This window comes from Mytilus californianus, unplaced genomic scaffold, assembly GCF_021869535.1.
Source record: "Mytilus californianus isolate M0D057914Y unplaced genomic scaffold, xbMytCali1.0.p SCAF_7, whole genome shotgun sequence".
Classification (NCBI taxonomy): Eukaryota; Metazoa; Mollusca; class Bivalvia; order Mytilida; family Mytilidae; genus Mytilus; species Mytilus californianus.
This window is the reverse complement of record NW_026262723.1, coordinates 56,593,577-56,737,755: the sequence shown is the minus strand read 5'-3', so window position 1 is coordinate 56,737,755 and position 144,179 is coordinate 56,593,577. Positions and strand designations below refer to the sequence as shown.

At 31.7% G+C, this 144,179-nt stretch overlaps 4 protein-coding genes across 4 annotated transcripts; 2 read left to right on the top strand and 2 right to left on the bottom strand.

Moving 5' to 3' along the window:
• Nucleotides 1-6,776: 6,776 nt before the first annotated feature.
• Nucleotides 6,777-9,956, bottom strand: LOC127709808 (uncharacterized). Its single transcript, XM_052215458.1, has 2 exons — nucleotides 9,683-9,956; nucleotides 6,777-8,760 (listed from the first exon to the last, which is right to left on the bottom strand). The coding sequence occupies exon 2, from the start codon at nucleotides 8,743-8,745 to the stop codon at nucleotides 7,156-7,158; it is 1,590 nt and encodes a 529-aa protein (XP_052071418.1). The 5' UTR covers nucleotides 8,746-8,760; nucleotides 9,683-9,956; the 3' UTR covers nucleotides 6,777-7,155.
• A 2,098-nt stretch (nucleotides 9,957-12,054) lies between these two features.
• Nucleotides 12,055-14,595, bottom strand: LOC127709807 (uncharacterized). Its single transcript, XM_052215457.1, has 2 exons — nucleotides 14,514-14,595; nucleotides 12,055-14,070 (listed from the first exon to the last, which is right to left on the bottom strand). Exon 2 carries the CDS (start codon nucleotides 14,051-14,053, stop codon nucleotides 12,458-12,460), a length of 1,596 nt encoding a protein of 531 aa, XP_052071417.1. The 5' UTR covers nucleotides 14,054-14,070; nucleotides 14,514-14,595; the 3' UTR covers nucleotides 12,055-12,457.
• Nucleotides 14,596-17,419: 2,824 nt separating this feature from the next.
• Nucleotides 17,420-21,335, top strand: LOC127709809 (uncharacterized). Its single transcript, XM_052215459.1, has 2 exons — nucleotides 17,420-17,592; nucleotides 19,642-21,335. Exon 2 carries the CDS (start codon nucleotides 19,656-19,658, stop codon nucleotides 21,231-21,233), a length of 1,578 nt encoding a protein of 525 aa, XP_052071419.1. The 5' UTR covers nucleotides 17,420-17,592; nucleotides 19,642-19,655; the 3' UTR covers nucleotides 21,234-21,335.
• Nucleotides 21,336-50,472: 29,137 nt separating this feature from the next.
• LOC127709107 (adhesion G protein-coupled receptor E2-like) lies at nucleotides 50,473-140,789 on the top strand. The gene is made up of 7 exons (XM_052214461.1): nucleotides 50,473-50,521; nucleotides 125,932-125,992; nucleotides 127,627-127,761; nucleotides 132,560-132,709; nucleotides 134,938-135,087; nucleotides 136,337-136,468; nucleotides 139,276-140,789. Exons 1-7 carry the CDS (start codon nucleotides 50,519-50,521, stop codon nucleotides 139,356-139,358), a joined length of 714 nt encoding a protein of 237 aa, XP_052070421.1. The 5' UTR covers nucleotides 50,473-50,518; the 3' UTR covers nucleotides 139,359-140,789.
• The last annotated feature ends 3,390 nt before the right edge of the window (nucleotides 140,790-144,179 follow it).

Genomic DNA, 144,179 nt, shown 5'->3' with positions numbered 1-144,179 from the left:
AAACTTGCCACGATATCTGAATATCATTTAGATGAAAATAAATAAGCACATATTATTACAGTAAGACAAGGTAACAATTTTTAAACAAAACCTTGAATTTTACAATTCATTTGTAGCGTTTGCATTGTAAGGAATTACTTGGTGGTCTCGACGTAGCGGCTGCGTGCTCGCCTCCAGTACACGAGCTCGATGGTTTGATCCCTGATCGGATCTATTCAAATAATGGAAATTGACATTTGTTGCTTCTCCGCCATTATTACGCACCATATAGAAGAAGTAAACAAGACTGGTTGGCACGGAGTCGTAGTCAGAACTATGTGTTCAGGTAGGGTGATATGTTTTCCTGTGGGGGTCTAGTGCACAGTGGGGTTCACAATTATACCAGATCAATATGTTTCAGTGCTGAGATGCATGTAATAGTAGCCACTGGACGTTAAAAACCAACCAGTCTTTGCATGAAAAGGTTTTTAAATTTCACTCAGATTAATTTATCTATTGATTAGTAGATAGTCGGTTGTTTCATATACAGAGTCAAATATTTCATGGATATTGAGGACGATAATTTATTTTTCGATATACTGCCCTGTCGTTAACGTTTTTGTATAGTTATACGTAAAATGACCACACGTAGTCAAAGAAATATAGTAAAAATTCAAGACATCTTCAGATTTTCATCATCAAAACGCAATATTTGTAGATCCAGAATACAGAACCCATTAAAATGGTTTTTATTTCTGCACTCACAACAAAAAGATGCCCCCTTTTACCTCGTGTTCAGATAAAAATGGCATGAGAGGTTTAGGGGTTTGTGTATGGACGAAAGAGCAATACAATGGCCAAATCACGATAGTAAACAGCTTATACGTTGCTTTTTTTTTTTGTATCAATTTCCACAAAATAAGGTGAATAATGAGTTTCAAGCAGTAATACAAGTGAATCATCCGCAGGTAATGTAGAAGATCAATAGTAGAAAACATCCGATCTGCACAGAATTTCATATTTCATATGTCATATCTAAAAAAACGGCGACGTCTATATTGTTCGATATAACATCTTCAAAAACAAATTAGTTAAGAAAATAAAATGAAACGAGCATAAGTACACATAGTACGGACTAATATTCATTTGAAATTAACGAAAGAAATGGAACTCTTTATGAGAGAAGGTAAAAACGGTAAAGTTGATATATTTGAATTTTTCACATCTGTTTCTATGACCTTTAAAAGTTAAATGTAGGTGAATAATGTAGGATTTTTCGCATCTAATATACTTGTTAATACTTGTTAATACTCAAATTATACAATTAAGCTTAGAAATATTTGTCATGTTTTAATTCAAAGACAAATTTTCACATACAGCTGACTATGGAAGGTGCAAATATTTGTATTTCTTGGAGGTTCATATAAGCATTAATTCCAACGAAACAAATTTCGCAGAAAGGCTTTAATGTGCGTCTCTGTCGGATAGACTGTTCACTAACACTCCGTTGACAAAAGGCCTAAAAATACATTAAATGATGCATAATATCTAATAAATACTTTTAACTGTCATGTGAATAAATTTATCGATTTTCAAGAGTTAATTTTCCAGCGCATGATCCCTATACAATCATTATGGCTTCCATTTTCATGATTTTTAAAAAAAGTTGGTAGAATAGTATGGAAATAATTTTGACGAAGTAGAATCCTGACTGAGTATGGAGTCATACATTAAAATTTCATATACATTTTATTTTATAGATTGATTGATTGATGGTTGCTTAACGTTCAGTGGCAAATATGTCATGCATTATTTTATAGAAATTTAATGTTTAATCAATTTGCAAAAACGAATTGCAATGTGGCAAAGCGTCACACGGTGTAAAAAATCAGTCCACTTTCATTTTAGTCAAATGTTAAATGTTAGATAATGAGTTACAGACCTTTCTCAAAAGGTAGAAATTTAAAAGATGATGTTTCGCAATGACGTTACGCACGATGTTGGTACTACTTAGCGTTACACGACGTTCCTCATAATGAAGCGATTTCGACGATTTCGAAGAATGTTTCAAGCGTTTAAGCTTATAATTGATGAGGTCAATTTACTGTTGTGAATTTGATAACCGATTTCTGTAAATTTAGTTTAACAAATAAAAATCAAAAAGGTCGTACACATATTTTTGTTAATGAATATTCATTTATAGGAGTTGTCAGTCTTTCCAGGCCATAATTGATAATTTTACTTTTGGCAGCAGTTCGCATTAATGAATCATACATTAATTTCCAAATTTATACAGATTTGTTTTAAATATAAATTAGATTTTGAATCTATTTTCCCTTTTAATGCATGTTTATACATACTCCTTTTGTTGCATTTCCTTCCGTTTCCGTTTCCTTTCTATATTTTATCATTTCCCGATGCTTTCTATGTCGCAAAATTTCTAGATAATTAAACATTTTGGATTCATGTTTTTCTCATTTCCGTATTTTTGTGGCATATGCATATCTTTTGTTTTGTTATAATTGCCAGCAATAGTTTTTCTCTATTTTATTTTATTAACAAAAAAAATATGCATGTTGCTTTTGATGATTTTTAAAAACTTGCAGATAGACAACGTTCCTTGAATAAAACAAATGTCATGAATGTGCTGAAAAAAAACTAAGATCCCGATATTTTTTATACCAATCTCATTTGGTCAACATTTGATGTTAAACTTAAACTTTACCTTTATCATACATTGGTTATATTATAACTTATATTTTTATTTTCATTCGAATTAAACTGGAAACAAATAATTATGATATAAAATTAAAAACCCGAGCATGACATCAATTACGTTTTGCGAACGTTGGGACAAAACGTCTATACTTTTTGAAACGATCTAAAAATCTTGTTGCCAATCGAAAAAATGTTAAACACTATATTGTTTAAAAAGAAAAAGAAAAAAACTTTTACTGCCTAGTTTTATTTTCTATGATCTAACTATGCTTATGTAATATACAGCCGGTTAAAACCTCAATTGTACAGAAAATACAGCGTTTTTTTCGTTGGGACAAGATGGCTATACTTTTTGAAGTCATTGCAATAGAAACTATACGCATGGTTTCCGGCAAATAAATATCATGAACCAGGAGAAAAGTAAAAAAACTTTCAAAATATCATAAATATTTTCCCTCTCAGCTTTTCCAATTTCACGGTATAAAAGCGCAAACCCGATATATGCTTACCTTGCATATGCTTGGACATTTTTCAGACCGGTTTCAAAAATAACATTTTCCGGTTTACGCTTTCAGTGATATTGATTTTGCTTTAACACGCGAATAACAATAACAATAGCAATACTCTTGTGAAGTTTTACGATTATCAAAAAAAAAAAAAATACCGTAGGAAAGAAACGGAGCTCCGATCGTTTGCACACAAAATGTAACGTTGGACATTACGTTTTTGCGTAAAAATGGGATAATTAAGTGTTATAATTCTTGATATTTTAAATTTCGGTTCCTTTTTTCTATATTTTCAAGTCTAATGTAATAAATTCAACCAGAAATCACTATATTTTTTATCGAACTGACCAGTCTACGTATTTATTTTCATGCTAATCTATAGCAAAATGGAATTGGTACCAACATCGTGCGCAACGTCAATGTGATACACCAAACATAAATCTGATAAAAAAAAAACAGAAGCGCACAACAACACATAGTATAAAGTAAATGTTTATAAAGTTTTGTTTAATTCCTATGTAAATTGCTTGACACATTGCGTTGACAAACTTTTGTTACAGACAGACAGACAGACAGACAGACAGACAGGAAAGAAAATGTTTCACAATCATGTTGGATACATTTTAATAATACTTTCAGGAAATAGTCATTTGATTTATCAGATTATTGCCTACACGTTTTCAGACCCATAGTGTGCTATTTTTATTAGTCATGTGCACTTATTAACTTGTTAACTACATGTACGACTTATTAGTCAATGTGCTTTATAAATTATCTACACATGCATGCTATGTTCATTGAAACACATGTTTGTTTTTACTTAATGAATACTTTAAGTGCGTATGAACGTAGTCAAAATATGTTCGTTTTCGGTAAACAATATAAAAATAGGGAGATGTGGTATGATTGCCAATGAGACAACTATCCATCAAAGTTCAAATGAAGTGGATGTAAGCAATTATATGCAACCCTACGGCCTTCAACAATGAGAAAAACCGTATAGTCGGTAATAAAAGGCCCCGAAATGAAAATATGAAATGAAATCTCAATTGAAAAAACTAGCAGCCTATCTAATTTAAAAAAAAAAAACAATTTACGAAAAACAAATATGACAGACATGAACCAACGATAACTACTGAACTACAGGCTCCTGACTTGGAACAAGCACATGCAGAATGTGGTAGGATTAAATATGTTTGTGAGCGCTCAACCATCCCCCTATCCGTGGGCAGTGGTGTAACAGCACAACATAAGAACAAACTATAAAAATCAGTTGAGAAAGGCTTAACTCATCAGATCGATAAAAGAAAAACATTAAACAGAAACACAGACAGGATGTGGCAGGGTATATATCCATCCCTCATCCATAACAACAAAAAAGACACTAAGAACAGATCTGCGAGTACTCGCAGTTAATGACAGCTGGTCAATAACAACTAATAAAAAAAATTCGTGTATCTAAGACTAAAATATCAATCAGTACACATCCAACATCCAATGGATTTAGTGTAAAGACGTAATTAACACTCAGAGAAAAAAACATGACCTTGTGCAATGCCAAAATATAAGTACCGACAGATTGTAGTACCGTGAAAGTGCATATGTGTAATATTTAGTATGGTTTTAATTTACTGATAACAAAATCAATATTTATACCAATAAAAACAATATTCAAAGATTTAATTACAGTGTTGAATAGGTAACCTTTTAGAATTATAAGTTTATGTAAAGGATTAATAAGTTTACCCGGATCGTATCTAAATTTCCGGGCTCGGTAGAGGTACAGCCAAACTTGCAAACCAAATCCTTGTATCCATCTAAGAATGTAGTTTTAAGTAGTTTGTGGTAACGAAATCCCTGACTTGATAATTTACTACTAAAACATAGATTACGCATATTATTTGTTTTTTCAAACTGTCGTATACGATGAAGCGGTCGGCGTGGACTCAATATTGTTAACTACGACTTATTAGTCACTATGCTTTATAAATTACCTACGCATACATACTTTGTTCATTGAAACACATGTTTGTCTTTACTTAATGAATACTTTATGTGCGTATGAATGTAGTCAAATAAAGTTTAATCAATTTGCAGCTTTTGATGTATCGTTGTTATGTGAAGCTGTCACATGTAAAACAAAATCAATGAACAAAGTTAGTTAAAAGTTTGGAATAAAACAGAAGTTTACGCATGTTTAATTTAAAGTTTTACTGATATTTTTTTAAACAATTGAAAAAGGGGGAGAAGATACCAAAAGACAACCAAAAGCCATAAGTCGAAATTTTAAATATCGCAAATTAAATAAAAACAACTCCGACAATCGCATGAACTCCAAGAGAACCGAGACATCGCATGTGGACAGGGGAAGCGTCTCCTGCATTGCAATGCATGCATCACCAACCATGGGATGAACCATAAAACAGAAAACACATTGGCTAAAAAGAAAACAAATGACCAAAAGACCAATTAGAGTTCATAAAATATTTCACTAAAACTGAAGATTGATCTGCACGAACCCTATCAAAACAGGAGGAGTTAGGCATGGACCATTTGACTTTCTGGGGGGACGGGGCTGGGTTTTTATATCAAGCCAGAATTTTATTATCATGCAAACCGAGCAAGAATACTTTTTTTCAGTCAATCCAAAGCAAGAATATTTTCATCAAATACATCATACATGTCATACTTGCTGAAGATGAAGCCAGAATATTTTTTTTAGCATCTGAATAGGACAGATTATTTTTTTTTGTCAAAATAGAAACCAGATTATTTAAAAAAAAAAAAAACCCAGACGAAATCATTTGAAAATGTTCATATAAGACGACAAAGGACACCAAGTTATAGCGACAGCTCATACAGCTCTACATGGCCAAATGAGCCACGAAAACGCGTGGAAAAGAGCGGAGTATTTGTGAGGATATTTGCACCATAAAGACATTTTGGTTGAAAGTTTTTAATATACGCACATAAACACACATACATGTATACATACATAAATACCAAGCATGTAATATATAGTAAAACGAAGTTACCTTTCCAACAATAGCGTGTGTTACGATATAAAACTTCGTTCATTTTTTCATTCTTAAAGGTCGTTCAATGACATTTACATAATCATTTTCGTGTTTTGGAAGACAGTAATCTCATTTGCAATCATATAAGATATTGAAATCACTATGTTTTCCGTTTAATTGTTTTTTTTCTTTCGTTAGATTAACTTCTGTCATTTGTGTTTGCCACTTGAAGTTAAAATAAACCACGAAGCTCTATGAATATATCTAGTAGCAGCATTTGCATATTCATGAATCAATATTCTGTCAAATACAAGTAATGATGTAAGATTTCAACTTCTCACATCTAACGAGATTCGCAAATTCGCGAATTTCACTTACTAGTATTTAAGATATTGCCATTTATATAGAGATGCGCTTTAGCAAAAAATAAACTAACTACATTGTAATATATCATGTCTCGTTCAAATTTGATTTGAGTCAACTATCCTTTAGTGTACATTGTCAGACTGGTGGTCATAATTTTACCAAAATTAACATAAGAAACGTACGATAAATGTTTCATTCAAATATGTTTATTAATTATGAAATGATGATGAAGTCACAGTCACATACAAAAATGCACCACACTAATGTTAACTCATCTAAAGTGTAATCAATCACATAGGCACAGCTTTGAAAGGATTGACTTATCTTACTGCGTGTTTTGCAATATAAGAGCAAAATATTACCTTTCATCGTACTTTTGTGCAATAATATTTATTTTTTAGGATCGTTTATCCGTATATTAAAAGTTTTATAAAATGGAGGTTCTGGCGGCGACCATCGGATATCCATAGTGCGGATAAAGATTACCTCAGTTTGTATTATTGCAATAATTCATATCAACAATTACATTTAATGTAATAACACTTGGTACTTTAATTTAATTTTAACTCTTAGTTTGACAGTCTGTGATACAAGCCATAAAATGCCACGAAACATTTAAATCGGTAAAAAATAACAAAAGGGAAAAGCAAAGTAAAATATGTTACCCATACCATTTTACCATAGAAAATGGTAGGCGCGTCATTTGCAAAAACCCACTGGGCGGCTATAAATGAATCCTCTGCCCAGATCATAAAGTTGACTACGGACATAAACAGGCAAGTATACTCTATTGATATCCACGATGACTGGATTTCCCCCTTTCCATAGTTTTTCATTTGGAATAGGAAAACAGTTTGAAAATAAATACCCATAATCGTGATAACATAAGTATATGTTTTAGCTGGATTTTGAGTATCTGTATGTACGAGTAATATGTATGGAATTAATCTCATTGTATATAAACTTAACGATCCAACAAAACTGACAAGAATAAGATAGTCTTTAGATGTAAAATGGCTTTCCTCTTTGGTCGGTTTGCATTCCGACTGGAGTAAGTAAAAACATTTGACTAAAACAAACAAAAGTATTGTCACTTGAAATCCGTTAAAGATGTTTAATCCGTTTTCTATTGATTCATCTTTTGAAGCGTTGATTTTCAGAATCAGATAAATAGTGCTTGGTATTGAAATAAGAACGGGAAACGCAATATTTGCAAATATCCAAGTCCTCCGTTTATGATTTTCGGAATTCGTATTTTTTGGAATTTGATCATAAATGGATTCGTTCTCATTTCTACAGACTAACGGTTCATATTCCCCAGCATTTACACTATCTCGAATGTAAGACGGTGGATTGCTGTTTTTAGAAATTGTTTTCTTCTTCGGCCATAGTTGTGTTATGAATAAAATAGTCAATAGAGAATATTCAAGTCCAGCGGGTTCCAAGAAATCTTCTACCTTACGCAAGATTGAACTAATAGAGGAATTGCTTGCACATGTATTTGGTTTTGCAATTTGTGTTGCATTTATGGTAAAGTCTTTGACGTCACGGACCGAGTGCGCAAAGTCTATGACAATTACTGTTATGTTAATTAAAAATAAGACAAGTAATCCGTAATAAAATCTGAGTTTACTCACAAACACTCTTTGTGAAAAGTATGTTAAAAATCCTGTTTGGACTAATCTGTAAGTGAATAAAAAAACGTCGCAAAGAATACGATTTTGGATATCGTCGATTGGATAGTTATTTATAAGACAGTCAACATGGTATGCAATGAAAATACAACTGTATGACAAACAAGCTAAAGTAAACAGCCACAGAAACCTCATCATAATGTTGTTACTAACATCCCAGCAATCGTTTACCTCTAGTATATCTGGTTTCAATGATGCATAAATTAACAGAATTATGCAAATCAATATAGCAAGGCCAGAGGTAACTTCCATCGTTAGTACAAATAGAAAAGTAGAATCCTGCTCTGTACCAAATGATCCAATTAATAATATTTCACAAAGAATAACAACTACACTAACAAGAAACACTACACCAGACACACTTCCATCATGAGTGACTACTCCATTTAGGTACTGATTCTTTGGGTCTCCAGCAGAAAATGGCAGCACAAAAATAGCTCTGAACAGTCTTTTGAAAGGAGTCATTTCTGATATTAACTTCTTAAAATAAAAACAAATAAACCACATGATCATTTGCATTTAAAATATTTATAATCTCCCTCTCTCTCTCTCTCTCTCTCTCTCTCTCTCTCTCTCTCTCTCTGCTGACAGGTATTTCTGCAAAGTGGTAATGTGTTCGCTTATATACAGGTCATGCATTTTTCACACTGTTGATGATGTATTTGCACTAAATCAGTTGGATGTGTACTGATTGATACCTAAGTCTGAGAGAACATGATATATGTATTAGTTTTAATTGGCTTTGAACTTAATTTCAGTAACGTCGCATACTCTTATTTCGGTGCTTTGTGTCTATTGTTTTTATGATCCTCGTTCCGTTCTTTTAAGTTAAGCCAATTGGAACTGATTTTATACTTTGTTTTTTTGTTGTGCTGTTACACCATTTACCGAGGTTAGGGGGGACGATTGAATACTCACAAATATGTATAACCCCGCAACATTCTTTATGTGCTTGTCTCAAGTAAGGAGCCTGTAATTCAATGGGTATCTTTGGTTCATGTCTGTCATGTTTTTTTTTCGTCTATTATTTTGGTATGAATTAGGCCGTTAGTTTTCTCGTTTGAATTGATTCACATTTTGTCATGTCGGGGCCACGAGTAGTCGAAGTAGTCACATAATTATCGTATTGACAGGTTTTAATAGAAATGAAAATTACATGCTTACCAGACGCTACATAAATGTTTGATACCGTAACAAATGAATGTTTTCTATAATAAAGAAACCTTTAATATGATCATGTTCCGGTGATGTATTAAACACCCACCCATCTACGAGTTCCTGCTTTTATCTTTTATGATTTTAAATTTCGTTACATTGAAAATCAGATACACATTCCAGACTCTATACACAGACTTCATGTGAAGATTATCATACAAATTAAGTAAATATAGAGACTACTTACTGATGTTTTCTTTAAATGGTGGTATTGACTTAAAACAGTTTTCCAATAGACATATATAGGCAGTGTTAATACTGATATGCACTATTAACGATCGTATCAATTATTCAACTATATTTGGATTCGTAAATACTTCCTGTTAATATGTGACAACTTTTGAATGGGTTAAATAATGAATTTCTTCCTTAATGCTTAATCGAAACTTTAATCATGTCATTGTTGGCTGGTTAATTTATTTTTTACCTAAACAAAGGAAACTCCACTTAATACAGAAATAACAGTGCAAATTAATGTTCATTTTTCAAATATTTTTTTGTATCTCGTCTGGAATTTTCATACATGTGAAGTACAAGCAAGTTTACTGTCAGTTTTCAGATATGTATTAACATACATGTATAACTGTAAAACACCAGATTTATAATATAAGGAATATTAGGGTAACCTCGATGTAACCTGGTCTACTTGAAGAACCTTTATTACAGGAACGTTTGTTGACGTTTCGTATATTCATTGTTTATATAACACGCACATGCGCAGTAGATCAGTCCTGTTCAGCATTGAAAAGTGGTCACATGGACGGTATTACGCCTGATCTTCCTGGCGCTGAGAGGGAGTTGGTAGATATAAGAAGAGGTTGTATGAGTGCCAATGAGACAACTCTCCATCCAAGTCACAATTTGTGAAAGTAAACCATTATAGGTCAAAGTACGGCCTTCAACACGGAGCCTTGGCTCACACCGAACAGCAAGCTATAAAGGGCCTCAAATATGACTAGTGTAAAACCATTCAAACAGGAAAACCAACGGTCTAATCTATATAAAAAAACGAGAAACAAGAAACACTTATGAACCACAACAACAAACGACAATCACTGAACATCAGGTTCCTGACTTAGGACAGGTGCAAACAAATGCAGCTGGGTCAGGATGCCATACTATTCAGAATATTAGTCAATTGATACTTACTTTTGATAACAATTTATTTATTTATTTAATTTATTTAAGGTTAACAGTAGAATTAGAAACATCTTTCAAACAGAGTCATATTCTAATGGCATATTTGTAACATTCGACATATTTTTGGAAGTTTGAATTGTGAATCTACCAAATTAAAAGAATGATACTCGAATTATTTAACTGTAAAATGTATTCAGCTGTATAAACATTCCCTCCAACCACAGATACTTTTTAATGACTGGAACTTCTCTTTTCTAGATAGCCAAAATTGCATACGTTATGTTACAAAAATGTACTCTTTCCTAATAACATATTTTCTTCTCTCGACAATCTATACTGGGCTCCGGAGTTACTTTGATTACCAACTTCAAATGGCCAGATTAGGCAAGAAAACGTTTAGAAAAAACCGGAGTACGAGTGACGTCGTGGTGGCATCTTAAAAACATTTTGTTTTCCAAGTGTGTAAATACACCACGCGCATCTAGACACGTATAGAAATACATAAATGTGATGATGGTACATGTATATAGAAAACAAGGCCTCCCATATACTAGCCTAGGTTACGATATCAGACTTCTTCCATTCTTAAAGGTCGTCATTTGACTTGTACATGTACATAATCATTTTTTGTATTTTAGATGACAGTTGTCTCATGTGATATTATATCAGATCCTAGTATTAAAATTCCTATGCTGTCTGTTTAATGGTCTTTGCTTTTTTTTAGATTATGGTTCGGTCATTTTTCTTTTCTTTTCGTTAACAATACAAAATTAATTTGTTTGCTTTAAATTCAAGCGATAGTTTTATGGGCTTTCTTCCAAAGAAGAAGATATGATATGGTCGGATTTATTGTTGCACCTTGAATTAGAAATAAAAAAAACCCACCACAAATCAATATATATATATATATAGTAGCAGCATTTGCATGTTCATGAATCACTATTCTGTCAAATACAGGTTAAGATGTTTTAACAGACTTCAAACTTTTCGCATCCAAAAAGGATAACAAAAATACCAAACTCCAAGGCATTTTCAAAAAGGGGGAGTCCATAAAAACTGACAAAATCAAACGCTATCAATCAACGGAACAAGTGAAAAACATCTGCTATATTCCTGACTTGGTTTAGGCATTTTCCAAAGAAAATTGTGGATTAAACCTGGTTTTATAGCTAGCTAAACCACTCACTTGTATATGACACTTATTTATAGTTCCGTTTTATTGACAAAATTGGGTGAACAACTAAACGGGAAAAGACTGCAAAAGTTCCGAAATCGCTCATTTGGAAATATTGCCATTTATATAGAGTTGAGCATAATCATACCATATTTCCTTATTTTTATATTCGTACAAATGTGATTTGAGTCAAATATCTTTAAGTGTAAGCCAGTTGCTCACAATTCTAACAAAACAAATTCTGAAATTGAGAAACTATTTTAATCAAATAAGCGTATTAATTATAAAATGTCACAGTGACGTAAACAAATGCAATATACTAACCAATATAAAGAGTTATCAATAAAATAGACCCATTTGTCAAAGGATTGCATAATTAAATGGCAGTGGGTATGTTTGCTATATTAGGAGGAAATTATTAGCGTTCATCGTATATCTTCCTTTCATCTAATGTCTTGTGAATATTTGTTTTATTTGGATCGTGTTTCCCTCAAGTAGTATTTCAATAAAATGACAGTGATGGCAGCAGCAAACAGACGATCATTATACAGAAATTGATCATCCCTCTTCGTATTATTTCATTATGTCATGTTAAACTTTGTAATTAAATTATATGTAACAAAACTAACTTAAAGTTTTCATTTCACTTTAAATTTCATTTGACAGTCTGTGATACAAGCCATAAAATGCAACAAAACATTTAAAACGGTAAAATATAACAAAAGGAAAAAGCAGAGTAAAATATGTCACCCACACATTGTTACCATAGAAAAGCGTAGGCGCGTCATCGCGAAATACCCACCTGGCGGCTATAAAAGAATCTTCCGCCCAGATCATAAAGTTGACTACGGACATAAACAGGCAAGTATACTCTATTGATATACATGATGACTGGATTTTTCCCTTTCCATAGTTTTTCATTTGGAATAAGAAAACTATCTGCAAATAAATACCCATAATCGTAATAACATAAGTATATGTTTTAGTTGGATTTTGATTATCTGTATGTACGAGTAAAATGTATGAGATTAATCTCATTAAGTATAAACTTAACGATCCAACAAAACTGACAAGAATAAGATAGTCTTTAGAGGTAAAATGGCTTTCCACTTTTGTCGGTTTGCAGTCTGACTGGAGTAAGTAATAACATTTGACTAAAACAAACAGAAGTATTGTCACTTGAAATCCGTTAAAGATGTTTAATGCGTTTTCTACCAATTCATCTTTTGAAGCGTAGATTTTGATAATAAGTAAAATAGTGCTTGGTATTGAAATAAGCACGGGAAATGCAATATTTGCGAATATCATAGTCATGCGTTTAGGTTTTTCGGAATTCGCACTACATGGAATGTTATCATAAATTGCTACATCCTCATTTACACAGACTAAGGGTTCATATTCCCCATCAGTAACACTGTCGCGAATTATACACAGTGGATTGCTGTTGTTAGAAATTGTTTTCTTCCTTGGCCATAGCTGTGTAATAAATAGAATAGTCAATAAAGAATATTCAAGCTCAGCGGGTTCCAGGAAATTCTTTACACTACGCAAAATTGTGCTAATAGAAGAATTGCTAGCACATGTGTTTGGTTTTGCGATTTGTGTGTCATTTATACTGAAGTCTTTAACGTCACGGATCGAGTGAGCAAAATCTATGACAATAACTGTTATGTTAATTAAAAATAAGACAAGTAATCCGTAATAGAATCTGAGTTTACTCACAAACACTCGTTGCGAAAAGTATGTTAAAAATCCTGTTTGGACTGATCTATAGGTGAAGAGAAAAACGTCGCAAAGAATACGATTTTTGACATGGTCGAGTGGGTAGTTGTTTATAAGACAGTCAGCATGGTATGCAATGAAAATACCACTATATGTCAAACTAGCAAAGGTAAATAGCCATAAAAATTTCATCATGATTTTGTTACTAACATCCCAGCAATCGTTTTCTTTGAGTATACCTGGTTTCAATGATGCATAGATTAACAGAATTATGCAAATCAATATAGCCAGACCAGAGGTCACTTCCATGGTTAGCACAAATAGAAACGTAGAATCTTTCTCAGTACCAAATGATCCAATCAATAACATTTCACAAAGAATAACAACTACACTAACAAGAAACACTACACCAGAAATACTTCCATCATGAGTGACTATTCCACCTAGATACTGATTCTTTGGGTCTCCAGCAGAAAATGGCAGCACAAAAATTGCTCTGAACAGTTTTTTAAAAGGAGTCATTTCTGATATAATAACTTCTAAAAATAAAATAATAAATTATAGTATCATTTACATATAACATACTAATAATACCTCTCTCTCTCTCTCTCTCTCTCTCTCTCTCTCTCTCTCTCTCTGTTAACTAGTATTCCTACTCCTACAATGTATTCATGTGTTCGCAAGAATGCTAAAAAGCTGCATCAATAGTTTCAGTCTAATACAAAGAAATATCCATAACTCATATCGTCCTAGCAGGCTTAAATATCGTGGAAAAGTTTCTTTCTAACTGGATGTTATATAAATACTTGATACAGCAAATAATGACTGTCATAATAAAGTGATCTATCTTCTTTTCTTCTTTTTACGATTTTTAAATTGAGTTACATTGTAAAATAGATACCCATCTCAGATTCCATATGGTTATAAATAGACGTGATGATAAGAATGTCATACAAAAAAGGTAAATATAGAGACTACTTACAGATTATTTCTATTTATTGTGTTACATAGTCGGTGCAGAACTGAACTGTAATTTAATCGATCGTATCAGTTATTAAACTACATTTGGATTTCGTAAATACTTCCTGTCAATATATGACAGTTTTTGAATGGGTTTTGTAGTGAAAGTCTTCCTTAATGCTCAATGGAAACTTTAATGATACTATTGATGACTAGTTAGATCATTTTCTTCCTAGAAAAAGGAAATAAATGCAGATATGAAAGTGTCAGTGTTCATTTTTCAAATAATTTTATATCTGGTCTGCAATTTTTTAAAAGTACAAATAAGTTTACTGAAAGTTTTATATATGTTTTTAACATATAATTGTTGAACACCAAATTCATAATGTAAACAATATACTTCGAGCATTCATTGATGTAAAGACATTGGATCTCATATTTGTGTTTATTAAAATAAAAAAGCGATATGTTATGTTGTGAGGAACCTATCATCACCTATTTCTTCCTGATTTTCATGTTCGTATTTTCAAGTTGATAAAAATCATTCATATGTGTGTGTGTGTGTGTGTGTGTGTGTGTGTGTGTGTGTGTGTGTGTGTGTGTGTATTGCGCGGGAGATACTATCCCTGATATAAATAATTGTAGAATGTGTCTCATGGGACGTCTGAGATCTAAAAGTAAATGACCTACTTTTTCAGCGGTCCATTGCAAGATTGTTTGCAAGAAAACATATTTTAGACTACTGCAGCTGTCTTTTTTTTTGTCAGTCGTTAATATAAATGTCATGTCTTCCTCCGTGTAAAGTATCTGCCCTTTTATGTCTTGTTTAAACTAGTCTTGTATCTTTATAAGGCTCTGTTGTGTGATCGCCAGTCAGAATAACTGTCCATCAAAAGGTCAAATGACAGGAATGTAAACATCTACAGGTCAATATACGGTCTTAAACAATGGGTTATAATTGATACCTTGTAATTTGCTATAGAACAACTTTTACAATAACAAGAAGAACAAGAACATATTTTATTACCAATTAAGGACCCACAAGGGGCATATAGAGAATACATGTATAAGAAAAAAGAACATTGATTAGCATAGATACATAGAATGGCACTACATCAACAACAACCCGTGAACACTTACTATAATTATAATACTTTAATTGACCCGCCGTCTTTATCGTCTTTTCTATTCAGTTTTGTTATACTCATCATTAGTTTTGTTATACTCATCATTAGTTTTGTTCGTCGATCACATACAACATCTAATGTATTATTTAGTACAGTAACGATCTATGTGTTGATGGTCGACTTTAGTGGTTTGATTTAATTGTAGGATGTGTACTGATATCATCATATTCCACAATTTTCAAAGATTGACAATTTGTTTACATGTTTTAAAACCCCGTTTTACAAGAACGTCAACAGCTGTGTCCCATTATCCACTTTACGATTAAACATAATTATAGTGTTTACATATTTCAACCGATCATTTAACGACCATAACAGGACACTTCGTTGATGGGTTTATACAAAACACCGTTCTATAATAGATAGACTGGTATATGATTAGCGGATCCGTTAAGCCCCGCCCATCACTTGACATAAATCAAGTAAAGTACATAAATGTCTCAATGCTTGTAAAATTATAATTATGTTTTTCGCCTAAAACATGAGTTAGTGTTAGTATTGATTTTATAAACCACACTTAAAGTTTTCTACAATAGTATTTGAGCGTTTGATGATACATTGTACATTGAGTAAATGTATTCAATTAATTGGCAAAATCAGACACTGATATGAAGATCTCCCATTCCCTGAAATAGAAGTATATTAATTCGTGCATCCTGTAAAACATGTTTACTTTGTATTGTATTCTAAAAGTATTTGATCACTTAAAGGTGTATCATATTATATATCTGCCTGACGTTGACTTGATGAGTACACATACGATGATGTGCCTATTTTATTTTGTGTCAAACTTTCATTCATTATACCTTTATTCTTAGCATAGTGATAGCAAACTGTTTAGTGTTTGTTACATTGACATTTTTGTTGTTCTGTAGAAATAAGGGCAAGCGAGTGATATTTTTTTAATTTTTAATCTTACTATTTTGTATACGTTCCTTACTGAACCTTGGGTTGGATTGCGGTATAGAAGTATTGTCAACCTGGGCTTTAATGTCCGACAGTAAGACCTCGAGTAGGATAAGTGTCATGCTCTCTGTGAGTCACAGAATCATTATAATGCCTATTTGAGGGTTTCTCGATGGCCTATAGTGTAGCAAAATTTCTACTCCTATCCAACAATTTTTATACTGTCTTTCATCCTGTTTGACCCACTTTACAGATCCAGAACATTCATTTGTACCTATCGTAATAATTGTTAAATTGTTCGCATGTCGTGAATATTGAAGTATGAAATATTGGCCACTGGATGGTACGCAAACTACAATCAATCAATCATACTTTCTTAATTCATCGAATAATTTTACATTAACATACTTAATCATGCTGGGAAACAATTATGATTATGAGATACGAATGGAAGAATTTGAATGTTCAAAAGTATTTAACGAGTGACCAAAAATTTGCATTAATCATACGATCAATACCAAATCTCTTACAGAAACAATAGATATGACAAATGTAGTCCTTGTCTTGGGACATATTGAACGCGGTATAGTGAAATTGAAAATGTTTATTAATTAATATTGTTATATTTTTTTCTACTTTTATAAATGGGACCTCCTCATAAATGTAAAATTGACGACGACGGAATTTAATCCAACTAAAAACGTTTTTGTAATCGCGTACCTCGACCTGGAATACTTTTTGTGGACATTTAAACATACTCCTAAACAGCTGTCAGGTGATAAATTTATAAGAGGTAAACTTATATTTAGAACATACATGTACAATGTAGACCACTTGAAGTAAATATATGCATCAAGGAAGTTCAAATCAGGAAGTATTCTTTTTTAAAAGAAATTATCTTTTATATTTTAAATCACGATTTGTACTTACCCTGTATTGCATTATAAAAAGTAAATGTCATCTGCTTTTGGGCTAAGGACTGTCTTTTCGTATAATTTCACATAAACGGTAAGTTTTATGAAGTTAAAAACTAACGAAATTCACATAAGTTGCCGTATTATAATTTTAGTCATTTATCACGAACTGTTTAAACGCAAATTGCATACAAAACAAATAAACAAACGTGATATAAATATTAACATTTTAAGACCTTACAGATTTCCCTATTTTATTTTGACGTAGTTGTTAATTCAAGTAGTAAAAACAAATTTATGTCTCGGTTATTTATATGCAACTAATTGGATTGCTATTTCGAAGTTGTCTTCAGTTCGAGATTTCAAAATGAAATTAAATAATTATAAAATATTGGTCTTAATAAAATTTATTTAGCAATTTATTGTAAGTCACAATCATTCGTCTTATGTTTGCACTCGTATACACTTAAATTTATGTTTATTTACAAAATGCGATTTTCATCATTATCCTAACATTCTATCGTACATTCATACATAGAATTAAAACTTCCAGCAGACGGTAACATTCAGTAATCAAATCTGACAAAAAAAAATCATTAATTTTTCTAAGAGTTCCAAAAAAATATAACGTTATAAGAGATAAAATGTCAATTAGTCCAATGTATGGCTGTTAAACGTCCATCTAAATTTATTAATATGTAAAAAGTATAACAAAAAAGGATAATTAGTTGGTACAAGTAGGCTTGCCCGTGAGACAACTATCCACCAGAAAACAAAAGAAGGATGTAAGCAACTATTATAGGTCATCGTACAGCCTTCATGTCCCTTCACACATACGGATTTTTCTTACGAGTCCAGACGGATCACACAAATTCACGAATCCTTACGATATAGCCACTTTTATGACCGATTTAAGAGTTGTTACAAGTTATAACGAACTACTTACGGTTTATTACGGATTATTAGAAGTTATTACGATGTATTTTGGGCAAAATTCAACGATTTGTTACGAGTTGTCACGGATAACTACGAGAAACATACGGGAATTTTACGAGCTTTTAACGGTTTGTTACGAGAATAAGTATTAAAAATGTAACTATTCATTGAAACTTTTACGTGTTAGTTGTGGCCTGTTTACGTGTTGTTACGAATATTTACGAGTCCTTACGAGTTTGCAGATTTTATACCTTTCCCGAAATCGTAGACAATACGTAAGAACATGTAAAGTATATGTATCTATAGGACTCGTAAGAAAGATCCGTGTATGCGAGGAAGGGGACATAATTTACTATGCGGTTTTGCTAATCGTTGATGCCCCATCTCATACACGGATTTTTTCTTACGAGTCCTTACGGATCGCAAACTAGTAATCAATCGCAAGCATCCGTAAGGACTCGTACGAAAAATCCGTGTATGTGAAAGGGGCATCAGTTATAAAATAGAAATTCAACATTTAATCATAAACGAAATCCAAATATGATAGACAGCAACCAACAATAACTCCTTACGTACATGTTCCTAACATGGGACAGGCACATACAGTATGTGACGGGGATGAACTAATTACATAAGACTAAAAACATGGTTTAGAAGTTTGACTGTACATTTTTGTACCTGTAGAAATCTTATTTAAACGGAATTGCACACTCCTTATTTTTACGGTGACGATGTTTTTAGAGTCCGTAAATATAGATACGATACATGTTAGCTCATTGATTCTTTGAAAAAAGTTATTCTGATAGGTAATCATTTTAACACCGTATAGTTAAATTGTTTTAATATTGTTTTAATTGGAACTAACATTGATTTGTTTTTGATTAATCAAACTAAACATGTATTGCTAAACAGTTATGCAAACTTATAGTCCTTTATCCGATCGATTTCATGCACTTATACTTTGGAATTATTGCAAAAGGTCATGCTTTTCGTGTTATGTTTATGGCGTCTTTACACTAAATCCTTTGGGTGTGTACTGATTGCTACTTATGTCTCGGAGGACATGATTTATTTACCCGAGTTAGTTGCTTTGAACTAGCTTTCAGTAACTGTGAGTACATCACAGGTTTTCTACATATTTTATCGGTCAATTTGTATGTATCAAAGCCAAGTACAGTGATTTTTGATTTTTTTTTTTATATTACAGATAAGAAAACAAAGATGTTGACGCTAAGAAGATTTCTACGAGCTATATTTATCTTGCCGTTTTCAGCAGGACATCCTCGTAAATATCAAATCAGCGGGTTTATTTCCCATGATGGAAGCATATCCGGATTGGTTTTCTTGGTAGGCATTGTAGTTATTCTCTGTGAGACTTTAGTTATATGTTCTGATGGTACATACAGTCTTTTTACAACAACAATGACTGTTACCACGTGTTTAGGAATTGTTATTTGTGTGTCCCTCAGTATTTATGCATCTATAAAGCCCGAGGTTACAGTCCCGAAGGAAGACTGGGATATAAGTCATAGAATCATGCTAAGATTTCTGTGGCTTTTCACACTAGCAACTATGACCTATAGTGTCATTTATTTAGCTTATCATATTGACTGCTTTAGAGGATATTTCGATTTACTTAACGTAAGAGAGCGCATAGTATGTGATTGCTTGCTTTTTATCTTCCGACTTGTTCAAACTGGATTTCTTACACAGTTTTCGCGCCGTTCGTTCGTTAACAATCTTGGATCATATTATGGCTTACTCATATTGTTTCTTGCGAATATTTCGGTAATAGTTATTGAGTTTGTTCACGAACTACAAGATGTCCGTGACTATAGCGTTAATAGTACTACCAATTCATCCTTAATTTGCCTAACCAATTCAACTACTGTTCATGTCATGCAGAGTGTGGAAAGCTACATGGATCCAGCCGTGTTAGAATATTCCTTGCTGGCAATTCTATTTGTGTCTGAGCTATGGCCAAAGAGATATAACGATGAAAGGAAATATTCATGTGTTTACGATAGTATGAATAAAGATGAAACTACGAGTTTGATATTTTCCGAGAGTAACGAGCATATGAATCGACAAATTTCAATTAATTTTGTACCAAATAAACCACGTGACAGAACATTAGCTTTTATAGTTATTGCATCTGCAGTTCTGATAAACACTCCGTGTATAATTCTATTTTCACTTCGAATATATGGACCAGGAAATCCATCTGTAGATAGGACATTTAATATTTACAACAGCGCTGAAATGACAGTTTTATTACTAGTGCTTTTTAGGTGTTTTTACCTGATACAAACTGATTGCATGCCCAGAGAAAAAAATTACAAATTTGTTGCTAAGGATTACATGATTTTAGTTAGTTTCGTTGGATCGTTGGTATATTATACAATGCGACTTGTAGCCTATGTAAAACTGCTTCACGGCGATAATGCGAATGGCATAAAGTTATTCAGCTATGTTATAATGATTTTTGGAGTTTACTTGCAAACTGTCTTTATTTTTCAAATGAAAAGCTATGAAAGAATACATTCGTCAGTGTCCAATTGTATGTCAATTGAATACGCATGTCTTTTCATGTCGATGAATAATTTAATTATTTGGGGAACGGACTCATTTCTCTCTTCAACAATAGTATTTGCATCTGATGCTCCAACTCTTCTTTATGGAAAGCAAGTATGGGTCACATGTTATTTCGTTTTATTTCCAATTGTGATATTTTATCGCTTTAAATGCTTTGTAGCATTTTATGGACTCTATCATAAGCTGGTGAAACGAAATGCATGATGTACATGTACAACTGAAAAACATAATTTATATGATTATAAATGTCGTCATAACATATGTACATAATAAAATATAGGACTAGGTGTAAAAAAAACTATATGATTTTGTGCAAACAGTCGTCTTCCTAACGATGTGTACATGTACATGTAGTATGATATGCAGTAAATGTGTTATGAACCTCATGCATACATGTATTACATTATTCATGGTATACGTTAAAGTGACAACAACCAAACAAAAATCGAGGTTAAATATTCAATAAAAAACAGAATTAAATGTGCAATACGTCCAAATTATTCTGAATAGACCCAACTCTTTAAATGTTGTGAAAAATGTACACTCGATCAACATTTAATTTATACTTAAATGGCAGAAGCATTAAGATATGTAAAAGGACTTTGGACAGGCACGTTAGCCTAAGGAAGGTAAAACTAGCTTGTTAACACTCATCCCTCCCTTTCTTTAATCTCGACTATTTCTATAACAGGGAGATAATGGAATAATAATATGTTATTTGATTGAGTTAAGCCATTTCAATTGATATTTTATAGTGTGTCTTTCTATGTTGTGATGTTAAACTATTGTTTCAGATAAGGGTGAAGATTTGGTACCTTTAAAACGTTTAAATCCGCTGCAATTGTTTGCACCTGTCCTAAGTCAGGAATCTGATGTTCAGTAGTTGTCGTTTGTTGATGTGGTTCATAAGTGTTTCTCGTTTCTCGTTTTTTATATAGATTAGACCGTTGGTTTTCCCGTTTGAATGGTTTTACACTCAGTCTAGTAATTTTTGGGGCCCTTTATAGCTTGCTGTTCGGTGTGAGCCAAGGCTCCGTGATGAAGACCGTACTTTGACCTATAATGGTTTACTTTTATAAATTTTGACTTGGATGGAGAGTTGTCTCATTGGCACTCATACCACATCTTCTTATACCTATATACTGTAACAACAAAAATCCAGAGTAGAGCAATCATTATAGTCAACAAACATACATGTATACTGACGCTCAAAGAAACGCAGTTTATCTTTCAAGCCTTCAAAAAATTAAAACATCGGAGAAATAGATAATACCGCTATTATTGTATGTTTCCTAATACTGATTGATAACAATTCGTAGATTAGAAATTTTAGTAATAAAACATTTTCTGGGTGAAGATATACAACGACATTTACATGTTTTCTTGTACGCCACTAGTTACTAGGAAACATAATCTGTGTTTTAAGTACCACACCAAGTATCCCAATCGGAAATCTGCGGATGGATCCGAAACCCGAGGTGCAATAGACTCTTTTCATATTGCCGAATTTTGACTCCAGATTTTATAATTTTTCGCCAGGTTACCTTTTCTGTGGTAGGACATCCTGGTACTCGGTCAAGTAAGAGCAACGTAAAGAAGTAAAATAAGCTTTCAATCGGTACAATTTTGGGGAAAAAATAACTGTTTTACGTTTTCTATACACGACAAAATCATCAGAAAACAATAAACCCCCCCCCCCCTCCCCCAATTGCACCGATTATATATTTGATTTTAATTCTTTTGGTTGCTCTTAGTTGACCGAGTACAAGGATGTCCTACCACAAATTAGGTAATCTGTCGAAAATGACATAATCCGAAATCAAAAGTCGGTAATAAGAAAATGGTCTATTAATGAAAACATTTTAACGGTGGGTAGCTAAATTCTGGATCCGATTCCCACGGAGCATAATTCCTCCGTGGGAATCGGATCGATATTTTACCTACCCATCGTTACAAACATTTCATTAATTGCTCCTCGGGATTCGGATCCTTCCGCGGTTTCGGATCGGTATACGGTGTTTGAGTACAGCCGTTGATAAAAGTTCTCCGCTACGACCATTTCGTGAGTAACACCTAGTAGTAGTTGTGAACATACTAGAATGTGTTACAGTACTCTCTTTTTATAATATACTTTTAAATCAAACAACAAAACAGTGTTGCCTGTTTTGTCAACTAGTATAAATGTGATCGTGGAAAAAGTCGAACCAAATTGTGTTTTTCTTATTTCGGACATTCGGACTTATTTCTAATATTTTCTACAGTTTTGTTAATCTTTTCAGACAATTTCATTCTAAATTCAACAGATAAATGTGTTTTGATTTGCATTCTTAAATATTATTCATGTGTGTTACTTTTTGATCTAAAAATTGCACACAACTCTTATGTTTATTTATGCTACTATTTCATTTCTTTTATTAATCCGTTAATGTTTACAGGGTAAATATTAGATAATTCTTTTCAATATCCGTTTATCAGTTCTTGTTCAGTACATGTATGATTACAATGACATTAATCCGTTTTTCAGTCATCGTCTATAATTGTTACTTTTAAAGTGCTAATTTTTTTTGTTTGTAAAATTTGTCAACTTGGTCATTATGTAATCTTAATTCTTTGGCAACTCGTTTGTATTCGCTCTACCAGTCTGTGAGTTAGTTCCGCCAGTGGGTTTGTGTTTTATATACAGGGGACCAGTCGTCGGTCACTGTCTTTCGTTTCGGCATCTTCGCCAGTTTCAGCAAACAGAACCTGTTGCACTGTATCAAACATCCCGTAACAACAACGTTGTCACATTTGTTAAGTCTTTATTCGGAGTCAGCCGTTTGACCTGACATCATCCGTTCATTTGAAGAGAAAATAAAAATCCATACAGAAATTCATCGTTTGTATTCGTTCTACAATTCTATGAGTTAGTTCCGCCAGTGGGTTTGTGTTTTATAGATAAGAGACCAGTCGTCAGTCACTGTCTTTCATTTCGGCATCTTCGCCAGTTTCAGCAACAGAACCTGTTGCACTGTATCAAACTTTCCCGTAACAAAAACGTTGTTACATTTGTGTAAAAAGTGTTTTTAAAACACATACATGTACAAGTGTATAAATGTTTTATAAAGATACACATATTAAAATGCATAAACTAAAATAAATTATTATTTACGGATAATGATAAAAAAGGGTGAAAGGTTTTTTTAAAAATGTGTTTTTAAAAAGCTATCAATTCGAAAGAACACAGGAAACACATAATTTGGTTCGACTTTTTCAACGATCACAAATACGTTAAACAGTTTCCGAGACTACTTAACTTGTTTTTCAGTCTTAATATGGTTCGAATGAACGGATTTTTATAAAGTTACTTTCGATATGTTTAATACCATATTCAACGAGATTCATGGGAATGTTTAACAGAAATAATCCATTGTATCAATCAGATTTTACCTAGATTGTAGTAAGAAAAAAAAGGGGTCGACAATGATTCCTGTTATAACCACTGAATTATATTAGGAAGTGTTTGAAATTTCAGTCCCTTTTAATTGTTTTAACCTGTCGGTCTTTGACAATAGACGTTTTCCAGTAGGAATTGGAATTGTTGTTTTCAATAAAAACGTCAGAATGTTAATTTTAACGTCCAGTGGCAAGTTGTTCATATACAAATAAGGAAATGAGGTATGATTGTCAATGAAACTACTATCCACCAGAGTTAAAATAAGATGGTAGTAAGCAATGATAAGCCACCGTACGACTTTAAGCAATGAGAACAATCCATACCATTTAATCAGCTTTAAAAGGCCCCGACATGAAAAATGTGAACAGCCTTTTGTAAGTGTCACATAGGATATTTTAATTTATTTATATCAATGTTGGCATATCAAAGTTTAGAATTTTTTTTTCTATCTTCTGATCTGTCTATATGAGGAAAATAAATTTAGAATCCACCCCTACACTTTGAGTTAAATTTGATATGATAGAATTTAACTAGAAATAAGAAGACGTGGTATGAATGCCAATGAGACAACACTCCATCCAAGTCACAAGGTGTAAAAAGTTAACAATTACATATATATATATATATATACGACGAATGAAACTGAGTTTGTACACGGGATGGAACTGAGTATGTGTACAAAGTAAACTATTTCTTTTGTTGTATTTTATGACAAATTAAATATTTAGATCTCCGATAACAAAATGGCAACAAGGATTATATCTTAACTTCCAAATTTCACAGTTCAAAGGATCGTAGATTGGTAGTGTGATTTTAAATAAATAATAAACAAAAGATTGAGAGAAGAATGGTTGTCTCAATTTATTTGTGGTATGTATACCATTTGGCCTTTTTAATACCGTGTGGACTACAATTACACTTATTTTTGGAGACCAGGTCCATAATATCAAAAGATGAAGTTTTAGTTTATAGTTTATGTGTGATACGAAACATTTACATCTGATTTTAGTTTGACAGAATTTACAATAAGTAAAGTTTCTTGACATAATTGAATACATAAGACAATGAATATTTGATTCAGTGTCGAATGCTAGTTTACATAATTATGTAATTAATCCTTTTTTTTTTTTTCGTCATGTTGTCCGAGGTTGATATTAAAAAGCTGTCACATTATTCTTGCAGGAGCATCTATATTTTTACAATACAGTCTTTTTCTGCGCATTTACTATGTGCTAGACATATGAAAGAGTGAAAACAAATGTTAGAGCTCAGAATTTCGAAAATAGTAAATCTAATCACTATTCAGCACACGTGAAATACATTTTTGTACAATGTAACAGAAAATAAACAGTATTATGTATTTAATTTTTCTAGCATAAAGGTAGTGCTTTTATGACCAATGTTTTCTCTTTTTAGCTTCTTTTTTTAATTTAAGAGAATGAATAAATCATTCTAAGGTGAGCACAAAAATTGCATTGCAGTCCACTCAAAGCCAACACTTTTCTTGTCGTACTGAGTAGAGTTAGAATGTATCTATCTTGTAACAAAATGCTATTCTTTTGGTTTACTAATTGACTCAGATTTGAATGAAATCAATTAAATCTCAAACATCTTACAAACAAAATAGATATCACATATTATCATATAAAATTAAGGAGATGTGGTATGATTGGCAATGAGATCTATCCACCATAGACCCAAAGGACGTGGTTGTTAGCAATTATAGATCACGCTTCAACAATGTGCAAAACGTGGTGGTTTTAAACATGTTGTGGAGAAATTTGTTTTGCATGCACACGTATAAAAATTGCGGTTTTTATCCAACGCAATCATAGGTTTGAACGTTGTTTTCAATTTAGACTTGTTTATATATAATTATATACATACAAGTCTAAATTGAAAACAACGTTCAAACCTATTGTTGCGTTGGATAAAAACCGCAGTTTTTATACGTGTGCATGCAAAACAAATTTCTTGGTAGAGGGGTCTAAATACAGCACAAACAACATTTTCCAAAAGACCAAAAAAGTGAAAAAGTATATTTTAACAAAACGCATTTGACTAGCAGGTCGAACAACGGATGTTCTTCAACCCTGCTGAATGTCATTGGCGATTGCCATATAAACGGATCACCAGATGTAACAACATGGATCTTAACTATTAATTTAATACCAAACAGAAAACAATAAACTTGCGGGAAAGATGATATACCGCAAACAAAAGGTGCAAAAATTAGTACACCATATCCGGATTTCGACAATTAATGTCTCTTCAGTGATGTTAGGAATCGAAACGGTTTTTGGAAGGCCATATAATTTACCGCAATTTAGGATAGACTCTTGAATTTTGAAGAGTCGAAATAGGATGAACGGATCATATAAACCTGAAGGCAACTATAATACAAGCCCAAACGAAAAAATATAAACAAGTCTAAATTGAAAACAACGTTCAAACCCACACACTTCAAAAATACATATATACTAAGATTTGGTGTGGAAGTTTGAATTCTTATTAGAAACGGGATGTCACACCCTAAATTTTAAGGTTATATTGTTCATAAAGCTCGTAAATTAAGATACGATCCGTGTAAATTCATTGATCATTTGAATAAACAAATTCTTAAATGGTACCAATTTAACACCGTAGTGTAATCAATCTTAAAATATTGTTTTGATCGGCCTAACATTTATTTGTTTTTGATATTTTAAACATAACTAAATATATATTGCTAAACATGTACTGTTATAATTTCTTATGATCCAACATCATGTCGATACTGTTAACGTATATTTTGGCATTGCACAAGGTCATGCGTTTCTCAGACTGTGTATGCACAGTGTTACTTTTTTGTACAGTTTATTCTTAGATTGTGCTGCAACACCACTGTCCCAGAGTAGGGGAGGTTTGAGCCATCAGTTTTCTCGTTTGAATTGTTTCACATTTTTCATGTCGGGTCTTTTTATAGCCGACTACCCGGTATGAGTTTTACTCATTGTTGAATTCGAACTCTGGTGGATAGTTGTCTCATTGGCAATCATACTACATCTCCTTATTTTTATATTGTAAGCCATTGACACTCTCCCTTAACCATGTTTACCTGGGACAGTAGTACTAGTGTAACAGCACAGCATAAGAACAAAACTGTAAAAATCAGTTGAAAGGGTTTGACTCATTACGAAGAACAACACACAACTACATGTAACCAAAAGACAAAAGACACAAAGAACCGATCTAAGACTACTCGCAGTTACTGAAATCTAGTTCAAAGCTAATTACAACAAGATATCATTGTAACAGGATGCTGTTACGAAAGACTTCCAAACGAACAGCAATTGAATTTCCCTCCCCTTAAATATTGTGTCCCAGAACCAGTATAATGCTGTAAATGCCTTTAAATGTGCTTTTGGAACACCCTTCAACAAAATTTGAGTAAGGGTTTAATAGACCCCGGCTTGCCCGCCAATTATAGGGGTACGCGCCCGTTATGACTATGCAGAAAAAGAAAAAGTATTGTCGACTTGCAGCTAACGGTTTCCGAGTTCCACTCTTGACAAGTTCAGCTGCGAAAAAGAAGCGGGAAAAAAAAAAAAAAAAGGAAGAACTGAGCAAAACCAATAAGTCTAAACTTTGTTTGGGAGGCTTAACAAATAAATAAATCATGTATTACCAGCCTAAAATATGAGTAAACATTCAATGTATAAGAGAAAAGCGTCATAAGCAGTATGAGTAAAGCGTGATGACCTTGGTAAATGCCAAAATGTGAATTAATTTTGTAAATATCTCCAGGATCATATTTTTGCATTGGACAATGCTTTCAGGCCGTCAGTTTTCTCGTTTGAATTAATTTTACGTTTGTCATTTCGGGGCCTTTTATAGCTTACTATGCAGTATGCATGGGTTTTGCTCATTGTTAAAGGTCGTACGGTGACCTTTAGTTGTTATCTTCTATGTCGTTTGGTTTCTGGAAGAGAGTTTGTTACCTCATTGGCAATCAAACAACATCTTCTTATTTTTAAATTCAAAGATAATATCAAACAGTAATTTCACTATAAATCTTCAAATAACATCAAAAGATCATTTATTATTTTCTGAAAACTAATTAATTTAAACGAAAATTAAGCAATAAAGTTGACAGTCAAGGCACCTATATAAGTGTGTATGTGTGTTCATGCAGACTTGGAAATTTGGTTGTAAATCAAGTATGCAGATTTTAAATCCTGATCCTGATTATGACAGTCAAGCATATTAGGTCAATGTCAAGAAAATAAATGAAATTCGGTGAATAAAAGCTATAAAATACTTGATGTACGGGAAGTAACTGTTGATATCGACTTCATATTATGATGAAAAATATGGAAAAAAACTACTTTTAAGAAATTTTCATGTTTCACATAAACTTTCTAGACATGTAAGCTACAATTAAGCAAATTTCGATATAACATGAATTCAATAATTAAATTTTGTTAAATGTCTAAGGTAAATTAAAACATGACAACTTGAAACACTATTTTTAATGACAAAGCATTACTTTGTTAGATATATTTAATACTTACACATTATCATTGATTTTAAACACTGCTCTTTTCATTTTTATAAGTGATCCTTGTTGCTACTTAACATAACTCCTCAAAGACAGCGACACATCAACAAGGATGGCATCCGGAATTTGTCTGTCACCGGTTACAAATTAATTCTTAAATAGAGTTATTCTCCCTTTGCCCTTAAAGGCAAGGATATTTACTTTATGTAGAGTAACGAGTTGCGAGTTATAAAAGTCGAGCTGCGAGTTATGAAAATCGAGTTGCGAGTTATAAAAGTCGAATTGCGAGTTATAAAAGTCGAGTTGCGGGTTACAAAAGTCGAATTGCGAGTTAAGAAAGTCGATTTGCGAGTTACAAAAGTCGAAATGCGAGTTGAAAAAGTTGAGTTGCGAGTTAAGAAAGTTTTAAATAATTAAAAATATAAATGATTTATATCACTGGTAAATAAGCAGATACGGCCTTTTAAATTCTGAATGAGAACTGCCGATCTTCGGGAGGATAACTGGCATTTCTAGTCAATTAAGATTTGAGTCGATTTCACATTGTTACGCTGTGGTCGCCACGCTATTACGCTATTTGGACTGCCACTGTAAAATGAGGGAATAGTGGAAATTGACCGAAATTTAGCTTGCAACAGGCCACGTACGAACCCCTCAAAGAGTTATTGTAATGGATCTCAACGTGCGGACGGCACGGCACTCTCTCAGTAGAGGCATCAGATTTAATTCTGACCGGGCATGGCTGCGTATTTATATGCGTAGCCAAACGCCCACTTTAGCAAAGTTTTAAAACCGATCAGAAAACAACCGAAAGTAAACAGATTTCTATACCACAGTCACCTTTGGGGTGAAGAGAATTTGAAGAACAGTCTCTCGCCCTAAAGGAAAATGTCCAGACCGCGATATACTCTCTGAAACGGTCAAATCTGAAAAAAGATTTCATTTACTATGAAAAAAAACTTATTTTACCCAAGCATGTTGGTTTCTATTTATATACAATGAACTTGAATTTAAAAATAAAATACCTTTAAAAAGTGAAAATCAAACTATTCATAGCAAAATTGTACAATTGATAATATTTGGTTTTGTATTGAATACTTTATTTAGGTTGTTGAACTCAGTTAAAAAGGATGGCATTTGCCGTCAGAATGGACTTACAGTGAATATTTTCTATACATTTGCAACTGGACATGGCTGCGGAACACAGCAAACACAAACAAAATTATCAATCGTGTAAGAATGGCTTTGAATTTACTCTGAAAGCAGTCATTTAGACTTTGTATTGCATATTCATTAGAAATCAAACTCATAAAATCAAAATAATACGTTATCGGTGTTCTACTCTTTCCAGCTGAATAAATAATTAAATAATTAACGGTCAACATTTTAATTGGTTGAACAGCATAAACAAACAATGTGTGGAAATAATTCTGTTCCAACTCAATAGGACAATGACGCAGGAATACATGTTCAGATACATAACAAACACAATAAGTTTTAGGCATTTGTAGCATGCTGCATATAACGACACATTATTCCAACTCCGAGTCAATCAATCTTTACTTTTGCTTCTAACTGTCGTTTGCTAGGCATAGAAGCAGAAAATACTAAAGACTTTTGTTTGAACCGACCGGAGATTGACATGATGTCCTCCTGTACTACGCGCGACGAGCACGACATCACTGATCGATGCGGTTGGTTGTACATGTATATGGAAATAATCTTGAGTGATTGACCAAAATCCAAACACAGTAAATAGGACAATATAGCTGGATAAACTCTAAACAGATAGTCACGTTTGTCTTCTATTCAGAAATGGAAAACGATATTGTTTACCACTTAACACTCCTTGATTTTTTTTATGTTTAAGAACTTTTTTTTATCTTTTGATGTAGACTCAAGTTTTTTGGCATGTGGTTATTTCAACATAAGAAATGTAATACTTATGCATATCCTTCAACTTTGTGTAAATTCATAAATGTTTTTGGCAAGTAAGTTTATCCGGTCAATTCTGTCAATTATTAGTTTTGTTCGCAAGTAAGCCTGTCCGGACCTGAATTTCATGATTTATTCGCATTGTGTATGTCCTATAAAACATTCAACTGAATTTACATTGGTGTCTTAATTTCAAAGTAATCATTTATCTTTGTCTGATATCATTTGATTTTCTAATTTTAATTTAGTTTTTTTCTGACCCCAGGGTGACTGGTTTATAGAAATAAGGTCATCTCTTGAACTTCTTCCAAACCTTGCCATCCGTTTTGCTGTGCGGGATGTTTAATTCGCATCCACGTCCAGTACTAGTTAGAGTGGGGACGTAAAATCCGATGCCTCGTGTAATGAGAGAGCCACACTCTTTGCACTTTAAGAACCCTTACAACAACTCTCTGAAGGGCCTTTATATTTTTGTCTGTTGAAGGATAAATCTCTTTCCCAGCCTATTTAATATACCCTTATTTTCTAGTAGCATTCCAAATTCCCTTCCCTTCATTCCAGTTGACCCCTAATACAGGACATACCCGGTAACCTATTGTATTTATTGCCAATTAGTTTTCATCTTGAACATGAATGAAATATTTGCCACTGGACGTAAAGCAAACAACAATGAATCAATAGTAGTTCTTTCTTTAACTTCTATGCCTTATTTTAATAGCTTCAAACATATATTATTAAGGATGTTCGCTCCTCTTGTTTTTGAAGTTTTGCCAGACTTTCGGAATCCTCTGGTTTTATTCATGTTTTGCCATTTTATAAAATCCTTGTTATTTTTTCACAGTTTTCAAAAGAGAAAAGCGGACAATGTTAAAAGTATGAAAAATCTAGAGAGAATCATTTCCCGCCAAATTTTCAATGGCTTATATATATCTCGAAAACAAGCACACGGACCTTTAACTTTGTTCTGCTTTTTTAGTTCCTTTATTTATATACAATCATTTTATAACAGTCTTTTGAAAAGCTTGTTATTCTGAAACAGAATAGCGAACATCCTTAAGTAGTATTGGCATGTTTCAGTGACATATACAGCTATTAACGAATTAAATAGTAGTTGGTCCGTTAGATCTGAAGAATTGTTCATAGCAGAGAAACATACTGATTTTATACAAAAATCCAATAACCTGATAATCCTATCATTTGTCATGTCGAAAAAAATTATGATAACCCTACTGGATTGTTATTTTCCCCTATTACTATTACCAGAACATATTTTTGTAAACTCATAGTCAGTAGATTCCTGATGGTAAACGCGTCAAACACTGAAGATTATAACTTGGAAGGGAGATAATAATTTAACCAGTTTATCCGCTGTTTGTAAAGAGCAAAATTACGGTAGAACACTTCAAGACAAGTGTACTGTCCTAATAACATTTGTTTAAAATATTGGTGCCCAAATAGACAAACTAGATCGGTGTTCTTCTTCAAATAATGGAATTACTGTTACATTGTAGCTCCCCTTTAAAAAAAATCAATTAAATTTATTTAGGAGTTTTAAATTTAGTTAACCATTATTACTTTTTATTGCTTAAGATAATCTAGAAACAAACGTGTCTGTCTTATTCACTCAAGCTATATTCACACATATTATCGTATAAACACCAACGCTTCATTGGTTCCCTTATTTTCTTACTGCGTCCCCTTTAACCTGTATATGAGAGATAGTGTATCCAGAGATATCTAAATAATTAAACAACACTTTACAAGGTAGTTTGTGCTTTTAATTACGCTGGTGATGACGTTCTTTTACTTATGTTGATAATTTGCATCATCCGTTCCCTCGAAGGACAATGTCATCCGCCTGATATTGAAAAAACGTGGCATCTAAAATAAAAATAAATACTTTTCAAAAAATATTTCGATGTCGGACTAATGAGGTGTCGGACTATTGGGGTGTTGGACCAATGGGGTGTCGGAATATCGGGGCTATCCTGATACACTCACAATATCAGCGTATTGTTATAATTATTTTTGAAAACTAAAACAAAACATTTGTTATTCGATTTTTACGGATGCCATTTGGGTACTCCTCATTACGGACCTTATCTGGTCGTTTGGAGGTCAGTTCAAACCCATTTTTCTATGATCCAATATGGATTCAAAATTAAATTGGTGGAACTGCTGATATAGTAAATAATGATACACCTACAAAATAAACACAAAATGGAACTTTTTGTCTGGATAATAAATAAACGTAGGTGAAAAAAACTGTCAAAATAGGTGCAATTTGGGTACCCTCACGTTACCTCTTGTATCTGCAGTGTTTTGTTTGATTCTCACTCCACTGTTTTCCCAAAGAGAAACAGACACAGGCTTGCGTTATCAAACGTATCTACAGTGACGTTCTAAATATGAACTCTTTCAAAATATAAAATAACGTCCAGCATAGCCCTAAGTTATCTAAAAAGTCTTATACAATATATACAGTGACAAACAGAACAACTTGCCAACGACTGTTATTGCTTCTCATCACGGTGGGGAGCTATTAGTTTCAGTTGATATACACGCCATCTTGAAATAATTACTAATCACATATAGACTCTGATTGGTTGCTTTATGATGCGGCTGTGTCAATTTGCCACATGGACCCCTGGCCAAGAAGTCACTTCACACTTGCATATTTCCGTAACCCTAAGAATCCGTCTTGATTTATTTAAAGCAAGGTTAAGCGACGCCTTGATAATATAATTAAAAAAACTATTGACCTATAATTGTTTACTTTTTACACATTGTGACTTGGATGGAGAGTTGTCTCATTGGCACTCATACCACATCTTCTTATTTTTCTATTCATATGGGAAAAAAAGTATAAATTTACTTTGCTTAAGGTTTATGACACCTTCTGTATGTCTGTTTGTTACGAAATTCCAAAAGTGCAATATTATAAAACAGCAAAAATACTGAATAAAAATACGTTCCATTTTTTTACAGAGATCACAGGGAAACCTGAAAAAAATACCCAAGCTTTATTACAGAGATTTTCGTTATAACATTTGAAAAATAGATTACTCGATTGTTTGTCCATATTGTGCTAGTGTTTATTGTGCAGAAAAGGTCCTAAATAACCTTTACAAAATAAATAATAACCTCGCGCTTATTAACAGAAGTCGAGCGCACTCTAGAAGGTGTACTTGAAGTGGTTCATATTTGTTCTTGTTTTAATTAATATCTTTATTCAAAAAAGTTGTTTAAGGGAAATTATTGCTAACACTGCATGTATTTATTCTCTATCTATTACGTACAGAATTGTCAAATATCTGAGTACACGGGGAAAGGTTGTAAATTTTCTAAAATATTTCTAAATGTTTAGCACTGAAACGACAAAAGAGTACATAACACTTAACGGCAGCTAGATTATTTGTTTCAACTCAGACAAGGGTCAGAATATATTTCATTTATTCTTGCCGGAATAACTATTCTTATGTTGTGAGCGTAGGAATGTGCATTCGACTCAAATCGCAATTAATTTCGAATTCCAGTTTCCCTCCCACCCCCTTAGGTCAGATTTTTTTTTCGGGTATTCCAACTTCCTCCATCACTAAAACTAATAATTCAACGTACAGTGTTTAAAGTGGCGTTAACCACAGACTTCTTTAGTTTTCAAAGATAACTGCAAGGATTTTAGACTTCTTAACTTGCAACTCGATTTTTTCAACTAGTAACTCGACTTTCTTAACTCGCAACTAGACTTTTTTTAACTAGCAACTAGACTTTCTTAACTCTCAACTTTACTTTTGTAACCCACAAGTCGACTCTTTTTTAACTCGCAACTCGACTTTTTCAGCTCGCATTTCCACATTTTTTAAATCGCAATTCGAATTTTATACCTCTCAACTCGACCTTTTTTTTAACTCCCAACTGGTCTTTTGTTTAAACTAGCAATTCAAATTTTGTTACTCTTAACTCGACTTTTATAACACGCAACTCGACTTTCAAAACTCGTAACTCGACTTGCTCATCTAGCAACTCAAAACTCGACAACAATAAAACATCAAGGGCTATGGAGAAAACACAAGTATTTTTTTCTATCGCAGGCGACTGAACTATTATTTTCTGAATTTGATACTTTTTATGATAAAACACAGGATACGAAATCGATGTATGAAAGAAGTACAGTACATATACTGTTTTTAAAATAGGTAGGTAATTTTCTTTTAATTTTTATATATAATGTTTATGACCTGTCAGTCCGCCCGTCAGTCCGTCCGTCAGTCCGTCAGTCCTTTTCTTGTCATCTCAACTCCTCTGAAACCACACAACAGAATTTCACTTTGTAGATATCAAGGACATTCTATGTAGATGTGCATATCGACACGAAATTATGATTCAATATTTTTTCTCGGAGTTATGCCTCTTTGAACTTAGAATTTTGGCCTGAATGTACTATTGCAACAGTTTGTCATCGCAACTCCTCGAAATCCACACAACAGAATTTCACGAAACTTTGTAGATAATAAGGCAATCTATGTAGATGTGCATATATACAGGAAATTATGATTCAATTTTTTTTTCTAGAAGTTATGCCCATTTGAAGATAGAATTTTGGCCTTAATATACTACTTGAACAGTTTGTCATCGCAACTCATCTGATTCCACGAAAGAGAATTTCATAAAACTTTGTAGATAATTATTAGGACATACTATATAGATGAGCATATTCACAAGAAATTTTGATCAGTTGACTTTTGTAGCTGTTATGAGTCTTTGAACTTGAGAATCTTGTGATATTTTGTTTGCCCTGTGACAATGTGGAGGGCGTGGGGTATGTGAGCGTGCTCACAAAGATTCTTTAATTTTTATTTAAAAAACCAGAATTTGCCGGAAATTCGCCGAACCGGAGTTTACCGGAAATTCGCCGAACCGGAAATCTTTAAACATATTTTGTAATCTTTCTATATCATATTTTTGTTACAAACATTCATGTACATAGTGTAGAATTTAAAGCTTTATGTTATGTATGAGTATGTTTTTGTTCTAAACTTACCAAAGCTTGAAAAATCATGTTTTTTTTTATATTTCCACCTTGGTAAAAGTGGTAACCCGAACTCGGAATCTCATTTTTCTTGATTTTCTCTGTTACCTGATTTCTTGAAAGAAATCTCTAATTTCATGTGATGAATATCATTTTCCATCTCATATAAACAAAGATTTGTTTTCAAACTGTATCAAAAACCATTTATTTCATTTCTACCGAAATAAGTGGTAAACCGAATCTGTCTGTCTGTCTGTCTGTCTGTCTGTATATGTATGTTTTGTATGTATGTACCATGCATGCATGCATACATACAAAAAATGAATAAATGTTAATACAAGAAAATGAGCCGTTTCTTCAGCTTGGATGCACACGGGTTAATCAAAAATTAATAAGTAAAGTGAGAAAGAAAGATATTCATTCCTTCATAAAATAAGAAGATGAGGTATGATTGCCAATGAAACAACTATCAACCAAAGTTCAAATAAGGTGGATGTAAGCAATTATAGGCAATCATACGGCCTTCAACAATAAGACAAACCCATATCGTATAGTCGGCTATAAAAGGCCCCAACATGAAAAGTATGAAACAATTCAATTGAGAAAACAAACGGCATAATTTATAACAAAACAATTAACGAAAAACAAATATGACAGAAATGAACCAACGACAACCACTTTGTCGGTATTGTTCTATGGTTATTAATTAATGGAAATTACAATCTAAAAAAAAATGTTACAGAATTTCATAGAAAGTCAAAATAATTCCACAAAACATCACTTTACCGTGGATTTAAAAACAAAAAATTCTAATATTTTTAACAGTCCTATTCCAACGCTTCAAAGTATCACTGATTAGTTATTGTGGAATGGGAAATATAAGTAAATTATCCTCGTGCTATTGATTCTGAATGACATATATACTTTAGTATGATAAATGATATTTATACGTAAAAATTGCTGAATTTTTAGTTTCTGTTCTCTACTTAAGTTAGCCTGAACCAATGTTATGAGACTTACACACAATGTTTATTACCACCAAACTCAGATTAAGTTCAAATTTGGGTAGCATCACTTTTACCGTTCTTCAGTTATGTCCCGTTATAACTATATGAAATGCAAGCGGGGGCATCATCTGTGTCCACATGTGGACACTATCCACATTTATTTACATAAAATGTCATCCTGACTTTTTATTTACTGAAAACTCCTGTCCTGTCCTTTTTTGCAAATTTCATCCTAGCCCTCCCCCCCCCCAAATTTTTTTTTTTTTTTTTTTAATCCTATTGTCCGTTAATCCTGTTCATATCTAAAAGAATTTAAATCAGTTTGTAGGAGTTATGAGCATCTGTATTGGAATCTGCCGGATCTAATATATATTATCGTTTCTCAAAACCATAATATGTCTTCATAGAAACAATTTCCACATTTAAACAAAATCATTTACTAATGATACTGGAAAGATCCGGAACAAATTTTCAGTTTTATGAGGACAAACCCAAGTAAGAAATGACCACCTCAAAGGAACATAAATAAAACCATACAAATATTACATGCATGCAGGTTCTCGGACACCATCTTGCATACTGAAATCACATTATGCAGAAATGCACCTAATGTGGTCCTCTTGATTTTGAGTTTTGCTGCTATCCAAAATGAAATTTTATTTTGGAACTTATTTTATCGGAATCATTTGGCAATCCCTCCAATCTTCCACTTCTTTACGTAAATCTCTCCAGCGTTGGAGTACACCCAACTAGCTGTGTTCCCTTGTTGGATCATTTTTAAAAATGTTAATGTATTCATATGCAAATAGAAGTTATTTCAAAGTAAAAATGTTGAAAGGAAATCCTCCAATGAAACGTTGCACATGCACAATTTTTGGAGGAATTTTATAATATTAAGGAATGTTAATATTATATAAACGAAGCACTCATAGTACGTTGGCCAGTATGTAGAATTGATATTAAATGTCTAGCTAAATAAAATCTATGAACAGTCGGATGAATGATGAATGTTTTAAAGTAGTGTCTCCTCCATGACAGTCGAACATTAAAACTCAATATTAAATAAGACACTGCTATTTTCAGTGTTTGGTACAGGTTGGCTGTCACTGTGCACAACAGTTCAACATAGAACCCTATGGGAAAAAACCAGAGAACTCTTTTTTGTCAGAAAACACTGTCATACATCCAAACAGACTATCCACACTGATCTGTGTCCACACTTGTTATACGTAAAATATTTTTTCCGTTTAATATTTCTGCCTAAACGGCCAACAGATCAGCAGTTATTTTATCTGTGTCATAAACGGCTAAAGCATTTCTAGTAATCGCTTATTCTGTCCGTCAATTCGTTACTCCGTCCATTCGCTAGTTCGAAACATTTGCGTAGAAAACGTGCGTTAAACTTTTCTTGGCTGGCTTCTATGAAAGGAAATGATTTTATATTTGTTCTAGTGCTTCGTTATGTTGAATTGTTGTGTGTAATTAATTTTTAACGCAGCCGTGCAGCCACTTTCTGTTTTCCGATATTTTTTTAAATATATACCAAACTCTTTTTTTACAGTATTGTTGCCTTTTCGTTTTAAAATATACAGTGCTATATATCATTTACGTTTCGACTTCCTGTTGGTTTTGTTTCCCATTTCATTTTTAATTAATCTTAATCAAATTATAAAAGAAAACTTTGCCTTTTAGAGATAATTTAAATAGAGAAATGATTGAGAAAATATTCAGTCTGAAAAGATACAGTCTTTACATGAAGCAAATTTAAAGATATCGCACGGAAACAGGAAGTAGATGAGGTAGTTTTTGGTCTTTGTAATGTTTTATTGAAATCTATTTAATAATAAAGCGCATAAAAGACATTAAAAAAATTTGTTTGATTTCGACGGTTTAAAAGCAAAAAGACTGTGTAAAAAATATGGTTCAAATATATTTCAAGAAAGACTAAGGGTGAGTGAACTTTCTTATAAGAAAACTATTAAAATCATACAATCGTTCAACTTCATCAAAGTAAGAGTCCCTAAGCTTTTTCTTTCTTCATTTTGATAAAATTATTCTTGAGGGTGTTTAGACATGTGTTTTCATAACACAATTATTTACTAATTGATAAGAAAATTTGCTATAAAAGAAGTGATATTAGATATTGAATGTTATTTGAGAAAAAATGGCAAGTGGAGCTGTTGATTATGAGAGGAAGATGCACCGTATACAAAAGAAGATGATGCAAATTGACCAAGCGCTAAATAGGCTCAACAAAAAGATAGACCACACACGAAACCACCGGAAACGTTCCCGTTTGTTGATTCAGTTGCAGAGACTTGCGTCTGAATCATATGAATTATCTTGTAGTATGATTTTTATAGTCTTATCACTACTGACGACTTTAAACAATAGAGTATCTTGTTTAAAAAATTGTTTGTAAGAGTCAATTGAATATGATCCAGGAAAAAAATATAGCAATAAAAATTGTCTAATTAAAAAACAATTATTATTTAAAATAAAAAAATGTATAAAACTACAAAGAGTTCAAATCAGGATTTAGCACTGCTTCTGATATTCGGCTGACTATTAGAATACTTCATACGAAAAAAATAATATTATAACGAACAGGAAAAAGGTAATTGACACTTTAAATTTGAAAAATATACACACATAAACTACTTTTTTTGTTGTTGAGAAAATAAATAATATCCAAAGAGAACGTGCTTTGTGTTGGAAACAATAGAAATTTTACTTTTCTCTATATACAATGTAAGAAAAATTCATAGATTTCTGATCATGATTCAATATTACTTATTGAAATCATCTTAACATTGAAAGTTAAATTTCATAGAATTACACGACCAATCAGAGATACAAAAAGGAATATCTCACATAGGACTATTTTTTATGAAAAAGAATAGCCAAAAAGTATATATGTTTTAACGCAAATGAATGATTTGAATAGAAAACAGACTACAAAAATGTTTCCCTGGGAAACTATACATATTCAACTGGTATTCATGAAAAGTTTCCCAGGGAAATAGAAAGCAAGATGGTACTATTTACGCGTAAGGATTTCCGATATTTTGTACCAGAAATATTATAGTTTCCCAGGGAAATATTTCTAATATGATTTCCCTCGGAAATAAATTGACGACAACTTTAGTCAGCTGCGGTTCGGGCTAACCCTCTTTTGGAATATCCACAATAACAAGTTTTCGTCAAAGTTGTAATAAAAATGTTGGTTAAAATATGAAAGATTATTACATTCAGGACATAAAATAAGAAAGCGAATTAAAACACTTGGACAGATTAAGGTTTGGTTTAAGAAAAACTTTCAGGTTCGGGTTACCACTTTTAACGAAATGGACATTAATAAACCTAAAATGTATCATTATAAGTGATGTTAGAACAAAAACCTTTTTATACACGAGATAACAAAAATAGTTATACATCAAATGCTTAAATGTTTGTCGAAAATACGAAAAACAAAGATCATAATATATGTAAACTATATTTCCGGTTCGGGTTAGGGTTCGGGTTACCACTTTTACCGAGTACCGTTTGAACATGGGAAACAGTCTGACTTTAACAGGGTTAGTTCAAAGATCACATAAATTTCTTCATGGTAGACACTAAAAATAGGTAGGGATAGCGGAAACAAAAGTATTCTGATAGGCTTAAAAGTTATGAAAAATTCGACGCCATTTCGAAGTATTCACAAATAATTATTTCGAAATATATATAGAGTATCTGGATGATCAATATTTAATCTAGTACATTTGTACTGTACTAAAATTAAAAGATATCATCATTTATTATTCCCATGATGTAGTATATTGCGACACTTAAACCATATTAAATGCATTCAAACTATCTTTCATCCGTATTTAAAAGCTTGTCTATATCTGATTTTTTTTTGTTTAAAAATGCCTTAAATAGTTTTGACCGCGTTGTTCGTTTGAACAATAACCCAAAATTGTATCGTTTATTGTTCGCATACATTCATATTATTTTTGGACATGTACAACGACCTTTGATCTTGATCTTATCGCGAACTCTTGGTATTTTTGACTGAATGAATCAATGGTCAACCTGTCCAACATTCACGAAGATCATCAAGACGGAAACAAAACAAGTTGTGTTATTTAAATCAAATAAAGTCATATCTTAACATTTCCATTGTTATTTAGATTATCTATTATATATTTTATGGCCCTGGACTATCCTATTATAATTTGTAATTTGATTTACTATCTGTCTTAACCGATTTACCTATTTAACGTCGACACGCCATTCTTGTGTATTCACCGCTTTAACGGTTATTTCCACATTGACTTGAAGGTGTGTCTTATTTTCAACCTTGAATTTTTTTTTATTGTGTCCTAAATTAAACAGCTGGGCCATTTTCAAAAAATGTCGAATTTTCAGTACACCTTTACTAAAAAAACAATATTTTTGAAGGAAAATACAGTTGTGTTTAAATAAAAGTTTGTAGGGTTTAAGAGTCGGAACATCAATAATAAACACGATTTAGATCTATTTTGAAAAAAAAGACGAAAGTAAACCAACATGCGAGGAAATTACTTGATGTTAGGTTTATTAGAAAGAGAAAAAAAAAAAATGCTGAACATTATGAATTGCTATCTTAGACTTGCGTTGCAGGCGGTTATTTTTAAACCTTTGAAAACCGGTATTTTTCAGTACAACACGGAACATTGACAAATAATCTGTCATTACACAAAATGAAAATATAGAGAAATTTTTACTATTGAAAACCATCTTATTGGCTATGAAAAACAAGCTTAAAATTTTATCGAAACCTTTTCTAAATAACCCGAAATTTCCTTTTGAACATGGTAACACGAGAGACAAAATATTGCACCACCTATCAAAAAATGTTTCAATATATTCTCGTATGACATTATCAAGATTACGTCTTTTTATATGTTGTTCCATAAGTACTGTTTGTTTTGGTTTGCGTATGAAGAGGGTTGTTTGAATTAGTAACTTGAATTCAATTTTGCAATTTAAAAATTTGACATATTTTGAAAATGACCCAGCTATGCAAACAATATAATTTTCACATTGATAGAAAAATAAACCTCTACCGAGATTACACCCTAGAATCTTTTTTGCAATCATCTATTTTCATTTTCAAACACTTGGTCGGTTGCTGATGGACTGTTACCCGCGGGGGTATCATCAGTTCAGTCGTCAGTGTTTCGGTACGGAAATAGTTTATGAAAATAATTTAATTTAATGCCATCTCCCTTAGGCAATATCATGCTCCTTACGTATACAGGTATTGATACATCCTTGACTTTCAAATTTTAGGTTGGAGAGTTCTTGATGACGGTAAATCTAAAAACAAAAACAAAAAAAGTTTCGGACCTAGTACATTTGCAAATTGTATTTTCATATTATGTAATTTCAACACAGATACGATAAAGGACATTGACATTATCTAACCGGGATCAACAAATTTTTCAAAAAAAAAATAAATTACCATTAATTTTGTCATCGTGCAAATTTTAAATGACCATTTATTTTGTTATCGTGTACATTTATACTGCTTGTCGGTAGATTCATTAACACGTTGTCATTGACATTAGGGAGAGTAGTCTCAACACCTGCATCAGTATTAAATAAATCTTATCATATATCAGTGGCGTAAGCACGAAGATATGAGACATAGAAGTAATGAATAATTATTAAATTGTTTCTCTATTTTGAAAAGAGCAATTAGTTTTGCTGTCATCAAATTGATACATGGAACTTAAAACAGCTTTTGTATGGCAATATGAATCGCTGTACTATCTTGTCTTTTTCTGGTTTAATCTCTAAATCCTGATTTTTTGCTGATAAATTATAACACTTCAATGTAAGTTATAATTGTAAGATATTTTACATACAAGTATTATCATTTATCATTAGTATTACTTCTTTGTAAAGCAGATATAAATGCTCTTATACTTCCGTCGCTGACGCCACTCACATATGAAATGACTATATCTAATACATGTCATTATATTTTTAGTGTATAGTCCTGTTAAAAGTCATTAATTTGTGGTAGTTGTTCTACGTTCATTTCACCTATTCTTTCATTTATCTATGAATAGAATATATTTACCTTCATTTGTTCTCCAAATGAAAACAATGTCGTTGATCCTGATCCAACTTCTCCTTATTTATACCTTTCAACTTCCCCTTTTTATACTTTTCAACTTCTCTTTATTTTTACCTGTCAACTTTCCTTATTTATACTTGTCAATTTTTCTTTCTTTATACCTTTCAAACAATGTTCATAGTACCCAAAGAAAGGAAAATAACATCTCATTCTTTGATTGTTTCAAAATTGCTTACAAATAAAACAAATAAAAGATTACCATCCCCCTTTTTTTTCAAAAAACGTCAATGTATATTAGCAAACAATGTTCATTTATTTTATAATCAAAACTGTAAGGAAAAATTAAAATCAGTGAATACACATGATTTTGACCAGTAAGAAGAATGGAACAATTTAGAGGATCAGGGTTCGGACCATCCCTATCTTTGATTGTTAAGGAATGTCTTATAAATTAAACAAATACAAGATACCCCCCCCCCTTTTACCCAAATACAAAAACGCCAATGTTTATTAGTAAACAATTTTCATTTATAATTGAAACTGTAAAGAAAAATTAAAATCAGTGAATACACATGATTTTGACCAGTAAGCAATAAGGACTTCTAGATCTGGTGTTTGTATTGTTTTTTTATTTTAAGCAAACGTTTTATCTTACGTTTATGATCTTGGATATATCAGGTTCCCTTTAACTATACCAAAACTGACGTGTGTTCTTGACTAATACGCATGCACATTAAATAAATAGCCGCAAAAAAAAATAATTACATCCTCTTTAACAGTATTTTCTGCAGCTTTTGGGTTACAAAGATTTTTTAGACCGCAATTAGACAAGAATGGTGAGTAATGATATGTACATTTATGAATTATAATTAGAACTTTTTTAAGTTCATTTAAATAGGTTTATATATATTGATAATACTTAGATGAAATAGTTTTCCTTTATAATTTAAATGCTTTAAATTATCAATGTGACATTGTTGTTCTTTATTTTTACCATTAAAACGTTAAACAGTGTACCTGTCAAAGAAATATTAACGGCGATTCTCATTTGCATAGTAATCTGAATAAATATAAATTATCAAGCTTGTCTATTATACCTTTTTTTATGAATAGTTCATTTTAGCAGGTGCTTTTTTTTAAGAAATTATGGACGGGTTTGTGGATCAATCGAATCTCCCTTTAAAACGCTATTCAATGAAATTGACTTTAGAATTACACTTTGATACGACATACTACATACCAATAGCAGTAAAGTTGTAAAATTTTAGTGAAGATAATTTAAGATTGCCTGAATAATATAAAATAATTTTCATCTTTATATTTTTGTTTGGATTTGTAAATTTGTCAGAACTAACATTCATATTCATACCAAGCTGAAAATACAGATTATTGGGACTAAGAATGCTAACGCTGGGGTAGAAACAATGAAAAACAGCTCGTTTACAAATATAGCATGTATAATTTAGTTATTTTAATGTGAGCAATAGCCTTGGTCAAACATCTTTATTATTTATATCAAGATTTACGGACCTGTTAAAAACATTTTTGGCAAACAATCTTTTTGAAAAAGCTGTTTCCACTATCTTACTGCCAATAGGAAGATCTAGCTATGTGTTGGTTACAGTAGAAATTGTAATTTAATAGGAAGTACTACTGGTAGAAATTAGGTTATCTGGAGTTCATTATCTATGAATTAATTATACAGCAGAACCTTTTTGCAAACATCTTTCAATTTTAACTTAACATCACAGCACCATAATCATAAGTTTATATGATGTTCTTAAAAATGTTAAAATAACACTTTAATGTATATGTTATCGTAAACATTAGATCAAATTATAGATACTTAGTGTATTATATCCTGTCTATCAGATACACATTTATGTTCAAGATGTACTTTGATACAAAATTTATCAATAATATGTTAGATTTTCAAAAATGTCTCAAAATGAATATTCAGAAGGCAATTTTGTTAATTTACGGAAAAACTTTTTTCCTGTCAGAACTCTTTTCATGTTTCAAAGTCAAAATTGTTCGGTTATCAAAATATCATAATAAAAGTATTAGTAAATATTATTTTCATAAAAAAGAATTTCCCGAAAGTTTATTTGTTTTACAATATTTTGTTTGAAATAACATAAAATGTAGACTATATTATCATTTATTTTGTTTATTTCTGCTTATCAAGTGCACCAGTTAAAATAATAAAACCAGAAGAATGCATAATTATACTTACTTGTTGTTTTTTTAGTAATATCCTGGTTCATACTAGAAACTTAGTACAATCCAGAGTCCTCCTAGTACAAATCTATATATCCAAATTTCTAAAAATAGATTTTTGAATTCGAGTTTTTACAAGGAGGATTCTGGATCCTACTGAATTACAATTTGTACTATAACATATTCCTTTAATGTATCAAGATAATATATATTTAGTAGTTTTTCCATAAACAAGAAAGTGCGAAGGTCTATCTGTAAAGTAAAATTAAAGATATTATCACTGATGTCTGACACAATAACGATCATTAAAAATCTAAATTTTTACAAATTTTCGTATCAAGAGACCAAAGAGGCGACGATATCGCACTTTCTTCTTTGTCCACAATTCTATGGTTTTCTTTAACAATTATTACTTTACTAGTCGGGGGTCGAACACGGGAGCTCTGGCACAAAGCCACCTGGTTCCACACTCTTAAGATAATAGAATAACTGCTGGATGACCACATTTAACCCTTTTTGTCGTTCCTGATTAATGATTTATTGTTTTTTGCTAAACGCTCAGTGGCAAATATTTCATGTATCTTATCGAGTACAATTAACAATAAAATGCAATAAGTAGATCCGGTAATAGAGGTTGAAAGGGATGACGGGCTTTTACATTTTTCATGTCGAGGCCTTTTATAGCCGACTAAACTGTAAAGTTATTGTCTTATTGTTGAAGGCCGTACGGTGGTCTATATGTGCTTAAATTTCAATTGAACTCTGGTGGAAAAAAAACCTTGAACCTAATCTTGGTCAAACAAACAATACTGGAAACGTCAGTTAATGATACAAATCTTTTCTTTTGTTAATAACTTGATTCTCATCATTGCTTGAAAGATCACGAAATCGTACTATCCCAGCCGAAACTAATATCATAGCTGATTATCGCTTTGATAGTATCTTTTATTTACAGTACTCATAGTTTTATTATTACTTAATGAAAGAAACCTCTCTTTACTGAACCGGTCAATAGGTGGGGTATACTATCTTATACGTGTATGCTTAATTTAGCACACTAGATTTATGTTCCCGCCAGCATAATTGTTTGTTGACGTAAGTCTTTTTTAGTTTCACCAGGGTCTTTGACCAATCAGTTCAATGAGTTGTAATGCATGACGAACTACTACGTGTTTAAAATTTGCCTTGACCACGTGTTTTTTAATGACATACAATGCAATTTTCACAGCTGATCGTTTGAATAATAACCCAAAATTGTATCGTTTATTGTTCGCATACATTCATATTATTTTTGTACATGTACAACGACCTTCGAACTTGATCTTTTCGAGAACTCGTGGCTATTTTGACTGAATGAATCAATGGTCAACCTGTCCATCATTCACGAAGATCAACAAGACGGAAACAAAACAAGTTGTGTTATTTAAATCAAATAAAGTCAAACTTAACATTTCTATTGTTATTTAGATTATCTAAATATTGTATGGCCCTGGACTATCATATTATAATTTACAATTTGACTACCTATTTTTCTTAACCGATTTACCTAATTAACGTCAATCAGCCATTCTTGTTTATTCACCGCTTTAACGGTTATTTTCACATTAACTTGAAGGCGTGTCTTATTTGTAACCTTGAAATTTTCTTATTGTGTCCCAAATTAAACAGCTTGGTCATTTAAAAACAATTTCGAATTTTCAGTACACCTATACTAAAAAAAATATTTTAAAAGGAAAATGCAGTTGTGTTTTAATAAAAGTTTGTAGGATTTATGAGTCGGAACATCAATAATAAACACGACTTAGATTTATTTTGATAAGATTAAAATATATTTAAGTCAGATTTTTGCGTAATTTATGTGCGTACAATGTCAGGGTAACCGATTTCAATTTTTTTTTTCTAATTTTCTGATTGCCTTGATATCTGCAAAAGGAACTATTTTAGAATGTTAATAATAAATCTAACGAAAAATCACAGCTTCTTTATTATTTTATGTAACATTTTTTCTACAAACTGATTTCAATCGGCGTACATGAAATGCATGTCTATCCTGTTACCGCTATTAAATCAACCGTTTCTCCCTATGAATATGGAATTATTCAGTGATGATTTCAAAAAGCACATTTAATCCTAAAAAGTTAACACATTTCTTGCATAACAGTGTAGAGAAAAAAAAAATTCAAAACATTTAGTGACAAAAATTAGTGGGTACCCTTTTGTTATGTCTGTGCTGTTACCAACATATTTATTAATTATACCAATATTATACTTTTAAAAAGTGAAATTACGTGCTGGCAACCAAAATCACAACAGAAAAACATTATCACTTCATCAAAGGGAGTATTTATTTCACAACAGCATTCATAAATGAAAAAAAATTGTCTATCCTGTTACTATGGTTACTATGGTTACAGTAATAGGATAGACAATATTTGACAGACACGTCTTTAAAAAGTATATAATTACATATAGTTTTACACACCATGAAATGTTTGGTTGTTTGTACTCATTTAAAGGTTACAACGTCTTAATCGTCTCAATTTTGCATATACACATGCAATACTGCTATCGGTAACAGGATATACAAAAAAAAGGGTTACAGGATAGACATTAATATGGTGATATGTCGTTAATGTACATTGCTGTTACAAAAAAAAAGACAAAGTAAACCAACATGCGAGGAAATTACTTGATGTTAAGTTTATTAGAAAGAGAAAAAAAATGCTGATCATTTTGAATTACAATCTTAGACTTGCGTTGCTGGTGTTTTTTTTTATAACCTTTGAAAACCAATCTTTAGAGGTATTTTTCAGTTCAACATGGAACATTGACAAATAATCTATCATTACACAAAATGAAAATATATAGATGTTTTTATTCTTGAAAACCATCTTATTGGCTATGAAAAACAAGCTTAAAATTTTATCGAAATATTTTCTAAATAACCCGAAATTTTCTCATGAACATGGCTATAGGAGAGACAAAATATTGCACCACCTATCAAAAAATGTTTCAATATATTCTTGTGTGAAATTATCAAGATTACGTCTTTTTATATGTTGTTCCATAAGTACTGTTTGTTTTGGTTTGCTTATGAAGAGGGTTGTTTGAATAAGTAACTTGAATTCAATTTTGCAATTTAAAAATTTGACATATTTTGAAAATGACCCAGCTATGCAAACAATATAATTTTCACATTGATAGAAAAATAAACCTCTACCGAGATTATACCCTAGAATCTTTATTGCAATCATCTATTTTTTCATTTTCAAACACTTGGTCGTTTGCTGGTGGACTGTTACCCGCGGGGGTATCATCAGTTCAGTAGTCATTACTTCGGTACTAAAATAATTTTTAAAAATAATTTTATTAAATTCCATCTCCCTAAGGCAAAATTGGCCTGACATGAATTCGATTATTCTCTTTAAGCTACTTTTGGTCACAAAGCTGCTTTTTCTTCTTTGATATAGCAACTGAATTCAGTTTTTGAGTACCGTATACTTTGTATTTATCATGCTCCTTACGTATACAGGTATATATACATCCCTGACTTTCAAATATTGGGTTGGAGTGTTCTTGATGACGGTAAATCTAGAAGAAAAAAAAAAAACATTTCGGACGTAGTGCATTTGCAAATTTTATTTTCATATAATTTAATTTCAACACAGATACGATAAAGGATATTTACATTATCTAACCGGGATCAACACAGTTTTCTTAAAAAACTAAATTGCCATTAATTTTGTCATCGTGCAAATTTTAAATGACCATTAATATTGTTATCGCGTACATTTATGCTGCTTGTCATTAGATTCGTTAACACGTCATCATTGACATTTAGGAGTGTGGTCTCAACACCTGCATAAGTATTAAATAAGTCTTCTCATATATCAGATGCGTAAGCCACGAAGATATGAGACATAGCAGTAATGAATAATTATCAAATCGTTTCTCTATTTTGAAAAGAGCAACTTGTTTTGCTGTCAACAAATTGATACATGTAACTTAAAACAGCTTTTGTATGGCAATATGAATTGCTGTACTATCTTGTCTTTTTCGGGTTTAATTATCAAATCCTGATTTTTTTGCTGATAAATTATAACACTTCAATATAAGTATTAATATTGTCAGAATTTTACATACAAGTGTTATCATTTATCAATAGTATCAGTTCTTTGTAAAGTAGATATAAATTCTCTCATACCTCCGTGGCTGACGCCACTCAGATATGAAAAGACTATATCTAATACATGTGTTTATGTTTTCAATGTATGGTCCTGTTAAATGTATAGTCTTGCATTTGTGGTAGTTGTTCTGCGCTTATTTCATCAATCCCTTTAGGGTATAAGTGTTCATTTATTTATGAATAGAATACATTTATCTTGATTTGTACTCCAAAGGAAAATAATGTCTTTGATCCTGACCCAACTTCTCCTTAATTAAACCTCTCAACTTCTCCTTTTTATACTTTTCAATTTTTCTTAATTTTTACCTGTCAACTTCTCCTTATTTATACCTGTCAATTTTTCTTTATTTTTACCTTTCAATTATGTAAACAGTACCCAAATAAAAGAAAATAACATCCCATTCTTTGCTTGTTAAGAAATTGCTTACAAATAAAACAAATACAAGATTAAACCCCCCTTTTACAAAAACGTCACTGTATATTAGCAAACAATCTTCATTTATAATTATACTTTAAGGAAAAATTTAAATCAGTGAATACACATGCCTTTGACCAGTGAGAAGAATGGAACATTTCACAGGACCAGGATTCGGAACATCCCATTCTTTGTTAAGAAATTGCTTATAAATAAAACAAATACAAGATACCCTCCTCCCCCCCTCCCCCGACCCCCACCTAAATACAAAAAAAAAAAACGCTAATGTATATTAGTAAACAATGTTCCTTAATAATTGAAACTGTAAGGAAAAATTAAAATCAGTGAATACACATGATTTTGACCAGTAAGCAAAATTGAATTCTGGTGTTTGTATCGCTTTTTTGTTTTTATCAAACGTTTTATCTTTAGTTTATGATCTTTGATATACCAGGTTGCCTTTTAACTATATTAAAACTGACTTGTGTTCTTGACAAATACGCATGCGCATTAACTAAATAGCAGCCAAAAAATAATTACATTCCCTTAAAAAGTATTTTCTACTGCTTTTGGGTTACAAAGATATTTTTAGACCGCAGTTTTACAAAAATGGTAAGTAATGATATGTACACTTATAAGTTATAATTAGAACTTTTTTAAGTTCATTTAAATAGTTTTATATATATTAATAATACTTTGATGAAATAGTTTTTCTTTATAATTTAAATGCTTTAAATTAACAATGTGACATTGTTGTTCTTTTTTTTTACTATTAATACGTCAAAAAAGGTACCTGTCAAAGAAATGATATCGGTGATTCTCATTTGCATAGTTATCTGAATAAATATATAATTATCAAGCTTGTCTATTATACCTTATTTTTATGAATAGTTCATTTAAGCAGTTGCTTTATATTTCAGAAATTATGGACAGGTATGAGGATCAATCGAATCTTCTTTTAAAACGCTATTCAATGAAATTGACTTTAGAATTACACTTTGACACGACATACTACATACCAATAGGAGTCAAGTTGTAAAATTTTAGAGAAGATAATTTAAAATTGCCTGAATAATATAAAATTATTTTTATCTTCATATTTTTGTTTGGATTTGTAAATTTGTCAGAACTAAAATTCATATTCATACCAAGCTAAAAATACAGAATATTGTGACGAAGAATGCTAACGCTTGGATAGATACAATGAAAAACAGCTCGTTTACATATATATAAATAAGAAGATGTGGTAGCATATATAATTTAGTAATTTTTGATATGAGCAATAGCCTTGGTCAAACATTTTGGATTATTTAAACCTAGTATCAAGATTTATTGACCTGTTTAAATAGTTTCTGGCAAACAATCTTTTTGAAAAAGCTGTTTCCACTATCTTACCGCCAATAGGAAGATCTAGCTATGTGTTGGTTACAGTACAAACTGGAATTCAATAGGAAGTACAAATCGGAATTCAAATTAGAAATTAAGTAGAAAATGGGTTAATCGGTGATTATTATCGAAGTTAATTTTACAGCAGATACTTTTTCCAAAAGTCTTTCAATCTTAACTAAACATCACAGCATCATAATATTGATGAAATAATTTTCCTTTATAATTTAAAAGCGTTAAATTTACAATATGATATTGTTTTTCTTTATTTTTACTATCAAAACGTTCACAAATGTACCTGTCAAAGAAATGATAGCGGCGATTCTCATTTGCATAGTTATTTGAATAAATATATAATTATCAGGCTTGTCTATTATAACTTATTTTTATGAATAGTTCATTTTAGCAGGTGCTTTATTTTTAGAACTTATGGGTGGGTTTTAGAATCAATCGAATCTCATTTTAAAACGCCATTCAATGAAATTGACTTTAGAATTAAACTTTGACACGACATACTACATATGAATTGGAGTCAAGTCGTAAAATTTTAGTGAAGATAATTTAAAATTGCCTGAATAATATAAAATAATTTACACATCTATACTTTTGTTTGGATCTGTAAATTTGTCAGAACTAAAATTCATATTCATACCAAGCTGAAAATACAGATTATTGTGACTAGAATGCTAACGCTTGGATAGATACAATGAAAAACAGCTCGTTTACATATATAACATGTATAATTTAGTTTTAAAGTGAGCAATAGTCTTGGTCACACATTTTGGATTATTTATATTAAGATTTACGGACCTGTTTAAAACATTGCTGGCAAACAACCTTTTTGAAAAAGCTGTTTCCACTATCTTACTGCCAATAGGAAGATCTAGCTATGTGTTGGTTACAGTACAAATTGGAATTCAATAGGAAGTACAAATCGGAATTACAATTATAAATTTGGTAGAAATTGGGTTATCCGGTGATCATTATCCAATAATTAATTTTACAGCAGAGCCTTTTTCCAATAGTCTTTCAATTTTAACTAATTATCACAGCACCATAATCATAAGTTTATATTCAGAAGACAATTTTGTTAATTTACCAAAAAAACTATTTCCCTGTCAGAACTCTTTTCGTGTTTCAAAGTCAACATTGTTTGGTTATCAAAATATCATAATAAAAATATTAGTAAATACTATTTGCATAAAAAAGAATTTCCCGAAAGTTTATTTGTTTTACCATATTTTGTTTGAAATAACATATAAAAAGTGGATTATATTATCATTTATTTTGTTTATTTCTACTTATCAAATGCACCAGTAAAAATAATAAAACCAGAAGAATGCATAATCATACTTACTTATTGTTGTTTTTTTGTAATATCCTGGTCCATACTAGAAATTTAGTACAATCCAGAGTCCTCCTAGTACAAATCTATATATCCAAATTTTTAAAAATAGATTTTGAAAATTCGAGTTTGTACAATGAGAATTCTGGATCCTTCTGAATTACAATTTGTGCTATAACATATTCCTTTAATGTATCAATATGATATATATTTAGTAGTTTTTCCATAAACAAGAAAGTGCGAAGGTCTATCTGTAAAGTAAGATTAAATATATTACTACTGATGTCTGACAGAATAACGATCAGTGAAAATCTAAAGTTTTGCAAGATAAATTTCGAATCAAGAGACCAAAGAGGTGACCATATCGCACCTTCTCATTTGTCCACAATTCTATAGTTTTCTTCAAAAATAATTACTTTACTAGTCGGGTCGAACACAGGAGCTCTGGCACAAAGCCACCTGGTTCCACACTCTTAAGATAATGGAGTAACTGCTGGATGACCACATTTAACCCTTTTTGTCGTTCCTGATTAATGATTTATTGTTGTTTGCTAAACGCTCAGTGGCAAATATTTCATGTATGTTATCGAGTACAATTAACAATAAAATACAATAGGTAGATCCTGTAATAGAGGTTGAAAGGGATGACGGGCTGGAAATTTGGACTCTTGCCAGAGAGTAAGTGTATATTGGATGAGGCCACCCACGGACCGCTTAAAAGATCTTTACAAGTAGTCTTATCGTACATAGAGCGTCGTAAACTTTCCTACACGAGGCTTCGGATTTTACGTCACATTTCTGACCGTACGTCACTGTATATTTATACATCCCACACAACCAAACGCACGCCCCCGTTGGCAAGCTTTATACTGCAGGTCGGCGGTAGATCAAAAGTGACCATATTTATATTCCCAGGTCATTCCTTAAGGGAACGGGTCTGATAAAGAATTTTCAATTATGGGTATTTGTTGAAATATTATGATTTGTAAAAGGACTTGTACACGTTCTTTTCATATATATATATATTGTAGCAGTGTAATTAATAAATTTACATGCTCTACGTTTAAAACTGCAGTTTCAATATTTCATTACATCATATAAAGTGAAAGAATTCATTAGGTACGTTTATATAAAGGGGAAAGAAAATCTCAAGTTAAGAAACAAAACAGACAGTTAGTTAAGCATATAACACTAAACTGTATATACGGTTGGACGAAACAAACGTTTCACAACTTACAAATGTCTTGTCCATGACAAAACAATTTCAAAAATAGAGAGATGAAAGAGGAGGGCATAATAAATTTAGTTTGATACTCTAGTCTAAGAGAACATGATTTATAAATTAGTTGTAATTGTCTTTTAACTAAAGTTCAGTAACTGCACTTTGTGTCTATTGTTTTATGTAACTTGTTTTTGCTCCAAGTGCCGATCTTTTGATTTGGGCCAATTGCAACTAATTTTTCCAGTTTTACCAATGCTGTGCTGTTTCACCATTGTTCCAGGTTCGGGGAGGAATGAGCGCTCACAAGCATCTTTTTAATGTGACTTTCCTATGTCTGGAGATTGTAGTTCAGTGATTCCCGTTGGTTCATGTATGTCATATGTATTTTTCGTAACTTCTTTAGTAATACATTAAACCGTTAGGGTTCTCGTCTGAATTGTTGTACATTTTTCATGTCGGGGCCTTTTATAGCCGACGAAGCTATAAAGTTATTGTCTTATTGTTGAAGGCCGTACGGTAGTCTATATGTGCTTAAATTTCATTTGAACTCTGTTGGAAAGTTGTATCATTGGCAATCTTAATACATCTCCTTATTTTTGTATTACAAAAAACCTCCAACCTACAGGCGTTGAAGAAACAGATAATTTGTTTTTTTTCCTTAATTTGACGTTTTAGAAACAGGACGGTAGATTTTGTTAAATATGATGCCTAATTTTAAAACGCCAACACACAATACTTGGTCACACAAACAATACTGGAAACGTCAGTTAATGATACAAATCTTTTCTTTTATAAATAACTTGATTCTCATCATTGCTTAAAAGATCACGAAATCGTACTATCCCACCCGAAACAAATATCATAGCTGATTATCGCTTTGATAGTATTTTTATTTACAGTACCCATAGTTTTATTATTACTTAATGAAAGAGACCTCTCTTTACTGAACCGGTCAATAGGTCGGGTATACTTGCTTAATTTAGCACACTAGATTTATGTTCCCGCCAGCATAATTGTTTGTTAACATAATCCTTTTTTAGTTTCACCAGTTGAGGGTCTTTGACCAATCAGTTGAATGAGTTGCAATGCATGACGGACTACTACGTGTTTAAAATTTGCTTGAACAGGTGTTTTTTAATGACATACAATGCAATTTTTCACAGCTGATTGCAGGAAAAATGTTCCATCTTTCTTGTTGTGTGATTAGATTTACAACCCATGAGATACAGTTTTAATTCTATGGTCAGATTAACGGAAAATGCTTCTGTCCTAACAAAAATGTGTTGAAAATACTTGAACCATAGCAATATTGTATTTTATTAATTACACAAGTCATTCGTTATCGAGACAGCAACCAAAAATCCTAAAAAATAACTAGTTGTACTTGCATTCAGACTTTGCAAACGGGAGGAGGCTCTTGAACATTTCGTTTTATTCGTAAAATAGGGACAGAATAATGTCGAATATTCGTAAAATGCACCCGTCCGACAAATCTTTATTTTTTTGTATTAAACCTATTTCCGTCACCGCAGATGTCAATTAAACGTAATGAAATGCCATTGTCCCAAACCTTAAAGCAAGGTGCTGCACAACCTCAGAAATTATCAGAAAATGTTATCTAGTATTACGACATGCACTAAACATTGCAGTACCATTGTTGTACAGTAAATACTTATTGTCTCTGTAATTGTTTAATTAGTTTATGATAATATACTTTCAGTCATCCTCAATTGTTGTTTGTTCGAGTCCTGTATATATAACTTTGTTTTGAAAAAGGCCAAACACCACAAACACGGTTTCTCTTCTTTTTATCATGTTACTCATTCCTTTAAAATATTTGAGCTGATCTGAAGAGTTCAAAAGAGTTTTACTGGATAATGAGCCCTTCGTTATTTAATTTCATATGAAATGAATGCACGGGTACAGTGCATACCAATAGACAAAACCTGTTCTTTACTACTTTTACAAGACGAAAAAATTGTCGAATGCTAAAGCAGATAAAAAATTTTTTTTTTAAATCTAAGCATGCAAATTGTATATTACTCTTTATTGACTACATGTAGTAAATTATATCGAGAACAGAATCAAATATGAAATTCCGAAATACAATACATAATGAAACTTTTCAACAAAAAGAAAACCCGTAGTCGCCCACGAAGCATTGTGATTCGTTGTCTCGTTTGATCAATTTATGTTCAAGGAATTTGGGAATTTACTATACAAATGTATTATAACTTCAGAACGTTTGTGGTCTTGACCTGTTTAAAGAATCGTTTCTGATACGTGTGTTCATGATAATTGTGTTGCCTACATGCTACCTTCGTATTTACTCACTAACAGATACTAATTAATATATACTAAATAAAATCTTACTAAAACGATGTTCTGCTTTTGAACAAACACCTAGACAATATGATGGACTCATGGATTTTTACTACATTCTTATGAGCACCCTCACCTAGTAACCTTGATCAGTGAAATGAAGAGATGAAAATTAAATATCAGAGTGTAAAATAAAAATCAACTAAAAATCATTTAAATCTAATAATATCTACAAAATTTTAGCAAATTTATGCGCAAGACAATGATTTTATGAAAAGAAGGGGACAATGTTTTTCAGCAGAATACCGATTTGTCGAGTACAGTCATTTAAGTATTCAATACTCGTTGACATCTCTTCTTAATACAGAAGCTGAGTAATATGTAACAAAAGTTTAAGACGAACAAACGAGCTCACAAACAAGGTGATTACAGTATACCACTTGTTCTTTAAGTTGGGTATACAATTTAAAATGTGACAGTTCAAGCTTATTATTATTTACAATGTTTATGTTTTCTTGTGCATTTGATTACCAAAAATGCACACTTTATGTGCAAATATTCTTGATAAAAAACTTCCATTTACATATGTTTATGACGTTGACAATGCGTTTCCGTAGAGTTTTATTTATGGCGTTATTAAGACAACAGGTTCGCGGAATTTTTACGTGGTTCGTTCCAAATTAAACAATGATGGTTTTTCCCCTAAATATTTCATTTTGAACAATTTTAGGATTTGCAGTATATGAAGAAATACAAATGTATTATAACGTCAGAACGTCAGAACAAAGCGTCGCTTTCTACCTGTTTGTAAGCCTTGTACAAATAAAATTTATAATTCGATACAATGTATGATTATACTACATGTTCTAAATGTATCAAAAAGCCATGTTTTAGTCAAAGAAAAAGAAATCTTATCGATTTTCGTACATGTAGTTGCTATCGTCTTGAAATCTAGCTTTATCCATATAAGTTGATTCTAACAGGTTAAATAGATTGTACAATATTGTAAAAAACACAATGTACAAGAATATAAGGGTCTGAAAAACTCCCTTGGATATATCTTGTGCCGAATGCATTATTGTCAATAATTTAGTCTTATTATGAATCCTGGACTCTTAAAATATCTTTATGGATTGAGATAACAATTGTTTAATTCAATGGGACACCACAGTGGGACGATGATAATAAGCAATGTGTTATCCGATATAGCAGTATCTATATTGAGTTCATTTACCCTTACATAGACGGTCATTATAACCTATTGGAGGGAAAGACGTTTACAACGTTAATTGACAAAGCTTTTAAAAGAGACAGATCTAAGTACTGACTAGTATGGTTAGAATTTTACTACCTGATAAATGGTGTTTTGGGACGTAAAATGTTTCAGGCTTTTAAAAAAATGGACAATTGTTTTATATTTATCAATATCTGAACGTGTTAATGTTAGCATTGATTCTCATACATTGTATGCATAGTGATCTGCATGCATGATTGCTTATCAAGCTTGTCGTATTTAGGTTTACCCAAATCTAATGAATGGTTCATTTTACCTGGTGCTTTTGGGAATTTAAGAGGGCGATTTGAGGGCCTGATGAGTTTACCAATATTATTTGACCTAAGAATTACATTCGATACGATTTACAGTATTTCTTATCCATAAGAGTGAAGTTATAAAAACTTAATAGTATTTTAATATCAAAATCCTTAATAATATAAAATAATTTCAGCTTTATATTAACTTATTTCTTTTTATTTAAATTTGTTAGAACTTATATATATATAAACGCATTATATATACAGAATGTATTTTCAGCCTTGTATCACCTTCACTGCTGGTGATCCGATGGATAAAATCTGTTGTAGAGTCGTCACTGGTTCAGACGTACTTATATACATATATATACCAAGCAAATGAATGTATGTTTAAAACAGAAGTATTATGTAAAGAATTAAAACAAAAATCATGAATAAAATTCTTGCTAGTTCTTTTCTCATCTTGGAACAAATATTTCACAAATGGCAAAATTTGGGGAACTTTTTTAATTTGCATAGCGGCAATATTGCCTCATCATGACGACAGCCATTGCAATAGGATTGTACATGCCCTAAAATAAAAATGCAAATATGCTAATTCCTTAGTCGCATATAGGTGAATTGTACATATTTCTTGCCTTCGGTTCGTATTCAAATGAACATTGTCTACTTTGAAAACTTTAAAGCGCAACTGTAGTATAATTGCTATATAAAATAACTAAAAATCGTAAAAAAACAAGATTCAAAATAGAAATAAAGTTACAGTTACACAAGTTCAGAGATTGTTCATGATTTTCCCGCATATAAGGAACACCTTGCAGTTGGCATTTTTAGGTTATACTCTTCTATCTCATCTGCGGTCGAGTTTTCAGCGAAATTCTTTAAAACATGATGATTTCAATAGTAAATAGTCATTGTTTTTGCATTATACCTTAGATTTGCACAACATATTTGGTAATATCCGCCAAAGGAAGTTTTCAAAAACACATTAGTTTTAGATCCAAGAGGGGACAAGACTGGAACATCCGCAAATTTTATATAATTTATATTTTTAATCTACAACTAATGGAAGTAATTTCATCAAAAGGGTCAAAGTCCCCTGGTGCAAATGATATGAAGAAAGTACCTAGGATTTTGCCATTTGATAATATCATATATATAATAAAAGATATATAGGGTTCATTCGTGTATAGGGGAAATACAATTTCAAATTGACGAACAATTAGTTATATGGGTCATTTTCAAAATCCGTCCATATTCTTGTACGACTGGCCTGTGAGGAAAATACGGCTTTATCATCATTTGAATTTTGGTGTCCTGCATAGTGCAACGTAAGTTCTACTACTTGCAGAAGAAAAATAAGGCATAGGTTCGGTGATTTTCCTGAAAATCGTGCTCAAAGCTCTAAAATGACCCCAAACTGCAAGTCCCAACTCCAAAAATGCCAAACATCCTATCAAAATAGACATCTTTATATTTAACCAAATCTTACAATTTTCTGTTTTAAGATAGAAAATACAATGTAGATTGATATTATAATTAAAGGTTTTAAATAGTAGTTGGCTATGGTTTCAGATTTATCTTAATGTTTTATAGTGTACTTGATATTTTGTCAACTACATAACGAAAACGTTTTTGCTTGCTATGATATAAATTCTGACACCACTTTTTTTATCTAGAAAGTGCCTCAGCACTAACTCTACATATCATAATAGTAATGGAAGCATTAAAAGATAACTCTGTAAATGGTATCAACAATTATTGGCATTTAAGGAAGTAAAGGTAGCCCAGTAGTTTTTAACTTGTCCACTTGGTATCGGGATTTTTTTTCAAGATAACAATGGAACATCACTTCCGTATCTATATCATTATAATCAATGTTCTGTGTTTTATAGAAAAAAGCACAGTATTTGTGATATTGAAGTATCAGTGGTATTAAAAAATGCCCCAAAGTGTGAATATGTCCACTACATAACGGTCAACTACATAACAATTGGCCTAATTTTGTTATGTAGTGGATATTTTTGTTATGTAGTTGACAATATTGTTATGTAGGTGACAAAAAGCAAAAGTCAAAATCGTACGTTGAACACTGTAACAACTGAAGTAATTAGAAAAAAATAAATTTATCTTATTATACTTATGGAAAAGGTCATCATTTATTAATACTTAACATTGAGATATCAATATAAATGCTATCGTTATGTAGTTGACAAATTCCGTAATTTCTGTTTTCATTAAAACTGCATATTTTAGATTATGTTCATATAAATTATTAAGAGTTCATTTGAAAATTTAAAATTGAATTGATTTGATAAAAATATTTTCCCAGTTTATATCTAAAATATGAACGGAAATTGAAAACGACCCATATATAAATATCAATAACAAATGACCTGTCCATTAAAAGCACATCAATAAACTATACTATAGAAACAAATAAACTAAATTGTTTAGAATGCATTTAACGATACTATTTGTACATATTTTTGAACAAATAAGAGTCATTTTTAAAAACAGAGACGAAAGAGTAGGGACAAACACATTTTAGAAAATAAAATCTATCTAGTCTGCTGAACTTCCTGAAAACAGGTCCGATGATTCTGAAAAATGTGTCAACTAATTTTAAATAAGTACAGTTGCCAACGACCAAACAAACAAAATTCTGAACGGTACACATGTACTTTAAGATACAAGTATTTTCTTTTGTCAAAAGAAATGTCTTTCTTGAAAGATCACGCAAACATACCTATCCTACTGAAAGCAAATATCATAGCTGAATAATTATTGCTTAGGTTTTATTTTTTAAAACTGTACCAATACATATTTATACTATACTATATTTAGCAATGACAATTGTTTAAACATTATATTCTGAAATTGGAAAAACCAAATAGTAGGGGATTTTTGGTATGCTTATATTACGCAGATAAAATATAAAGAAACAATTAAACAAGTTACCTCATTTATTTAAATTAAAATTGAATAATCTGAAGCAGACCATTCTTTACTGATTTATTTAAAGCTTTGATTCTAGTACATGTATTTATAAAAAAAAATATGTTTCTTACATTCTGTCTCCTAATTTGTCTAATCTAATTATTAAAGACATAGCTAAAGATATACCCAAAGACATGCAAAAAGAGGTTCTTGCTTCGAGCAAGCACGTAGACACTTTACTTGAGACAGCACTGGATAATAAATTCTAAATAAAAGTATAGCATACATAATTTGTACTGCTTGCCAACTGCCACAATTCGACGGCAGGTCTAGTAATCACTCGGTCTGACATTCCGTCCGTTCGATTTTAAATAGGTACAGTTGCTAACGATTTAACAATCAATGCTTAAAACGGTATTTAATGAAACAACTATTTCTTTTGTTTATAATATAATTCTAATCATTCTGTCTAAAGAAATGTCTTCCTTGAAAGGTCACGCAAATATAACTTTTCTGCTGGAAGCAAATATCATAGCTGATTATCGCTTTGGTTGTATTTCATTTACTTTACCCATATTTTAGTTTTTAATATTTTGTTAAATGCTATGTCAGATAATCTATATTTAGATAATTGTTTAAACCTTTTATTCTTACATTGGAAGAACAAAAATGCAGGTGATTAGTACTATGATTATATTTCCTAAATTAGATATAATGAAAACAAAAATAAAAAAGTAATTAATTTAAAAGAAAATGTGATAATCTGAAAGAGACCACTCTTAACAATTCGTTTAAAACATTCGAATCCGATACATGTATTTATAAAATTATGCTGCGTACATGCTACCTCTCATACTTTAATCTAATCACAAAAGCCAGATTAGTATATTTCTAAAGACATTCAGAAACCGAAGTTATCTCTTTGAACAATCACATAGAAGTTTTACCACGAGGCAGCTCCGGATACTAATTTCCAAAAGAAAAGTAATCAGACGTTACTTTTACCTGCGTTGCCAACGCATTCAAAGGATAAAACAGGTCCAGTAACCAACCACGCTGTCTGTCGTGCTGTCCGAACGTCCATTTGAAAGGCAGACAACTTTCGTAAACCTGTTTTAAGCTTTTATACAAAGAAATGATTTTATATCAGATCTGCAGCTTGATAATGTTAAAGTGTAGCATGTAAGAAATATTCTATCGCCCGTGAAGCTACTTCCAGTTTGTCAATAGTTTGAAATTGTGAAGCTCCATTGTACAAAGAAAATGTTGGTCAAACTTTTCTTGGCTTCTCTGGAAGCAATTAATTTGATATCTGGTGTGGATCTTGATCATTTTGAGATGTTAAGTGTTGCACGTTTCACATCAGTCTTGTACCCACTACCTTTTGGCCGATAGTTTCAAATCTTTGACGCAGAATAAGAACCGGTATTGTTCTTGTAAAAATTATTATTGCGTGCTATATAATTATGATCAATTGCTGTTCGTATTGTTTGTTGCCTGTTTACTGAAGCAAGTCACATTCGACAAAATACAATACTATAGTAACAAATATGCAGAATCGTTTAAAATGCATGTAGCGATACTACTTGTACCTATTTTTGAACAAATAAGAGTGTGAAGAATAAGTCATTTAAAAAAAAAAAAATGAAAGACGGAGGAGTTAGGCATTACAAATTGTAGGAAAAAAAAACTTTGATCTAGTTGCCAACCATCGAACTTTTGGAAACAGTAATGACAATTTGGAAAACATGTCACCTAGTTTTAAATAGGTACAGTTGCCAACGACCAAACAAACAATATTTGGAACTTTACTGTAGTTAATGATACAAATATGTTCTTTTGTTAATATCATGATTCTAATCATTATGTCTGAAGAAATGTCTTCTCTGAAAGATCACGCAAACATACCTTTATTACAGGCAGCAAATATCATATTATATATGATTATTGTTTTCATTGCATTTTATTTATTGTACCCTTATGTTTTAGTGTTATGCCATGGCATATAATCCTATATTTAGCGATAACAATAGTTTAAATGTTTGTTTCTAATCTTTGAAAAACCAAACAGTAGGCTTATGCAGATTAAATATCATCAACAAAATTGAAAATGTAATTTCAATAATTATAATAAAATGTAAATAGCTTCAACAGGCCATTTGTTACTGAATCGTTAAAAGGTCCTATTTAAATACATGTATTTATAACAATTATGTTGCTTACATGCTACTTCCGATTTTCCAAACGTATTATAAAACTTGCAGATTAACATACAAATGTATTCGAAAGACATGCAAAAAACGAAATACTGTTTTTCAACAAACACATAGCCATCGTTGTCAACGACGCTAATGGCGAAATCGGAAATTTTACAACAATCATTGTACAGGGAAAACGTTCATTAGACTTTTCTTGGATTCTCTGAAAGCCAATAATTTTATATTTTGTGTCAAACTTCTTAATGTTGTGTAATAGTGTTAATACTTTTAAAATATGTCTGTCTTGAAGCTACTTCCCTTTTGTTTGCAGTTCAAGCAAGGCGTCACGTCGCTTGACTAAACAGAGAAAAACATTAATTATGTATATTACTTGATTTATTGCAAGCTACTGGGCGGGACTTTTTAATTAGAGCACTTCTATCTGTAAACAGGTATTATGGGACAAATTCATCAATGAAGTGTCCAGTGAAGTTTAAATGTTTGACGCATGTTCAGACCCGGTATTGGTCTTGTAAAAGATATTATAGTTTGCTAAATAATTGTAACCATTCATTTAATTTACCGCCTTTAAAATCAAACATGTCACCAATCGATTGATTTTCAAGTTTTAACATATAGACAAAGCTCGAGTTTTGTCTATGTTAAAACATGCAAATCCATCGAAGATAGTAATAAACTATGTGTTATCTTAACAGTTTCAAATCTTGGATGCATGACTACTACACAGCCGCATACAATGATTTGCAATATGAAATAAATACCTATTCAATCAAACCGTCATAGTTTTAATTTTTTATTAGATTACAATTTAAATTTAAAGGCAACATTCTTCAATTATGGTTAGTACCTTAATGTACCAATATATAAAACGAAAATAAAAACGTTATAGAATAATGACATAAGCATAATCAAATGTTGCAACTGCCGTTGATTTAGTTATACTTTCATATTTCCACAATTTTAAAATGTGACAACTTTTGATATGTTTTTAAATTCCGTTTAACAAGAAAATCAACGACTGTGTCTTGCTAATTAATTTGCGATTATACATAATTATAGTGTTAACATATTCTAACCGGATCAATGACCTTAACTGGACACTTCATTGATGAATTTGTCCCATAATACCTGTCTACAGATAGAAGTGTTCTAATTAAAAAGTCTCGCCCAGTAGCTTGCAATTAATCAAGTAATAGACATAATAAATGTTTTTCTCTGTTAAGTCAAGCGACGTGACGCCTTGCTTGAACTGCAAATAGTAACATCATCCCATAACATTAATACATAAAAAAGATTAAAACTGATTAGGTGTTGGTTGCTTAACGTCCAGTTGCAAATATTTTACAAATGTTCGTGACGATAAAAAATTAACAATACTTCACACGCATGACATGGGTAGGTTCTTCAAACAAGGCCAACCGTACTGAAGTACGGGATTTTCGAATGCCATTAGAAATTCACGGTATTAAGGATAGAATCTGAAATTTTTCCTTGCAACAAGCTACTTCCAGACACCTCAAAGAGTTGTTGCGAGGTGTTCTAGGCGTGGCCATAGTGTGTAATTCTACTCGCGGGTTCACTATTCTTATTCCGGCCGGTTATGATGTTTACAACATGAAGTAGCGAATAGTTTCCTTTAAACAGTTTCCTCTGTAACAGTTTGGGATTGAACCAGGAAGCTCTGGCACAAATCAACTGACACTTAACACTGCGATAAGATAGTTCGGGTTCACTCACGGACTGGTAAAGCAACAATCATGGTAAACAAATCGAGCTCTGCAGTTACAGATCTGTATTTATACATCCCATAAATCAAAACGAGCGCCACTTGTATGCATTATTTTGACTGGCAGATCATGGATGATCCTTTTTAACCTTTTGGGTCGACTCTGATTAGTATAATTTAAAGATCCAGCTTTTCAAGACCAATTCATATGCCAGTTCCTTACATATCTAGCAATCAATGGTTTTATTACATCATATGAAATAAAAGGATGCATAAGGAAGATGTGTATCCAGAGTAGAGAAAATTTCTGATTTAGAATAAAAACCAGACATAAATCATTTAAGCATATTACATGAAACTATAAATTAAAATTGAACACGTGCTCCACAGCTTACAGATATCCACAGAGAAGTAATTTTGAGAAAATAGAGACGCAGGAAACAGTGTGTGTGTGTTTGTGGAGGGGGGGAGGGGTGATAAATTTAAGAATAACTTCAGTTCCAGTCGTGGACGAATCAGATAAATTATTTATTGTTTTACTGAATTTGATGTTGAACTTTCTAGAAACAGGCAGATTATTTTTTTGTAAAATATGCTGACTAATTAAAGATAGGTACAGTTGCCAACGACCCAAACTAACAATATTTTAAAGGTTAGTTAATGATACAAATCTTTTCTTTAATTAATAATACGATTCTCAATATTGCTAACAAAGACCATGACACATACCTAACCCATTGGAAACAAATATCATAGCTGATTATGGCTTTGATAGTATTCTATTTACTGAAGCCATAGTTTTTCTATAGATATGTATGTTATCATTGGAACACAAACCATAGTCAGTCTAACAAAAAAATTGTTGCCCACCTTGATCTTAGAAATATTAATCTTATGTGAGAATTTTTTATCACTAATCTTTAGATTAATGCAATGCCATATAATCTACATTAAGCATCATAAATTGTTTACATATTTTTTTCTAAAATTGAAAAAAAAATAAACACGAGGTGATCTGTGTTATTTTTAAATTAACACAGAAAAGTTATTATGAAAAAGAAGGGAAAGTTAACACCTTCACTAGTAAACCAATTTAGATATCAAACGGAAATTTAGATATTAATATCTCTTAAATGACCTAGCAATAAATTGTTAAATCATTTTCAGTTTGTTGCAAGTTACCTGTTCACTTCAACAACATACTTAATTTTCTGAAAAGCTACTTAATAGAACTGAATTGAGTGCAAGGCAATTGTCTGAAGAGTACTGAATTAACTGCAATTTAAAATTGACTTAGGAACTGAAACCCCACTCTGTACTGAATCGTTTAAAGATTTGACCATTATACATTGTATATTCATAGATGAAAATTGTATTGATTACCTGCTTACTCACCTTTTAACAACCTTAAATACCCAAACTAAGGTATCACTAAAGACAAGTACAAAAACAAGGTTTTTGACTTCAAACCAGAAAAAACAAATGTGTTGGGCCCTATATTTTCATAAGTATCAATCCTTATCATATCAGCTTCGATCAGTGAATAAAAAAATGTATCAGAGCTTAAAAAAAGAGCAGCATAAAATAAACAAATTCTCAAAACATCCTTAAAATATAAACAAATTTATACAAAATAAAATTATTTTTTTTAAAAGACGGAAGCAAACCGATTAGTCGAGTTGAGTTTCGTTTATATATTCAATACTCGTTGACATCCCTATTTATTATAGAAGCTGAGTAATATGTAAAGACACCGTTTTAGACGGACAAATGGAGCGACAAACAAAGAGGCAATAGCGTAACACTGACTTTGTTGGGTTTGATATGTTCAATGTTACAAGTCCAGCTTACTAGTATTATTATTTACAACGTTTATGTTTTCTTGTGCCTTTTATAATAAAATGCATACTATTAGAAGTAGCGAAATATTCCCGATAAAAAGCTTTCTTTTACTTATGACAGCTCTTGGTACTAAATTGTAAAAAAGGATATTATGTGGATTTTGAAAATTGTTATTAGCTTGCTTATACATTCAGATTGCCAATTTTTGAGTCAAATATGATCCTTATCAATGCATTTGAGGCATGTCGAAATTTAACATATAGACAATTCGCAGGTATGAAATACAAGTACATGAAATCAAAATACTCTTATGCATTTTCATGTATCAAAAATCAATGTTTTATTCAAAGGTCGTACCTGATTTTCGAACAGGTAGTTGCTATCATCTTCAAACTTATCTGTATCTAAATTAGTTATAACTTACACCTTGAATAAAAAACACAATGTACAAGAGTATGTGGATCTGAACAACTTCATTGGACATATATTGTGAACGAATGTATTATTTAAATAAAAATAAGTCTGATCACAAATCCTGGACTCTTAAAATATCTGTATAAATTAAGTAAACAATAAGTTGCTTCAACATAAAAACCGTGGGACAATACTCATTCAATGTGTTTCATAAAATATAGAAGTATCTATATCATGTGTCTTGAGTGCAATTACTCCTGCATATTATCAATTTCATTTCAACTGATCGGGAAGAGCTATGTTTAATTTGCATTAGGACTGTTTATTTGAAGACGTGTGTGATAAAAATGATTGACTGAATTATAATCACCTATCAGTGTCACAAAACAGCAATACAAATGATATCGTCGTGTGAATCTTATAATGATGTATTTCCAATTTGGTAATAGTGGTAAAAATTTAAACTAAAGTTTAATAGCTCATAACCCTAAATATTTGACCGAGACATACAAAGTTTTATAGGAATAGAATTAACGTACATGAAGAGTAATTCGATTGTTTTTTTTAATAGACAAGCAAATTAGACAAATAAAGCATCCACGTTTTGGGGAATAGAACATTTCATTACAAACAATGTAGTTTTTGAAATTTATCCTCATATTTCCATTGGAGATAGACCATGGATGTTTTTAACTTTGTAATTCCTAATTATGTACTGCTTGATTTGCTAAGAATGGCTCATGGGTTGAGTGTAAACCATGCAAGCCATTTAATAATATACTAAGATAATTTTGAGAACTGTTAATTAACAGCAAAAGTACATGTGAAATAGTGGAGATACAACACTATGAAAATAATTTCTATGAACTAACGAGATAAAAAAAACATAATATACAATTGAAGTGCAGAGACTCGTAGAGTGGAGAAATCTCGAATTATAATTGTAAAGGGAGTTAGGCCATTGCACTAGGGTCTCAAATATATAGCTATGTTCAATTTTATGAAAAGTGGACACATAACCTATAAGATTCATATGACAATATATGTATGATGAGTGAAAGTGACAATGATTTAATTTCAATTGTATCAATTCAAATGTCTGTGATATATAGAAAATGTAGAATATAAAAAAGTTTCAACTAATATGTTTTATATGTTAATCTAAATGTTATAAAAGGTAGGGAAACGATAAAAATCATAAGAGATAATAAGATGGTAAAACAAATTATAAACCACCCAAAAAGGAGAGTGTGACCATCTGAATAACTCATGACACTTTTTTTTTTTATGTTTTTAAATGCAGTCATACAAAAAAATCAACGACTGTGTCTCATTGTTCACTATGCGATCATACATAATTATAGATTTAACATATTCGTACCGGATCAATTACCATAACTGGACACTTCATATGAACTTATCCCCAAACACCTGTCTATGGACGTGGTTTATAATTAGTAAAGCAGTAAAGCCCCGTCCAGTCACTTGAAATAAATCAAGTAATAGACAGTCATTATAAATCAATAGAAGGAAAAACGTTACCCACTTACAAAGCCTCTAAAAGAGACAGATCTAAGTACTGACAAGTGTGCTGTGAATTTTACTACTTTAAACATGAAGTTAAGAGTTGTTAAATGTTAAAGGCTTTCAACAATTGCTGCTGGCGGTGTAAAATTGAAATACTGACTGTAGAAATTGAATCAATTTATCAGCAAAATGCTGAATTTAGCAATTTAAACAAGGTCATTTTTTGAATAATATGCTATTCCGTTCCGTTCGTTTGAATAGTCGAGCGTTTTATTATGCGATATTGGATGGACTTCCCCCTTTATGAATTTACTTTTGAGATATAGGTATATATTCAAACGTTTTGGTCGAGACGGATAATTGATTGGTTTTTGTGTGCTTAATATACAGTGGCAACTATTTTGTGCATGTTCCGCACAAGAATAGATAAACTAAACATATATTAGGTAGATCATGTAAAAGTGGTAGACCGGCATGAAGGGCGGACAAGATGGACTTTCACTGGGAAAGAGGGAATATTGAATTAGGACCGGCGTTTAATCTCGCAACAGGCCACATTCAAGGTTCTTAATGTACAGAGAGGGTGAAAGTTTTCTAACCCCAGGCATCGGATTTAACGTCCCCATTTTGACCCGACGTGGCTGTGTAGTCAAACATTCCTCACATTCCCCACTTTTGCAAATCTCATGCTAAAAAAATCAATAGGGAACACATTTCTATACTACAATCACACTTGGTGTGCGGGCCCGATTACGAATTTTCAATTATGGAAAATGACTTGATGACGTTATTTTTTGTACATACATCTTAGCAGTGTAGTTGATAAATGTACACGCTGTACGTTTAAAACCAAAGCATTTTGTGAAATTTAATCGATTAAATTTATGCAAATTCTCCACTTTTTTTGGAACCAACATTTCATTATATCATATTAAATGAGGAAATAATAGGTTACATGCGCGTAAGTTCTAGGTAATTGATACGAGGAAAGATGAAAAGTTACTTTCACTGTAAATTGCATACATGTAAGTATGACCCTTAAGAGTGTAAAAAATTAAGCGTTTTTTAATTGAATTTTCTTTGACTTTTTTAACCATCTATTTATTTATTGTAACATGATAAATGAAGTAAAGTTAGAATTATGGTAAAAGCATTTCTACATGGTCATAATTGAAAACTTACGAAACACAATATGTCGACTTTGAAGTATAACTTCAAGAAATATAAAAAAAACCAACTGTTAAACAATAAGACGACTGTTTTAAATTCCAAGGCATTTGTGGTAGTGAACCTTCCTTTTTTTACTATTGGTGTATAAATTCATTTTTTTTTTATATTTCAAATTATACTTAGTTACTTGTATTTATTGTTTTCTTACTCTTATTAATATCATCTTAACATAACAGGTTATGAAGCATAAGTTAGAATTTAGCGCGAATATCTTATTGTTATTGTAAGATCGTATAAATAGAAACTAGGATTTCAGTAAATTACTTGTGCTGCTTTTGGTTAAGAGAACGAGCTGTTCGTTTTCAGGAAGAAAGATAAATGGTCTAAATACTCATTTGGATTACCCGTTAATAACCAAACGAGCATATACTTATATGTTCCATTAATACACGTATCATCGGACCATACGAGTTGAAGCATAAAGTCATGACCATACTCGTATGGTCCAGAACACATATATAAGGGAGCGAAAGTCTAGAAATTAAGAAAAAATTCAGACAAACAGTTATCCAGGAATATTCAGTAAAAACTAAATAACAAGGGGATATGACACAAGTTTTACAACTTACAAATGACTCATGATTTAAAAAGATATCAATATATTATGATATAGAACAAACAAAAAACGCGAAGTTGTTTAGAACGCATGTAACGATACTATATGTACATATTTTTGAACAAAGAAAGAAGGCGACGATTGGGTCATTTTAAAAAGAGAGACGAAGAAAGAGGGGACATAACACATTTTGGGATAAGAAAAAAAAACTTCAACCTGGTCGTCGCCCTTTCTAGAAACAAAACGAACGATTTTCATAGATATGTGACCTCATTTTAAAATAGGTTAATTTGCCAACGAACAAACAACCAATCCTTGAAACGGTAGTTAATGATACAACTGTTTTCTTTCATTAATAATATGATTATAATAATACTGTCCAAAGAAAAGTCTTTCTGGAGAGGTCAAGCAAACAAACCTGTCTTACTAAAAGCAAATGTCATAGCTGATTATATTGCTTTTCGTTGTTTTTATTAACCAATATTCTATCACTAATAATGGCAGATAATCTATATATCAATATAGTATACTACAGTTACAAATACATAGAAGTGATTAGAATGCATGTAACTATACTATTTGTACTTATTTGTGAACAAATTAGAGGACGACGAATAAGTCATAATTAATAAAAGAGACCAAGGAGGAGGAGTTAAACACATTTTAGAGAAAAACTTCTATCAAGTATTCGATCGTTGGACTTCTTAGAAACAGGAAGGGAGGTGTTTTGTAACATGTCACCTAATTTGAAATATGTATAGTTGCCAACGACCAAACAAACAATAGTTGACATGGCAGTTAAGGTTACAAATCTGTTGAATTAAACGATTCTAATCGTTCTTTCTAAATAATTTTCTTGCTTGATATATCACGCAAAGGAAAGCAAATATGATCATAGCTGATTATTGCTTTGATTGTATTTTATTTACTGTGCCCATATTCTTATTAGTAATGGTTATGGAATATCATCTCTATCAAGCATAGAGAATTGTTTAATCTTTTCATTCTAAAATTTGAAAAACCAAACAGTAGGTGATTTGTGGTTTGCTTATGTTACGCAGAATAGATATAATAAAAGTTTATATTATAATTTAAAAGAAAATGTAATTGGCAAAAACAGACCACTCTTTACTAAATCATTTAAAGCTTGGACTCCGGGGGGTGTCAATATACCATGGCTAAGTAAATTTTTCTAAACATCTTTTCCAGCATGATAAATACCTATCAACTACTTATTGGAGTATTATAACTATGTAAAGGAGTTAGAATAGCTAGAATTTTTGAAATTGGAGGTGTATAGTAGAGGGTTCAATATACTATGGCAGGGGGGCAAAATACCATGGTTAAGTAAAATTTTCCAAACATCTTTTCCGCTACTTATTGGAGTAATATAACTATGTAAAGGAGTTAGAATAGTTATATTTTTTGAAATTGGAGGTGTATAGTAGAGGGTTCAATATACCATAGCAGGGGGGGGGGGGGGGGGGGGGTTGTTGTTAAAAATACCATGGCTAAATAAAATTTTCAAAACACCTTTTCAAGCAGGTTTAATAAATACCAACTACTTATTGTAGTATTATAACGATGTGAAGGAATTAGAATAGCTAGAATTTTTGAAATTGGAGGTGTATAGGGGGGTCAATATACCATGGCAATGGGGTCAAAATACCATGGCGAAGTAAAATTACAAAACATCTTTTCCAGGATGTTATATACATATCAACTACTTACTTACTTTCCATAGTAATAATACTCCAATAAGTTATTGGTATGTATTTAACATAATGGGAAAGATGTTTGGAAAATTTTACTTAGCCATGGTATTTTGACCCCCCTGCCATGGTATATTGAATCCCCTCCTATACGCCTCCAATTAAAAAAAAATTGCTTTTCCAACTCCTTTACATGTTTATATTTATTATACTCCAATTAGTAGATGGTATGTATTAAACATGCTCATAAAGATGTATGGGAAATTTTACTTAGCCATTGTACTTTGACCCCCCTGCCATGGTATATTGAACCCCCTACTATACACCTCCAATTAAAAAAAATATAGCTATTATAACTCCTTTACATAGTAATAATACTACAATAAATAGTTGGTATATATTAAACATGCTTTAAAAGACGTTTCAAAATTTTTTTTTAGCCATGGTATTTTGATCCCCCTGCCATGGTATATTGAACAACCTCCTATACACCACAAATTTCAAAAAATCATATCTGTTCAAACTATTTTACATAGTTATAATGCTGTAACTAGTATTTGGTATATCTGTCACACGTTGGAAGAGCTATTTTAACAATTTTAATTAACCTTGGTATTTTGAACCCCTGCCATGGTAAATTGAACCCCCTTGTCTATACACCTCCTATTCAAAAATCGAATTATTTCAAACTGCTTTTCAAAGTTTTAATACTCTAATAAATATATGGTATATATAAAACATGTTGAAAAAGATGTTTTGACTATTTTACTGAGCCATGGTAATTTGACCCCCACCCTCCCCCCCTTTTTTTACCATGAAAAATTTAATTCCTTTTATATGTTAGGATTCCAAATAATCAAAACATTTATGCTAAATTGTTTAGTTACAATGCTTCAAGTATTTTTAATGAAATTATGTTGGTAAAGACTTCAGCTCACTTATACCAAGCCATTGTATTTTTGTTTTTACCTACCATGAAAATTGATCTGACCTCCCCTTTTTGTATGTTTAATTTTCAACCTACAATAAGCTTTAAAATAATGTTTAATGTACTAATAATTATTTAGAATGAAAAAAAAACAGGGGGCAGGTCAATTTACCATGGGGGTGGGGGGTGGGGTGGGGGGTAACTTTTCCATACAAGGGGGAGGGGGGGTTCAATTTACCATAGCGGTATTTTGACCCCGGGGTCAATTTTCCATGGGGTTCAAAATACCATATGACATCGGTATTTATCTTGTACAAATTACAATAGCGTCCTATATAACTGTCATCAATCACTGTTCATTTTGTTTGCCGCCTGTAATATAAAACATGTCACAATCGACATATCTAAATACTATACTATAGTTACAAATACGCAGAATCGTTTAGAATGCATGTCACGATATTATTTTTACACATGTTGGAACAAATACGAGGGTAACAAAAAAGTCATTTATATTAATAGAGACGAAGGAGAAGGGTATAACAGATTTTTCACCAAAAAAAAAAAAAAAAAAAAAAAACACAAAACGTCTATCTAGTCGTCGAACATCGAACTTTCTGGAAACAGGACTGACGATTTTGTAAAACATGTCTCCTAATTCTAAATATTTAAGCTATAGGTGCCAACGATTAAACAATCAATGCTTCAGACGATATTTGATTAAATAACTATTTTCTTTTGTTTATAATGTGATTTTAATCGTTCTGTCTTAAGAAATGTCTTTCATGAAAGATCACGCAAACATACCTATCCTACTGGAAACAAATACCATAGCTGAGTATTATATATATTGTAGCCATTTTTTAATTTTAATATTTTGTTAAATGCTATGTCAGATTATCTATGTTTAGCTATGACAATTGTTAAAATCTTTTATTTCTACATTGGAAAAAACAAAAATCAGATGATTTGTTGAGCATTGCTTATATTTCATAAATTAGATATAATGAAAATAAAATGAAAAAGTAATGTAAGTAATTTAAAAGAAAATGTGATTATCTGAAACAAAGTAAAATAACAAAAATACTGAACTCCAAGGGAAATTCAAAGCGGAAAGTCCTTTATAAAAGGGCAAAATCAAAAGCTCAAACACATCTAACGAATGCAAAACAACTGTCATATTCCTGACTTGGTACAGGTATTTCCTGATGTAGAAAGAAACAACTCTTAACAGAATCGTTCAACGCTTCGATTCCGATACATGTATTTATAAAATTATGTTAGGTACATGCTACCTCTCATTCTTCAATCTAATTATAAAAGACAAATTATTATTTTTCTGAAGACATTCAGAAACCGAAGTACTCTCTCCGATCAAGCATATAGACGTTTTACCTGAGGCGGTTCTGGATAATAATTTCTAAAAGAAAAGTAATCAGACGTTATTTTTACCTGCATTGCCGACGGAGTCAAAGGCGAACACAGGTCTAATAACCAACAACCAAACAGTATGCTATTTAAATTATTAAATTTAGATTAAATATAAATATAATAAAAGAATGGAAAAGGCAGTGTCAATAATTAGACTAAAATGTAAGTAGCTCAACTAGGCCATTTTTTTTACCTAATCGTTTGAAGGTCCTATTCAAATACATGTATTTATAATAATTATGTTCCTTATAACATGCTATTAGAATTGCCCAAATCTTTTATAAAAACGACAGATGAAGATATATTCGAAAGACATGGAAAAACGAGGTTCTGTCTTCGAACAAGCACATAGCCATTTTACTTGAGGCAGCTCTTGATAATTCTAAAAATGAATGCCATGTGCAATTTGTACCTGCATTATTAACGACGCCTATATCGAAATCAGGTATAGCTACCACTTGACTAGGTTTGTCATTCCAGCCATACGTCCGCTCGAAAAAACTCTGTTAGATACGTTTTGTCAAAGTTATCAAACTTTTTTAAAAAGAACTGCTAATGTTGTTGAGGTGTAGCGAATAAGCCAATTCTCGTTCACCAGTGCAACTACTCCTTGATTGCAGATCATTTGAAATCTCACAACACCCATTGAACTAGAAAAACGTTCGTCAATCTTTTCTTGGCTTCTCTTGGAGCCCATAATTCTATATTTGGTGTCGAGCTTGATAATGTTAGTGTCACAGTGTTAGTACTTCTAACATCTGTCTTGAAGCTACATCCTTTTTGCTGAAAGTTTAATTTTTTCAGACCCGGTATTGGTCTTGGAATTATAGCTTGCTTAATAATTGCAATAAATCACCGTTCATTTAATTTGCCATCTTTTAAATAAAACATGTCGATAACTTTACAAGTTTTAACATATAAGCAAACCTCTAGTTTTGTCTTTATGTTAAAACATGTAAATCCATTGACACCATACAACAGTGGGTGTCCAGACGATAAATTTAACAATGTGTTATCTTATATAGGAGTTTCAGGATAACAATTTAAAAATCCAAATACAATATACAATCGACTAGGTACAAACTGCTGATCATGGACCTCGTTTTCTTCCTCTCTAATTTTAAATTTCCTGTAAACTAAGGATATTCACTGAAACGCTCAATGAAAAATATATCTATCAACAAAACTGTTCACGAGTATCACAACAGGTTATACCAATATTTTTAAAATGAACATTTAGTTACATTTAAGTTTAACTTTATGTAAGGCCATACCTAGTATATACACTTCCCACCCCTTCTTTGATCTGGAATTATCATATGACATGCATTCATGAATATAAAACTAACTTAAATTAAAGCGAAATATTTAAGAATTGAATGCTTCTTTTTGTCAATTTTAGGGTGTAAATGCGTTGACTGAAGTACATTTTGTGTGAAGTGCGAAAACGCTTCATTTTAAAAATGTGCGCACGGTCAACACTTTTACAATCCTATAAAATTACTAAAAGGAGCATTCAATACTTATAATTACATTTTGTTGTTACGATCATGAAAACACGATTTCTATCAAGGGTTTCTTTCATTTACCTGAGCACTTTATTGTGGAAGCTCGTGTCATCATAAATGTTACATGTCATTTTGAAATGAATTTTAATTTCAAAATGACGCGAGATTGCTGTTAGCCAATCAAAATAACGTATTATAATCAATCAAACACGTAATGTAATGTTTTCAATTAACTAAAGTTCCTATCAATTTCAGTTTTGAGATCAGTTAAGTCAGACGATGATTGTTTTAAAGAACCTATTTAAAAAAGCTAAGAAATGAATGCATGTTTTTTTAAGATTTCACATTTTAACATATCTTGATGTATATCCTTCATGTTATGCTGACATCTTACAAAAGGTGGATAAAAGAGAATAAGAAATGCACAAAAATCCAAAGTATATTTACAAATCTATGTCCATTTTTACTTGAAACCGTTAGGAGGAATCAAATCAATGTTTACAAATGATTTTAATCAGTAAGTAACACAGTATATGTCTGGGATAAGGAACTTCCTATTCTTTAGATTGTTATGAAATTGTTAAAAATCAGACAAAAAACTAGATTGAACCCTTTCTTATATCCCATCGTTAACCACCCCTCTGCTTTCCAATTGTAACTGGTTTCAATAATGTCTAATTTACAGAAAGAACGGATGTTTGAATGGGAGATGGGACAAAGGTGCAAATAACAGAACCGTCACTCTCAACCAAAAAATATAAACCAATTAAAGATTTAAAAAATAACAATCAGACAGACAGTTTAAAAACCATAAAGCATTTATTTAATTATATCCAAATTTCAAATTAGTTTGTAAAGTACAACCAGAATACTGCAATTACCTTGTTTTAGTCAGTAACTACTTGATAAAAACTTTGTTTTTTTCTCTTTTTATCAATATAAACATTTAAAAGAGTTTTCTATGCATTTATGTACAATGAAATGTCAATTTATATTTTGCCTTTTACATTACATAAAGTTTTTTTTAACGCTGATTGGATAAATGGGAACACAGTTTAAGTTAAAAAAAAATATGAACAAACACAAACAACTTGATATAATATATTTGGTGAAAAGAGATTTAGTTTTACTAAAATCCGTTTTTTTCCATATAGAACACATATTAGCATACAGGTTAAATAGAGACAAAGACTGTAAAATAAACAATATTGAAATACAGAATAACAGAAGACAACCCCTGGCAAGGCTGTTGGAGTTTTTTTTAATGACCTTGAACTGACTTTATGTATACCTTCAATCCTAATTTTATCTACATGTTTAAACATGTATATAAGCTCATTAAAGATACCAGAATTAAATTTATGTATATCATTCTTCTGGTGTTTCTATCGTCTTGGAGATTGTAAACAAACTATCTTAAGCTTATTATCTTAAACGTATTAAGTTGCATCTTAACAGTTCCAAATCTTGGATGGATGAGTAATACACAACCACATACAATGATTTGCAACATGAAATAAATACCTATTTCATTAACATGATTAAATTGTCATAGATGGAAGTTTTTATTAGATAACAATTTAAATTAAAAGGCAACATTCTTCAATTATTGCTAGTACTGTAATGTACCAATATCTAAAACGAAAATTAAAATGTTATAGAATAATGACATAAGCATAATCAAATGTTGTCACTGCCGTCGTTTTAGTTATACTTTCCTTTTTCCACAATTTTAAAATGTGACAACTTTTGGTATGTTCTTAAATTCCGTTTAACAAGAAAATCAACGACTGTGTTTTGCTATTTAATTTGCGATTATATATAATTATAGTGTTAACATATTCTAACCGGATGAATGATCTTAACTTGACACTTCATTGATGAATTTGTCCCATAGTACCTGTCTACAGAAAGAAGTTCTCTATAAGTAAAAAAGTCCCTCTCAGTAGCTTCCAATAATTTTACAAATGTTCGTGACGATAACAACTTAACAATACACCACATGGATAGGTTTTTCAAACAAGGACAACCGTACTGAAGGACGGGATTTTCGAATGTCATTAGAAAATTACAGTATAAAGGATAGAACTAAAATGTTTCCTTGCAACAAGCTACTTCCAGACACCTCAAAGAATTGTAGCGAGGTATTCTAGACGTGGCCAGAGTATGTCATTCTACTCGCGAGTTCGCCATTCTTATTCAGGCATTATTATATCATGTAGCAGCGAATAGTTTCCTTTAAACAGTTTCTCTGTAACATATTGGGATTGAACCAGGGAGCTCTTGTGCAAATCGCTGGACACTAAACACTGCGATGAGAGAGTTCGGGTTCACTCACGGACTGTTAAAGTAATAATCATGGTAAACAAACCGAGCTCTGCTGTTACAGATCTGTATTAATACATCTCGGAAATCAAAACGAGCGTCACTTACTTGCATTATTTTCACTGTCAGATCATGGATGATCATTTTTCATCCTTTGGGTCGAGTCTGATATGAATAATTTAACGATCCAGCTTTTCAAGGCCAAAGCATATGCCAGTTCTTTATTTATCTAGCAATCATTTTTTTTTTACATCATATGAAATAAAGGATGTATACGGTAGATGTGTATCCAGAGTAAAGAAAATTTCTGATTTAGAATAAAAACCAGACAAAAATTATTTAAGCATATTACATGAAACTTTAAACTATAAATAAAATAGAACACGAGCCGTACAGTTTACAGATATCCACAAAGAAGTAATTTGGAGAAAATAGAGATACAGTAAACAGTGTGTGTGGGGGCGGGGGGTAATAAATCAAAGAATAACTTCAGTCCCAGTCGTGGACGAAACAGATAAATTGTTTATTGTTCTACTTAATTTGACCGTCGAACTTTCCTGAAACAGGACGGAAGATTTAGTAAAATATACTGACTAATTACAGATAGGTACAGTTACCAACTACCCAAACTAATCATACATTAATGGTTAGTTAATGTTACAAATCTTTTCTTTAATTGATAACAAAATTCTCAATATTGCTTACAAAGACCATGAAACATACCTATCCCATTGGAAACAAATATCATAACTGATTATGGCTTTGATGGTATTCTATTTACTGCAATCATAGTATTATTACTAATCTTTAGATAAATGCAATGCCAGATAATCTACATTAAGCATCATAAATTGTTTACATATTTTTTTCTTAAATTTGAAAAACTAAACACAAGGTGATTTGTGTTATTTTTAAATTAACACAAAAGTTATTATGAAGAAGAAAAATGGAAAGTTAATACTAGTCAACCAATTTAGATAATTTAGGTAATTTAGATCTGAATATCTCTTAAAAGACCTAGCAATAAATTAATAGTCATTTTCAGTTCATTTTTAGTTATCCACTGCAGAAAAATCTGTGTTGCAAGTTACCAGTTCACTTCAACAACATACTGAATTTTCTGAAAAGCTACTAAATAATGCTGATTTGAGTGCTAGCCAATTGTCTGAACAATAATGATTTAACTGCAATTTGAAATTGACGTAAGAATCAAAACCCCACTCTGTACTGAATCCTTTAAAGATTTGACCCATATACATTTATTGATGAAATTTATATTGCTAACCTGCTTACGCACCGTTTATCAACCTAAAATACCCAGATTAACATGATTAAGGTATCACTAAAGACAAGGACAAAAACAATGTTTCTGACTTCAAACCAGAAAAAAAGAAATGTGTTAGGCACTTTATTTTCATTAGTATCAAAACCTATCCTATCAGCTTCGATCAGTGAATAAAAAAATGTACCAGAGCTTAAAAGAAAAGGCAGCTTAAAATCATTAAATTCTCAAAATATCCACAACATATAAACAAATTTATACAAAAGAACATTTTTTTTTCAAAGAAGGGTTCAATGTCCTAGCAAAAAACCGATTAGTCGAGTCGAGTTTCATTTAAAAATTCAATACTCGTTGACATCCCTATTTATTATAGAAGCTGAGTAATATGTAAAGAGAGTTTTAGACGCACGAACGGAGCGACGAACAAAGAGGTCAAAAATCAATGTTTTATTCAAAGGTCGTATCTGATTTTCGTACAGGTAGTTGCTATCATGAAACTTATCTGTATCTATATTAGTTAATACTAACAGCTTGAAAAAAACACAATGTACAAGAGTATATGGATCTGAACAACTCCATTGGACATATATCGTGAACGAATGTATTATTTAAAAACAAAAAAAGTCTGATCACGAATCTTTGACTCTTAAAATATCTGTATAAATTAAGTTAACAATAGGTTGCTGCAACTGGATAAAACAGTGGGACAATAATAATTAACTGTGTTTTATACGATGTAGAGGTATCTATATCATGTATATTGATTGCATTTACTCCTACATATTATTAATTTCTTTTCAACTGATCGGAAAGAGCTATGTTTAATTTGCATAAAGACGTGTGATAAAAATGATTGACTGAATTATAATCACCTATCAAAAGGGCAATACAAATGATATCGTGTGTGAATCTTATAACGATGTATTTCCAATTTGGTAATAGTGGTAAAAATTTTAATTAAAGTTTGATAGCTTAATACCATACATATTTGACTGAAATATATAAAGTTTTATTGGATTCGAATTAACGTTTATAAAGAGTAACTATTTGTTAGATTGTTTTGTTAATAGACAAGCAAATTAGACAAATAAAGCATCCCCGTTTTGGGGGATAAAACATTTCACTACAAACAATGTAGTTTTAGAAATGTATCCATATATTTCAATTGGAAGATAGACCATGGATGTTTTTAATTTTGTAGTATTCCTAATTCTGTACAGCTTGCTTTTCTAAAATTTGCTCATAGCTTGAGTGTAAACTATACAAACCATTTAATAATATACTAAGATAATTTTGATAACAGTTATTTAAGAGCAAAATACATGTAAAATAGTGGAGATACAAGACTATATAAATATTTTCGTTGAATTAACGACATGAAAAAGGCAAAATATCCAATTGAAGGGTTGAGATAGAACATTGTAGTTCTGACAAAACCTCGTACATTGTAGAATTCTCGAATTATAGTTGTATAGGGAGTTAAACCATTGCACTTGGATATAAAATATATAGCTATCTCCAATTTTATGAAAAGTGGACACATAACCTACAAGATTCACATGACGATATATGTATGATGAGTGAAAGTGACAATGATGACTATAAACAATTTAATATTTCAATTGTATAATTTTGAAATGACTGTGATATATAGAAAATGTGAAATAAATAAATAGTTTCAACTAATATGTTTATATGCAAATCTAAATGTTATAAAAGGTACAAAAACGATAAAAGATCATAAGAGATAATAAGATGGTAAAAAATATAACAACACTCAAAAAGGAGAGTGTGACAATTTCAATAACCCATGACACGGTTTTTACATGTTTTTAAACGCAGGCATACGAAAAAAATCAGCGACTGTGTCTCATTGTTTATTATGCGATTATATATAATTATAGTTTTAACATATTCGTATCGGATCAATGACCATAACTGGACACTTCATATGAATTTATCCCCATACACCTGTCTATAGACAGGGTCTATAATTAGCAAATCAGTTAAGCCCCGCCCAGTCACTTAAGAGAAATCAAGTAATAAACAATCATTATGGTTTTATAGAAGGAAAAACGTTAACTACTTACAAATCTTCTAAAAGAGACAGATCTAAGTACTGACAAATGTGCTATGAACTTTAATACTTTATACAAAGTGTTAAGAGTTGTAAAATGTTGAAGGCTTTCAAAAATTGCTGCTGGCAGTGTAAAATTTAAATACTGACTGTACAAATTGAATCAATTTATCAACAAAATGCAGAAATTAGCAATTTAAATAAGGTCATTTTTTTCATTATATGCTATTCAGTTCCATTCGTTTGAATAGTCGATCGTTTGATTATGTGATTTTGGATGGACTGCCCCCTTTATGAATTTACATTGGATATATAGGTATATATTCAAACGTTTTGGTCGAATTGGATAATTGATTGCTTTTTTGTTTGCTTAACATACAGTGGCAAATATTTCATGCATGTTCCGCACAATAATAGATAAACAATACATATATTAGGTAGATGATGTAATAGTGGTAGACCAGCATGAAGGGCGGACAAGATGGACTGCCACTGGGAAAGAGGGAATATTGAATTAGGACCGGCGTTTAATCTTATAACACATGCAGGGTTCTTAATGTACAGAGAGTGTGACAGTTTTCTACCAGCAAGCATCGGATTTAACGACCCCATTTTGACCCGTCGTGGCTGTGTAGTCAAACATTCCACACACTCCCTACTTTGGCAAATTTCATACTAAAAAAAATCAATAGGAACCACATTTCTATACGACAGTCACACTTGGTGTGCGTGCCTGATAACGAATTTTCAATTATGGATATTTCTTAAAATATACCATTTTGTAAAATGACTTGATGACGTTATTTTTTGTACATACATCATAGCAGTGTAGTTGATAAATGCACACGCTGTAGTTTAAAACCAAAGCATTTTGTGAAATTTCATCGATGAAATTTATGCAAATTCTCCACTTATTTTGGAACCAACATTTCATTAGAACCAGGTTCAATCCACCATTTTCTACATTAGGAAATACCTGTACCAAGTCAGGAATATGACAGTTGTTATCCATTCGTTTGATGTGTTTGAGCTTTTGATTTTGCCATTTGATTAGGGACTTTCCTATTTGAATTTTCCTCGAATTCAATATTTTGTGATTTTACTTTTTAAATGAGGGGATAATATGTTACATGTGCGTATGTTCCAAGTAATTGATTCGAGGAAAGATGAAAAGTTACTTTTACTGTAAATTACATAAGTATGACCCTTAAAGGTGTCAGAAATTAAGCGTTTTTTAAATAAAATATTCTTTGACTTATTTAACCATCGATTAATTTATTGTAACATGATAAATGATGAAGTAAGGTTAGAATTATGGTAAAAGCATTTCTACACGGTCATTATCGCATTTAACTTACGAAACGCATAATGTCGACTTTGGAGTATAACTTCTAGAAATATAAAAAAAACTAACTGTTAAACAATAAGTCAACTGTTTTTAACTCACAGGCAGTTGTGGCAGTGCAACTTCCTAATTTGTTTTTTACTAATGAAATGTACATTCAAATTTCTTAAATATTTCAAATCATATTTAGTTACTAGTACTTATTGTGTTCTTGATCTTATTCATGTAATCTTATCATAACAGGTTATGAAGCATAAGTTAGAGTGCAGCGCGACAGTCTGATTGTTATTGTAAGATCATACAAATAGAAACTAGATAAAGGATTTCAGTAAATAACTTGTGCTGATTTTCGTTAGGAGAACGAGCTGTGCGTTTTTGCGAAGAAAGTTAGATGGTCTAAATACTCATTCGGTCTTACCTGTTAATAAGAAAACGAGCATATACTTATTTGTTCCAACAATACGTGTATAGTCGATTCAGTCGAGTTGGAGCATAAGGTCATGACCATACTCGTATTGTCCGGAACAAATATACATATCAGACAAACAGTTACTTAGGAATATTCATTAAAAACTAAACAACAAGGGGATAAGACACAAGTTTTACAAGTTACAAATGACTCATAATTTAAAAAGATATAAATATAACATAATATAGAAAAAACAAAAAACGCGGAGTTGTTTAGAATGCATGTATATGATACTATATGTACATATTTTTGAACAAAGAAAGAAAGCGACGATTGAGTCCTTTTAAAAAGAGAGACAAAGAAGGAGGGGCATAACACATTTTTTGTGAGAACAAAAAACGTCTACCTAGTCGTCGCCCTTTCTAAAAACAAAACGAACGATTTCTATAGATATGTCACCTCATTTTAAATAGGTTAATTTGCCAACGAACAAACAACCAATCCTTGAAATGGTAGTAAATGATACAACTGTTTTCTTTCATTAATATCATGATTATAACAATACTGTCCAAAAAAGTCTTTCTGGAGAGATCAAGCAAACAAACCTATCTTACTAGAAGCAAATGTCATAGCTGATTATTGCTTTTGGTTGTATTTATTATCCAATATTCTATTACTAATAATGGCAGATAATCTTTATATCAATATAGTATACTACAGTTACAAATACATAGAAGTGAGTAGCTAGAATGCATGTAACTATACTATTTGTACTTATTTTAAAACAAATTAGAGGACGACGAATAAGTCATATCAAATAATAGAGACGAAGTAAAACTCATTTTAGAAAAAACAAAAAAAAATCCATCTAGTCTTCGACCGTAGGACCTTCTAGAAACAGGAACACGTCACCTAATTTGAAATATGTACAGTTGCCAACGACCAAACAAACAATAGTTGACACGGCAGTTAAGGTTACAAATCTGTTCAATAACACAATTCTAATCGTTCTGTCTAAATAATTTTCTTTCTTGATAGATCACGCAAAAGGAAGCAAATATGATAGCTGATTATTGCTTTGATTGTATTTTATTTACTGTGCCCATATTCTTATTAGTAATGGTTATGGAATATCATCTCTATCAAGCATAGAGAAGTGTTTAATCTTTTCATTCTAAAATTTGAAAAACCAAACAGTAGGTGATTTTTGGTATGCTTATATTACGCAGAAAAGATATAATAAAAGTTTATATTATAATTTAAAAGAAAATGTAATTGGCATAAACAGACCACTCTTTACTAAATCATTTAAAGCTTGGACTCCGATACATGTATTTATAACAATGATGTCGCTACATGTTACCTCCTATGGCTAAATTTAATTATAAAAGACACAGATAAATATATATTATTAAAGACATGTAACAAGCACGGTTCTGGCTTCAAACAAGCACATAGATATTTTACTTGATGTAGCTCTTACTAATAAATTCTAAAACAGCCATACCATATGCAACTTTTACTTGCATTTTCAACGGCGTGATCGGCGAAAGCATGTCTAGTATCAACTTGATTCGGTCTGTTATTCCGTCTGTTCGTTCGAAAAACCTTGGATTTACAAATTTCGTAAAAGATTTCTAATCTTCTATGAAAAGGAAAGATTTTATATCAGGTCTGCAGCTTGAGAATGTTAATATATAGCGTGTAGGCAAAATGTCGATATCACGTGCAGCTACTTCTTTTTTGTCGATCGTTTGATATTTTACAGAACTCATTGTACAAAGAAAACTTTCGTCAAACTTTTCTTGTTTTATCTGGAAGCGAATAATCTTATATTTGGTGAGTTGCAGTGTGTAAGCATTTTTCACATCTGTCTTTATTTTTGGTGAAAGTATAAAATTGTTGACGGAGATTTAGACCCGGTATTTATCTTATACAAATAGCGTCCTATATAATTGTCATCAATCACTATTCCATTTGTTTGCCGCCTGTAATATCAAACATGTTACCAATCGACATATCAATATACTATACTATAGTTACAAATACGCAGAGTTGTTTAGAATGCATGTACTGATACTATTTGTACATATTTTTGAACAAACAAGAGGGAAACAAATAAGTATTTTTTTAAAAATAGAGACGAAGGAGAAGGGGCATAACACATTTTCCAAAAAAATAAAAAATAAAACGTCTATCTAGTCGTAGACCATCGAACTTTTTGGAAACAGGACTGACGATTTTGTAAAACAGGTCACATAATTTTAAATAGGTACAGTTGCCAACGACCAAACAATCAATGCTTGAAACGATATTTAATGGAACAACTATTGTCTTTTGTTTTTAATATGATTCTAATCATTCTGTCTAAAGAAATGTCTTCATTGAAAGGTCACGCAAACATACCTATCCTACTGGAAGCAAATATCATAGCTGATTATCGCTTAAGTGTATTTTATCTACTGTACCCATATTTAAGTTTTTAATGTTTGGTCAAATGCTATGTCAGATAATCTATATTTAGCAATGGCATTTGTTTAAACCTTTTATTCTTACATTGGAAAAACCAAAAAGCAGGTGATTTGTGGTATGCTTATATTTCCTAAATTAGATATAATGAAAAAAAAAATGAAAAAGTAATGTTAGTAATTTAAAAGAAAATGTGATAATCTGAAAGAGACTACTTTAAACAAAATTGTTTAAAGCTTCGAATCTGATACATGTATTTATAAAATTATGTTGCGTACATGCTACCTCTCGTTCTTCAATCTAATTATAAAAGACAGATTAGTATTTTTCTAAAGACATCCAGAAACCGAAGTGATCTCTTCGAACAAGCACATATACATTTTACCTGAGGCAGCTCTGGATACTAATTTCCAAAGGAAAAGTATTCAGACGTTATATTTACCTGCGTTGCTAACGGATTCAAAGGCGAAAACAGGCTTGGTAACCATCCACACTGTCTGCCATTACGTCCGAACGTCCATTCGAAAGGCAGACAACTTTCGTAAACTTGTGTTAAGCTTCTATCAAAAGAAATGATTTTATATTAGATCTGCAGCTTGATAATATTGCGTTGCAGCATGTAAGAAAGTATTCTGCCGCCCCTGGAGCTACTTCCTGTTTGTCAATAGTTTCAAATTTTGCAGCACTCACTGTACAAAGAAAATTTTGACCGTTTGGTTAAACTTTTCATGGCTTCTCTGGAAGCAATTAATTTTATATTTGGTGCGGAGCTTGGTCATTTTGAGATGTAAAGTGTAGCAAGTTTCATATCACATGTATCAGTCTTGTAGCCACTATTTTTTGCCGATAGTTTAAAATTTTGACGCAGATTCAGAACCGATATTGATCTTGTAAAAATTATTATAGCGTTTCATATAATTATGATCAATTATTGTTTATTTTGTTTGCCACCTGTTAATTCAAACAAGTCACATTCGACATATCAAAATACTTTACTATAGTAACAAATATGCAGAATCGTTTAAAATGCATGTAGCGATACTGTTTGTACCTATTTTTGAAAAAAATAAGAGGGTGACGATTAAGTCATTTTTTAAAATGAAGGAAGAAGGAGGTGGGACAATACACATTTTAGAAAAAAAATTGATCTAGTTGTCAACCATCAAACTTTTTGGAAACAGAACTGACGATTTTGTAAAACATGTCATCTAATTTTAAATAGGTACAGTTGCCAACGACCAAACAAAAAAAACTTGGAACGGTACATATGTAGTTAATGATACAAATATGTTCTTTTGTTAATAACATGATTCTAATCATTATGTCTGAAGAAATGTCTTCATTGAAAGATCACACAAACATACCTGTATTACTGGAAGCAAATATCATAGTTGATTATTGTTTTGATTGCATTTTATTAATTGTTCATATATGTGTTATACTAATGTTTAGTGCAATGCTATGGCAAATAATCATTTAGCGATAACAATAGTTTTGAATAGTTTGTTTCTCAACTTTGAAAAACAAAACAGTAGGCTTTTAATTTTGTGGTATTCTTATGCAACAAAGACTAAATATAAAAAAAAAAAATTGAAAAGGTAATTTCAATAATTAAAATAAAATGTAATAGCTGAAACAGGCCTTTCTTTACTGAATCGTTAAAAGGTCCTATTCCAACACATGTATTTATAACAATAAGGTTGTTTACGTGGTACTTCCAATTGTCCAAACGTATTATAAAAATAACAGATTAAGATATATTTGACAGACATGTAAGAAACGAATTTCAGTTTTCGAACAAGCACATAGCCATTTTACATGAGGCAGCTATTGATAATTAAAAAAAAAAGAATGTCATGCGCAATGTGTACTTGCGTTGTCAACGACGCCAATGGCGAAATCAGGTATAGCTATAACTCGACTCGATTTGTTAGGCCATCCGTACGTCCGGTTGAAAGAACTTTGTTGGATAGCTTTTGTCAAAGTTATCAAGCTTTTATAAAAAGGACTGCTGATATTATTGAGGTGTAGCGTGTAAGCAATTTCTCGATCACTCGTGCAGCTACTCCTTGTTTGCAGATCATTTGAAATTTTACAACACTCATTGTACAAGGAAAACGTTCGTTAGGCTTTACTTGGATTCTCTGAAAACCAATAATTTTTTATTTTGTGTCGAGCTTGACAATGTTTTGTAATAGTGTTAGTACTTTTAACATCTGTATTGAAGCTACTTCCTTTTTGCTGAAAGTTTAAATTTTTGTCGCATGTTAAGACCCGATATTGGTCTTGTAAAAGATATTATACCTTATTAAAATAATTGTCACCGTTTAAATAATTTGCCGCCTTTAAAATCAAACATGTCACCAATCGATGGATTGACAAGTTTTAACATATAGACAAACCTTGAGTTTTGTCTATGTTAAAACATGCAAATCCATCGACGATAATAATAAACTATGTGTTATCTTATATAGAAGTTGAAAGATAACATATTTACAATCCAAATACAATATACAGTCGACTAGGAACAAACTGTTAATCATTGACCTTATTTTCTTCCTATTTAATTGTAAGTTTCCTGCAAACCAAGGATACTCATTGAAACGAGCTGTTGTCAGATAAAATAATGTCAAATATGTCTATTGACAAAACTGATCACGAGTACCACAACAGTTTTCTAACAATATTTTCAAAATGAACATTCAGTTACATTTTAGCTTAACCTAATATAAGGCCACACATAGTATACTAACTTTCACCCCCTTCTTTGATCTGGAATTATCATATTGACTGCATTCTTACATATTACATATAGCGAAATATATTTAATTAATGAAAGTTCTTCTGAATTTCAATTTTGAGATCAGTTAAGTCATACGATAATTGTTTTATAGAACCAATTGAAAAAACGATAAGAAATCAATGCATGTTTTTAGGATTTCTCATTTTAACATGTAATGCTTACTTCTTTACAACCACTGGGTCAATGCTACTGCTGGTGGAGTTTTAATTCACCGAGGGTATCACCAGCCCAGTAGTCAGCACTTCTGTGTTGACAAGAATTATCATTGATATGGTCATAATTATAAATTAACTGTTTACAAAACTTAGAATTATTGAAAAACTAAGGCTTTTCTACCTCAGGAATAGATAACCTTAGATGTATTTGGCAAAACTTTTAGGAATTTTTGGTTCTCAATGCTCTTCAACTTCGAACTTTATTTGGCCTTTAACATTTTTTTTTATTCGAGCGTCACTGATGAGTCTTTTGTAGACGAAAAGCGCGTCTGGCGCAAATACTAAATTTCAATCCTGGCATCTATGATGAGTTTATTTACAACCCCTGGGTCGATGCCACTGCTGGTGAAGTTTTAATTCCCCGAGGGTATCACCAGTCCAGTAGTCAGCACTTTTGTGTTGACAAGAATTATCATTGATATGGTCATAATTATAAATTAACTGTTTACAAAACTTTGAATTATTGAAATACTAAGGCAAAACTTTTAGGAATTTTTGGTTCTCAATGCTCTTCAACTTCGAACTTTATTTGTCCTTTTAACATTTTTGTTTTATTCGAGCGTCACTGATGAGTCTTTTGTAGACTAAACGCGCGTCTGGCGAAAATACTAAATTTCAATCCTGGCATCTATGATGAGTTTATTTCTTACAAGAAGTGAATAAAAGAGAATATACAAAATGCACAAATATCCAAAGTAAATTTACAAATTTATCAAAAAATAAGGAGATGTGGTTTGATTGCCAACGAGACAACTGTCCATTAAAGTTCACATGAAGTGGATGTAAGCAATCATAGGCAACCGTACGTCCTTCAACAATGAGAAAAACCCATACCATGTGGTCGGCTATAAAAGGCCCTTACATGAAAAATATGAAATAAATCAATTGAGAAAACTAACGGCCTAATTTATAACAAAACAGTTTACGAGAAACAAATATGACAGACATGGACTAACGACAACCACTGAACTACAGGTTATGTCCATTTATACTTGAAACCTATAGGAGAAATCAAATCAATGTTTACAAATGATTTTGATCAGTTAGGAAAACAGTATATCTCTGGGAGTAAGGAACTTTCTATTCTTTAGATTGTTATGAAATTGTTACAAAAACAAGATTGAATCCCTCCTTATATCCCATTGTTAATCAACCCTATGCTTTTTAATTGTAACTGGTTTCAATAATGTCTAATTTACAGAAAGCACGGATGTTTGATTGGGAGATGGGATAAGGGTGCAATTAACAAAACTGTCACTCTCAAACAAAAAATATAAACAAATAAAAGGTTTAAAGAAATAACAATCAGACAGAGAGCTTAAAAACCATTCTGGCATTTTTTAATAAAATACAAATTTTAACGTTAATTTGTAAAGTACAACTAGAAATCAGGAATTAAAATTAAGAATGGAAATGGGGAATGTGTCAAAGAGACAACAATCCGACTAAAGAGCAGAAACAGCCCAATGCCACCAATGGGACTTCAACAGCGAGAAAATCCCGCACCTTATTTAAGTCAGTAACTACTTGACAAACACTTTTTTTTCTCTTTTTATCAATATTACTATTTAAAAGAGATTGCTATGCGTTTATGTACAATGAAATGTTAATTTATATTTTGCCTTTTACAATACATAAAGTTCGTTTTTTTTTAACACTGATTATATACGTGAGTACAAAGCTTAACGTAAAAAGCATAAAAAAAAAACACAAAAACTTGATATAATATATTTTGTGAAAAGAGATTGAGTTTTAGTTTAATCCGTTTTCCCATATAGAACATATATTAGCATACAGGTTAAATAGAGACAAAGAATATAAAAATAAACTATATTGAAATACAGAATAACAAAAGACAACCCCTGGCAAGGCTGTTGGAGTTTTTTTAACGACCTTGAAATAATTTTATGTATACCTTCAAATCCTACTATAGAAGGACTGGCTCTATAATTAGCGAATCAGTTAAGCCACACCTAGTCACTTGAAACACATCAAGTAATAGACAGTCATTATAAATTATTAGAGGGAAACACGTTAACCACTTACAAAGCATCTAAAAGAGACGGATCTAAGTACTGACAAATGTGCTTTGAATTTTACAATTTATACATGGTGCTCAGAGTAGTAAAATCTTAAAGTCCTTATAAAAATTTCTGCTGTCAGTGTAAAATTGAAATGTTGACTGTAAAGTCAATTTATCAGCAAAATGCAGATTTTAGAAAATAAATATAGTCACTTTTTCTTTAGATACTCTTTTGTTCCGTTAGTTGATATAGTTAAGCGTTTGATTTTGCGATTTATTATGGACTTCCCCTTTTTGAATTTACCTTGAAGATCGGTATTTTTGTTAATTTTTTTTATCTTCAACATTAGCTTCAGTCTAAGTTTGACAACGATCAATGAAGGGTTACAAATGTAAAAAAAAAAAAATTAAATAAAATTATCCCATATTGTCTATGAATTTTATCTATAAAAATCTCAGTCCATCAAGAAAAGAGAAAAAGATATATTTTCAAAAACTTGGCTTTGTATAGCATGTATAGGAACTTGCATTAATAATGTTTTTCCCTGTATTGTCAATCGACACAACGCCTAGAATTTCCAACAGTAACGACATAAAGCCTTCAATTTCCAACAGTAACGACATAACGCCTTTAATTTCCAACAGTAACAACATTCCTTTAATTTAATACATAACAAAGATTCACAAATATAATAATAATTAGACGGGTCTGACAATTGGTTAATTGTTGTTGGCTTTACTTCTAGCGGCAAGTCTTTTATGAATGTTCAAGACAGTCACAAATTAACAATAAATCAAATGGGTAGGTTCTGCAAAGAATGCCAACCGGAATGAAAAATTGGAATATGGAATGCCACCAGAAAATGAGAGTATAGTAGATAGAAACATAACCTTTCTTCTTGCAACTAGCTAACTACGGCCATACATCTTAAGGAGTTGTTGCAAGGTCGTTTTAACGTAGCAAGAGTGTATTATTCTCACCACGCAACATCTTATTTAGCGTCTTTATTCCACTGGTCGTTGATGTTTAATAGTAGGACATGGTTTTATCAAACAGTTATCACTGTTACAGTCGGGGATTGAACCTGGGAGCTTTGGATCAAAGTCCCGACTCTACACACTGTGATAACGGAGTACGGGTTTAATAACCAGCTGTTTGTAATAACAACTGATGCTCTTCTCTTACAGATGCGCAATTGTAGTTCCCGAATATGAAAACAAGCCGCCGTCATTAGCATTGAATTATTAACCAAATGGAGTAGTCGCTTATTGATCATATTCAACCATTTGGTCGAGCCGGATAATTGATTTTTTTTCGTTTGCTTAACATACAGTGGCAAATTTTTGATTGGTGTTCCGCACAAGAACACATAAACAATACATATATATGTTAGATCATGTAATAAAGATAGACCGGCATGAAAGGCGGACAAGTTGGACTGCCACTGGAAAAGAGGGAATGATTTCTTACACAAGTCATCGGAGTTTACGTCCCCATTTTTACTCAATGTGGCCACGAAGTTACACAATCCACAAACACCCCAATTTGCGCATGTCATACTGAAGAAAATCAAAAGTGACCACATTTCTATCCTCCAGTCACGCTTGGTTTTCGAGCCTGATTACGAAATTTCAATTATAGATATTTCTTGGCATATACTTTTGTGTAAAAAGACTTGTCGACGTTCTTTATTGTACATACATTGTAGCAGTGTAATTGATAAATGCATATGCTGTACGAATAAAACCAAAGTATTATGTGACGGTAAAACTTGATCATGGATGAAGTTTTCTGCCAGATCTCGACTTATCATGGAACCAATATTTTATAATATCATATAAAATGAGAGGATATATAAGGTACATGTAATTGTCCAAATCCATATGACTATGTGGACCATGAATAAGTATAAGCTTATGGTCATGACAATAGGTGTATTGTCCAAATACTCATATGGTCAGCAACAAATATATAAGGAATCGAAAATCTTGAATTTAGAAACAAATAAAAAATAACAGTTAGTTAAGAATATTAAACAAAATTAAATAACAAGGGGATATGACTATACCACTGTATTACATACACGGAATTGTTTATAATGCATTTAACGATGCAATTTGTACATGTTTTTGAACAAAAACGAGGGCTAAGATAAGTCGTTTTTTTAAAGTGAGACGAAGGCGGAAGGGCATAACACATTAAAAAAAAAAAAAAAAACGTTCTGGAAACAAGACGGACGATTTTGGAAAAATCTGTCACCTAAGTTAAAGTAGGTACCGTTGCCAACGACAAAACACACAATATTAGAAACGGTAGTTAAGAAAAAAATCTTTTCTTTTATCAATAACATGTTACTTATAATTCTAAAGAAATAACTTTCTTGAAAGTTCATGCAAACAAACAGTATATCTGATTATCGCTTTGATTGTATTTTGTTAACTATACCCATATTTTATTACCATTGTTTATCTAAATGACATGGTCTGATAATCTATATCTAGCATAGACAATTGTTTAAACATTTCATGCCAAAATTGGAAAAACCAAACAGTAGGCAATTGTTGGTAGGCTTGTAAGACGCAGATTATATATAATGAAACAAAATTATAAGAGGTTATGTTTAGTAATTTAAAAGAAAATGTGATCAGCTGAAACAGCTCACTCTTTTACTGAATCGTTTCAAGCTTCAATTCCAATGTATTTATAAAAATAATGTTGATTACATGCTTGCTCCAATTGTCCAAATTAATTATAAAAAACTCAGATTAAGACATTAATTAAGATATGCAAAAATCGAGGTTCTGGCTTCGAACAAGCCTATCGAAATTTTAATATAGGCAGCTTTAGATAATAAAAAAAGTAAAAAGTATATCAAACGTAACTTTTTTCCATACGTTGCGAAATGTGTCAACAGCGAAGGCATGTCTAGTAACCACATGGCTGGGAAGACAACTTTCTCAAAAGTCTTCAAAGCTGCTTTGAGAAAAGGAATGTTTTTAGGTCTGCAACTTGATAATGTTAAGTTGAAGCGTGTAAGCAATGTTTCAATCATCAGTGCACCAACTTCCTGTTTGCTGATAGTTTATAATTTTACAGCACTGCGTCACTCTTTTCTTGGCTTCTTAGAAACGAAAAAAATTGTATTTGGTGTGATGCATGATAATGTTGATTTATAGTGTTTAAGCACTGTCTACATCTGTTTTGGAGCCGTCAAACTTTCTTGAAACAGGACGGACGATTTTGAAAATACGTCAATTACTTTTAAATATGGAAGTTGCCAACGACCAAAAAACAATAATAGAAACGGCAGTTAAGGAAATACTTTCTAAAGAAATTACTTTCTTGAAAGATTATGCAAACAAACACAGTCTACTGGAAACAAATAGCATGGCTGATTATTGCTTTGGTTGTAATTTATTAACTATACCCATATTTTATTACCATTGTTTATTCAAATGACATGGCAAATTATATATATTTAGCTTAGACAATAGATTGAACATTTCATGCCAAAATTAAAAAAAAAAACCAAACAGTAGGCAATTTTTGGTACGCTTGTAAGACGCAGATTATATATAATTAAACAAAATTGAAAAGGTAATGTTAAGTAATTTGATAGAAAATGTAATAAGCTAAAACAGACCACTCTTTACAAAAGTGTTTAAAGCTATGATTCCAATACATGTATTTAGGACAATTATTTTGCTTACATGCTTACTCCTATTGTCAATCTACTTATAAAAGACTCAGATTAAGGTATTACTAAAGAAATGCCAAAACAAAACGAGGTTCTAGCTTCGAGGAAGCACATAAACATTTTATCTTAATCCGCTCTGGATAATAATTTATAAAAAAAAGTATATCATAAGTTATTATTACCTGCTTTGCCAACTGTATATTGCTGGGTCTTCCAATTGCTCCACGAAAATTCTTTCTAAATTATTTACATCAATTTTATCAGCAATCAAAGCCGGGCTTCAAAGGTATTGTGAAACTACCTATTCTAGAGGTGGTGTGAATCAGATGTGGATACTAAAAAATTCCAAAGATCTTTTAGAGTACATACAATCTAAAATTCTTTCATCTTGCAATAGTATTCAAACGTTTGACTTTTCTACACTTAACACAAGTATTCCCCATTCCAAACTAAAAGACAAATTGAAAGAGTTGGTATTGCTTTGTTTCACAAAACGAATGTTCAACGTAGATACAAGTATCTTGTCTTAGGAAGGGATAAATCCTACTTAAATTGTAACAAATCACTCTGGTTCCAACAAAAAATTCTCTGAAACTAACATTATCAAGATGCTTGATTTCTTGATTGACAACACATTTGTTACGTTTGGAGGACGTGTTTTTCAACAAACAATCGGCATTCCCATGGGAACCAACTGTGACCCTCTTCTCGCCGACTTGTTTCTTTATTCATATGAGGCCGACTTCATACAGGAACTTCTTAGGAAGAAAGAAAAGAAGCTAGCAGTATCCTTTAACTTTATTTTCCGCTAATTAGATGATGTTCTCTCACTAAATAATTCAAAATTTGGTGACTATGTTGAACGCATCTATCCCATCGAATTTGAGATAAAGGATACAACAGACACAGTTAAGTCTGCCTCATATCTTGACTTACATCTAGAAATTGACAATGAGGGTCGGTTGAAAACAAAATTTAACGACAAAAGAGATGAATTCGGCTTCCCAATTGTGAACTTTCAATTTCTATGTAGAAAATTCCAATAGCGACTGCATACGGAGTATATATATCCCAGTTGATACGATATTACAAGGCTTGTATTTCCTATCATGATTTCCTTAAAAGAGGGTTGCTACTCACAAGGAAGCTATTAAACCAAGAGTTCCAAGTGGTGAAGTTGAAATCATCCCCTCGTAAATTTTACGGACGCCATCACGAGTTGGTTGACCATTATGGAATATCCGTTTCACAGAAGATAGCGGATATGTTCCAAATGTCGTAACTACAATCCCGTCCCCTTTTCCCCGAATGTGACCTACCGAATAAGACTTATTACCGGGTTTGTACTTACATAAGCAATACGACGGGTGCCACATGTGAAGCAGGATCTGCTTTCCTTTCCGGAGCACCTGAGATCACCCCCAGTTTTTGGTGGGTTTTTTGTTGCTCAGTCTTTAGATTACTATGTTGTGTTTTGTGTACTGTTGTTTGTCCGATGTCCTTTTCTTTCCAGCAATGGCATTGTTAGTTTATTTTCGATTTATGAGTTTGAATGTCCCTTTGGTATCTTTCGTCTCTCTCTCAATACTTTTGGAAAGCCACTGACATAAAACTGTTTAAAAAATCATAATAAATCAAGTGAACTCAATGGAACACAAAAATCGGATGTTATGATTACTTTGCGCACAGACATGAACATTAATGTACATTATGATGGATACCTGCATACTCACCGTTTGCTCAATCTACAATATCCAGATTAAGGTATCACCATGAACCAGAACAAAACCAAGGTTTCTGACTTCTTACTCTCACATAGACATGCCTTTGGCTTAATATTTACAGTAAACTAGATTTTCATTAGTATCAAACCCTACCCTTTCAGTCTGGATCAGTAAAATAAAAAAAGGTATAAGAGCGTAAAAGAAAAACCAGTTTAAAATTCTCAAAATATCCACAAAATTTGAAAATTGGCGCAATGTCCCAGCAGGAGATAGATTAGTCCAGTTGAGTTTCATTTAAGTATTCGATACTTGTTGACATCTTTACTTAATACAGAAGCTGAATAATATGTGACGAAAGTTTAAGACGGACAAATGGGTTCAATATGCTAAATGTGACAGGTCCAGCTTATAATGATTTACACCGTTTATGTTTTCTTGTGCCTTTGATTACATAAAAGCATAATTTCTCGAGAAAAAGCTTACTTTCACCTGTGGTAGCTCTAGGTACTAAATTGTAAAAGATGATATAATATGATTTTGAAAGTTATTATCATAGCTTGCTTAATAAATAATCATAAGTCACTCTCCATTCAGATAGCCATCTTTTGAGTCAAATAAGTTCCTTATCGATGAATTTGAGGTATGACAAAAACTAACATATAGACAAATCTCAGGTTTGAAATACAAGAAATATAAACACTCGTATACATTTGCATGCGTCAAAAATCAATGTTGAATTCAAAGAAAGTCTTATCTGATTTTCGAACAAGTAGTTGCTATCATCTTTACATTTAGTTGTATCTATATTACTTTATACTAACAGCTTGAATAAAATATATAAGAGTAATTGGATCTGAACAACTCCCTTGGACATATATTGTGAACAAATGTTTTATCTAAAAAAAAAAGTCTAATCACATATCCTAGACTCTTAGAATATCTGCAACTTGATAAACAGTGGGACAATAATCTATCTCTGTGTTATCCGATATAATAGAAGTATCTTTATTGAGTGCATTTACTCCTACGTATTATTAATTCGTTTTCAACTGATCGGGCAGAGCTTACGTTTTAATTTGCACAAGGACTGTTTATTTGAAGACGTGTGTGATAAAAATGATTGGCGACATAATTATTATTATTGACTTATAATTACCTATCAGAGTCAACAAACGGCAGTACAAAAGAACTGATGCAATTATGATGAGTGAAATTGACAATGATGACAATATATAATTTAATTTCAATTGTATAATTTTCAAAATTCTGTGATACATATAAAATGTGAAAAAAAACTCAATCAATATTTGTAAATCTAAATGTTTTAATAAAGTACAGAGAAAGTAAAAGATCAGAATCATAAAACAATCCACAAAAAAGAGAGTGTGACCATCCCACTCACCCATCCCCCTTTCAAACAACTAAATACAGAGGAAAGAAAAAACAGCAATACATAAAAATCATGGTATAGAATGAAATATTCTGTCTAATTTGGTATGTGATTTCTTTGCATTTGTTACTTAAAAGATTTAAGTAACAAATGCAAATAAATACATAAAAAGCATGGTATAGAATGAAATATTCTGTCTAATTTGGTATGTGATTTATTTGCATTTGTTACTTAAATCTTTTAATTTCCTTCTGTTACAGTTATGTGCATTTAGTAAAATCTTGAAGTTACATCTTTACAGAAATTTTTTCAAGTTGTTTAAGAAAGGAAATGAAAAAGGTCGAATTACTATTTGCAAATTATAGAACCCAAGGAATAAATAGAAGAACAAAAATGTAAATTGAAAATTAAAACGTTATAGAATAACGGCGATAAGCATATGCAAATGTTGCAACTTCCGTCTTCATAGTTACTCTTTCATATTTTCACAATTGACAATTTTACAAGAAAATCAACGACTGTGTCTCACTGTTTAACTTTGCGATTATACAAAGTTATAGTGTTTACATATTTTAACAGGACCAATGCCCATAACTGGACACTTCATTGATGAATCTATCCCACAACACCTGTCTATTGATGGGCGGGCTTTATAGTAAGCGTACCAGTTAAGCACCGTCTAGTCACTTGAAATAAATGAATAATAGAAGTCATTATAATTAGGAAAGACGTTCACCACTCACAAATCCTCTAAAAGAGAAGGATCTAAGTACTCAAAAGTGTGCATAGAATTTTACTTCCTCATAAATGGTGTTTAGTGTTAAAGACTTAAAAAAATGCTTGTTTTTTATGTATATTAACATCACAATGTGTTCGATGTTAGCGGTGGTTCTGATACATTGTATGCATAATGATCTACATGTAAATTAATGCTTATCAAGCTTGCACTGTTTAATTTTACCCAATTAGAATGAATTCTTCATTTGACCTGGTGCGTTTTACAATTTTACAAGATGGCGATTTGTGGTCCTGGCGAGTTTACCTTTAATATTTGGACTAAAAATTACATTCGATACGATTTACAGTACTTCTTTTCCATGGGAGTGAAGTTAAAAAAATTAAATGATGAAAATTAGTTGCATTTTGATATAAAAATCCTAAATATTTAAAATAATTTCAGCTTTTTTAGTTTCGTAAATTTGTTAGAGCTAAAATACACATTCATACCAAGCAAAAATACAAATAATTGGGAATAGGACAGATAACGCTCTCACATATACGGTGAATAATTTATGAAGGGTTCTGCGGAACACCGCGTCTGAAACCCGTCGAATTTCCAACAGTAACGACATCCCATTAAATGAATTCTAAACAATGATTCAAAAATATAATAATAATTAGTCGGGTTTGTTAAATGGTTGGTTTTTTTTTGCTTATCTTCCAGTGGCAAATATTTTACTATTTGTTCAGGACAGTAACATATAAACAATGAATCATTCTGACGAGACGTGACTGCGAAAGTAAAAATTCTTTTTTACCAAACAAACTCCCCACTTTGGCAAATGCCATTCTGAAGAAAATCAAAAGTGACCATATTTCTTTTCTCCAGTCACTCTGTGTGTGCGGGCCTTGTATTATAATTACATGTATGTCATGACATATTATAATTTGAAAAAAGACTTGTGAACGTTTATTGTTGTACATACATACATGTAGTATCAGTGTAATTGATAGATGTACGCTTGAGACCGAAGTATTATGTAAAAAGGTAAAACTTTTTCAAGGATGAAGTTTATGCCAGTTATCTTCTTATTTTTGAATCAATATTTCACATAAATCAAAATTGGAGTTCATTGCTTATTTGCATAGCGGCCATATTGCCTTATCAAGACAACAACCATTACAATAGGATTATTCATGCCCGCAAAATAAAAATGCAAATATGCCAATTCCTTAGTCGCATCGACAATTTGTCCGCATTTTTAGGTGAATTGTACATGTTTTGTACCTTCTGTTCGTGTGCACATAAACATTGTCTACTTTAAAAACTCTCGGCCTTTTCAGTTTGAAAATTTGAAGCATATCCGTAGTACAATTGTTATAAAAAAAAACGAAAAATCGTAAAAAAGCAAGATTCAAAATAGAAATAAAGTTACAAGAAGAGATTTTTGAAAATTTTTCCGCATAAAGGGGAATACCTTGCAGGTTGAATTTTCAGGTTAAAATTTGTTTTATTTCACCTGCTATCTTGAGTTTTCGGCCAAATTCTTTTAATGATACAAATATTTTTTTTTTATCAATAACATGATTCTCATCATTCTGTCTAAGGAAATGTCTTTCTTGAAAGATCACACAAAGATACCTATCCTACTGGAATCAAATATCATATCTTATTATCGCTTTGATTGCATATTATAAACTGTATCCATATTTTCTTATTACCAATGATCAGTTAAATGCTATAGCAGATAAGCTTTATTTAGCAACGACAATTTGTAAACATTTTATTCTAAAATTGGAAAAACCAAACAGTACCCGATTTGAGGTATCCTCATATAACACAGATAAAATATATTGAAAATAATTAAACAGGTAATGTCAGTAATTTAAAAAAAAAGATTAATAAGCTGAAACAGACTACTCTTTACTGACTTAATTTAAAGCTTCGATTCAGATTCATATATTTATAAAAATATGTTTCTTAATGCTACCTTCTATTTTTCATTCTAATTATTAAAGAAATTTCTCAAGATATTACTTAGGGCATGCAAAAAAAAAGGTTCTGGCTTCGAAGAAGCACATAAACACTTTACTCGAGGCAGCTCTGGATAATATCAATTTTAAATAGTCACAGTTGCCAAGGATCAAACAAACAAAACTTGGAACGGTACATATGTAGTTAATGGTACAAATATTTTCTTTTGTTACATGTAATAACATGACTTTAATCATTCTGTCGAAAGAAATGTCTTTCTTGAAAGATCACGCAAACATACCTATCCTACTGGAAGCAAATATTGTAGCTGATTATTGCTTAGGTTGTATTTTATTAACTGTACCTATATTTCTTTTATTGCTAATGGTTAGTTAAATGCTATGGAAGATAAACTATGTTAACCAATGACAATTGTTTAAACATATTATACTGAATTTGGAAAACCAATTTGTGGTTTGCTTATATTACAAAGATACAAAATAATGAAACAAATAAACAAGTAATGTCATTTATTTAAATGCAAATTGAATAATCTGAGCAGACAATTCTTTACTGAATTATTTAAAACTTTGATTCTGATACATGTATTTATAAAAGGTATGTTGCTTACATGCTACCTCCTATTTTTCAATCTAATCAATAAGGTGTAATACCACCAAATCATAGTACGTCACATCCGGTTGCATACGAAAATACGTCGAAAAAAATATTCCCTTGAATTTGACAGTTGTAGGTAATTGATCCTACATTTCATTACAGTAAAACATTTCTGGGTCATAAACATATATCTTGGGTATTTCAAAGCACCATTATTTTTTTATTTGGGGTTTCTATAGAATATTTTGGAAACTTGAGGTTACATGGTTACTAAAGCTTGTACACAGGTTAAAAAAGGGGAAAAATTTGATTGGTTAACTTCCAGTGATGGTTATTTTCTTATATGCAATGAAATGTTATGTGAATTTTTTTTCTATAGTACTGGACAGGATCAAACTTTACTCATGCCAAGTATTTCTTTATTTGAAACAAAGATAAATTCTGCACAATTTTTTGAAAAGTGCAAATTTAACAAAGACTAATAGGGGAAAATCAATGGTGGTATTACACCTAATATGGGATGCTGTACATGCACCTTTGACCTTGTGAGTACTCTCATGTGTTAAAATTTCTTGCTATTTAAGTGAAATATTACTAATAATGAAATATCTGAGTGGATTGAGTCTCCAAAACACATTTTATGAGAAAATTTTCTTGAAATAGGACTTTACCATGAATATTAGTTGACAGAATAAGCCATACTTAGAGTTTTGGGGAGCTTTTTCTCCTTTTTTCTTATATTCTGCTATACTAGAAAATTTTTCCTAAGAAATACTTTAATAAATATATAGTTTTAAGTAAATGAAATTATTTTTAAAGCAGTAACAACAAATTATTCATTAAAAGAGAAGCTTTTTATGTCCCTCTCTGGAACGCGGCGTAAATTTAAGTTTTACGTAAGGACTTATTGAAACCTCCTTGGAGACAGTAAACTTTTATACGGATAGTTCATTCAGCTTGAATACTTCAATTAATCAATTATCATAACATTTCTATCATACATGAGTGAAATTTACCCCAAAATTTTTATTTATTGGCCTGTAAAGTAGAAATTTTGAGGAAATGAGAGGTATAAATGGACCAAAAGAGACCTTATAAGGAAGACAAAGAGATCCATTAGTAGTATTTATCATCCTAAAGTCATCTTTTGTATCATATTCAACTGTTTGTAGGCAGATGAGATAAATATTTGATCATTTATTGGTCCACACTATATACTATCATGATGCGGCTTGGTTTGAATTTTTCGAAGAAATTTAGCTCGAATCGCTGTAGATGTCGTCTTACATTATACTAGATTTTTCTCAAACTATTGAACTGATTATGACAAAACTTGACAGGAATGCTTGAAATAACAAGTATTACAAAGGAAAAAGTCACATTCAGTTTATTTAACAAAAAAGTCTTCTTTAGGTGTAATATCACCAAATCATATTACGTCACATCCGGTTGCATACGAAAATAGGTCGAAAAAAAATATTCCCTTGAATTTGACAGTTGTAGGTAATTGATCCTACATTTCATTACAGTAAAACATTTCTGGGTCATAAACATATATCTTGGGTATTTCAAAGCATCATTATTTTTTTATTTGGGGTTTCTATAGAATATTTTGGAAACTTGAGGTTACATGGATACTAAAGCTTGTACACAGGTTAAAAAAGGGGGAAAATTTGATTGGTTAACTTCCAGTGATGGTTATTTTCTTATATGCAATGAAATGTTATGTGAAATTTTTTCTATAGTACTGGACAAGATCAAACTTTACTCATACCAAGTATTTCTTTATTTGAAACAAAGATAAATTCTGCACAATTTTTTGAAAAGTGCAAATTTAATAAAGACTAATAGGGGAAAATCAATGGTGGTATTACACCTTAAAGACATAGCTAAAGATATTACTAAAGACATGCAAAAAAGAGGTTCTGGCTTCGAAAATTACAATACAATACATATTTTTGAACAAATGAGAGGGCAACAAATAAATCATTTATTTAAGAAGAGAGAAAAGGAGGAGGGGCATAACACATTTTTGTAAAAAAAACTTCAATCTAGTCGTCGACCGTAGAACTTTCTAGAAACAGGACGGACGAATTCATAAAACATGTCACATAACTTTAAAATAGGTACTGTTGCCAATGACCAAACACGCTATCCTTGGAACTGTAGTTAATGATACAAATATTTTCTTTTATTAATAACCTAATTCTAATCATTCTGTTTAAAGAAATATCTTTCTTGAAAGATCACACAAACATACCTATCCTAGTGGAAGCAAATATTATAGCTGAGTATCGCTTTGATTGTATTCTATAAACTGTACCCGTATTTTAATTACTAAATTGGTTAGTTAAATAACATGGCAGATAATCTGTTTGAAGCACAGACAAGTTTTTAACATTTCATTCTGAAATCTGAAAAAAAAAAACAAAACAGGAGGCGATTTGTGGCATGCGTATATTACGCTGATTAGAAACAATAAAACAAAAATTGAGAAAGTAATTTTGGTAATTTAAAGAAAATGTAATTAACTGAATCAGACCACTTTTTTATTGAAGCTCCGATTCCGATACATGTATTTATAAAATTGATGTTGTTACATGCTACCTCCTATTTTTCAATCTAATTATAAAAGACACAGATTAAGATATTACTAAAGACTTACAAAAATGGAGGTTCTGGCTTCGAACAAGCACGTAGACATTTTACCTGAGGCAGGTCTGGATAATATTTTCCAAGGAAAATAGTATATCATACGTAATTTGTACCTGCGTTGCCAACGAATTCAAGGTCGAAAACAGGTCTAGTAACCACCCAACGCTGTCTGCCATTCCGTCCGTACGTCCATTCGAACGGCCTTGGTTAGAAAACTTTCGTAAAACTGTTCTAAGCTTTTATGATAAGGAATGATTTTATATTGGGTCTGCAGCTTGATAATGTTACGGTGAAGCCTGTAAGCCAAGTTTTTTATCACGCGTTCAGCTACCTCTTGTTTATCGATAGTTTCAAATAAAACAGCATTCATTGTACAAGGAAAATCTTTGTCAAACTCTTCTTGGCTTCTCCGGAAGCGAATAATCTTATATTTGGTGTGGACCTTGATAATGTTTGGGATGTAAAAGAGAGGCGAAAGATATCAAAGGGACATTTAAACTCATAAGTCGAAAATAAACTGACAACGCCATGGCTAAAAAAGAAAAAGACAAACAGACAAACAACAGTACATAAAAAACAATATAGAAAACTAAAGACTGAGCAACACGAACCCCACCAAAAACTGGGGTGATCTGAGGTGCTCCGGTGGGTTAAGCAGATCCTGCTCCACATGTGACACCCGTCGTGTTGCTCATGTTAGTACAAACCCGGTAATAAGTCTAATTCGGTAGGTCACATTCGGGGAAAAGGGGACGGGATTGTAGTTACGACATTTGGAACATATCCGCTATCATCTGTGAAACGGATATTCCGCAACGGTCAACCAACTCGTGATGGCGTCCGTAAAATTTACGAAGGGATGATTTCAACTTCACCACTTAAACTCTTGGTTTAATAGCTTCCTTGTGAGTAGCAACCCTCTATCAAGGAAATCATGATAGGAAATACAAGCCCTGGAATATCGTATCAACTGGGAGATATATACTCCGTAAGCAGGTGCTGATGAAATGTTGCTACATAGAAATGGAAAGTTCACAATTGGGAAGCTGAATTCATCTCTTTTGTCGTAAAGTTTTGTTTTCAACCGACCCTCATTGTCAATTTCTAGATGTAAGTCAAGATATGATGCAGACTTAACTGTATCTGTTGTATCCTTTATCTCAAATTCGATGGGATAGATGCGTTCAACATAGTCACCAAATTTTGAATTATTTAGTGCGAGAGCATCATCTTTATAGCGGAAAGTAAAGTACAAGGATACTGCTAACTTATTTTCTTTCTTCCAAAGAAGTTCCTGTATGAAGTTGGCCTCATATGAATAAAGAAACAAGTCGGCAAGAAGAGGGGGCACAGTTGGTTCCCATGGGAATGACGATTGTTAGTTGAAAAACAACAATCTCTAAACGTAACAAATATGTTGTCAATCAAGAAATCAAGGATCTTAATAATGTCAGTTTCAGAGAATTGTGTTTAAATCAGAGTGATTTTTTACAAACTTTAAGTAGGATTTATTCCTCCCTAAGACAAGATACTTGTACATATGTTGGCCATTCTTTTTTATGTAACAAAACAGGACCAACTCTTTCAATTCGTCTTTTATTTTAAAATGGGGAATACTTGTGTAAAGTGTAGAAAAGTCAAATGTTTTAATACTATTGCAAGATGAACGAGTCCTAGATTGAATATACTCTAAAAGATCTTTAGAATTTTTCAGTATCCACATCTGATTCACACCACCTCTAGAATAATAAGTTTCACAATAACTTTAAAGCCCGGCTTTGATTGCTGATAAAATTGATGTTAATAATTTAGAAAGAGGTTTCGTGGAGCACTTGGAAGACCCAGCAATATACCGTTGTTTGAAAGGACAATTATGTAATTCAGGTATCCAATAAAGTAAAGTAAAGTAAAGTGTAGCACGTTTCACATCTGTCTTGACGCCACTTCCCTTTTGCCGATAGATTCAAATTTTTGACGCAGATTCACACCTGGTATTGGTCTTGTAAAAATTATTATAGCGTGCTATATAAATGTCATCAATCACTGCTAATTTTGTTTGCCACCTGTTATATCAAACAAGTCACAAATCGACGTATCAAAATACTATACTTTAGTAACAAATATGCAGAATCGTTGAAAATGCATGTAACGATACTATTTGTACCTATTTTTTTTAACAAATAAGAGGGTGACGAATGAGTCATTTAAAAAAAAAGAGACGAAGGAGGGGGATTACACATTTAAGATTTTTGTTGTTTTCAACTATCGAACCTTTTGGAAACATGACGGACGATTTTGTTAAACATGTCACTTATTTTATGTAGGTACAGTTGCCAACGACCAAACAAACAATACTTGGAACGGTAGTTAATGATACAAATTTTTTTTTAACAATAACATGATTCTAATCATTCTGTCTAAAGAAATATTCTTCTTGAAAGATCACGCAAACATACCTATCCCCGGGAAGCAAATAATATAGCTGATTATCGCTTTAATTGCATTTTATTAATTGTACCCATATGTGTATTACTAATGTTTAGTGTAATGCTATGGCATATAATCTATATATTTAGCGATGACAATAGTTTAAACTTTTTGTTTCTAAACTTTGAAAAACCAAACAGTAGGCAATTTGTGGTATACTTATGCAACGCAGATTAAATATAATAAAAAAATTGAAAAGGTAATGTCAATAATTAAAATGAAATGTAAATAGCTGAAACAGGCCATTCTTTACTGAAACGTTTAAAGGTCCTATTGCAATACATGTATTCATAACAATTGTGTTGCTTCGAAAGAACTTTGTTAGATACCTCTTGTCAAAGTTATCAAGCTTTTATAAAAAGGACTGCTGATTATATTGAGGTGTAGCGTGTACGCAATTTATCGATCACCCGTGCAGCTACTCCTTGTTTGCAGATCATTTGAAAATTTAAAACACTCAAGGTAAACATTAGTTAAGCTTTCCTTGGCTTCTCTGGAAGCCAATAATTTTATATTTGGTGTCGAGCATGATAATGTTGTGTTATAGTGTTAGTATTTTTAACATCTGTCTTGAAGCTACTTCCTTTTTGCTGAAAGTTTAAATTTTTGACGCATGTTCAGACCCGGTATTGGTCTTGTAAAAGATATTATACCTTGCTTAATAATTGCCATAAATTACCATTCATTTAATTTGCCGTCTTTTAAATCAAAAAGTCAACAATCGATAGATTTACATGTTTTAATATATAGGCAAAAATCGAGTTTTGTCTTTATGTTAAAACATGCAAATCCATCGACAAGATACAACAGTGGGAGTCCAGACGATAATAATAAACTATGTGTTATCTTATAAAGAAGCTTAAAGATAATATTTTTAAAATCCAAATACAATATACAATCGACTAGGAACAAACTGCTGGTCATTGACCGTATTTTCTTCTAATTTAATTGTAAGTTTCCTGTAAACTAAGGATACTGATTGAAACGAGCTGTTCTCAAAGAAAAATATGTCTATTGTCAAAACTGATCACGAGTACCACAACAGGTATATAACAATATTTTTAAAATGAATATTTAGTTACATTTAAGTTTAACTTTATATAATGCCACACATAGAATACAAACTTTCTAACCCCTTCTGTTGCTCTGGAATTTGTTAAACTAGTATCATATTGACTGCATTCATCCATATGACACTTAAAATGTATTCAATTATCGAAAGGTCATTCAATTTAAAAAAGATGTTTTTTTTGGGGGGAACCAATTAAAAAAAGAAGCTAAGAAATGAATGCATGTTTTTAAAGATTTAACATTTTAACATCTCCTTAAGTATATCTTTCATAATATGTTTACTACTCTCAAAAAAATGAAAACAACACGTTATAAATTTAATGCGTCCGAAGCGCTTATCTGGATTTACCTTCATCAGGAACGCTCAAAGCCGAATATTTGAAAGCCAAATATGTATAAGAACCGAAACAGCTGATGAGTTATATGACCAAAAATGACAAAAAATGACATAAAAAAATAGCCAAATCCATCTTCGGTCAACTTTGCCTGAAGGGGTTGAAATATCAAGAAGTGAATGAAAGAGAATTCAAAATGTACAAAAATCCAAAGTGTATTTACAAATATATGTAAAAAAAAAAAACAAGATTGAACCACTGCTAATACCCAAATCGTTAACAAACCCTCTGCTTTTCAATTGTAACTGGTTCCGATAATGTATAATTTATGGAAAGAACGGGTGTTTGAATCGGAGATGGGAAAAGGGTGCAATTAACAAAACTATTACTCTCAACCAAAAAATAAAATAAACCAATAGAAGATAAAAAAAAATTATAACAATCAGACAAACAGTTTAAAAACCATTGTGAAATTTTTGCAATTAAATCCAAATTTTACAGTTAATTTGTAAAGTACAACTAGAATACTGCAATTACCTTATTCTAGTCAGTAACTACTTGATAAACACATTTTGTCTCTTTTCATCAATCTATTAACAAAATGAAAAGAGTTTGCTATGCGTTTATGTCCAATGAAATGACAATTCATTTTTTGCCTTTTACAATATTAACAGTTATTTTTTTTAAAAACACTGATTATAAAAGTTGTTGCAAACGTAACAAAAACTGAATAAAAACCCACATAAACACTTGATATAAGATATTTTGTGAGAAGAAATTGAGTTTTACTTATATCTGTTTTCCCATATAGAACAATACTTAGCATACAGGTTAAATAGAGTCAAAGACTGAAAAATAAATTATATTGAAATACGAAATAACAGAAGACAAACCCTGTCGAGGCTGTTGGAGTTAGTTTTTTTTTTTTTTTTTTTTTTTTGAGAACTTGAAATGATTCTCTGTATTCCTTCAAATCCTAATTTTATCTACATGTACATACGTGTATATTAACTCATCATAGATACCAACATTAAATGTTTGTATATCATTCTTCTGGTGTTTGTATCGTCTTGGAGATTTTAAACAAATATTGGATTTTAAGCTGATTATCCTGAACGTTATTAAGTTGCATTTTAACAGTATTAAAATTTAGATGCATGACTAAAACGAAGGCGCATACAATAAACATGAAATAAATACCTATTAAATCAAAATTTTACAGCTTTAAGTTTTTATTAGATTACAATTTAAATTAAAAGGCAAAATTCTTCAATTATGGTAAGTACCTTTATGTACCAACATATAAGTTGTTAATAACAAACTATTATCAAAATTTCATTTAAGGTGGTACCAAACACCTTGAATTAAATTAATTTGGCTCGTTTAATTTTCATAAAATTTTGACAAAATATTTACTTTGGCCCTTTGACAAAAATATAGAAATTTCAAAAAACTTGAACCACACACTTCATCAGAAAAAATTCATTGGATATATAGCAGTTTGACAAACACTAATTTTGATCATTTAGAAGCTGAATATTTTCTAAACAATAAAACCTGATTAAAACGTTCAGCTGATTTTTACAGAGTTATCTCCCTGTAGTGTTATGTACCACCTTAAAAATGCTTTGGTATTGATAATAATTTCATGGACTCATTCCTCAAATTTAAATGGTTAACAAAGTACCAACATTTTAACATTTTCTTAAGATTACATGTCAATGAAACGACAACAACAGCATACGAAACATCAAGGTATTCGTCTTTATACGGTCTTAGGTTATGACCAGACACCCACAACTAGTGACGTCTCCGTGTCATTTCTGTAATGAAAAGGTGTAAATGATTTCCGTAGGAACAACACGTGTTTCTGGGATGACATTTGTAAGGTACACTGAAGACCAAAATTTTGGAAAGCCATCAATATAAAACTGTATAAAAGATCATAATACATCAAGTGAACTTAACAGAACGCTTCTTTGCGCACAGACATAAAATTAATAAAGAAAGACGGAAATTCTTAAATTAATATTTACCCCTACATAGGATACAGATAAATAGCTTATGTCCAAGTTTCATAACGATCCATGAAGGGTTATAAATGTGTCGTTTAAAAAAAACAATTTTTATGGAAAGATCTAGCTCTCAAAATGTATTCCTTTCGTGAATCAAAACGATGTAAATTTAGTAGTTTTCAATCTATACTACACGTTTGAAATAATGATAAGTGAAAATCTGGACATTTTACTTTTGAAATCAAGAAAACAAAAAGGCGACCATATTGCACCTTCGTCCTACTTCGTCATAAAATATATCTGCAATCCAGCTATATAAAGTGTTATCCCCCTCTGATGCCTGCCTTTACTGGTTTTCTCCGGTTATTTAAACTTTTACAATTAAATATTGATGGGAAATTCTTAACATTTGTCTTTTTGGGATTTCTTTATGTGTTTATAGTATTGTTAGACATATATAATTTATATATGTGCATATAAACTATGATATGACCAAATTAATTTTGGCTATGTATAGAAACATGCATACAAATGGTTTTTTTTTTCTCTGTTTAGTCTAGCGACATGACGCCTTGAACTACAAGTAGTAATATCATCTCATTACATTAGTACATAACAAACATTAAAAAAATAACAAGAATTAGACGGATCTGATTAATTTTTTGTTGCTTAACGTCCAGTTGCAAGTATTTTACAAAAGTTCGTGACGATAACAACTTAACAATACTTCACATGTGTAGATTTTTTTAACAGCGCCAACCGTACTGAAGGAGGGATTTTCAAATCCCATAACGAAATGACGGTATTAAGGATAGAAATGAACATTGTTCCTTGCAACAAACCACTCGCAGACACTTCAAAGTGTTGTTACGAGGTATCCTAGACAAGGCGAGAGTGTGTCATTCTCTCTACACCAGGATTCGGTGTTCCTATTTCGGCCTGCCATGATGTGTATTAGTAGCAAATAGTTTCCTCTGTTACAGTTTGGGATTGAACAAGGGAGCCCTGGCACAAAACAACTCGACACATACCACTGCGATAAGATAGTACGGCTTTAATTACGGACTGGTGCAGTTATAATTATGGTAAACAAATAATGCTCCGCTGTTACAGATGAGTATTTATAAATTCCGTACATCAAAACGAGCGCCCCTCATGAGCATTGATTTAAATGCCAGATCATTAATGATCATATTTAACAGTGTGGGTACGGCCTGATCAGTATAATGTAAAGATCCAGCTTTTTCATGCATAAAGTATATGCCAGTTCTTTACTTATCTAGCAACCAATACTTCAATTATATCATATCAAATAGAAGGAAGCATTGGGTAGATGTGTATAAAGGGTTGAGAAAATCTCTGAATTAGAAATAAACAGACTCATATGATGAAGACATAATATTTCAATCAGTTTAAATTGAGGTCTGGAGCTGGCATGTAATTAACTGCTAGTAGTCCTTAGTTAATTTTTGTTTCATTGTCATTTTGCTTAGTTTTTTCTGTTACCTACTCTGACATCGGATTCGAACTTCTTTTAAACTGAGTTTTAATTTGCGTATTGCTGCGTGTTTGTTTATTCTACATTGGCTAGAGGTGTAGGGGGAGGATTGAGATCTCACAAAACATGCTAAACCTGCCGCATTTTTGCGCCTGTCCGAAGTCAGGAGCCTCTGGTCTTTGTTAGTCTCGTATTGTTTTTTAATGTTAGTTCATTTATATGTTTCGGAGTTTAGTGTGTCGTCCATTTTCACTGAACTAGTACACATTTTTGTTTAAGGGGCCAGCTGAAGCCCGTCTCCGGATGCGGGATTTTCTCTCTGTGTTGAAGACCCATTGGTGGCCTTAGGTTGTTTTCTGCTCTTTGGTCGGGTTGTTTTCTCTTTCACACATTCTCCTTTTTCATTCTCAATTTTATCAAATTATTTAGGCATTTCACATGGAACTATAAATACCAATGGGATAAGACTCATGCTCCACAGCTTACAGATATCCACATAGAAGTACTTTTGAGAAAATCAAGACGTAGGAGTAGGGCATTACAAATTAAAAGAAAAACTTCAGTTCAATTGTTTACTTAATTCCAACGTCAAACTTATTTGAAACAGGACGGATGATTTTGTAAAATATGCTGACACATTTAAGATAGGTACAGTCACCAACGACCGAAACGAACAATACCTTAAAGGTTAGTCTATGATACAAATCTTTTCTTTAATTGATAACACGATTATCAATATTGCGTACAAAGACCACGAAAAATACCCATACCATTGGACACAAATATCATAACTGATTATGGCTTTGATAGTAATTTATTAACTGCAGCCATAGTTTTATTACTAATCTTTAGATAAATGCAATGACAGATAATTTACATTAAGCATCATAAATTGCTTACATATTTTTTTTCTAAAATTGGAAAAACTAAACACGAGGCGATTTGTGTAATGTTTAAATTAACACAGAAAAGTTATTATGAAGAAGAACAAAAATGCAAAGTTGATACTTACACTTGTAAACCAATTTGGATCTAAAACGGTAATTTAGATCTCAATATCTCTTAAAAGACCGTACAATAAAAATTATAAAGTAATTTTCAGTCCATTTTGAGACATATCCACTGCGGTAAAAGAGGGGCGAAAGACACCAGAGGGACATTCAAACTCAGAAATAGAAAATAAACTGACAACGCCCTGGCTAAAAAAGAAAAAGACAAACAGACAAACAATAGTAAATATCACATCTCCTTATTTTTATAACAACAGTTTAGACGGACAAATGGAGCGACAAACAAAGAGATAATAGCATACCACTAACTTTGTAAGTTGGGGTTGATATGTTCAATGTGATAGGTCCAGCTTATTATTATTTAAAACGTTTATGTTTTCTTGTGCCTTTGATTACCAAAATGCATACTATTAGTGTACATTTTCTCGATAAAAAGCTTACTTTTACCTATGGCAGCTCTTGGTACAAAATTGAAAAAAGGATATTATATGGATTTTTAGAATTATTATAGCTTGCTTATGCAATAATCATAAGTCACTGTCCATTCAGATTTGAGTCAAATATGGTCCTTATCAATGGATTTGAGGCATGACAACAAACTAACATAAAGACAAATCCTAGGTATGAAATACAAGTACGTGAAATCCTATGACTCGTAAACATTTTTATGTATCAAAAACCAATGATTTATTCAAAGGTCGTATCTGATTTTCGTACAGGTAGTTGCTATCATCTTTAAAGGAGTAGGGGCATTAAGGCCCGGTTTTTGCCCAAGAAAATAAAATGTTTGACAACTATTTCAAATTGGCACATAATGTTTGGAAATGAATATGGTAAAGAAATATAAATTAAAACAATAAAAATTTTTATCTGATGACGTCACAATTACGTCATTATATGCACCGTTTTCATGAAAACGATGAAAAATACAGAATTTATGCAATTTTCCATCGTTATTTCCATTGTGGAAACATCGTGCGCAGCCAAGAAACAACAAAATAATTTAGGAGAAGCTTGATTATAGCTATTGACATAATATCAACAAATATGAAGTTGTTTCTTGGGTGCGCACATACTTTTCCAATCTAAAATATACTTAAAATTTGATGAAAAACAAGGAAAATCAAGACATTTTGCAAAATATGCCAATTTCGTCATGGTTTGTTACCATGGTGAGTTACCATGAAATATGAAATTTGTTTTTATTGTCTGAATACCTTTTACCTTAGTCTAGTTTGGACAAATTTAAGTATAAATTTGGTGTAATATTTTGGCACAATAAGGGCCTTATTGGCCCTTCTCCATTATCTGTATCTATATTAGTTAATATTAAAAGCTTGAATAAAAACACAATTTACAAGAGTATATAGATCTGAACAACTCCCTTGGACATATATTGTGATCGAATGTATTATTAAAAAAATAAGTCTGATAACGAATCCTAGACTCTTAAAATATCTTTATAAATTGAGTTCACAATAGGTTGCTGCAACTGGATAGAACAGTGGGACAATAATAGTTAACTGTGTGTTATTCGATATAGAAGTATCTATGTTGAGTGCATTTACTCCTACGTATTATCAATTTGTTTTCAACTGATTGAGAAGAGATTACGTTTTAAATTTGCATAAGGACTGTTTATTTGAAGACGTGTGTGATAAGATTGATTGGCCTTATAATTAGTATTATATACCTATAGAATAACTAATCGAAGAATAGAAATATAGAAAAATATTCAACGAGAGACCGAACAACACATTGATGCACGAATGCGCGTAGCGCATGAGTTAATTATCAGTGTTGTTCGGTCACGAGTTGAAAATTTTTCGACATTTGAATCTTTGATTAGTTATTCTTTTTATTACATTGACGTTAGGTTTTTAATGAAATTAAAGTAGAAAATGTAAGGACCTATATCTTTTTCTACGCATTAACAATTTGCTTTGATGCAACGTCATCGACAACGTCTTGACAACACATATTGTTGTATGACGTCAGAGGAGAAAAATAACCGAGTTTATTTCACATGTGAAATTATCGGGTTTTTTTTCACTGGGAAATCACGGTAATTCATTGCAATCAATGTAAAAATGAATTATAATCACCCATCAGTGTCACCAAACGGCAATACAAAAGAACTAAGTATATGATATCGTCGTGTGAATCTTATAATGATGTATTTCCTATTTGGTAATAGTGGTAAAAATTTAAATTGAAGTTTAAAGCTCAATATCAGTATTTGACTGAAACATTAAAGGTTATACAGGAATCGAATTCACGTACACGAAGAGTAACTCTGTGTTGGAATGTTTTTTATAATAAACAAGCAACTTAGAGAAATAAAGCATCCCCTTTTTGAGATAGAAATTTCAATACAAACAATGTAGTTTTAGAAATTTTTCCCAATATTTCCATTGGAGATAGACCATGGATTTTTTTAACTTTGTAATATTCCCAATTCTGTACAGCTGGATTTTCTAAGAATTGCTCATAGATTGACTTCAAACCATGCAAACCATTTAATCATAGTACTACGAAGATAATTTTGACAACAGTTATTTAACAGCAGAAATACACGAGAAATAGTGGAGATACAACACAATAAAAATATTATTCTCTGAACATACTAGATGAATAAGTCATTATAATCCAATGGGAGTGTGGATATAGAACAGTTTAGTTCTGACAAAAACCCGTAGAGTGTAGAAATCTCATATTATAGTTGTATAGGGAGTTAGACATTTGCACTTGGATCTCAAATATTATTAGTTACATAGTGTGCTAGTGACCTAATACGGTATATATGGGGTCAGTAAATTCTATATGGGGTGAGAGCGAAGCTCAAATCCCCATATGGAATTTACTGACCCCATATATACCGTATTACGTCACTAGCACACTATGTAACGAATTTATCTTACCGACTATCTTAACGTGTGAAATTAAGACTAGTGACCTATCAAAATGAGCAAGTCTTCAATACCGTTAGCATTAAGAAACTACTTCCATTGATCCTACAAAAACAGATGCCAACAATAACAACTTGTTAGGTTTAAATATGTTTTATGAATTTATTTCAATCTTCATCATCAATTTCTTGGTCTGTTGAAACCTTTAAGATTTTTTCTCAGTACCGTTTTGTTTTTATAAAGGGACGTAACACCACTACTAACCGTGTATGAAATAAGCCCCGCCTCCCTACTAACCTAATGTGGAATATACACGGTCTCCGCTCGGACGCTTTTAACCAATCATATTCCTAGAAATGTATAGGAGGTACGATAAATATATATATCTCCATTTGTATGAAAAGTGGACATCTAACACTATATGATTCACATGACGATATATGTATGATGAGTGAAAGTGAAAATGATGACAATGTGTAATTTAATTTCATTTGTATAATTTTCAAGTGTCTGTAATATATAGAAAACGTGAAAAAAACAACTTATATGTTTAATAATTATGTGAATCTAAATGTTGTAAAATGTACAGAAAAGATAAAAGATCATAAGCGATAATAAGATGGTAAAAAAATATAACAACCAAAAAAAAGGAGAGTGTGACCATCTCAATTACCCACCCCGTTTAAAAAACAAAATACAGAGGAAAGAATAAAAAAGAAAAAACGACAAAATATAAAAGCATGGTATAGAACGAAATATTCTGTCGAATTCGGTGTGTGATATATTTGCATTTGCTACTTAAATCTTTTTACCTTTTGTTACATGTAATATGCATTTAGTAAAATCTTTAAAGAAAATTCTCTAAGCTGTTTAAGAAAGTAAATCAATAAGGTCGAAATACCATTTGCAAATTATGTACACCCAGGAATAAATAGAAGAACAAATATGTAAAACGAAAATTAAAACGTTTTAGAATAACGACATATGCATATGCAAATGTTGCAACTGCCGTACTTATACTTTCATATTTCCACAATTTTTCAAATATGACATTTTTTTACATGTTTTAAAACTCCGTTTTACAAGAAAATCAACGACTGTGTCTCACTGTTTACTTTGCGATTATACATAATAATAGTGTTTATATATTCTAACCGGATCAATGATCATAACTGGACACTTCATTGATGAATTTATCTCAAAACGCCTGTCTATAGATGGACGAGCTCTATAATTAGCGAATCAGTTAAGCCCCGCCCAGTCACTTGAAATACATCAAGTAATAGACATTCATTATAATTTAATAAAAGGAAAGACATTAACCACTAACAAAGCCTCTAAAAGACACAGATTTAAGTATTGACAAGTGTGCTGTGGATTAACTGCTTTATACATGGTGTTTAGAGTCGTAAAATGTTAAAGGCTTTAAAAAATTGCTGCTGTCAGTGTAAAATTGAAATGTTGACTGTAAAAAATGAATCAATTTATCAGCAAAATGCAGAATTTAAAAAATGAATAAGGTCTATTTTTCTTTAGATGCTATTCCGTGTCGTTTGTTGATATAGTCGAGCGTTTGATTATGAGATTTTTTATGGACTGCTCCCCTGAATTTACCTTGGTGATATAGGTATTTATTACATTGGTTGCAATGAATTACCGTGATTTCCCAGTGAAATAAAAACCGATAACTTCACATGTGATATAAACTCGGTTATTTCACTTCTCTGACGTCATACAACAATATGTGTTGTCAAGACGTTGTCGATGACATCGCATCAAAGCAAGTTGTTAATGCGTAGAAAAATATATAGTTCCTTACATTTTCTACTTTAATTTGATTAAAAAGCCCGTTATCAATGTAATGAAAAGATTATCTTATCAAAGAATTCAAATATCGCAAAATATTCAACTCGTGACCGAACAACACTGATAATTAACTCGGGCGCTACTCGCATTCGTGAATTAATGTCAGAGTGTTGTTGGTCACTTGTTGAATATTTTTCTATATTTGAATTCTTCGTTTAGTTATTCTATAAATATTCAACCTTTTTGGTCGAGTCGGATAATTGATTGATTTTTGTATGCGTAACATACACTGGCAAATATTTCATGCATGTCCCGCACAAGAGAGAGTGTGAAATTTTTCTTACACCAGACATCGGATTTTACGTCCCCATTTTGACCCGACGTGACTGCGTAGTTCCCGACTTTCCCAAATATCATAATGAAGAAAATCAAAAGTGACCACATTTCTATCCTCAAGTCACACTGGGTGTGCGGGCCTGATACCGAATTTTCAATTATGGATATTTCTTATACTATTTTGTAAAAACACTTGTTGGCGTTCTTTATTGTACATACATCATGGCAGTGTAGTTGATAAAGGTACACGCTGTACGTTTACAACCAAAGTATTATGTGAAGGTACATTTTTTTTCTTCTATTTTTTCATTTGCGTGGTCAGTTTATTTTCGACTTATGATTTTGAATGTTCCTTTGGTATCTTTTTAAACTAGAAGTCAACTGTTCACAGGCACTTGTGGTAATTAACCTTCTTTTTTATTTTTTTCCCCTTTTGGTGTTTTAATTTGGTCTTAGTATATTGAAATTTCCTAAATATTTCATTATTCAATTATTTAATGTGTTCTTGCTTCTATTCATACAATCTTATAATAACAGGAGATGATTTTAGGTATGAGAACGAGCTAAGCGTTTCTGCAAAGGAAGGGATTTTTTTTTAAAATACCTAGATGGTCTTAATACTCATATGATCCGGCCCGTTAATAACCATACGAGTAAATACTTATATATACCGACAATAGACGTATGGTCGGACCATACAGTATAAGCATAGGGTCATGACAATACTCGTATAGTCCAAATACTCAAAAAAGACATATGGTCCGGAACATATATATAAGGGAGCAAAAATCTCAAATTTAGAAACAAATATAACAAATATTTAGTTAGGAATTTTGAATAAAACTAGTTAAGATGGGGATATGACTATACTATAGTTACTGTACCAAGTACACATAATTGTTTAGAATGCATGTTACGATACTATTTCTACCTATTTTCGAACAAATAAGAGGGCGACGAATAAGACATTTTTAAAAAGAGAGACAAAGGAGGAGGGCCTAACCCATTTAAGACTTTTTGTAATCTTGTACTCTACCATCGAACTTTTTGGAAACATGACGGACGATGTTGTAAATCATGTCACCTAATTTGAAATAGACATAGTTGCCAACGACCAAACAAACAATACTTTGAACCGTAGTTAATAATACTTATACAGGAGTGTGCTCCTTACGCAAAAACTGCTCCAACAATGTTATGAGGAGGAAAGATTAAAAATGACACTCCGTAAATTTTATGGACACCATCACGAATTGGTTGATTTATACGATGTGTCTGTGTCTAAACTAACTAAGGACACTTTTACCACGTCTTAGATTGTGTTTTACCATTTACGTCGTCTGGTCTTGTAAGTACTGAACATGACCTATTCCCCAATATGACTGTTTTGCTGAGTGTGAATTCGCATTTCTATAAGACGTGTCACGGTATTTGTTATCCAACATTCATGTGTTTAGTTATGATGTTGAATTTGTAATTCTGATCGGATATTGTTAAATGTCTTATCGTTTGTAGTTGTAATTCTACCCCCTTTTTTATTTTCTATTCGTATGTAAAAGTAAAGATAATTAATCACCCAGTTCATTTCTAAGATTTTAGTTTAAAGCAACTATATGTACACTATTTATTTGTTTTACAGTTGGAAATAATACCGACATAGCTAGATAATACAATTAATTATCTAATTTCTATTACAATTCTATATTAATATTCTTGTAATTACTATAAAATACATCAAATGACATAGTTACAAACCTGATCTTGAACAGTATCAAACATTTTTTAGAAATTTACCTGTGACGTCACTTCTGTGGCGTTGACACAGTCGTGTAAAAGACAGTTCGTGGTTCTGTTGTTCTGTTTTGTGTGCTGTCCTATGTTGTTTTACGTGTTTGTTTTTATTCTGTGGTTAATAAAGGCAACAGTAGTATACCGCTATTCGAAATTCATAAATCGATTGAAAAAAAAAAAAAAACGGGTTAAAAACTAAAACTGAGGGAAACACATAAAATATAAGAGGAGAACAACGAAACAACAGAAACACAACACTCAAATGCAACACACACAGAAACAAACTATACAGTCCGCCAAAAGTTAAGCACCACCTATTCTTATTGCATCGAAAAAAATTTCATGATATTCCTCGAAAAAGAGAAAACATTCATGTAGCAATTTTGCCAGCATATACCATAAACAAACGATAAACTTAAGTTTGGTCACTTATGCAGGTTCTATGCATTTAAATTTTGCGTTCATAGAAATAGAGCAAATTACACAAATCAGAAACGGAATTTAAGTTTCACTGAGATTTTATTTTTTTACAACAATTAATCACCCAATATCATTAAAATTCTCTACAAATAATCTTTGGTATGTTCGGCAAATTTAATGTCAATATTTGAGTCAATAGGAAGTGTAACCATCTCTCTTCCGGTACAGTTTTATAACACAGCGTCTCATACTCTGTATAAGCCTTCTGATCTTTATTTGAGGAAATCTATTTCATTCATCAACAATTGCTACTCTTAAATCGCCAAGATTTTGCAGTGGTGGATCTCTGCGATTGAGATTTCTGCAAATGGCATCTCAGACATTTTCGATAGGGTTCATGTCTGGAGACATGGAAGGCCAAAATATAGTGTCAATGGCTTCTTGCTCTTTGTACTCGGTTACAATCCTTGCTCTGTGTGGTCTAGCGTTGTCGTCCATGCACATGGGTCTTGACGCAAGTGGGTGATTGTCAAAATGAGGGAGGGACTACAATATTTCTAAGCACCAAATCCCTGTAAGTCTGTCCGTTCATGTAACCCTGCAGAATATGCATACCCAGCTTACAACGGTATGAGAAGCAACCCCATACTGTAACACCACCAGCACCGAATGCAGTCGTTGGGCAAATGTTCTTTCGGTCGTAGGCAGTTTTATTTTCCCGCCAAACTCGTATTCTGCCGTCTACTTGTCAAAACAGAAACCGACTCTCATCTGACCAATGAATTTTTTGCCAGCTTCTCATGTTCCAGCGTCGATGGTCATTAGCCCATTGAAACCTGGTTATACGGTGCCTGTCTGTTAGGGCGGGTCTCTTGACAACACGACGTGCTCTTAGGTTGACTCTATGAAGTCGACGACAGATCAATGTGCGAACACTAACACGACCACCTGGAGGTCAGTGGTGTCTAAGCTGCGGGGCAGGAGTAAATGGGTTGGCTTTAGCACGACAAATAAGCAGTCTGTCATCTCGACGGGTAGTTAAACAGGGTCTGCTGGACCTTGGTCCATCATTTACAGTTCCTGTGTCAACATGACGTTGTAAAAGTCTGACAATGACGGTGTGAATAATATTGAAATGGTTACCTATGCTCCTAGTACTCCTACAGGCATTTGACATGCCAATTGCTTGCTAACGTTCAGCCACAGATAACTTACGCCTTGCCATATTACACAATGACTTGATGAAGGTCAAATTTCACCTGCACGCGTGACAGTAGGAAGATGATTTAAAGGTATCGAAACAGTGTATTTGTAAAACTGCAGATGACCTTGAATAAAAAGTTGTTTGACGGGTTTATCGGAGTTCAATCTTTTTGGTCGTACTAAATTTTCTTAGTGTATGTTAAAGGCAGTTCATAACACCAAACATTAATAATTTCTTCGCAATAGTTAAAAAAATATTGCCAATTATATATAGGTGGTGCTTAACTTTTGGCGGACTGTATATAATATAACAATGGCCATTTTCCTGACTTGGTACAGGACGTTTTAAGAAAAAATAATGGGGTGAACCTTGTTTTGTGGCTAGCCAAACCTCCCGCTTTTATGGCATGTCGACATGTACTATTGTATTGTTTATTTGTGTATTTCTCTGTCCTGAATGTTCTTGTATTTATTTGTACTGTATTCCTGTCATGTAATGATGTCATTTTAGTGTTATATTTAACATTGCCATAAAAGTGCGAGGTTTGGCTAGAAACAAAACCAGGTTCAACCCACCATTTTTTTCTTAAAATGTCCTGTACCAAGTCAGGAAAATGGCAGTTGTTATCTTATAGTTCGTTTCTCTGTGTGTTGCATTGTCGTTTGTCTTTTGTTCACTTCAGTGTTTCTGTTGTTTCGTTGTTTTCCTCTTATAGTTGATGTGTTTCCCTCGGTTTTAGTTTGTAACCGGGATTTTTTTTGCCTCAATCGATTTATGACTTTCGTACAGCGGCATACTACTGTTGCCTTTATTTAGCCATGACAAATTGTTTAAACATTTCATTCTAAAATAGTGAAAACCAAACAATAAATAGTATGCCAATATTACGCAGATTAGATATAATGAGAATAAATTGTAATGGTAATGTTAGCAATTTTATAGAAACTGGAATTACCTGAATCAGACCACTCTTACTGAATCGTTTAAAGCTTCGATTCTGATTCATGTATTTATAACAATGATGTTTCTTGCTTGCTACCTCCAATTGTTAAACTAATTATAAAAGACACAGATTGAGATATTACAAAATACTTGCAAAAACGAAGTTCTGGTTTTCAAACAAGCACATAACATTTTACTTGAGACAGCTCTGGATTATAAAGTCTAAAACAAAGTATATAATTCGTATTTTTTACATGCGTTGCCAATGGCTTTAACGGCGAAAGCAGGTTTAGAAAACCTTTCGATTTCGTCTGTCATTTCGTCTTTCGAAAGACCTTGGGGAAGCAATTTTCGTAAACTGCGATGGAATTAAAACAGTGGGATGATAATAATAAACTATGAGTCATCTGATTTAGAAGTTAAAAGATAACATTTTTGCAATTCAATACAATATACAATAGACTGGGAACAAACTGCTGATCATTGACTTACTTACATAATTGTAAGTTTACTATAAACTAATGATACTCATTGAAAAAAGATGTACTCAGGGCAAAATATTTATATCTTTCATATAACGTTCTGCTGCTCACAAGGATTGAAAAAAGAGAATACCAAATGTAAAAAACTCCAAAGTATATTAACAAATCTATGTCCACTTATACTTAAAACATTTAGAAAAAAAAACAATTCAGTGTTTACACATGATTTTGATCAGTAAGGAACAAAATATAGGTCCGCGGTAAGGAACGTATTCCCTATAGAACAACTATTATCATACGGGTTAAATGGAGACAAACATTGGAAAAATTAACTATATTAAAATACAGAACAACAGTAGACAACCACTGACTATGCTCTGGACTTTGGACAGTCCGGTTTTTCTTTATTTCTTTTTAACGCTCAATCCTTGAAATAATTTTCTGTACACGTTCGAGTACTTATCTAATATACATGTACATATGTCATTCTTCTGTTGTTTGTATCGCCTTTGGAGATTTAAAAAAAAAGTTTTATCCTAGGCTTTTGATCTTGAACATATCAGATTACCCTTAAACAGTGTCAAAACATGCATTCATGACTAATGCGCATGTGCATAAAATAATAAGCAGTATAAAACAGATAACTATTAAATTAAATTGTCATAGCTTTACGGACAACCAAGTATTTTTAGATTACAATTTAAATTAAAGCAAACATTCTTTAATCATGGTAAGTACCTTTATGTAACAATTTATTAGTTGTAAATAACTTTCAAATGATTATGACCATAGCAACCCAAATGTTTTTGTCTGCGTTTAATTACACGTGAAACATATTATCCTTAAGAGAGTGACATGCCTTGGTGACGGAATACGTAATAGCTAATTGCACGTCTGATTCTGATTAATTATGGACCCTGGAATAATCTCGTAAACCGTGCCGTTTTATTTGACGTAATATATATGGACTTGTCAAAATTGTAAACAATCGGATTTTATTATTTTTTTATGATGAGCACCAAGGAAGACCATCATGCTATTTAATCAAATGTAAGATATATAACAGTTGATGGTTGAACATTTCAGGATGGTCTTCGTTGGTGCTGATGTCAAATGTATTCATCAAACATTATTAAATTGTAGATTTTTGACACTTTTTCGTCGATCATAGCCTTTTCAAGGTCACAGGTTGCACAGATATGAGCACACAATACAACAAAATAAGGTGCTACGTAGACAAGCAAATACTACAGATCATGTCACATGCATTTTTTCGTTGGTTACTACTTATCATGGATTCTTGAATCTGAAAAAAAATTATGATTTAATTTGACAATAGTTTGCTGCGATGGAATTAAAACCGTGGAATGACAATAATAAACTATGAGTCATCTGATTTAGAATTTTAAAGATAACATATTTACAATTCAATACAATATACAATAGACTGGGAACAAACTGCTGATCATTAACTTTATGTTCTCCTTACTTAATTATAAGTTTACTATAAACTAATGATACTCATTGAAAAAAGATGTACACAGGGCAAAATATTTATATCTTTCATATAACGCTCTGCTGATCACAAGAAATGAAAAAATAGAGAATACCAAATGTACAAAACTCCAAAGTATATTAACAAATCTATGTCCATTTATACTTGAAACATTTAGAAAAAAATCAAATCAGTGTATACACATGATTTTGATCAGTAAGGAATAAAGTATAGATCCGGGGTAAGGAATTATTTAGATTGTTCTGCAATTGTTTACAAATCATAAAAATCAAAATTGAACCCCTCTTATTTCCCCATAGCTAACAACCCTCTGCCTTTCAATTCTAACTGGTTCCGATAATGATGAAGTTTGCTAACTAAACTATGCAAAGTTTACCTCTAGGGTATTCAATAATATAAACATTATATAAAATGAATTATTTTATCATTTGATGATGTGAGAGTAATAGTCTAGTAATAGAATAACAATTTGGTCTGTCATTAAGATAGGAAACACAAAAGAACTAAGAAATTACCTATACAAGACAGACATACGCTATGGGAGATGGAACAAGGGTGCAAATAACAAAACGGTCATTCAACACCCACAAAAATGATAATATTAATAAAAAAAATTAAAATCAAACAGTTTTAAACCCATTATGACATTTTTGCAATTGAATCAAAATTTTACCGGTAGTTTGGAAACTGCAACTAGAATACTGCAGTTACCTTATTTTATTCAGTCATTGCTTGATAAACACAAATTTTTTTCTCTTGTAATCGATCTATTACTAGTTAAAGAGTTTGCTATGCTTTTAGTGTAATGAAATAACAATTCATTCTATGCCTTTTAAACTACGAACAATTAGAATTTTTTTCTTTTAAAACATTGATTGTATAAGAGGGTAAAAACGTACAAATTTGATATAATATATTTTCTGAAAAGAGATTGGGGTTTATTTTAATACTTTTATTTCCTATAGAACAAATATTATAGCATACAGGCTAAATAGAGACAAACATCGGAAAAAATAAACAATATTAAACTACAGAATTACAGAACACAACCACTGACAAGGCTATTGATTTTGGACAGGCACATGAAAAGATCAAGCTTTTTCAGCCTTCAATCCTTGAAATAATTTTTTGCATACGTTCGAATCCTAATTCTATCTACATGTACATATACCATTCTTCTGGGATTTGTATCGCCTTGGGAGATTTTAAGAAACATTTTATCTTAGGCTTATGATCTTAAACATATCAGATTGCCGCGTAACAGTATCAAAACCTGCATGCATGACTTATACGCATGCGCATTAAATAATCAGCAGTATAAAATAAAAACCTATTTAATTAAATGTTATAGCTTTACGGGTAACCAAGTGATTAAGATTACAATTTAAATTTAAAACAAACATTCTTCAATTATGGTAAGTACCTGTATGTAACAATATTTTTTATGTTAATAACTTATTCAAATTATTATTAATATTTCATTTAAGAAAAAGGTTTTTATATTGATAATAATACCATGGAACATTTTTTTCTCAAATGTAAATGTTTAACAAACAACGAACATTGTGACTTTTTCTAAAGAATTGCAAGTCAAAGAATCGACAGCAACATCACACGAGGCATCAATATAATCGTCTTTATACGGTTTTCATTTATGACAAGGCACCCACAACCACTAGTGACATCTTCGGGTAATTTTTTAAATAAAATTGTCTAAATGATTTCCGTAGGCGTAACATGTGTTTCACGGACGACATTTATCAGGTATACTCAAGACCAAAATTTTGGAAAAACACAAATATAAAACTGTTTAAAAAATCACACTAAACCAATTGAACTGATTTTTGTTCGTTGGTTATAACTAGTTTATTAATAAACGAAAACAATTGTTTGACAAGCCATGCGTTTTCAGAATTAAGTTTGAAAATTTACCCGAATAATTCAGTCGTTATATTATGCTTACTAACGATTTCTTCTTTTCAAATTATTAAGTCTATTGGCCGCTAGAGTAACTCAGATCACTCGATTTTTTTTTAGACGGGTAAAAAGAAACAATTTAATTCAATTCAAAACGCTCTTTAAAATAAAAATTATCAAAAACAAATTCCGGAAATTGAAACAATCTATTTTTCAAACTACCCCCACTCCCCTTATTTTCCAGAAGGAGAACTTGGCACGCTTTGAAAAATGGTAGCAATTATGGATGACCTCTAAGGATCTACAAATTTAGTAAACCCTTTTCCAAGAAATAAATCTATATATGTATACATATTAGCAGAATCAAATAGTGTTACATGTATTGTTATAAATGTATATTCATTAATTAACGTATGTCGATATATATTAGGTAAAATAATGCAGACAAGGTATAGCATAGAAATAGAAATATCAAATTATATGCAATTATACAGTTTCAGTTCCAGACTGATGATTTTAGTTATACATGTAAAGAGTACAGGCACAAAAGTCGTATAAGCACATCTTATCACACATATAAGAACCTTTATGTTCACATTCTTGTATATTTTCTGTTTGATTTCCACCGATCATAATAAATTCTACTACATAACGCTTCAAATAAACCACCGAACACATCTAAATACATACATGTACAATTCATTTTTATTTTAGAATCACTTTGTATTTCGGGTTTTGTGTATTGTGCTAGTGGTGGTCATTAACTCTGAGATAGGTAAGTTCTGATTATTCATATTTAAAGATAATGAGGTTTTATAAAACATTTTCTTCAAATTTCGGAAAAGTACAAGATTATGCTTTTGACTCTAAAACTAACAAGTTAATAAGTAACTTCTTTATCAGAAAGATGGGCCGGTGCATGCTAAATTTTGTATCTTCAAAAATGTTGATGTTCATCTTTTTGAATTGCGCAAAAATGTTTCTGCCCATTTAAAGGTTTATATATGTATAAAAGAATAATTGCCCTGTCTTCAATTTTTACAGCAATAATGATTAGCTTTTTTTTTTTTAAAAATATATTATTATCAGGATTCACCAAAGAGACTGGAGGTCGAGTACATATGTAACAGCCACTATGTTCCTTCAGTTACTTTGTTCCGGCGGAATTTTTCAACTACTTATTTCGTTCCGATGGAACTTTCCAACTAGTTGTTTTATTCCGAGTGCAGTCGAAAAGTTCCGGAAAAAAGTAGCTAGTTGAAAAGTCCCGGAACAATGTAGCTAGTTGAATAGTTCTGACGGAACAGAACAACTAGTTACATCGTTCCGAATATACCGTATTTCGTCCTTTTTGTAGAAAGAGGGGCAAGAATGAGTATCAGTATATATAAGAGCAAATCATTAATTTACAAGAATACCCAACGCACTGAAAGGGGTTTCTTTGGGGACAAATATGAAAAAATTTAAGTTGTATTTCATAGCTCACATAAAACGGAATAAGTTGCATTATCATGCAAATTTAGTATTCATAGTAAGAATACCTTTTGGAGTTCATGCAATAATGAATTATTATAACTACCATTAACCTGCACGAATAACTACATATGCACGCATGTATTTGATGAACAATAATATTTTTTTAGTTATCAAACATTTCTTCTTCAAAGTCAATCAAATTTGTTGAAATGAGATTTGAGTACAAATAATGATTGATAATAATTTTACGAATGCTCATATAAAAATGATAAAACAATAATTCTAAAATCAATCGATCGCATACATAATTTTTTTGAATGTTTCTTATACCGACGTTGAAATCTAAATTAATTGATATCAACGAGGTACCACATACGAAAGGAGAACGTAAACATTATCTTATCATGCACACGTCGCGAAATTTTCATAAATACTGATGCTGTATTCGTCAATAATGTAACATGCACATTGTAAAGTGGGGTAAAATTAGCCTTAATAAAAAAAACGGGTATATTTCGTATTTTCGTGAATGTACATAATAAAAATGAAAATTATTTTATTGCAGAGACAAACATGCGTAAAATCAAAATTTAAACTGACTTTCATTACAAATGAGACTGTATTGGATGATTTTGAACCAGCGCAAATGCATTTTTTTATGATTTTAAAATATAGAAGTGCAAACAAAAAGACCAAGGGAAATTTTGAATACTGTAAATTCACAAAGTATTGTGAGGTTTTTATTAATTCGAATAATGCGATTTGGTGAGTATCGCAATCATAATAACTTTCATTCTGATATCTGATACATATATCTGTTTAACGCTTTTCCGCAAATCGCAATAATTAATTTCGCATTTTTATTCATTATTCAAAATTTGCAATAATAAATGCATGCAATATTTTCAGTTACTGTAATATTCATATTTTTAGGAGCCAGTGTAGCTTACGGTGGAGATTGTTCGAGTACCGCATGTACTGATACAACAACTAATGAATGTATCGACGATTTGTGTGCATGTGCCACCACTCATTTCAGAAATAATGATGACAGCGCATGTGAAACAAGTAAGTATTGTGATAAAATTGGTTAAGTGTCTCATCAAAATATCCTTGTTTTTTATATCTTTTGAAGTGATCTACTGTTGTTTTAATCACATTACATTAATGATACAGATATTAAAAGATAACCCACATCTTTAAAAAGGTCAAAATGATAACAATTAGATATATCGGGTCTGGACCTGAGTCGCTGCGTACAATTTATTGAGGTAGCATGTATACTGAAGCATTACTGATCATTCCCTTTCATTAAAAACCCCCAAAAAATGTGAAGACATTTTTTTCAAGTACAATCTACGATCAACAGAATAAAGAAACAGGAAGCGTCGACGGGGTGAGCATAAACTGCTGTATGTGCATCATCCGCCATGCAATTTCAGACTCATTTTGCTTGTAACAATATGAAATGTGTTCAACACCGCCACATGTTTGTTAAAATCAAAACAAGCTTAACAAAATGATTTGTTGCTAAAAAAAAAACCAAAAAAAAAACATCCACAGTAACACACGAATCACCGTCCTCATACGTTACAACCAATGTATGTATAAAACCATGTTGAAAGTACATCATAAAAATGTAGGAACAAATCTCATTACATTTACGTTTTTATTGTTTTTTTTATGCAAGTATCTAACGATACAAACTTTTCTTTCCCGAGTTCTGGTAATACATTGTAGTACCGTCTTTATAAAATACCGGTTTCGTCTGAAAATTTTATACATGGATATATAATAAATAGTTTTCCCTTTACTAAATGCTAATAATTTATGCAATAGGGAGTGTTTCTTAATAGAGGATATTTAAGATTTGTAAAGTCTGACACTGAATTAAGGTGTGAAAGCGGTGTGATCAACATGGCCGTCAGAGGGTTTTTACTAGAATTTATTTAATAAAATTATGTTTCGTCAAATCTGATCATGACAATAAAATGATCCTGGAAACAGACAGCTAATAAGTGCCAGTCTTTGTTGGAATTGGTACCCAAACATACATAGCTAGCCTATTATTTAGAATATATATATTTCGAATAAATTATAATTTCCTTCAAAAGAAAACACAGCTCGTTCACCGAAACAAAATTGCAACAAGTTACTTACAAATTCCTTTATCTTTGATATACTGTCTGAATCTTGGTGTCCCTGTTATCTTTGCTTCGGTAGATTTAATTTCGTCCGTGAGTAAAACCACCGTCAAGACCATACGCGTATTGTCCAAACATTCATATGGTCTGGAACAAAATTTCTTTGCTTATATATAGAGATTCTTACATTGTTACCAGTGGGTTATCGGATTTATCCAATCGAGATAGGTAAATGATCGAGATTGTACAAATCCGATAATCCACGAGTAACATGAGTAACTATGTAAGAATTGATCTCTAATGATTATCAAATACATTTTCATTTTTGATGAACGAAAATCCCCTTCGAGTGCCTTCCATATTCCTGATTTCTACGTCAGATGTAAATTTCTCCTACACCTGTTACCACATTTCGATTCATCCATAGAGCTGATAAAGGTTATTACCTTTTAACTTAGCCCATCATCTACTGAGATGATCGGCAATTACACGTTGATTAAGTATTTTAAACCATGGGTCCAAGAAGGATTAAATTGCCATAGAATGAGAGAAAGTAGTTTATTAACTTATAATTACGGGCATTTCGTTAAGCGAATTTTCCAGTGCCAAACCTTAAAAGTATTCACAATTTAATACCATATCATGCACATAAACATGAACGCGAAGTTCTAGAATTTAATTATATATATACTAGCAAAATTTAAGTATCGGTTATTCTATGAAAAGGTATGTACTATGAAATTTAGAGCAAGGGGCTTGCCCCGAGTACTTAAATCATGGTATATACCTTTTCATTGACTTTCCAATTTAGCACATATTTACAACTCAAGTAATCTTTTAATTGGTCTGTTGATAGTTTTTTTTTTTGGCTGACTACTTGTATTACAGGTGTTTGTAAAACAGAGTTCATTGACTAAATTTCATGTTTTGTAAATTTACTCAGTGACAGTGATTTACCAGATCATGAGTTTATAAATGCACCAAACACGAATTGGGAAAATAGCGGTTTATATTTCAATTTCACATTAAATATGTGATTTTAATAGGCCCTTGACTCCATAATGGAAAGATAGTAGCTGCTGGTGTAAATATGTCTATTAATATAAAGCAGTGTCTTAATACGTGTACTTCTTTTCGTGGTAAGTTGACAAAATAAATTGACCAAAAAACTGGCATATATAATTAAATTGCAGAGGGAGTCCTACAAGTTTTGAAAACCTTTTTTCAATTTGACAGTAAAACTAAAGCTATAATGAATTCGAAAAAATAGATATATGTGCCCATAGATAGTCTAGCGGATAGGCATTAAAAAGCTACTACCAATAGATCAAAGTTTATAGTTTTATTATTTATTTATTTTTCAAAATAAAAACTTTAAGCTTTATCAGAATATAAATATAGGTGGCACATTCCCTTCAGACATTATCACGATTTTTCAATTCATGATGATATGGATAAAGTTCCTCAAAAAAGTTAAAAAAAAAATCATCATCAAGTTGCCTTAATTTCCCTTCACAAGGTTTCATAGTACATGCTATTTTTACTTTTTTGTGTACACAGTAATTGCATGGATGATAAATTAGCAAAATGATAAGATAACGTTGTACTCTAATCAAGGTATTGAGGACCATATTTGTTATTCTTGATTTAGATGATAGAAACTTGCATTTGTCAAAAATATTTTTTAAAACCAAAGATTTTAATAGCAGGATACATAAAAATCAATGTGAAAACTAGTTACAAACATTGTTATTTTTTTGGGACACAGCATTTTAATCTAAAATAGCCAGTGGCAATTCTTGTTTTCAATATCTTGATTAGGATACAGTGAAATCTTACCATTGTAGTCATTCATGCATAGTTACTTAGTACACGGGAAAAGTATGTACTATGAAACTAAGAAGGCAAATTCAAGCAATTTGATTGGACGAGAAGTTGTAAGTATGGGCTAAACAAATTATCTACTCAGATTTGAATTCTTTTTCATCAATATTGCATGTTCATTAGAATGAAAAAGATAAGGTTTTTGTAAATAATTTGAACGGCAATAATTATTATTTTCATATTTATTATTTTTAGTTATTTTTATCATTATTTGTTCACTTATAACAATCATACATGTAGGAGCATTACAGGTACGACTTTCTTAGCACAGCTTTGATTTACATTCTATGAAATACCATATGATAGTCATTAAAAAGTCATAGAATCTGTCTTAAGATATATCTTAAGCTAGTTCCCTTTATTCTATGTTTTACCGACGAAAACATGTTGTAATCTAGAAATTATATATGTATTTTTTGTTTTATTTACGAAATACTTTTGACATTTAAAAAAGTTGTCTTTTTATGTATGTATTAGATGTCTGTTTTAATGAAAGTGTTTCATAACTCGTTTTCGGCTAGCATTCTTTTACTAAATGTTAGGTTCTTATGACTTGATATATATATATATATATATATCTGTAACTGATGGTGACACTTTAATCAAATAAATTATCTGTCTTATCTATCTATATATCTATCTATCTTATGATATATCTTACTAGGATACTTTCGAAAACAAGGTCACCGGCTAACCCGGATGAATTGCACAACTGCTTCTGTCCGTAATTGATTGACATGTGTTCTAGTGTGGTTAGATAAACACACCTGTCAATTAGTAACTGACAATAACAACATCTTCAAGTCAGATTAGAATCTGACTATCTAGTATATTTTTCCATCGTTTCTGAAACGCAACTTAATTTAAAGTGTCCTGCTCTTTTTTCGATTCTTTATATACAGTTTTTTGTTAGGCAAAAGCTTAACAAATTAAATGGGCCACCTTCATTCTAGGAACTATGTGTGTATTTATGGACTTTTTTCTGTACCCCTCATTGTCACTGTATCCGTATATGGGATTGCTAGTCTTTCGCGCTTTACAAACCGATGATTAGGCTTACAGCAGTTTAGATACATATGTGTACATAATGGAAAGCTTATAATTGGATTATAGATAACAAATTGTTTATTTTCGAAACTATCGCTTGATATAAAGATAAAATGTTTTTATACCCATATCAATATATGATATCGCTGCAATAAAAAAAAGTACAGAATAACGCCAGTGAATGAATTTATTACTAATGACACAAATTTGTTGCGAAATCATTGACGTATATCTGATAAAAGTGAATCATAGTTAACGTTATCTATAAATGAGGGATAGGGATTAATAAACTCGTCAAAGATCATTTTTCTATTTGCCAATTATTGTCAGATTGTTTATATAAAAATAAGAAGATGTGGTATGATTGCCAATTAGACAACTGCCCGCAAGAGAAGAAATGACATAAAAGTAAACAACTATAGGTCAGCGTATGGGCCTTCAACAATGAGCAAAACCCAAATCGCATAATCAGCTATAAAAGGCCAAGAAATGACAAATGTAAAACAATTCAAACGAGAAAACTAAAGGCCTGATTTATGTTCAAAACAATGAACGAAAAACAAATATGTTCTTTTGATATAACATTATAATTATATACAACTGTACATGACAGACAGAGAATTGGATGTTCCATGGGTTTATTTGTCACTGCTAGCATGGTTTGTGTTCCTTTGATTTATTTTCCAAAAAAAAATATGTTTAAATTATTTAATTACTTTGTTAGAACTTTGCTATCTAAATACAATTGTATAGACTCATAATTTAAAAAAAGATAATATTTACAATTACAGAAATTGGCTTTGAAACAAGTTGCGATAACACAGTCACTGCAACCGATCAATGTTCGGTAGCCAATCAGGAATGCAGTCTCGAAAGTGGCACTACTTATAAATGTCTGTGTACAGCCGCCTACTATTCAGCTGGAAGCGCTTGCGTAGCCAGTAAGAATAAAAATATAGACAATATTTTTTAACTAATTACTCGTGTGTCAATTTTAAAAGACTAATCAATACTTTTCGTTTTTGCTCTACCAAGAGGTGCATACATGTACTGTTTACTGAAATAATATTTAAACACCGATTAGTTGAAAATGCTTATTGGGTTCTAATGTCATATTTCATGAATAATAATTAGTGTTTAAGCCGTGTTATTTTGTTTTTGTGGGAAGTTATAAGTTCTTTGTGTATATGGTAGTACAGTATAATCTTATTAAGCGGAAGTAAACTCCGTACTTAAAAATATTTGAATAATTTCTGTTATTTAGGATACAGTGAAATCTTACCATTGTAGTCATTCATGCATAGTTACTTAGTACACGGGAAAAGTATGTACTATGAAACTAAGAAGGCAAATTCAAGCAATTTGATTATACGAGAAGTTGTAAGTATGGGCTAAACAAATTATCTACTCAGATTTGAATTCTTTTTCATCAATATTGCATGTTCATTAGAATGAAAAAGATAAGGTTTTTGTAAATAATTTGAACGGCAATAATTATTATTTTCATATTTATTATTTTTAGTTATTTTTATCATTATTTGTTCACTTATAACAATCATACATGTAGGAGCATTACAGGTACGACTTTCTTAGCACAGCTTTGATTTACATTCTATGACATACCATATGATAGTCATTAAAAAGTCATATAATCTGTCTTAAGATATATCTTAAGCTAGTTCCCTTTATTCTATGTTTTACCGACGAAAACATGTTGTAATCTAGAAATTATATATGTATTTTTTGTTTTATTTACGAAATACTTTTGACATTTAAAAAAGTTGTCTTTTTATGTATGTATTAGATGTCTGTTTTAATGATAGTGTTTCATAACTCGTTTTCGGCTAGCATTCTTTTACTAAATGTTAGGTTCTTATGACTTTATATATATATATATATATATATCTGTAACTGATGGTGACACTTTAATCAAATAGATTATCTGTCTTATCTATCTATCTATCTATCTATCTTACGATATATCTTACTAGGATACTTTCGAAAACAAGGTCACCGGCTAACCCGGATGAATTGCACAACTGCTTCTGTCCGTAATTGATTGACATGTGTTCTAGTGTGGTTAGATAAACACACCTGTCAATTAGTAACTGACAATAACAACATCTTCAAGTCAGATTAGAATCTGACTATCTAGTATATTTTTCCATCGTTTCTGAAACGCAACTTAATTTCAAGTGTCCTGCTCTTTTTTCGATTCTTTATATACAGTTTTTTGTTAGGCAAAATCTTAACAAATTAAATGGGCCACCTTCATTCTAGGAACTATGTGTGTATTTATGGACTTTTTACTGTACCCCTCATTGTCACTGTATCCGTATATGGGATTGCTAGTCTTTCGCGCTTTACAAACCGATGATTAGGCTTACAGCAGTTTAGATACATATGTGTACATAATGGAAAGCTTATAATTGGATTATAGATAACAAATTGTTTATTTTCGAAACTATCGCTTGATATAAAGATAAAATGTTTTTATACCCATATTAATATATGATATCGCTGCAATAAAAAAAAGTACAGAATAACGCCAGTGAATGAATTTATTACTTATGACACAAATTTGTTGCGAAATCATTGACGTATATCTGATAAAAGTGAATCATAGTTAACGTTATCTATAAATGAGGGATAGGGATAAATAAACTCGTCAAAGATCATTTTTCTATTTGCCAATTATTGTCAGATTGTTTATATAAAAATAAGAAGATGTGGTATGATTGCCAATTAGACAACTGCCCGCAAGAGAAGAAATGACATAGAAGTAAACAACTATAGGTCAGCGTATGGGCCTTCAACAATGAGCAAAACCCAAATCGCATAATCAGCTATAAAAGGCCAAGAAATGACAAATGTAAAACAATTCAAACGAGAAAACTAAAGGCCTGATTTATGTTCAAAACAATGAACGAAAAACAAAATTATATGTTCTTTTGATATAACATTATAATTATATACAACTGTACATGACAGACAGAGAATTGGATGTTCCATGGGTTTATTTGTCACTGCTAGCATGGTTTGTGTTCCTTTGATTTATTTTCCAAAAAAAAATATGTTTAAATTATTTAATTACTTTGTTAGAACTTTGCTATCTAAATACAATTGTATAGACTCATAATTTAAAAAAAGATAATATTTACAATTACAGAAATTGGCTTTGAAACAAGTTGCAATAACACAGTCACTGCAACCGATCAATGTTTGGTAGCCAATCAGGAATGCAGTCTCGAAAGTGGCACTACTTATAAATGTCTGTGTACAGCCGCCTACTATTCAGATGGAAGCGCTTGCGTAGCCAGTAAGAATAAAAATATAGACAATATTTTTTAACTAATTACTCGTGTGTCAATTTTAAAAGACTAATCAATACTTTTCGTTTTTGCTCTACCAAGAGGTGCATACATGTACTGTTTACTGAAATAATATTTGAACACCGATTAGATGAAAATGCTTATTGGGTTCTAATGTCATATTTCATGAATAATAATTTGTGTTTAAGCCGTGTTATTTTGTTTTTGTGGGAAGTTATAAGTTCTTTGTGTATATGGTAGTACAGTATAATCTTATTAAGCGGAAGTAAACTCCGTACTTAAAAATATTTGAATAATTTCTGTTTGAGTCATTACAAATTCAGTTTTGTGTCTGTATTAGTGATTTTTATTTACATACATTTAGTAACAGGGCACATGCAAACATCATTTAATATCTATACTTTTAGATCTGGTTATTATTTTATGTACCTTTGATCAAATAGCTCTTCACGTATTTATATTGTTATACTTTCTTGGCTTTCAATATTTTTGGTATCAGCATTCCCGACAAAGCGCTTCGGAGGCAAAAAATTCAAAAAGTGTTATTTTCACATGATTTTAGACCACATGTTCTAAAAATAAACGATCAATTTACTGAATTTACCTTATTCATTTTGTTTTTCATATCGAATGCCAAACTGTATAAAAAGCTACAGTTATTTGCCTGTCCCCAATATATAGACCATATAACAAAAGTTAACGAACACTTAACTGTGTGCAGGGTACACTAAGAATTGTCTTTACTTCGAAATACATGTATTTAAAAACTCGATAACTCACGAATGTTAAATTGGGAAATATTCTTATATTAAAGGTTTGCTTGTAATACTATAAATAAACATTTTGTAAAGATATAGTAATGATGTCTTGTAAGTAAATAACCCACATTTCAGTGAGTGATTGCACGAACCTCATATATCCTAATGAACTTGATATTAAGGATACTACAAAAACTGATAGGTCTGCTGGATATCTTGATCTTTTCATCGATATTAATTATTTGTGTTTCTCCTCGATTGATTTTTTTTCTTTCGAGAATTCGGAGAGTATGTTACATATCTTTGATATAATCAATGATAATGTGTTTCGTTCACAAATGTAGACTCAGGTGTTCAATTGACAGTTTGACGTACTATATAGGCACCGATCTAGTCTGATGAAGTAATTATTTTCCTTTGTGTTTGATTACTGTCACATTGACGTATACCTAATATGTTTTGTTCATTTTAATTGCAGAAAAGAATCCAGATATCGCTTGCACTGCTACAGGTCAATGTATAACCAATGCTGAATGTGACGTCGGTGGTACTGATAAATGTGAATGTAATGCAGGTTATACTGAAACACCAACCGTCAGTCCTACCACGTGTAAGTTTGAGTTAAATTGTAATTAATTGGCACATTAGATCTAAACTGGTCAATGTAGCCGTTACATGTAACATTTTATCTTGATATTTCTATGATCTATAATTTATCAGTAACATCAAGGTAGCCAGATACAAGTTACGAGGAGGAGACTCTCAAATTACGGGCATCTATTGCATATATTTTTCGTATTTTCTTAAGAAATATTTGATTCCTGGAATGCTAAAATAATCTGTTTTTATGCTTGGGTTGCATAAAAGAAATGCTGGGTACAATTTGTGTTCGTTACGTTGACACAAGTGTCACTAGAAAGGTGTGGGTGTTGGGCACCTATATTTTGTTACAGGGGTGTTAACAGTTTGCATTCGAACAATATCCAGATTCGTATATTGACTCTGTCCAAAAATTAGATTTATTCGTATGACATAAATGAAATGTGTTTCTATTCATTTTTACTGTAGATGATACAATACTTTACTGTAAAATTTGAAGATTAATACCTTCACCGCAGGTATAAATTTGTTCAATATTCATTACGATATTATGACCCATTCATATATTGTTTAATAAAATTGCCACCAATTGATAAATGATAGGCTGAAATTTTCCATCCATTCATATATTTTAACATCCTGAAAATAGGACATCGGTATTAAACTTATTTAAAGAAGTTACCGTACATTAAACATTGAACTTTATGTTTGTGAGCCGTATGTGTCCGCTAACGTGTGTATTCCAGAAATTATGGTAATTTCCTCATATATCCACAAATCTGAGAATATTTTTGCATAGCAACTCGTCTTTTTAAATGTCCATTAGTTTTCCTAAATGTTCAGTATTCTGTTAACATGTCAACGAATCTGTGTGTATGTCCGCAAAGAAGTGTACATGTTCAACAGATTGTGTATATACTCACCAGTCAGTCGACATGCCTAAAAGTCTGCCTACATGTCCCCAGACTATGTATCTCCGAAAGTCTTTCTACATGTTCACCTGTCTGTCTACGTGTCAACCAGTCATTCGACATGTTCACCAGTCTATCTACGTGTCCACCAGTGCGTCTACGTGTTATACAGTCAGTCAACATGTTCACTCACCGGTCTAGCTATGTTTCCACTAGTTTGTCAACATGTCTACAATTTTGTCTACGGATCCATCAGTCTGTTAACATGTAGACATGCAGCCTTTCTACCAATCGACCAGTCTTTTTGTGAGTCCACTAGTCTGTCATTGGGTCCTCCACTTTTTCAATGTATCCACTGGTCTGTCAATGTGTCCATAATGATTGTTTGGTAACGCTAAACTATTTAAAAGAAGTTTACTATATCCTTCAATGAATAATTAATTTCTAACTGACGTCGCCGCAGTTACTACAGCTTACAAGAAAAAAAAGAGCTTTTCTTGTTACTAGGGGGGAAGAATATGCCTGATCCTGGTTCCCCAGCCCCCCCCCTCCCAATTACGCTGAAGGGGGAAAGTAGGATCATGCCAATTTTTCCGGGGGGGAGGGGGGGAACTGGATCCTCCCGGAAAAATTAGCATGGGGGAAAAAGGCTATAGGAAACCGGTATAGTATAACGTTGTGTTTATTTGACGTGTTTTTCTGCTACATACAACGACCAACTTATGGTGTCTATGATTAAATTTACCGTACTGTCTTCTCAATTGAGTATTTGTCGATTTTTGATCATTTAGGAACAAACTTTTAGGTTTTATGCACACTTATCTAGTTCATGAACTAGAGGCTCTAAAGAGCCTGTGTCGCTCACCTTGGTCTATCTGCATATTCAACAAGGGACACTCTCCAACATCGTAGACGAGAATAGAATTCATGATAAAAATCTCTGTTTTGTTGATCTTGTATTGCTGAACATTTAATCTGTCTAGTTTCTCACTATCTTCTTTAGTTTTTGCTCAAAACACAAAAGAGGGTAGAAAAAAGTCCTTATTAAAGGGGCTGGGCAATCACACCTATAAAGAGTGACAGCCTACTACCTACTATATCAGCGAAATGTGACTTGTTAGTAGATCTTGCCTTGCTGATCATTTTTGCTTATTTAAGTTTCTATCTATCTATTATAATTTTTAAGATATAAGGCAAAAATGCAAAAATTGGTAAAAAAATGGCAAAGGGCAATAACTCTAATAAGGAGTCGGCTGACGATTTCGATAATGTGAACTTATTTGTAGAACTTGTCTTGCTGATCATTATTATTTCAATTTTATGTTTCTCTGTATCTATTATAGTTTTCAAGATAATAGAAAAAATGAAAAAAAGGGTAAAATTTGTCATTTTAGGGCAATAACTCCTTTAAAAGTCCTTTGTCAATTTTGACATATACGGACAATTGGTAGAGCTTAACATTCGGATCATTTTTGCTCTTGTCAGATTTTCTCTATTCATAACAGTTTTCAAAATAATAGACAAAACTTGCACTTTTAACCCTATGTTCTATTTTTAGCCGTGGTGGCCATGTTGATTGGCGGGCGGGGTCATCGGACACGTGTTTTGAACAAGATACCCCAATAATGATTGTGGCCAAGTTTGGTTAAATTTGGCCCAGTAGTTTCAGAGGAGAAGATTTTTGAAAAAGTTAACGGACGACGACGGGCGACGGACGCCAAGTGATGAGACAAAAATAGTGCCAAAAATATTCTGTGTTTCGCAAAATTATTTAATGAAACAAGGAATTACCCAATAATAAGAAGTCCGTTTAACATTTCCTTTATCGAAGTAATATTAATTGAGTTAGAAAACAAATATTGTATAGCTAGTTTTAATTAATATTTTGCTTCAAAACTTTTTTCAGGCAGTGGTGTTGTCAAATTCGCAACTCTGCCATACATGTACGTGGTGCCGATCCTTGTATCCATGATGTTTCTTCTACGATGAATGTTTAATGTAGATCATGTTGGAGTGTTTGCTTTTTGTGATATTTGAATTTCATTTATAAAATGTATATTGTAGCTATACCTTATATGTTTATGTTAGTTGTTGTTTGTTTGTATTTGTGATCTTATTTTTAATTCATGTACAATAGTCTATATGTGTATTATTTTTTGTAATATCTGGTACATGTATTTGGTGTGAGTGATACAATAATTGTTATTATAATAAAATGAAACAATTTTGACATGACAAACTCGTGACCCCTTAATTGCAGATTATAATATTTGGTATTAAGTTATACTTCTGCAAATTAAAAACTAAGCTGATGTGGGATATACATAAATGAAATATCAATCCCCTATAGACAATCATACCTTAAAGACATTACGAGGTCAACATACAGTTTTCAACAGGTGTGAATACATTATGTCAAACAATAAATTCCTGAATCTATACCTATACTGCTGGAAAACGTCATGACAATGTCACTTTTTGATGAAACGGAAACAACGGTAAAATGTATAGTTAAAAGTATAATTTATATATTCATTAGATTGCTATTCGCTTATCAAAGTTGTGCATTAATGATAAAGAAGTGGAATATATATATATATATATATATACAATTCACGAATAAGGGTTCCCCACAGTCTCAGAGTCGCAAACGGGGGACCCGTGAAAGGCAAAAGTAACATAAATTTGAATCCTTTAAAGCGACATGTGAAACATCAAAACAATATTTCATTGCTTCACATTCATTACGTGAAGTCTGGAATATGTTTTCTGTCTTCTTCGTCATCACATGATTTACATGGTGATTTTAAAATAGTATTTTTTTCGATTAACCCGTGTCTAGTACACATATAATTTGTTGACGCTTTATCAATATTTGTGTTTTTTGTTTTATCTTTAAAGCAACAAACACATTGTGTCTGTATGTTTTACTTGTTTACTTACTACTCATTACTAATAAATATGTATCATTCATGTCTATGTCAGGACCAAATGTGTCAGTTTACATTTCATCTTGGAATAAGACCATTTAAAACAAAAAAGTAATAGATTATTAGACAATTTTTTAGAATAATAGGTATTAGATACAATTTCATTAAAAAAATAGACACTTTTTTTTTTACATTTTACACTTCATTTTAAACTTCTTTATTACTTTACAAGTATTTTTAAAGAATTGAAAAAATAAAATGTGTATTAGACAAAAAAACGTTAAAATCTGTATTGTCAAAATGAATTATTTCAATCAATTCCTAAATAAATGTACTATATAATATAGTGTACTCTTTCAAACTTTTATTTTTGACTTGAACTTGAATGATTGTAATATCAATTAAGCTAATTTACATATGTTACACTTGTATTATACAAGTATGCCTTTATGTGTATTCATCAGTTGTGTTATAAAATGTGCAAAAAATATTTTGTCTTTATCACTTTATCACAAATTTGTTTTGTTTTGTCGCATTGAAAATTATAAAAACTGAATACGAAATAATAATAACACTTTATAAATTAAACGCGATTCATTGGGAGAACCGTGACGAATTCAAAACCACATTCATATTTAACAAACATCCAATTGGTTCCCGGTAACGTATGATACAACAACGAACACAATTGCTTGTTTCAATTCGTCTTACATACTATTTAATTATTCCGTTTGCATCAAAAAGTTACTTGTGTGGTTAACAGTTAAGTATACGGATTATTTAGCCGTTGTATTGCGCTAAGGATATAGATTACTACTACATGTCCAGTGTCGACAGGCCGGCTGAAGACATATGTGTGTATCGGTAGAAAACTACAAAAAAAAAGCTTTCAAACATGATAATTTGAAAACAAAGTATAAGCTTGTTCTACTTGAGTAGTATTTGATACCACATAAGTTTACCCACACAACTTCTGGTATGAAGGATCCTTTTAGTAAGTATGTTTGCGTACATAATAAACCAGTAGGGTTTGTCTAAATCATACCTGAACCCTGTTCATGATCAGTTTGCGTGCTTGTGGTTCAATTGAGGTGCAACTAAAGATACTTTAAAGCATGCTACTTTCTCCAGAGAAGCCTTGATTGTCATGTCAAGGGTGACAGGGGAATAAAAATATGGTCACCATTGGTCTTCCTCCAACCGGCAGTAAAACCCTCGCCAAAGTGGGGTATCCGTTTGGCTGTGCGGGATGTACAAGTTCGCAGGCACGTTCGGTGATAATGGGGACGTTAAATCCGATGCCTCGTGTAAAGAGAGTGCCACGCTCTTTGCACGTTAGGAACCCTTGCAACAACTCTTTGAGGGTTCGTAGGTGGCCTGTGGCTAAATTTCTGTCCCTATCCAATATACCCTCATTTTCCCGGGGCAGTCCAAATTTCCCCGACCTTCATCCCGGACGGCCTCTATTATAGGACCTTACTATCGTAGTTATTGTTGATTTGTTCTCGTCCTGAACATGCATGAAATATTTGATACTTTAAGCAACCAACAATCAATCAATCATGTCGGTGGTATACTTACTTTAGTTTGTGAACTGTACAGATTATATATATTATGATAACCAATTTTCTGGAATGATGGGACACAAAATAGGCATGCAAAAATGTAATATTTCATTCCAAACGTTCAACACGATAATGTGACTGAAAACCTAAATATCAAGTCTGGTCGAGAGCGATAATCGGGGAAGCCATATCAATAGTTTGAAACGATAAAATCAACCCAACATATGTTCCTCAAGTGTTACCTTGTGCTAAATATTACATTCTTATCAACGGTTTTCAAATGTAGCAAAATGTCTGCATGAATATAATGACGTATGAAGGATACTTTTATTTATTCTTGTTTAAAATACATTTGAATATTTCTAAAGGAATGATTTCAGTTATTCCAACGCTTTGAAATTGACCTTTTTGTAACACTTCCTAATTTTCAGTACACAGTACAGCGAACCTGGTGGATTTAAAAACTTTTTGTATCCCATTAACAATAACGGTACCATTTTTGTCTGCCACCAGACGCACATTTCGACAATTAATGTATCTTCAGTGACGCTCGAGACCAAAAGAGTTGGAAATCCAAAACCAAGTACAAACGTCGAAGAGCTGATAAAACCAATATTTTAATCTTGATCCGAATAATATATGATTTTTGCATAAGCCATTGCTCAAAGAATAGACACCGGAACTATAGTAATTGAAAACGTTCCGGCAAAAGTTTTTTAGGCATTACAGTTGAATGTCATTAGAATTAGGGGCTCTAGAGAACACAATATCTCAGATGGAGATATGCTCAATTTTAAAAATGAATAGATACATCCAAATCCTATGAAATACATTCAGAAATTTGCTTGCCTCTTTAAAATATTTTTCTAAATTTCCCCTTGCATTTAGAAACCAATAAGAATTAAGAAATATTATGACTATTATTAGAGTACCTGTTTTGAATGAAAGATATTTGTAAATTGACCACCAAAAATGAGACTAAACTCTGGCAGTCATGCATTCCTCCCCCTTGTTTAGATCATTGTCCGAAGAGTGTGCTTATTTCTAGAAAATTTAATAGTGGCTATCCATTCGATTTCAATTAGAAAAGGAAATAGTTGTCCCAATAAGGCTCAAGTGAGAATCTATTGATGTACACATGTCATATATATAATCCAGTCAACACGAAATGGGGATCAATGTTGAAGGTCTTCATCTCATCATTGAAATTTAAAATTTTAATCACTCGGTTTTCAAGTTTTATGTAATTTTAAAATTGACATTTAAAGATCAACAGTTACATCCATACATTATTTCTGATGAGTACGATTTAGATTGGCTATTTGGGTTCATATAAAAAGAACAGAATGGGATTTCTAGCTGGATTCAACAGAACATCAGACATCATTTTTACCAAATTTGGCAATGAAAAAATATGAAAGATTGTTTCATTATTAAAAAGTTTCATTCGTATCACGTTTGAAGTTAGAATGCGAAAACGGCAAATTCGAAATCGATCTGTGTTTGGAGGTATTAAGCATTTTGTGTAAGTTTCATAACATTTGATTGATGCAAACTAAAGTTAGAGAACGGAAACAAATTTCGGACGTACAGATGGACAAGGGAAAGTCTTAATGCCCCCTCCGTCTAATTAATTTCCCGGTGGGTAAAGTTGTCCTGCGAGAAAATATTCTGTGCTGGCGATTTGGTCCTGACCGGTGTCGGTGGGTTCTGAATCTGTGCTGTTGGGTTTGTTTACATTGTATCAGAACAACAATAAAACAAACGTCCTGTTGCTTGATATTTCATGTTTACGTCAAATGTGCCTAGCGAGGTATATTTCAACGATTTGTTATTGCAAAATATGTACAATTCGCCAAACGAATCTGTCCTTGCTAATGATGTGTAAGTGATTTAAATCATACTGGTTCTGTGCCTTTATGTTTAAGTAAAAAGTGGCAAATTTTCAATATCATTGATGCAAAACATTTGTGTAATTGATAGAAAATACGAACAAAAAATACACCATTTGGTGGATGAAATATTTGAGATTAGCAAAGTTAAAATATAAATTAAGAAGATGTGGTATGATTGCTAATCAGACAACTCTCCACAAGAGACCAACTGACATAGAAGTTAACAACTATAGGTCAGCGTGCGGCCTTCGAAAATGAAGAAAACCCATACCGCATAGTCAGCTGTAAAAGGCCCCGCAATGACAAACGTAACAATTCAAACGAGAAAACTAACTGCCTGATTTAAGTACAAAACAATGAACGGAAAATAAATATAATATAGTGCAACAAACGACAACCACTAAATTACAGGCATCGGAC

Excerpts from the sequence above, each read along its gene's own strand:
- LOC127709107 (XM_052214461.1), top strand. Across the intron at positions 127,762-132,559 it reads TGACAGCGCATGTGAAACAA|AAATTGGCTTTGAAACAAGT; the intron begins GTAAGTATTGTG and ends TTACAATTACAG. Across the intron at positions 135,088-136,336 it reads TGGAAGCGCTTGCGTAGCCA|AAAAGAATCCAGATATCGCT; the intron begins GTAAGAATAAAA and ends TTTTAATTGCAG.
- LOC127709807 (XM_052215457.1), bottom strand. The coding sequence starts at position 14,053 with ATGACTCCTTTTAAAAAACTGTTCAGAGCAATTTTTGTGCTGCCATTT.
- LOC127709809 (XM_052215459.1), top strand. The coding sequence starts at position 19,656 with ATGTTGACGCTAAGAAGATTTCTACGAGCTATATTTATCTTGCCGTTT.
- LOC127709808 (XM_052215458.1), bottom strand. The coding sequence starts at position 8,745 with ATGACTCCTTTCAAAAGACTGTTCAGAGCTATTTTTGTGCTGCCATTT.